We start from the raw sequence: 144,179 nt of genomic DNA, 5'->3' as shown, positions 1-144,179 counted from the left end.
GGTTTGCCCTGCAGGAGAGGCACCTGTCCAGGCTCTGTGGTCCCTCTCCCAGTTCAACCTGAGAAATTCTGGAACACGTCGGCTGCCGCCTCCACCCAGTTCTGGAAGCAGGCCAGCCCCCGCTCCCGGATCTGCTTCCTCCCCTTGCTGGTGATCACCTCCCCGTTTTGTTTCAGGATCAGGAGCCTGGGGATGGCGGTGATGTGGTACCGCCTCTTCAGTTCACTGCGGGAGAAAACAGGTTAGCAGAGGTTAGCACTTCTGCAGGGACATCTGAAAGGAAGGGGCCCTGGGGTCCTGGCTGGCAGTACAGCCCACTGCCAACCAGACCACCTGTTGGGCTGGCGAGTAACTTTTCTACTTGTTGCGACATTTCTAAGCCAGTCCAGACCTGCAGAATCATCCATCTGCAGAGCTGTTCTTGATCCCTGCTGCCAATACCCTGGCCACCAGCCACTTGGGCAGATTGTGTGTTCAAAAGGTGGCGAGTCTGCCCAAAAAACAGAACTTCTTGTTTGGATTAACTGCTAAGTTAGAATGTGTGTGTGTATGGTTTTTTTCCTCGGACTGAGGATTGACCCCTGAGCCCGGTTATGTACGAGGTAAGCACATGACCACTGAGCTACACCCCGCAGCCCTGCTAATTTAAACCGAAGTAGCTACGTGCAGCTGGTGGCCACAACATCAGACAGTTCAAAATGTACAAGTAAACCCAGTGACTTTTTCTAGTCTTCTCTCAAGAAGAAAAAGATCAGGCATAGGTAATGGTAAAAGTCAAAATTCCATGAGTTCCAAATATATCCAAGGCCTAGTAGACTTTACATGGCCATCAGTGATGCACCCGCTGATTTGGTTGCAGATGGAACATTTCTTACTGCCCTTCACCATCCTCTCTAACCCCAGGAATGGCCTTTTTACAACGTTCTTTGTATTCATTTAGGGAAAGAGGCACCAGCCTCCTTAATTCTGCAGGGTTCCCCCATTCCTTCCAGGGATTACCTCCCTCAGGGCAGGACAGTGGCAAGCGGCAAATAGGGGATCCCATTCCTGTTCCTGACAGGCAGGTCTCAAGGGCCTCATGCCAACAGTAATCTGATTTCCTTCATCTGCAGCCCTCAGGATTAGGAGGCTGAGAGGAAGGACAGCCACAGCCACACTGGAGACGCTCCTATCACCAAGCCCCACCCCTGACATCTCTAACAAGGCCACCTGGCAGCTTTCCAGGAACAGGTCAAAGGTCAACCTTCATTCAAGCATGAAAAAAAATAAATAAATAAATAAATAAAGGAAAAAAAAAAAAAATACACATCCCTCAGGCTGAACAAAGACAGTGTACACTTTGTTTTCAAACACCCGTGAACCTGTGACAAAATCAACTGTGTTCTCAGCCACAACACTAGTCTCAACAAATTTCAAGAGATCATTTAATCAGACCATCATGTAATGGAATTGAAAACCAGTAAGAAATCATGATTAAGAATGAGTTTGAAACTGACTATATGTTGTATGTGAAATAGCCGTTTTGATTACAAAACATTTAGAACAATATGAATGTACGGTCAGCCCTCCATATCCCAGGGTTCCTCACCAATGGATTGAACCAGTCTTGGATTAAAAATATTCAGAAAAAATTACATCTGAATTGATCATGTACAAACCTTTTCTCTTGTTGCTTTTTGTTTTGTTTTGTTTCTGCAGTGCTGGGGATCGAACCCAGGGCCTTATACTTGCAAGGCAAGCACTCTACCGACTGAGCTATCTCCCCAGTCCTTTTCTTGTTCTTATGATTCCCTAAACAATACAGTATAACAACTACTTTCACAGCATTGACTTTGTATTAGGTTTTATAAGTTATCTAGAGATGATTTAAGATCTACTAGAGGATGTGTGTAGGTTATGTGCAAATTGTGTGAGACAGGGTAAGAAAGTTTAGAGTTGAAATGATTGGGTTGTGAGAGGTTTAACCTAATCAGTGCATTCATCTACTTAAATGGATTAACTGGGTAATAACTATAGGCAGGGGGGTGTGGCTAGAGGAGGTAGTGAGACTCGGGTTGATATTTCATCCCTGTGAGCAGAGCTCTCTCTGCTTCTTAATCACCAAGTCCTAAGCTGATTTCCTTTCTCATGCCTTTCTGCCTTGATATTCTTCTGCCTCACCACGGGCTCAGAGCTAGGAAGCTGGCTGTTTGTGGACTGAGACCTTGAAACCATGAGCCCCCCAAAAACTGTTCCTTCTCTACATTATTCTTGTCAGGTCCTTTGATCACAGTAACAAAGAAGCTGACTAAACACAAACACCACACTACTACACCATTTTTTATAACAAATTGAGCATCTTTGAATTTTGTACCTTTGGGAGAGTCTGGAACCAATTCACCCTGGATACCAAGGTACTACAATACTGCAAATGCAAACTTAGGAAGTTATAAACTTAGATATTCTTATCCAACAGTCATACAGCCTATAGTTCCAGCTACTTGAGAGACTGAGGCAGGACAATCACTTGAGCCCATGAGTGTAAGACCAGCCTGGGCAACCCAGCAAGACCCCCCAAAACAAAACACAAACAAAAAATGCTAAGTTCACATATGGACGAGTTACAAATTTAACTCAAGAAGCTGAAGAAATAATGATTGAAAACAGAAATAACTGAAAAAGGAAATGAATCAACAAGTCATTATGGAATGAGCATAAACCCCATTTGACTCTGGAAATTCTAAAATGTGAAACAAATCTTTACTGAGACTGAGCAAGAGAAAAGGAGAGGACATAAGAATACCAGGCGTCAGGCAGGTCCGGCTAGCACACGGGCCCAGCATGGACTTAACAGGTCCTGACCTGCCCCGGAGTTGGGTCCCAGGAAAGGCCTGTTTCCAAAGAAACAGTGCACACAGCCTGCACCCCCTCTCTTGGGAAGCCCTTCCATGTGATGTCCAACAACAGACCCAAGACGAGGCAACAGCAAAGGTGGTACAAGGAACATGTCAACTATGACGTAAAACCACCATAGGGGTTTGAAAAAAAAAATAGAGGGCACTGTGCATGTGCAAAACCACAAGCAGAGCCGATGCAAGTTCAGGTTGAGGGGACACTGGGTCTGTCAGAAAGAGTCAGTCAAACTGAAGCCCAGAAACCTCAGCAGAGCGGGGCCTCCACAGGTCCAGGAACCAAGCTGTGGGCCTGAAGGGGGAGGGGGAGGGGGAGGGAAATTCTGTATAATGCCTGAAACTTGATTGTCTAAGAAACTGGCTTTTCTCAAAGGGATGAAATCAAAAAATGAAGAGCAACAACCCAAAAAGTTTTTTGAGTGAAAACTACAGCAAAATGGCAGTTTTGGCAAGTGGATTTATTTTAGCACCTGTGCTTTGGGTAGTGGGACAGGGCAGGTGGGACCCATCCCTCAAGCCAGGGGGCCTGGCAAGCTTTTGGGGTGGGGAGAATCAGTCAGGAAGGCAGAAGCATCATCTTCCCCATAGATCCCTGAGCCCACCGAAGGCTGACCCAGCACCTGCATTCCTGACTGGTTCCTGGTGACCAACAACAGCATTATCTGCTTTTCTCAGTGGGGTTCCCAGACAGCAGCCTCAGGAAGACCCAGGAGCCCTGACCCTGAGGAGGCTACGATCTGGGTTTGAATACCCCTGGTGGCTTATGTGTGCTCAGGAGTCTCCCAGAACTCTCTGCACCCCTCCACCACAGTGGCGGAGGAGGAGGTGGGGAGGTGCTGAGGACAGTGCCCGTGACAGCCTAAGTAGCAGGGGCCTGCAGTTCGCTACCTGGCATCCATGACTTTGTTTTCTAGCATGGATTATCTGTGTGACTTAGGTAAGCTAATTAGTCTCCTTGTGCCTCAGATTCTTCATCTGCACCATGGGAATAACTGAACCTGCCTCCTGCCATGCAGATTAAATGATAAATACGTGAACAGCCTAACACTGAATGGGGCTCACCACGTAACTACTCAATAAACACTTCCACACAGGGTGGGAAGGACCCACCTCCAATTCCAGCCGGGCTGACTGCTCGGTCAACATAACCCCTGGCCCCAATAACTGGGTAACTAGCAGATAAAGAACAAGCAAAGCTCTGCGGAACATTTGCCTGTGTGCTCAAAGGGTGAAGACGTACAGTCTGAGACACTGCAGTCATTCTGCCACCATGAGGAGAAAGTCAGTTTGCCAGGCAGCCACTGCCTGTAGCCTGAGCTCGAAGAAGACGTGGCGGAAGGTAACCACAAAGCTGTGACCCCAGAGGCCTCCAGCCTGACCAAAGACTAGTTCCTGGCTTCAGGGTCTCATTTAAGTCATTTTACTTAAGCACTGTTATTTTAATCACCTGCAATACTAAATCAAGTTCTGACTCAATCAGAGGGAAGCCAGGCGAGCTCTGAGGGACAGGGGCCTGAGGGGGCACCGACGTACTCTCGCTTCCCTTCAGACACACCCAGTGCAGGCCCTCAAATCCTCACCCTGCAGCCTCTTCCTGGAAACATAACCTCAGAACCACGAAGAAGAAGTAAACAGTCACTGTCCCCTGAAGTCATCTCAGTCCCCTACGGCGCTGAGCTGTGTCCACAGAGAACAGAAGTGCTTTGCAGGAAAATGCGTCGTTGTAACTCAGGAGTATTTTTAACCACTTTGGGAAAATCCCAGAGCCCCACTCATCCTTGTCCTCAGTGCTGCCGCAGTGTTTGTTCCTCCTCTCACCGCACCCAGCCACAACCTTGTCCCTGACCTAAGTGCTTCCCAGTTGCCATGGCAACACCTGACTTTCTTTCCATCTTGGCCAGCAGCAGACTGTTGCCAAGCAGATCTCTCTAAAGCACTTGCTTTTGCTCACTTGCTTCAAACACCCATCAATCATGCACCCTGTGGGTACCAAGTACTGAACCAGGTCTGGCCTGGTCCTGGGGGCAGCAGGACTCAGGAAATCCCCAGGGGCTGGAGCAAAGTACTGCTGGGCCAGAACTGTCTTTGAACCAACAGCCAATAAGATGGAGGAGAGCAATCAGCAGAACACTGTGAACAGTCCAGGGTCTGACTGGACTGAAGGACAGCGATGAGCAGAAAGACAAGGATCCAGGATGGAAGAACTTAATGGATGCCTCCAGTCTGGGGGGCCCAGGGGGCACTGAACACAGGGCTGGAGAGAGGCAAGGGGCAAGGGGTGGTGAGAGAATCAAAAACAGTCTACACAGGCACTAACTCCTCCAGACTCGGTCCACAACTCTACCCCAGCCATTCTCTAACTAAGGCATGAAGTCCATCAAATAAACAGCCAGCCTGGGAGGCACGGCAGGTGCCAGAGGCTGAGCAGACAGGGTGGGGTACCCCTCCAGACCCCCTTGGGGTCCACTCACATTCTGGTTCAAGAGGCCGAGCAGGATGAACACTGTTATGAGATGATTGTTATAAAATTCTGTAGATCAAGTGTCTTGTGAGTGGTAACCTGCAACAGGAATTCCTGCTGGTGAATTTAGAACTTACTCCTTTCTTCTTGAGTTTGACCCATAAACAGTCACAAAGGAAGGAAGACAGTGGGGTGGGATGGAACGTCATCCTGAGAAAAAGGCTCCAGGGAGCAACAGCATCTGTCCCTGGTGCCATCCCCACATTCAGGTGCCACCTACAGTTGGCACTGGGAGGGAAATGGACACCTGGGCAGGGCAATGGACCCATAACTCTAGTTTCAGGGTCACTAGTAATAATCAGCTACTTCTCTGGGCTGAGGGCAGGGCCCCTGCATTGTCAAGTAGGGGACACAGGCTGCACTGGAAAGCACACGTATAACTTTAGAAGGTTGGGGTTTTGGCGTCTTCTCCCCCTCCTATAGGTGCATCTGCAGCTGTCACCTGCCTCCAGTCATGTCAACGGGTAACCCCAAGGGTGTCCTATGGTGATTTCCTTGGAAACCTCAAACGTTCTTCTCTTCCATCATCTTAGGTGGTTCTCCAGGAAGTCAGTGGACACTGTGATGAGCTCAGGCCTCTGGGAAAGGCAGCCCAAAGGTTACCTCCCACTCATCTACCAAGTGAAGATCCTGGGATGTCAGGGTCCTGGGCCCCCTCTCAGTGGTACCAACTGCCAAGTACTGTGTGTCGTGCACATGAACAATTTTTCCCAATAATTCTTGGATGCTTCATGCATTTTTTAGTTCTTCTTGGTGGTGGCGCCTTCTGTTTGGCTCATGATCTGATTTCGTAAATCCAGGCTGGGATAAGGAGAATTTAGGGCATAGCTCCAACAATGCCCACGGAATATTCATTCCACTTCATAGTTTATGAATGACTATGTCAGGGTTAACGAAATTCAGTCTGAGGTAGGAACAAAATGCTAAGTTCACAGAAAAAAAAACTCCCCTGAAGAGGAGGGACAGGGAGACCAGGCAGAGATGGCCAGAGCCCAGTGCCACCCCATACTCAAAGTGGCTCATCTGCCTGCAGCTAGTACAAACAGGCTCTGACCAGATGAACTGGTGGACAGATTATTTTGCATGGCCCCCAAAGTGATGCCCTTCCTGAGTAAATCCCTGGGGGATACAGCTTATCACCCCCTACGAGAGGAACGGAGTCAGGGCAGAAGGATGGCCTCCAAAGCCAGAAGAACTGAACTCTGTGCCCCAGTGACATGTCTGTAAAATGGGGTAACAGACCAGAGTGCTGGCCCATAACCAGTCCACACTGCCAGTAGCCTTTTAATGGATCAGAGCACATCATTAGATGTATCATTCCGCTCAGCAGTAAAACTCCCCAACCTTCCCCCATGGGTAATACCAGAGCTGTGCTCTCCCAGGGCCTGAGCTCTCTGCCTAATTGCTAATACTAGCACCCTCTCACCTTCAAAACAAGTGTGTCCTTTCAAAAGTGTACAGCTTCAATACCAGGGAAGTCCAATCAAGCACACCACTTGAAGAAATTCTCAAATGAATCTTCACGTAAAATTAGCCAGCCATCCCTTAGACATCATCATCAGGTGAGTCTTCACACACCTCCAAGGCTGGCTTCCTTCGGGATCCTCCACCTCATTGGGGATCACCAAAAAGCATGTACTTCGGAGAATAATCAGACTTCTTCCAGTTAAGTACACCTCTACTGGGACTCCCCAGAGTTAACTTCCATTTTCTCAGAAAGAGTATCATCTCGGTATAATTAAGTTAGGGGGTAACTTCACAAGTGAATGATAAACCCAAGGGGCCAGCGTCTAGCAATACCCGGATATTCACATCTGATCTGCATTAGAAAGAGGGTGGGGCTGGGGCAATGCGCTTTATGACGTGTGATGCAAACCTCAGTCTGGACTCTTACATCACAGAAGACCCCACATGCAGGAACAATCAGTTCCCTGCCATACTGCACCTCCCTAATCCCCATGACTCCCTTACTCCTCTCCAGTCCCCCTGCTGATCTAGTCGGAGCCTGTGTGCTCCAACTGCAGGCAGATGAGACACTCTGAGCACGGGGTGGCCTCTGATCATCTCCGCCTGTGAAGCTTCCAGTTCCTTCACAAACTCAAACATCCAGTACAGAGATAAGGATCTAAACAAGGGCTGGGGCCAAGGTCCCTTCGGAGAGCAGGCTGTGGCTTCCAACATCTGCCTCCTCCTAGTTCTTCCTGCATTCATAGCAATGACACTTAGAGTAGTGAATTCGACAGTTTTCGAAATTCCTTCACTACTGCTAAAACCGAAATCGCGAAGTTGGTCAGCACCTGGGTTCCTCCAGCCCTGGCTCCCCTGCTGCCCACAACCACAACTGCTTCACAGTTCTGATCCTCCACTCACCAGCTCCCAGACCCAAGGTTGTGGTTACCAAGGTTACCGAGCCTCCCGCCCACTGACCAGGAGGAGAAAGTAAGAAAGTAACTCCCGCCAGCATCAGCATCACCAGCCATAGTTCCTCCACAGAAATTCAGATCCCCCGAACCCCAGAATCTGCAACTCTAAGACTCCAGTGGGCCTGTGAGCGTGTCCAACAAGCCCCGGGGATGCTAATGCGTCGCGTTTTCGAAAACTGGGGAAGCTGGAACAGACTTAAGTGCAATTTACCTGAACCGGGACCTGAACAGGAAGCGGGGAGGGAAGGAGAAAAGGGGCGTCTGGAAGAGCAACAGGGTGCGGGAGAGGTGTCCTGGGCGGACAGGGCGACACGCGCGGCGGCCCCGCCCCCAGGGCCCGCACTCACTGCCGGTAGGGGTCGTGGAAGGGCAGCGCCAGCCAGGCGCCGTGCTGCTGGCGCATGAAGTTGCGCATCTCCTGCGCGCTGCGGTCCGCAGACACGAAGACCACCTCGAAAGGCGCGGGCCGCCGCGCCTGGCCCACCAAAGCTGTGTAGAAGTCGCAGAGCAGCGGAGTGAAGTCGCGGCTGATGCCGCACCGGCCTGCCGCAAAGTACAGAGCCACCACCTTGTTCTGCAGCGCCGCCTCGGCCTCCACCACCGCGCCCTCGCGGGTCACCAGGCGCCGGCCGCCGAGCACATCCACCATGGCGCGGACGGGCGGTCTCCTGCGGACCGAGAACTCTTGCAAGGGAGCGGGGGTCACTTGCCGACGGAGAACACCTGCCGGCGAACGGTCACTGGCAGGCAGGTGGCTGGGAGCGGCTGCTGTGCTCCGCCTCTCCGCACTGCCCGCGACGGAGCGGCACAAGACCCGCCCCAAGGACTCCGCCTGAACCCCACCTCTGGCCTCGCTTCGGGCCGAAGTAGTGGAGTCGGCGCTGCAGGAGGGAGATACACAGACACCGGCGACCCCAAATGCAGCTGTAGCGCAGCACCGCCTCCAGAGCGAAGCCTGCCGGGCTTGCTACACATCCCGCGGGAAACCGTCGTCTGCGCCCGGAGCCCCGCTCACTGCATTCTTACCCTCTCCCCACCCCCAAAGCGCCACGCCCACATCCCGCGCCCCGCCCCCGCGCTCGCCGGCCTGCGCGGCGTCGCTCACCTCCAGCCCTAGGCCGGCCCTCCACGCCGCCTCCCACCCCAAGCCATTCAAGCCGGTCCTGTCCACCTCTCCCGGCGCTTCCCCGCTACCCACACCAGGTTCCACCCAGCCAAGGCCACCGTCGCCCCACCGTGTACTCCCGAGAGTGTTCTGCCCCTGCGCTTTCCACCCTAGAGCACCTGAACCCTCCCATGGAACTCTTGCCCCAGCCCAGCGCCTTGGAAGGAGGAAGAAGTAATGAGGTTGAAGGCGGCAGAAAGGGGCAGGGCAGGCGGCGAGGAAGCCTGAGCTCTGTTCTTTTTGGCTGTTTACCCCAACATACTACCGGCAGGGAGGGTTCCTGAGGCCAGGAAGAAATTGGGGGGTGGATCTCAAAGAATGTTTGACTTGGAGGAGACACTGGTCTGGGAGAAACGTGTAAGAGGGCGCCAAAAACTCAGTAGTTCAGATAAAGGTTAAATGCAGTATTTTGACAATTCAAAATTAATATTAAGAAGCCCATGATGAACAAAATATTAAAAATTACAGACAGCGAAAGCAGCCAAAATAAGTCACCCCAAAATATGCTGCTTTGGTATATTGGTTATTTTGAGCCAAAGGCACTTGAAAAACAACAAATGCTGGAAGAAGCTTTCGCCTCAAGACAGATTCTCCAAAAGGAATTGTCACAAGTCTCAGAAGTCTCACCAACCAGGAGAGATGGTCAGCACAGGCCAGGCAAGCCGAGATCACCCAAACACACTGGGTCACACCCTCTCCCAGCTGTTCCTCCAGGGATCCATTCATCAATATTACGTGCCCTTTTCCCCTATTAAGACGGAATACACGCTCTTAAAATCTCATTGCTTTTATGGGCATTCGGGGGTCTTTGTTTTTTGTCCTGCCAGCCCTCGTGCAAGTTATATTGAAAGTTAATAAATGTGTGTGCCCTTTTTCCAGTTGTCAGGTCATTTGACAGACCCAACCTTGGAACCTAGGCGGCTTCTGGGAAGGCTCTGCTCCCCTACAACAGGTTCCACCCCACGCCGACTTTGGAAGCCCACCGCCCCGGCCCCCTGAGTTCCGCCCTAGTTTACTTGCCAGTGCCCGAACAAAAAGCAAAGCAAATAAAGAAGCTATTTTGTAGGCGCTATAGAAAGCAGAGAGAAGAGCCGGAGGGAGGGGTGTAATTTAAAATCCCGTGAGCAGGGAAGTCCGGGAAGGTGAGATTGCGCGTCCCTGGCGCTGGCTCCCTCCTGTCTCGCCGCTAATTGAAACGGAAAGAGGCGAAGGTTGATCACTGCTGGCTCAACCGGTCGGTGGGTTGTGTCAATGCACTCAGCCGGTGGAGATGGACAGCGCTGATTGATGGTGCTCTGCGAAGCAGGCTCCTCAATTCGTTGTCCTCTTGGAAGACCAGGGTAAACGGATGGACGAAGCGGAGAACAAAACGCAAAGGAGCTGTGAGCAGTCTCAATCTTGATGTGGAGTCCCTGAGTTTTGTTAAAACTCAGAAATATGTAGGAGGAAGGGAAAGAGGATGGACAGGGGTACAGGGTATAGGTGAAAAGGAGGGAGAGCTTCAGTCTTCTCAGTAGGATAACCATGGTTGACATCAATTACCTGAATTATTTCAAAATAACTAGTATATAGGATTTTGAAAGTTCCCAGCACAAAGAACCTGTTTCTGAAGTTAGATCTGCCAGTTACACATTGTATGCATGAATTGAAATGACACATTGGGCCCCATAAATAAATACTATTATTATGTGTCAAATAAAAGGAAAGATATTTTAAATGGGAAATAAGAGTAATGAAATGCAGCTAAATTCTAAATCTCATTTAAGCTGTACTTTGTTTGGCTTTTAGTCTTCAAACGTGACCAGTGAACCAAAGCAGAGCAGTGCATTCCTCTGAGTCAATGGTACCGCTCACCCCAGGAAGTTCCCCACCATGTGTGTAGATACTGCTTGCCCTCAGGTGCTGTGGGACAGTAGGTGCCTGTGTAGACAGGGATCGTGGTGACATGAGGGTGCCCTCCAGGGAGGTGTGGTTCTAGGGGCACAGTCAGTCAGCCACCCAGGGGACCCCATGTGTGTGTGCAAACCAGGAAGTGCCCCCTTCACACGTCTGCACAGAGACTCTGGGAACAACTCAAAAGACTCATCTGGTTCCACTTCTAAAGGTCATTCTCAAGGTCAGCACTGACCCTCCTGGGGCACCCAGTTTCCAAAGGGAGTTTTGGAAGGCCTTACCATTGCTCACTGCTTGACTTCCCGATAGGAATGGGAATTGGGGCAAGCCCCAGACACTTCTGTTCCACCCCAGGGCTACAAAGGACCAGGCATACTGCTTTGCAATCCCAAAGAAAGAACCTGCAGGACTCAATGGAGAGGTTTTGGACGTTTTATTACTCACATCCTCCTGGTGAGGGAGGGCTGGGATCCACGGAGGGCTGCCCCACCCCTGCAGCAGGGAGAACACACAGGATGGGATGCATACCACGACAGGCGCGGTTCTCTAGATGTTCCGTGTGCGTTCTCCTTTACGACCATGGTCACTCTGCTTTGATTCTCACCTTGACTGGAGACGGGCGGGGTTGTGGCTCAGTGGTGCAGCGCTTGTCTAGCATGTGTGAGGCACTGGGTTTGATTCTTGGCACCACACGTAAATACATACAAAAAGGTCCATTGACAACTAAAACAATTTTTTAATTAAAGAAAAAAAGATTGGAGATAGGAAGTGGCCAGATCCCCCCTCTCCCTTTCTTTCATTATCACTTTCTTTAAAGTCCTTATCTTACTGCAAGCTTTCCTAGGCACTCATTAATGTTTATCCCAAGTTCATACCAAACTTCCTTCCAGAACAGTTAAAAGTGGCCAAGAGTGGCCATCGGAAACCAGCTTTACATGCCCTGGACAATCCCAGGGAACTGCAGCCGAGAAGGGAGCTAATCCGGGGCTATGACAGGATGCATTTAGGGCATGAAAGATTTCAGGCCTAGATAGCCGATTCCAGGAAGGCTACTAGATTAGGACTGGCCTTTGGCAAACCAACCAATCAGGAGCTAACAAGCCAGTGCCTATATACGTCAAAATGTTAAGACCTGGGTACCCTAAGCCGATGGAAACATGCCAAACCACACATGCTGAAAGATCAGCCAATCATGTACTCTGCTTTGTTCAAATTTCCCACTCTACTGTGGAGCTCATAAAAATCCCACCAAATCGAGACTCGGGACTCTCAGACAGTACCTGCTGCGTCAGTGAACGCTGTGAGTCTGAGCTCGAGCTTGCAATAAAGACCCTTTTGCTTTTGCATCGGAGATGACTCCTGGTGGTCTTTGGGGATTCACGATCTGGGCACCACACAGCAAGTCCTGTTTTGATGCTGGCCAGATCACCCCCAGGGAGGCTCTTCACAAGGAGGGTGGAAATGAAGTCTCCACCCTCTTAATACCTCACCTTGGGGATTAAATTTCAGCACATGAAACTGAGGGACACACTCAAGCCACATCCAAACTTTGGCGCCCACACTAATTGAAGGGCAATCTTTTTTTTGCACTTCCTCCTGTCCGACCTTGCCCAAACTTTAGACAGGATCCTCCAATCCTCTTTTCAACTAGGCCACCGAAGTCGCTGCCTGGGGCTTGCCTAAACCAGTCTCAGCAAAGAATCCGGCTAAGTCCACCCCTCCCACCTTGGTGTCTGACCTCCTTGGCCTGCCTTTAGCAAGACTCCTCCTAAGTGGGTTAGCAAGAAACCCCTTACCCAGCCTTTCCTCCCAGTTATTTTCCATCTTCGCCCACCTTGCCACAGGTGACCCCACCCTGCTCCTTGCCTATAAATCCCCACTTGTCTTTGTATTCAGAATTGAGCTCAGTTCCTTCCTCCTTGCAATAGAACTAAAGAAAATCCGTCTTTATTGCCTTGACTGGGTTCTAGCTCTAGTTTTTAGCCATTATCAAAGGCTGTAAAGCCAGGCACAGTGGCGCATGCCTGTAATCCCAGTGGCGGGGGAGGCTGAGGCAGGAGGATGGAGAGTCCAAGCCAGCCTCAGCAACTTAGCGAGGCCCTACACAACTCAGTGAGACCCTGTCTCTAAATAAAATACAAAATAGGGATGGGGATGTGGTTCAGTGGTTAAGCATCACTGAGTTCAATCCCCAATACCAAAAAAAAAAAAAAAAAAAAAAAGGCTGTGACACTTTAGCCTGCAGCAGTGACACAGACCTCAGGGCAGGATGCTCCCAGAGCTGAGGATGACTGACTGGTGGGCTGGGCTTCCAGACCCTCCAGGGAGAAAGGCCATCAGCTGATCCTGACTCTGCCTTGCCCTATTGGGCATGCAAGCCCTACCTCCTTCTAAAGCAGAGAAAGTCCCCTGAGGGTAGGTGTTTGACAGGTTCTTGGACCAGACCCCTCTTCTCAGTTCCCCTCTTTGTTGACACACAGCAAAGTGTTCTCTATCACAAAGGAGGAGCATGTGAACAAAATGTAACCCGTGGCTTCTTGACATGAAATCGACGTTTTCTTTTCACCACTAAGACGCGCATATGATGATTACGATGAACCATTTATTTCTAGCACCACTTATGAATATACAAATATAATTATGGAAATTTTTTTTGCTCTTATCAGCATAGCAAACAAATTAGACATCCCAGTGTGCAAATATAACATTCTGAATTTCCTGGTTTTAAATATTCATGCTTGAATTATTTATTCTCCTGTGTTGATACAGTGTTTGTTCTTAGGGATTGACATAGTAAGGTCTTCATGAATTATTTTCAGAATAGTAGTCAGTCCATCACAGGGAAAGCGCACAGAAGTGAGAATCAGAAGCTGAGATTTGGCGGGGTGAACTGAGGGTCCTCAGACAAGACACCCTAAGCTGCCTATTCTAAGGGATGCTTAACGATAATTCTAGAAGCATCTGGATTGCTTCCCCCAGATGAATTTGAACAGAAAGTACAGGCATGGACAGAAGATGACAGTTTGTATTAGTCAGTTCAGGCTGCTATAACAAAATGTCATAGACAGGGTTGTTTAAATGGCAGACATTTATTTCCATTCCCGAGACTGGAAGTCCAAGACCAGGGTATCAGCATTGTCAGGTTCTGGTGAGAGCTCTTTCTGGTTTGTAGAGCACCTTCCTCCTGTAGCCTTACTTGGTAGAAAGCTCCAGTGTCCTCTTTTATAAGGACACGGTTCTGTCAGATCAGGGCTCCATCTTTATGAACCTCATTTAACCTTAATCTTCTCCCGTGGAAGATGGAGGGTCCCATCTCCAGACACAGTCACATGGGGTGACTCTAGGGCTTCAACACATGAATTTGGGGAAGATACTGCTCAGTCGACAACACAGTGCTTTAGCAAAAGTGTATTCCATACCTGGATGGAGTTAGTATTGGTTCCTCAGAGATGCTATAACAAAGACAAGCCAGGAGGCTTAAAGCAACAGCAATGGATTGTCTCCCACTTCTGGACGTCAGCAGTCAGAAGTTGGGGTGTCTTCAGGGTGCCATCTGCACAGCAGTCCTGTCTTGCCCTTCCTGGTTTCTTGTGGTTGCCAGTCCCTGGCATTCCTTGGCATGTGGCTGCATCTCTCCGTCCCCTCATCTTCACATGCACTCTCTCTGTGTCTCTGCCTTTGCCTGGTGTTCTTTGTATAAGAATGTCAATTATATTGGATCAGTGGTTTGGGTTTGGAGACTCAGTAATGTCAACCCAGTGTGATCTCTTCTGAACTACATCTGTAATGACCCTGTTTCCAAATAAAGTCAGACTCCAAGATTCTAGAGTTTAGGACTTCCACATTTCTTTTTGAGGAGAATTTACCTCAAGGGGCAGGATTGGAAAAAAGACTCCATAAGAGCCCCTATTTGGTGCTCCCTCTCTTCCTGACTTCGAATATGGAGTGAGATAGTGTTGCTGGAGCTACTGCAGCCATCTTAGGACCATGGGAGAAAAGCAAAAGAATTTCAGAGACATCTGCCTAAACCTCTGATATTATTGAGCCTCCAAACCCAAACAGGAAATGACCAGAAAGAAAAGAAAAATAAATCCTCATTGCAAACAGTTCTCAGAGTGAACCTAGTCTTTATGTCAGGGAGAGAAAATATCATTCCAGAGCCCTGGGTGATAAACCAAGACCCTTAAAGAGGTGGTTTGTAAAGTTAAAACTGCTTTTTAAATGACAATAAGATGAAATTTGTCTTCTTTGCTGTCTGGAAAATTTCCCTGATGATGCAAAAGCAATGGACAATACCATTGCAAAGATGGCCAGATCAAGCCAAGAACACCGAACTCTACTCATTAATTACTAAGTGCTTCACTGACAAACATTCACAATAAAAATAAGAATGTTCCACTTGAGAATGTGTCCAAGGGCCAGTATGGTGGTGTGCCTGTAATCCCAGTGACTTGGGAGGCTGAGGTAGGAGGATCACAAGTTGGAGGCCAGCCTCAGAAACTTAGTGAGACTCTGTCTCAAAAAATACAAAGGGGACATAGTTCAGGGGTAAAAGCACACCTGGGTTCAAACCCCAGCACCAAAAAAACCCCAAGATGTTCATGAGGAAACTTGTCAGGGACCAAGAAGAAGTTCTCATTCTGAGGACGTTCTGACCTTTATGATAAGCAGCAGCCCAGGGAGCATTTTGCGGTTGCCTCCCCTGCACAAACACCCTGCAGCTGACTCAGGCACCCTGCAGCTGAAGGCTGACGGATTCCCGGAACGCGCCCCCTCCCCACTCCCGGCTGATAGTTTTGCCTATGGCCCGCCCCCGCTTCTCTTCTGGGATTTCACCTTCCCGCCTGCGTGAACTTGCACCTTATCAGGAGCCCAAAAGAAAAACACAGCCAACCAGCCTGTGTCTCATCATACCCCTCATTCCCTCAGCATAAATACCCTTGAGAACAATAAAAATTTGCAGCTTGATCAGAATTCCTGTCTTGCTGTCACTCCCTGTGTCTCTTGTCCCTTCATTCCTTCTCTCTTAGGTTTGCCGTCCTGCGTTGATGTCCCGCGGGTCGGGACAGAAACTGTAAAAAATACGAATTCTATTCAGTGTCAACCTTGAGCACAAGTCTTTTTAAGTCTGTGGGACAAAATGGGAGTTTGCACGGGCATTTCTGCTGCATGTCGAAGCACAGTCACGCCTCCCTTGATGCCAGGGCGTGTCCTTAAGTCATTTCGTCATAATGCGAACATCCTGGCATGTCCTCGCCCAGACTTCAAAGGCACAGGTTCATCAAGAGACAGTGGACAGCTGACGTACGCGCCTGCTGCCTGTGAACCAGACCACTGTTTTGAAGTCAGCTTTTTAAAAATAAGCAGTGAGAGTCACTCTGAGGTGACAGTAAAAGCGTATGGTAAATACGTAGCCATGTGACAGTTACTTACATAATGTATCATGTCACGACATTACTGTGGCTGTAAAACTACCAGGAAAAAGGAATTTTCCAGCTCGTTATGACCCTGTGGGACCACTGTCACATGGGGGGTCTGTTGTTGACCACATTGCTACGCACTGTGTGAGGGTGCAGTGGTTTTCCTGAGGAAACACACTTAGGCAGTTGAGTTGCAGCTGAACTAACTACATCTTTATGGGACATCGTTTCTTCTTGAAAGAACAACTGGTCAATGAACTCTGAGGATTTAAACTGGGGCCAGTTACAGCGCTCCACACTTGTAATCCCAGCAACTCGGGAGGCAGAGGCAGGAGGATTGCAAGTTTGAGACCGGCCTCAACAACTTAGTAAGTCCCTAGGAAACTTAGTGAGACTCTGTCTCAAAATAAGAAAATAAAGGGGGCTGGAGATGTGACTCAGTGGTTAAGCACCCTTGGGTTTAATCCCTGCCTTACCAAAAAAAAAAAAAAAAAAAAAAAAAAAAAATTTAGACTTGGGCTTTTGGCAGACATTATCTCAGAAATAAGCTGAAACCATAGATTCAAGAAAAGTAGTTGGTATTTTTTGTTGCCTATGATACCTTTCAAGCAAAAACTAAAATGTTCAGCATCTACCCAAGACCACAACCTCCGGCTCCTGGAAGACGTCTCCTGAGCGATGCAGCGCCGCCTGCTGGCCACCCGGTGCATCTCCGCCCTGGGCACGCAGAGCCTTCCTGTCCACTCTGGGCTGGGCTTCCCTTGTTTTCCTCATCTCCTCCCACAGCTCCATGTCCACCAGTGGGCTTTGTGATTCCTGTCTTTTTATTTAATGAAAGCTGTCACTAAACAGGGCTGGGAGGATGGCTCAGTGCTGAGAAAAGACAAGGGAAGCGGTGACTGTCCCAAGCAGTGAGTGGCAGGGCTGCCCCACTCTCCTGCTCCTCTGAGGATTTACTCTTGAGGCCTCCAGTCACTCGCAGTGGCACAGACGCGTCATGGGGGCTTCCCGTCCTGCCCCCGAGAGCAGAACCCTCTGCACCCACCAGCCACCCTGTCCAACTCGTTCCAGTGATTCTGCCCAGCTCCCTGACTGCAGAAACCGTCTGGCTCCTAATCATTTGCAAATCTGCCTTGGAAACTTCTTCTGGAATCTTCAAAATAATCGACTACTATTTGGAAGCCCTTGGGTTATCATTTTAAGAACTATGGCCTCAGGGAGCCAATAAAAGACCACATTCATTCACACTTGACCGTATCCATCCCATACATCCTGACGGAGTAGAGCCTCCTAGGATACCACCTGGCCAGGTGGAAAGGGGCAACTCAGAGTGTTAGGGCACTATTCCCAAATTCCTAAGTAAATCTCTGGGTCTTTTGGAAGTGAAAACAAAGGCTTTATTGCCAATCAGTGGTCAAGAGCACAGAGACCGATTAGTTCTGCAACCCTCGACCCTGATTTAGGGTAGGGACAGGATTATAAAGGGAAAAAAAAAAACACAAAAGAAAAGGGGGGCAGGAGAAGCCATCATAATCACAAGACACGTTTCACAATAAGCGGAAAATTACCAGGCTACAAAAAGAGTCACATTCTCAGAAATTACATTTTCAGAAAAACAATCTTGCTAGTTCCATAGTTCAAAGGTATTGTGGTCAGGGGCAAGTGGGGGAGTGGAGGTGTTAGCCTTCTATGCAAGTGGACTCACGTGGAAGGGGGCCAGTTTCACACAGGGTAGTGTCCGAAAAAATGGGGTAGGTCTGGGCTGACTTTCAGGCAGCTCCAAGTCGGGAAGTGACGACGTATAAAAGGTGCCAGTGTGCTGTGGGAGGCACCGTGAGAAGGTGGCGGTGCCGGCTGTGGGTGTACACCCACCACGTCTCACCTGGAGCCTGATGAGACATGTCCACCTGCCACGTCTCACCTGGAGCCTGATGAGAGGTCCACCCGCCACATATCACCTGGAGCCTGATGAGACATGTCCACCCGCCATGTCTCACCTGGAGCCTAATGAGACAGAGCTGGTCGGACCCCACAGGGGAGGGACTGCAGGAGAGAGGCAGAGAGGCACTGCAGGGCACGAGAACAGGCCAAGAGGCTGACCAGGACACGGACAACAGGAGCAGAAGGTCCAGTGGGAAAGCACACTGGCCGGGCCACAGCTGTTCACTCTGCAAAGTCAGCTTGTCACCAACTCCTCTCTCAGTAAAACACAAACTTAAAATTCTCAGAAACACCTCAAGGGTCACCAGAAAGATGCTTCTCACTGTAACACAGAGCACGTTTCGACAGACTATCTTCCAGTACTTAACCGGTGCTCAGGGTCTTTGCTGTTGCTGTTTTTTTCTTTCTTTCCTCAGCATCCAAAGACTGGTAACACCCACACTTTGTCATACTCCCCCAGAAACATGCCAATCCTGGGATTGAGGACCGCAGCAGGTCACTCCGGCCTTCAGTTTCAGAACAAAGCCCACGGCCATTAAATCAACTGCTGAGCCTGACCAGAGAGCTGCCAGGGCAGAAAAACACCACCCTGGGTAATCCTAAACCAGGATTTAGTTAAAATCCAGTTCCAAGATTAGTAGACGTGTGTGTGTGTGTGTGTGCGCGCGCGCGCGCGTGTATGTGTGTGTGTGTGTGTGTGTGTGTGTGTTATGTGTGGACTGTGTTATGTACACACACGTGTCCCAGCATGCAGCCACCCTATGTGGTCCATCTGGGGCTGGAGGTCGGGCCTCAACCACCCATGGAGGCCTCAGTTTCCCCGGCCCCAGGCCACACAGTGGTGGTTCTGCGAGAAGGGCTTCTCTCTCCCAATAACAAGAAAGCTCACTTGCAGGGGCTGCGGAGGTGTCCTTCAGAGCTCCCTGAGGGGCAAGGCCCACCCTGGGTCACCGCCCATCTCTGGAGCCAGCTCGCCAACCCTTCTAAGATATGTGCGTGCACAAGTATGTGTCCCCCCACACACACCTGGGTGACCTGGAGGAAGACCTCTGTTGCTTGTAGCCAAGGCCTCTGGCTGTGGACCCTGGGGTCCCCCAATCCCATCACACTGCCCTGAAATGTCCTGTCATTCCAGTTTTAACCATCGCTAAATACTTAATCTCACCAGGAAGGAAATCCGCAGAAAGAAGGAGCTGTATGAGAAGGGGATTGTCATGAGTCAGTCCGGTGGTGGCTGCGGGAGGGGAAATTCCAATCACTGGGACTCTGAAGGGCTTTCCTCTGAATTTTATTTCTGAATCTAATACCCACCAGCATTTGTATTTTGCGAGCTGTCTTTGCTCCGTCTTTTCATCAGAATTTTTACCCAGGTTCCTCTCCCTCCCCTACTCTGGTCACTTGTTGCTTTTTTATTTTTATTTTTTGCAGCGCTGGGGATCAAACCCACGGCCTCACACATGGTAGGTAAGCACCGCTGAGCTCCATCCCCCTCCCCAGCCCCTGCTACCTTTTAGGAGAGATAATAACGGCTCTTCCACCCTGAGGTGCAGGGCGGCCTGGCAAATGCCCCCACCCCCAGGGGGCCACTGGGAAGGAAGGACTCCCTCAGCTCAGAAAGCGTTACCCCCGTCCAGGGCCAAGTTCATGGCATGCAAAAGCCCAGGGCCAGGCAGCTTCCAGTGGGAACAAGTGGCTTCACCCCAGAGCAAACCCAGAGCCCCTGATGACTCACCTTCAGGAAAAGAGAAAAACAAAATACCAGGTCCACCGGCCCCTGTCAACACACGCACAAAGCGATTGACCCCAGAAGCCTGATGGCGTCAGCATTCAAGAAAATCATTTCAGCTCTGAATGAACAGGGCCCGTGACCAAGGTGAGTGCTTCTGCCTGAGACAGCCGCCCGCCCTTCCCGGACAGGCCTCTCCGGGAAGGTACTAACATTCCAGCAGCCCACCAGAGAGATGTGTCTCTTCTGGAACTTTCTCCGGCTCCTCTTCTGGTACTTTCTTTGCGCTTTTACTGTAAAATAAAGATGGGATTCGGAAAACCACACAAAGCAAAGACACAGCTGAAGGAGTCACCTTCAAAGGTGAGAACCGGATGTGCTGCCCAGGCAGAGGTCCTCCTGGGAGCTGCCTCCCAAAGCCTTCTTCTCTCTGGCCATATCCTGGGAGCCACCTGCCTGCATCTGAGACGCTCCTTCACGTGCCCCTTCCCTCCCTTCTTCTCTTCACTTTGAGGGCTCCTTGCTCTCTGGCCTGTCCCTTTCTCTGGTTCTCAAGATGGCCCCAAATATATGTCTGCACCCAAGTGCCTGTCTTGGGGACTGCATTCGGGGCAGGGGTTGCTTCTAAATTAGGTCCACTCCAAGTCGGCTCCTGACTCCAGGACAGGAAATGCCACCAGCCCAGGTCACCTAGGCCCCTCAGATGTGAGGGCATCCTGAACTGGGCCCCAGAGGACAGCAGAGCTCACTCTGAGAGGGAGGATGTGTTTCCCTCTGGAATAGACAGGACTTCAGGATTTCAGGGCCCAGTGGGGCCACAGGGTGAGCCTATGTGTCCACAGAGGGTGGATGGCAGGGTCCGGAGAGGTGGAAGGGTGACAGACGGGCCCTGGAGGGTGGGATGGCTTTGGGCCCCGCTCAGAAAAGTGGAAGTCTGTAAAGCAGTGGCTGGAAAGCCCAAAGAAGATGTTTGCCTCGCTCTGCCTCCAACTCCATGTGGGTCAAAACGTCAGACCTGAGGAGAGACCTGTCTGACCTACAGAAGAAACAAGCCAGCTGGGCCTCTCACAGCTGCTGCCTGGTTCTGGGCTCCGTAACTCCGCCCTGCTCCTTCCAGGCACTGGAGTCGGGAGATCCTGAGTCCCTCCTTCTTCCTGGCTTGAGGTAGTGCTTCTGGAAGACACTCAATCTTATTTGCAAGGCACCGCCCATATACTGTAGATGCTGGTGACGGACGTCCAGCTGGGAGTGGTGGAACAGGAGGTTAAGGGAATAACTATAAACTGACTCTCACGGGCATCTTGCCTGCCTCCTTCCTTCCTTTTTTCTTTCTTTTTTTTTTTTTTTTCTGGTTGCAGGGTACCGGGGATTGAACCCAGGGGCACTGGGCCACTGAGCCACATCCTCAGCTCTATTTGTATTTTATTTAGAGACAGGGTCTCACTGAGTTGCTGAGGGCCTTGCTTTTTGCTGAGGCTGGCTTTAAACTTGCGGTCCTCCTGCCTCAGCCTCCCCAGCCACTGGGATTACAGGCGTGCACCATCATGCCCAGCTCCTTCCTTCCTTTTTAAAGCAATTTACCTGCAGCCCTGCCTGACTTAAGTCAATAGGATATGTTATATTCTTCCACAAATAATGTTATCTGCAAGAGAAATGGAGACCCGAAATATTGGTAAGAAGAAAACACAAGTTGCCCCAAAGAAGGGACTTTTGTGACCCATACACAGATCAGATCCCAAAACTTGGGGAGACAAGAATAATTCCCCCTAACCATAAAATCTGTAGGGACGGGTTCCAATTAGAACTGGTCAACATGGGCCAAAGAGACCTAGAGTTGTCTCTACCTGGACCTTTACCATGCACAGTGGGAACATCAAAGTCTTTAAAGTCACCCTGCTGTCCGTCAAGAGTCAAGAGGAATACCTGGGCAGGGTCTCTGGAGATTTTCCTTGGACTCCCAAAAAACCTGGGGGAGGGAGGGGCATGCCACCCTTTTCTGAGAGGACCCACTCTCTCCCTTGAGAGTGTCCCCTTTCCCTTTTCCTATCCCTTCAGTAAACTCACGCCTGGTTCCCTGAGCCACATGTCTGAAATCTTGGTGTGATCATAAGAATGGGGTGCAGGAGGGACCCCTGCGGCTGCCTCACCTTTGGGCAGGCCAGCGCCCCGTAGGCCAGCAGAATATTTGACATGGCTTTGTCCCCAAATTATGGCTGTTATAAACGTATGTGTTTTTTAAAAAAGAAACCAGCACTGATACCAGAAGGATGCTCTAAATGCTGCAGTTGCTCCAAGTCTAAGGGAGTCCCTGGGGTGTCAGGGGTGGACACATCCAAACCCAGTGGGTCTCCAGAACCCTCAGTTCTGCTCAGAGCTTAGCCTCTCTGGGGCCTCTCTCCAGCAGAACCACGTTTACAACGTACAGATTTCACAGCAGCCTCCAAGCACAGTCAACAGGGCCTCTGGGGAGCAGCTCAGAGATGAAACCACCCTAATTAGCAGCTGGAGAGAGGATCAGATGGAAAACACTGGAATGCCTTTCCCTGAACTACGCTATCATCTTCCTTCTCCTCACATCTGAACTCACTGCAGGAAGCCTCCTCCTCTTTCCACAGGCCCCTCTTCCAACCTGTGCCCTCCCCTGACACATGCACGCACTCCATCCAGGAGGTGTCCCTGTTTTGGAAAACACGCAGGGTGTCAGCAGGAGCTTCTCCAGGGGAAAACAGTGTTCCCTGGAGGGGCAAAAAGCATGAAAACACAGGAACGGCTGTCTGCAGCTCCCTGCTGACTGGAGTCTTGGTCATTCCAGCAGCTAACAATTTTTTTGCGGTACTGGGGTTCAACACAGGAACTCGTGCATGCTGCCCAAGCGCTCCACTGAGCTGCACCCCGAGTCCTGATGCTGTTTGGGGTCCTGGTCCTGGGGAGGCAGCTGGGACATAAGCCAGGACCCTGTGGTGGAGGTCAGAGGGAGACCAGTCCCCATCAGCCCTCGGCCCCTGCACAGGTGGGGCGAGCGTCCCAGTCAGGCTCACTGCAGAATTCAGGGTAGGAAGGTCACATACACAGTGGCAGGGCAGACGGTGGAAATCAGTAAAAAGGCTCCTCAAAAAACTAAAAGTAGAACTCGCCTGTGCCCCAGATGTACCCCTCCTGAGTATTTATCCAAAAGAATTAAAAGTCAGCATACATTGGGGACGCATGCTCAACCGTGTTTAGCACAGCATGTTCACAATCACCAGCTCGGAACCAGTGACGGCACCAGCCCAACTGTCCATCAACAGATGGACATATATGCAGTGGGGTTTTATTCAGTCATAAAGAAGAACAAAATTATGTCATTTGCTAGAGAATGGATGGAACAAGAGACCATCACATTAAGCAAAAGGGAACCAGAAGTATTGTACGTTTCCTCTCATATATGGGAGCTAGTGTGTGTGTGTGTGTGTGTGTGTGTGTGTGTGTGGTGGGAGGGGCCCTGTTCCATCCCCAGCAGTACGTCTGTCTCCATCCACTACTTTGTCTTACGGAGACATTATGGCCTCCTAACTCCATCCAGCCTGTGGCTGTGTGTGCTCGCAGGGATCCAGCTTGACCCGAAGGCAGCTGTCTTGAGTCATAACCACCATGTCTGCTTCTGAGTCACCCAGGTCTGACTTCTTCGTGGAGTTTCCCAGCATCCTATAAACAAACAAAACCACTGACCTGCTGATGTGGCGATTACAAGACGACCCTGGGCTCCCAGTGCCAAGAATGTGCCTGGTGTCTTTGACATTCACTTGATATAAACCAGGTACGTTCTGGCTTGAAGTCGTTTTTGTCCTGACCACTGCCTCCGACCCAAGATACAGGGATCCACGAGGCTTTTGACCACTGAGTCCTCAAAAAATTGCACTCTGCAATCCTGGACGTGCCTGACTCTTTGACACTGAATTTTCCTGGGACAACTCGCTGGAATTTTTCCATAAAGATGAAGCCTTCTCTCATCTGCTATGGTTTCCCTGATGTGTGGTTCATGCAGAAAAAGCTGGATAAATGCTTGATTCTTTATTGTCAAAATGAGTGGACATGCAGCAATCTTGAAAGAGAACTAATGTGTTTTATTTTTTTTTTAATTACTACACGTGAATTTTTATAAATTTGGTGTGTTTCAGTCGACCATTGGAGCAGCTTTTCTTTCTAATGCTCAAATTGTCATTCTCCCTTTCAAGTTAACTCCTAAGTTCTTTTTTAAACAATGCTTTTTTTTTTTTTTTTTTTTTTTTTTTTTTGCATAAAAAGTGTCTTGGGTTTGTTTTGGGTATTTCTGGGCCAGGCAGAAACCATTTCTCCAGAGAGTCCTAGTTCTTGTTCTCTGTCTCTCAGAGAGATGTGGTATATAGCAACCAAATCATGAGAAAATTTGAAGTACTCATTGCTACAGGGTTCTCACTGCTTCTAGGTATTTTCATGGTCAAGGCTAGGAAGTACATATGTTGTAAAAAAAGAAAATAAACCCTGAGTTCTTTCTGGTATTTCTAATTTCAATATCCAAAATTATTTAAAACTATTTCAGATCTAAAATTGCAAGCTTCATTAAACTTTTAAACTGTCATTCTTGTGCGTTGGGATGTGGCTCAGTGGTAGAACATTTGCCTCACACGAATGAGCCATGGGCTAGATCACAACACAGCAAAAAAAAATTAAATGTTATTCTTTTGCACTATAAAGTTTTATTTCAATTTAAGAAAAATTACTGAGATACTTTATTCTACAGTATAAATATAATTCCCAAGTAACAATAAAAATAACAATATTACTTACAAATATCTGAATACAGTTCACGTATGTTCCCCAGTAAGTGTATATATATATATATATATATATATATATATATATATATATATATATATTTATAAATGGATGTCATAAGTGTGGCTCTCTGCTGTGCTCATGACCACCTCCCTTCCTTAAGGTTGGAGGTTACACGGACATCTCTCCAAAGCTTGAGTCAAAAATCAAATAGCAGCTGGGCATGGTGGTGCATGCTGGTAATCCCAGCAGCTTGGGAGGCTGAGGCAGGAGGATCTCAAGTTCAAATCCAGTCTCAAGTTCAACTCAGTGAGACCCTGTCTCTAAATAAAATACAAAAAAGGGCTGGGGAGTGGCTCAGTGATTAAGTGCCCCTGGATTCAATCCTCAGTACAAAAAAAAAAAAAAAAAAAAAAATCAAATAGCAGTGCTCCCCTTAAAGCAGCTCTGAGGAACTGCTCCCTTACAGCCCTCCGCTCCCTTACAGCTTGCAAAACATGACACTCTTGGATGTTGTTGAAATGGTTGAAAATATCTATCCTGGGGCTAAGAGGTATTTCTATCTCAGTGGTAGAGAGCATGCTCAGCCTGTGTAAAGCCCTGGGTTCCATCCCCAGCATAAAATACACACATATATACGTTTATATAATTTATATACATATATAACATATAATGTGTAACTTACCTACACACATACTATATATAATTACATACGTACATAATTTCCACATTCCAGTCATCCCTCAGGATCCATGGAGGGTTGCTGCCAGGATGCCTCGGAACCCCCAATCCTCGGATGCCCAAGTCTCTTGCATAAAATGACCTAGTATTTACATACAAACTGTGCATATTCTCTGACATACTTTAAATCATCTCTAGATGACTTATAATGCCTAATATAATGCAAATGTTACATAAATCATTGTTATACTGTATGGGTTAGAGAAAAAGAGGAGAAAAAAAACAAGTATCTGGGACATGTGTAGATCGGTGTGAGAGTCTAGGGCCCTGGGTTTGATCCCTGCACTGCAAGAAAAGAAGAATTTGTACATGTTCAATACAGATACAGTGTGTTTTGAATATTTCAGTCTTATTTGGCTGAATCCACAGATGTGAAACCTACAGATAAAGAGGGGTGACTCTAGTTTTTACTTAAAATATATCTCAGTTTTAAGTGTCTTTATTTAACACCCTTATGAAAAATTCATTTTCCATTATCAACGTTCTTGTAGATTTATGTATCTGCATAGTTAGATTCTTTGCCTATTTTCTTCTAGTCTTTTTCTATCTTGAGGTCTTATTTCCCAATTCTTTTCTCTTCTGGGAGAGAGTACTTCTTTAAGAATGTTCTTTGGTTGGACACACACTGAGTTTTTGCAAGTCTAAAAATACCTGTCATTTGTTCTGACACCCAAAGACTCAGGCGGAGCAGAGAATTTGTGGACTAATGGACCAGGTAATGGATCCGGGAAGAAACAAGCCCCTGATTTACTGTCCATTGGAGGAAACAGAAGAAAGCCAGCAACCAGATGAGTCAGATGAGGACTCTGCCAGGACATCAGGGAACACAGGGCTCCGCCTGGCCACATGACCCTTCCTCCAGCAGGCCGCATTTAGGGTCTGGCTGCATCTGGCATCACGCTGCTATCCCCCGTCCTCTTCACCCTGGTGCCAATCTACAGAGCCCTCCAGGGGACACGTGGCCAGGGACTGACTTAGGAGCTAGGATGTCCCCTCAACCTTCACTGGGGAGGTGTCTTCTTCATCTCTGTGACTGTCCCAAGAGTGTGCAGAGTGCTTTTCAGATATTCCACAGAAAAGGGGTTGCTGAGGTTATTTTGAAAATCTCCAAACATGCCCCAAAGCAGAGAGCGCAGGGACCCAGGTTACCACTTCAAAGTCTCAGGCATCTGTCCCTGTGCCATCCTGGCTCCTTCTCATGTGTTGCTGTGTCATTTTGCAGGAACATTCTTTAAAATGAATCCCAGACACAGTTTCTTTGCACACATAGGTACTTCTTACAACTAACTTGCCGGTGACGCATGTCTATAATCGCAGAAGCTGGGGAGGCTGAGGCAGGAGGATCACGAGTTCAAAGCCAGCCTGAGCAACTTAGCAAGGCCCTAAGCAACTTAAGAGAGACCGGTGTCCCAAAGTAAAAAATAAAAAGGAGTGGGGATATGATTCAGAGGTTAAGTGTCCCTGGGTCCAATCCCTGGTGCCGGAAAAAACAAAACAAACTGCAACCACATCTAATAAAATTAAGCCATAATCTGACTGTATTATTCTAATGTCCATATTCAAATGGTCCCAACTGTCAATAAAATGTTTTTAAGAATTGATTTTTTCAAATTAGGATTTAAACAAGGTCTACTTGTTATGTTTGACTTCTGTCTCCAAAGTCTTTTCTTTCTTCCTTTTTTCTTTGGTAGTTTTGTTTTTTAGATCTCTTTTCATTTGGAATCATCTCCTTCACAGTGACCCCCAATTATTATAGTGGAGGCCATGAGGACTTTCTCGCTCTGTATCTGTCTTATGGCCACTGCTGGGTGTCCTTTAGCTTGTTCCTCTGTCCCCATCCTTGGCAGTTTACTGGCTCACAATCCACCTGGCCCTATGAATGAGAAGCCACACCCGCAGGGGCTTCAGTAACCCGGATGCAAGGCCAGCCGAATGGCACCCTGGTGGGGCAGGCCCACAGTGTTTTCAAGCAAAAGGGTAGACTGGATTTTTTTTCAATTGTTTGGTCAACAAACAAAGGACATTTAAAAAGAACACAAATGCCTGTTTGATCATCAGGGTAATGTATGCAGATTTTATTCCATTTTAATTCCTGTTGAAAAACAGCATATCGCATGTGGACTTAAAATGATGTTTTCTTCTAAGAACACCGAATTACTATGTACTACATGTGCATTAGTGTAATTTCACATTCTTCTGTTTGTAAAATGACTCAGTGACCATTAACGATGAAAATTGCCCTGACTCCTCTACGTTTAGAATCACTAGCATTATGTGGCCTTAACATACCTTGGGAATTTGATTAATTTCTCTACTGATCCCACGATTTTTTTTTTTTTTTTAAGAAAACCATATAACAGCACACAGAGAAAAAAACACAGACACATTTCTCTGGATGCTAAATGGAAGTTAACAAAAAAGCCCTGAGTGGGCTTATTCTTCATGTCGTGAAAGCAGATGCTACTGCAGGCTTTCATTCAATTAGTGGGGCTCCAAAAACAGCCCAGTGCTGTTGGGCTGGGTCCACTGCACAATCCCACGGTTTTGTGGTCAACCCAGGGTCTTTCAGACACTTACAGGGCTTCCAAATGGAAAAGGGGCACACTGAACAAAGCATTTTTTGGGACACAGAGATACTTCCCTGCTGGCATCCTGAGTGCATAGAAAACCCTAATGTTAGTAGTTAGGAGCACAAACATCTGATCAATATCAAATGATTAGTCATGCATACTTTACACTCAAGTCTTTCTTCTGGAGTGCCTCTCAGTTCAGATCAGCCCTGTTCCCAGGTCCGGGGCCACACACAATTGCAGGTCCCTGCATACACAGCTCAGGTCCACAGGCAGCAAGGAAGCTGGGATAATTTTATCATCCCAATAAATCATTTCTTTTTTTTTTTTTTTTTGGGTGCTGGGGATCGAACCCAGGGCCTTGTGCTTGCAAGGCAAGCACTCTACCAACTGAGCTATCTCCCCAGCCCCCCAATAAATCATTTCTATCCTGGAAGCCAGACACCGGAACGCCTGCTGGACAGTGGCCTCCCGCCGCACTGCAGACATGCCTTGGTGCGTGATTCCCCGAACGAGCGAGGGCCAAAAATTGGTACGTAGAGTCAATGATTTGTGGCTGACCCGTGCAAAGTGATCACTCTAAGAGAGTACTTTTCACACCTTTTTGGAACAGGACCCACAATGAGAAATATATTTTCGATGGATCCCAAATGCAAAGGCGCATGGTAAACTTGGTGATAATGACCTGCCCTGCCACCTAAATCACTCGTATCTCCCTTGATCCTCTGGGGCGGGTGTGTGTGCTGCTCTCATGCTGCTTGAGATCTACTGAGTCGCTGCGCTGACCCATGAGTGTGTCCGCTCCTCCGTGTGAAGGCCCAGCTGTCAGAGGCCCAGGCGCCTTCGTCCTGCTAACGGCGCAGGGAGGAGTGCATGCAGAGGCGCGGCCGCTCCCCTGGCAGGGCCTCGCTCCTCCCCAGCAGCAAGCAGACTGGCCTCCTTGGGGCGACACCGCCTGTGGCTATGTCGGCCATGACAGCAGTACCAGCCAGTCATCAGGTTGTGGACACCGTCAGTTCCTGAGAAAGGCCCAGTCGACCCTGATGCGCTGCCCCGTCACCAGCCTTTGTGGACTTCCGGTGGTGGGGGACGACCCACGTCGGTTCCTTGCTGCGGCAAACATCCCGCGTGATTCGCTCCTGGTAGTGCCCCTGGAGTTCCACCAAGGCCCTGTTCCCATGGGACACGCTATCCCGGAGGCTGGCGCGGGGCGGCGACTGCCCTCCATGGGTAAAGCTCTGCTGTGCTGGAGTTGGGCCACCTCCCCAGGGAAGGCAGCAGCCCCCTTGCCATGAGCGCCTCGTTGACCAGGAGCCGGCCAGCTACTCCCTTTATCAGGCTGCACACAGGGTACCACACGTCACTCACTCTTCTAGGCCTGACCTGTCCTCCGGGTGCTGAGCCCAGAGCGCGGGCCACGACGCGCCTCAGTCCAGGAGCTCTGGCCGGGCTCCTCCTCCGCCCTGGCGGGGTGGCAGGGGAGCCCAGCCTCAGGGTCCTCTCTGACGTCGGCCAGTTCTGCTCAGGCTCCGCTACTCCAAAGGCTCTGGGGTTCCGTGCAGTTCATAAGTTCTGTTTGTGGGTGTCCACCCACGGGTACAGCCCCCTGGTGTGTGGGATGAACTGGGCCTCACAGGGGCTGGCCTTCAACCACACCCATGTGTCCACGGGTCCACCTTAGGAGCGGACGGTCAGTGGTGCTCGGGTCAAGCACCCAGCTGGCCTGACGTGCTCACTACACACCTTCAAGGGGAACCCCAGGCCTGACCCCTGCCCTGCGACGGGGCACACGGGCTGCTGACCATCAGGACAGGACTGACGGATCAAACCATTTCCTACTAAATCAACCACTGTTCCGTGAGAAATCAGGAGCTCCCCCTGCATCCCCACGGGTTCCTGGTAGCGCTACCCGCTCCCTCCATACTGGCTCTGAGGCCACCGGCTCACAGGGAGCCTGGTCAAGAGGGTGCCGGGACAGCGCAGCTCAGGACCCAAGAGCAGAGGGCAGACAGCGGCACTCCCTGAACGCCCTCTCCTTTCCTTACACACCCCAGGTACCCACCACACACCCTCACAGACGGCACACACCACCCACACCACACACCACACATGCCACGCCACACGCACGACACAGACCCAGAGCAGAGGCAAGGGTCCTCCGTCCCCCCCACTCTTCATGTTTGGTTTTGCCAGTGTGTGACAAGTATCCTTCAGCGGTTCTTTTGCTCCCAGAGGTTGGTCACCGAAGACCAGCTCTCCTCCCTTGGCAGTGACGTGGCTGCTGGGCTGCTACTCTAAGAACCAGAGAGTGGCTTCCAGCACCCCAGGACTCATCACAAATGGGACCCTTGCACTACCCTTGGAGGAAGCCACAGACGCACAGAAGGCTCTCCTGGGTGGACCATGGCTCCACCTCGCAAGGCACCTGGGAACCGTAGGAGCACGCTGGCACCAAAAGGTGTGTGTGCTGGAGTCAAAAGAGAGCTGCCAAACTCGGGTGCACACGCGTGTGCCTGAGTTGGAGGAGGAGGAGGAGACGGGCACACCAGCAGGTGTGGCTCTCATGGCATCGCACCATCCCTGCCTGAGGACACCACAGGTGACATTAAATACCATGCCTAAGGTGACCGGTGAGGTCACACTTCACCGGCCCCACCCTCCCCTCATTCATTCTGCAGATTCTCTCACCTAAGAGACCAGCGCTGTGCTGCGTTGCCCCGGGCCTTTGCACCTGCTGTTTCTTCTGCCCCTCGAGCTAACGCACACCCTCATCCTTGCTTGCATGCCCTCTGCCAGAGGCTGACCTTTCTGACCTTCAGTTTCTGCATGTCACGGGGTAGCTGATGAGCGTTAATTGTAACACAATACATTAATGCATCTTTTATTTTCCGTAGGAGTGTATGAACGTTAGGGCAGGTTTACTGCGGCTGGCACTTTGCATCCCTACTCCCCGTGGGCTGGGCTGCCTGAGGAGGGGGCTGTGGCTGGCGGGGCCCTCTCGCCATTCAACGGGTGGAGGACAGAGCCAGACAAGACCAGCCGCAGGCACCGAGCAGCGGCGTCTCTCCGGAGGACAGCTGTCGACTGTTAGGACGACACTACTCTTGGAGTGGCTGCTGTTTTGACTCACGGAGACACCGATTTTCTGAAATCATCCAATGTCAGGCTCTTGCGGTCTGAAATGACGGCACTGAAGATGGAGCAGCCTGTGGCTGCCTGAGGCCCCTGCCACGCAGACACAGATGAGATACAGACGCAGGCTTCAGAGAAGCGGCGGTCTCCACACCGCAGTTTCCAGGGAAGCCAGACCCGCAGGGCCTGGCGCCCACGGGCCCCCTCTGCTTCAGTCGGCCAGCAGCACGCTGCACATGGACGTCCCCTGAGGTCACACGTCTCTGTGCATCTTGTAAAATTCTCTTCCTGTTGCCTTAAGGTGCCCGTTTCCCTCAGCGAGCAGACTCCCTGTCTCTCGGTAATTGGTCAGGAAATTAGGGGACAGTCCTATGCAGCTCAGAGTCCAACTGAGTGGCCCTGCAGCCACAGGAATGCCCATCGGAGTCTCACCCCGGATGTCACCTCCCTGGGGAGGTTTCAGAACACACTCCCGCCCTGCAGCCTGGGTCTGGCTGGCCCAGCACCTCCGTCACAGCTTGCTGTGCCTGCCTGGCACGTTTGACTCTCCTCAGCAGACGTGAGCCGAGCTGGGGCTGGACGTCCTGCTCAGCATGTGCCCAGATGGAGCAGAGGGTAGGGAAAGGGCCCGGAAGCCCTGGCACAGCCAGGCAAACCAACGATGGGAGCCTGGGAAAAGGAACGCAGGCAGGAGGGCGGCGCGGCCCACCTCAGACACAGAGTGACACATGCCACCTCAGACATGGAGTGACACATGGCCACCTCAGACGTGGAGTGACACATGGCCCAACTCATGTGTGGAGTGACAGCATGGCCACCTCAGACATGGAGTGACACATGGCCACCTCACACGTGGAGAGAACACGGCCACCTCAGCCACGGAGTCACAGTGTGGCCTCCCTCAGGCGTGACAGACAACGTGGCCCGGGCCTTGCATGCAGGTCCCATCACCGCGTCCACAGCACAGCAGCAGCCCGGGGTTGGCTGCACTCTGCCAGGTGAGCCGGCGAGGCGCGGAGCCACGATGGCAGAGCGCACCTCTCACCTTCTGCAATGTGATGCCGTGGGCTCCAGCAGGTGATAGGTTGCTACCGACACCGCATTTCCAGAACGTTCCCTTAGCCTTTCAGAGCAGGTCCAGACCCGTGCACGGGTCACTCTGCATCCCCACCTGCCTTTCCCCAGTACAGGGTACCCCCGACCACTGTCCCCTCCAGATGTGCCAGCTCTGGACGATGCACCTGAGTGAGGCCGTGCCCTCTGACCTCACGTGCGTGGCGCCTGGGGCAGCGAATCTGCAGGCCTTTCTCTGGAAGGCCGAGGCCTGGACACGCCACCCTGTCCACCCATCCACCAGCCAACCAACACCTGGCTCCTTTCTACTTTGGGGTGAGTGGGAATCAGGCTGCTACGACCTCGCGTGTGCAAGTTTTCGTGTGCACGTGTCTTCACCTCACCTCGGGGGGACGTGCTGGTTCATACGGCCACCACACCTGACCTTGTGCGGAGCCCTTTCCACAGCGGCTGCACCGTTTTGCATTCCTGCCAGTCACGTACCTGGGTTTCGGTTCTGCCAGGTCCTCCCAGCACTTTATCGGAGCCACGCTGGAGGGTGGGAAGCAAGTGCCAATCTGTGCAGTTAGCGTGAAACTCCTTCCCACCGACCCGAAGCTCGCCGTGGAGTGGGAGGGACAAGGCCTCGCTCTGAGGAGAAGGCTGCTGGAGAGGCTTTATCTTCTACCATGAAACATACACAGACTGATCAAGTCCCTGGCACACACCTGGCGTCCCAGGGTTCATAAACTCAAGCTCTCGCTGCGACAGTTCGTTACCTGGTAGCTTCTGCTGCAGACGAGTTTGGGAACTAAATGTGTGTGAGGTGGACTCAGGTCACCAGGCTGTGTCTGAGAAGTCCCCTCTTGTCAGTCTTGAAGGGTATCACCAGAATGTCCCTCCACCAAAACTCAGCCCACTGCCGTGAGGAACGGGTCCCCTTCAGGAGCCTTGCAGAGTCCACTTTGAAGTGAAGTGCAAATCCCTTTTCTTTTTTTTTGGGCACCAGGTTTTGAACCCGGGGGCACTCAAGCACTGAGCCACAATCCCAGTCCCTTTTTACATTTTATTTAGAGACAGGGTCTCACTAAGTTGCTGAGGCTGGTTTTGAACTTGCCATCCTCCTGCCTCAGCCTCCCGAGTCACTGGGATTACAGGCTGTGCCACCAAGGCCAGCGTGAAGTGCAAATTCTTGTTGTGCGTCTCTGTGCGGATCTTCCCCAGATAATGTCTGTGTTGCTTTGAAATATCCTGTTGGCTGGAGATGTCAGGTGACAGAGTGGAGAACAGAAATAGCATATATTGGTGGGTCCATGGGTTTTGTAAAACTGTTTATTTATTTATTTATTTATTTTTAAGAAAAATTAGTAATGGGAGTGACCTTTCAAGTCAGTCGGCCAGGGCCAGTTCACACAGGAAGATGTCTACTCAAGTCCTGCAGGAGACCTGGGGTGCTGTACAGGCATAATGCCACCCAAGCCATCTGCCCTTAGCTCAGCAATTGTGCTTTTTAAATTCTTTGGGTTTTCATTTGTTTTGCGATACTGGGAACTGAACCCAGGCTGGCTCTATCCCTACGTCCCAGCCCTTAGTTTTGGAGACAGGGTTTCAGTTCCCAGGCTGGCTTCACACGTGGTCCTGGTGGCTGGGATCACAGGGGTACGCCGCCTCGCCTGGCCCGAGCGCTCCTTTCGTCTTTGCCAGCTGCTGGCGGTTTCAGCTGTTCTGCGATCTCACCAGCCTCATCCCCATCAAGACAGCCGGCAGGCAGGCTCAGCGCTCCTGAGCTCCTCGGGTGGAACCTCTCTGGCATCAGAAGGGAACACCAGGCGGGAGGTGCTTCCCAGCACAGACCTGCTCACCCAGCCACAGCCCAGAGGCCAGCACCCCGCTGCCTCCTGGAGGGCACCCGTGGCTGTGCCCGGTCACCCTGCTCCGTGGGTACAAGCAGCACTGCTCCGGATCCTGACTGCCAAGCACCCCACCCACCCGTCACATCCCCTGTGTGTTCCCTACAGCTACTTTCCTAGAAAGAGACACCTCTGGTTTCATGACTGAAGCCCTGACACTGGTCACCACCTTTGCAGGAATCACGGCTGGCTCTGGGATTCCCTCAAAGGCACACCAGTATCCTACCAGACAAGGCCCTGGGCCCAGCTCCACCAAACAGGAGGCCAAACACCACCTGGGAGCTTGTTAGAAATGCAAATTCTAAGGCACCACCCCAGAGCACCAGAACACACGCCCCTCCTTCCCTTTCCTTCCTAGAATTCACACCTCAGGAGTTCAGAGCAGCTTTATTGTGGTGGGATTTACATAGGTGACATAAAATTTGAGTGTATTTGTGAAGTTGTACAACCATCAATTTTGAGGGGAGAGGTACTGGGGATTGAACCCAGGGCACTTAAACACTAAGCCACATCCTCAGCCCTTTTTGATAATTTATTTAGAGACAGTCTCACTAAATTGCTTAGGGCCTCACTAAGATGCTGAGGCCACCTTTGAACTCGCAATCCTCCTGCCTCAGCCTCCTGAGCTTCTGGGATTATAGGTGTTTTAGTCAGTTTTTCTGTTGCTGTGACTAAAAGGGTCTGACCAGCACAATTATAGAGAAGGAAAAGTTTACTTGGGGGCTCACAGTTTCAGAGGTCTTAGTTCATAGAAGGCCAGCTCCATTCCTCGGGGTTCAAGGTGAGGCTGAACATCGTGGCGGAAGAGTGTGGCAGAGGGAAGCAGTTCACGTCATCAGGAAGTGGAGACAGAGGAGAAGAGAGACTCCAGTAGCCAGATAAAAATATATACCAAAGCCACACCCAATTCCCACCTCCTCCAGCCACACCCTATGGGGGATTAAATCACTGGGTTAAGACTCTCACAACCCAATAATTTCTCCTCTGAACCTTCTTGCCTTGTCTCACACGTGAGCTTTTGGGGGACACCTCATATCTAAACCATAACCATAGGCATGACCACCAGGCCTGGTCACAACCTGACTACATATTTCCCTCATCCCCAAAAGGAGGCCAGTACCGTTACCCTTCATGTCCCTGTCCTAGCCTACCACTGATCTTTTAATCTCAATAGTTCCTCCTGTTCAGGACATTTCGCAAGAATGTGTGGCCTTTTCCATCTAGCCTTTTTTTTTTTTTTTAAGGCTCGTCCACACTAGTATCAGCACTTCAGTCCTTTTCGTCTGACAGAATCCCATTGCATGGCTACGCCTTCCTGTGTTTATCAGTCACAGCTCATCTGATGGAAACTTGGTTTTTTTCCACTTTGGGGCTATGAATCTGGATGCAAAGACCTACACGGATTGTGTGACACAGCTACAGATGATAGTTTACAGATTTTGGTTTACAAGTTTTCTGTAGAGAATTTCAATTCTTATGGTTACATTCCTAGGAATCTAGGGTAATACGGCAAATGCATATGTAACCTTAAAAGAAAACTGCCAAACCATTGTCCAAAGAAATCCAACTCTCTTGTCTACACCCTCACCACTTGTTATTGCTTACCCCTGGATGAGTCATTCTGGTGGTGAGGAGAGGCATCTCATCTTAATTTGCATTTATCTATAAAGTTGTTGAGCATCTTTTCATGTTTACCGGCCATCTGTATCTTCTTTAGAAAAATGACTTTTCGGATACTTTGCCAACTTCTGCTTGGGTTGTTTCTTGAAGAGTTCTTCACATAGTCTGTATACAAATCCTTTGTCAATGTGATTTGCAAATATTTTCTCCCAGTCTTTTTCCTAACTACTGCTTATGATACACATTTTTAAATGTTATGCAGTCCAGTTTGCCAATGACCTTTCATAGATCATGCTTTTGATATCACACATGAGAAAATACTTGGCCTAACCTACAGTCATGAAGATTCTCACCTAAGCTTTCTCCTAAGTTTTTGTGGAAGGTGTACAGGTTTAAATCCATTTGCACATGAATCATCAATTCCTCTGCCCTCATTTGTTGACAGGGTGATTTTTTCCCACTGAAACGCCCTGGCACCTATGAAGAAAAAAAGCTAACCATGAATGCATAAGTCAACATCAGAACCCTCAATTGTTCCACATAATGCGTGTTTTTATACATCCATATCTGTGTGTTTCTCCTTACACCAGTACCACACTGCCTTGACATCTATAGCTTTTACAGTACATTTTGAAATCAGGAAGCTCTCCAAATGTACTCTTATTTGTCAAGATTCTTTTGGCCTGGGCTGGGAGATAGCTCAGTCGGTAGGGTGCTTGCCTTGCAAGCCCAAGTTCCTAGGTTCAATCCCCAGCACCGCAAAAAAAAAAAAAAAAAAAAAAAACTTCTTTTGGCCAATGTTCTTTACATTCCCTTAAAAATGTTAGGATCAGTCTAATTGCTGGGGGCGGTGGGGAAGCCTGCTGGACTTTTGATAGGCATTTCTACCTGAATCATGAGGCTTCCAACCCCTGAACATGGAAAGTCTGTAGATTTTCATTGTACAAATCTTGTGCTTTTGTTCAATTCTAATGGTACTGTAGAAGGTACAGGTTAGCTTCATTTTCAGTTTACTATGTAGTCAATTGATGTTTGTAGGGCTGGGGAGATAGCTCAGTTGGTAGAGTGCTTGCCTCACAAGCACAAGGTCCTGGGTTTGATCCCCAGCACCGCAAAAAAGGAAAAAAAAAAAATTTGATGTTTGTATACAGAGCTTGTACTTTGCAATTTTGTTGAACTAGCATATTGTGTGAGACCTTAAGAAGTTCTATGTATAAAACTGTGTCATCTGCAACTAAAGATGATTTCATTTCTTCCTTTCTGATGCCTTCTTCTCACTAGAATGCCCTGGTTAAATACAATGCAATGCAATGTCAAATGTGGTGTGGGTGGCCAGTCTTGACTCGTTCCTAACCTTTACAGATAGGTACTTCATCTGACCTTTATACATAGTTATTTCATCACTATTATGAAACTTAGCAGATTTTTTTATGGATGTCTTTCATCAGGTGGTGCAAATTTCTCAGTATCAGAGTTTTTCAGTTATCGTGAACGGGGTGTTGGGTTTTGTACGACTCTTTCCCCATCTTTTGAAATGATGCATGCCTCTGTCCTCTATTAAGTGTGTATTAACACACTGATTGGTTTTCTGGCATCAAATCTCAACTGGTCCTTCCTACATGTTAGTGGATTTGTTCATGGTCTTCTTCTGTTAATATTCTGGGGGATATCAGCCTGTAGTTTTCTGGTGCTATTTTGTCTGGCATTGGTGCCATGGTAATCCTGGCTTCACAAAACAAAGTGTATTACTCAGCTTCCATTACTACGACAAAATATCTGAGGTACTATAAATACTCGAGGTATCAGAAAAGATCAGTCCAAGAGCAAATGGCCCCATTTCTTTGGGCCTCTGATAAGGGAGCAAATGGTGGAGCAAAAACTGCTCACTTCATGAGCCAGGAAGTGAAATTAGAGGAGGAAGAGACCAATCCTTTGGGGGCACAACCCCTATGACCTAAGTTATGCCCACTAGTCCCTGCCTCTCTAAAGATTCTACCATTTTGAATAAAATTCCTATACTGGTTTAAAAAAAAAAAAAAAAAAAGATTTGTGGGAAGGGTAATTTGGGATTGATCAAATCATGCAAATGGACAAATATGGCACAATGAATTCCCCATCATGAACAAATTATATAATGCACCAATAAAAAAAAGAGAAAGATTTCTTAATTGATAAAAAACTTAACCTGGAGGTTTTGCATGGGAAGATTCAAGTCAAGGTTTAGTGCCACCATGGGGACCAAACTTTTCACACAGACCTTTGGGGACACTCACCCAAACAACAGCAGAAAGAACTCCCTTTCCTATCTTCTCCCTTAAATGTTTGATGGCATTTACCAGCAAAGCTGCCTCTGGATACAGTTCACATTCTCACTCCAGTCCTTAGTAGTCATTATTTACTGGTAAATCAGTATTTACCAGTACCCTGCCAGGAGGGTAACAAGGAACCTAATATAAAACAAAGGGGCTGTTAACTACTCAAATCAAGCTCTGCATCTCGTACTTGGAAAAATGATCCGAGCATATTGCACTTTCTATGCTGAAACTGTGAAGTAGAGGCCGGTAATCAGACTGCAAGAAGTCTCAGTAGACACCACGGCACGTGCGCCCATGTCACCATCCTGATGGTTCCTAGATCAGATTCCCACCTCTTCGCCACAAGCGTGAACTCTGTGACACCTACAGCTAAGGCTGCTGTGTGGAGAAACCCCAAGTGCACACCACAAATGAATCACGGCTGATGCTGTTTTGTTCCTGTGATGTGGGGCGTCTAGAGAACTCACGAGCACACAAGAAATGAAGTGCAATGAGCTACTTCTAAAAGGAAGCGGCTGTTTCTTGTCATAAGCAGGATCTCTTCCAGTCAAGCTCTCTGTCCTTTGGAATTTTCTTTTCTTTTTTTTTTTACCCCCAAGACTGCTTTGTATCCTTCTAGGAACTAAACAGAGCTAATGAGGGTGACCGAGCTTTGTTTCTGATGAAGCAACTAACATCACCTGGACACTGAAGCCCGAGAGGTTGACCCCATGGGAAACAGTCGCAGTGGACAAAGGCCCACAGCAACACCTGGCAGGGGGTCAGAGGCAGAACTGGCCTAGCCTGATTCACCCAGGTGAGTGTAGGCAACACCCCATCTGCCAATTCAGAGAAGACTCACACACAGAACTCTAAATTCACAGCTTCAACCATTTTCACAGTTATAACAACGTTTAATATACGATTTCTTATATTGATATAAAAATCGGAGGTTGAAAACAGGAAGATTCAGGTCTTAAGAAACATTTTCTCCTCATCCGAGATAATCTTGCATATTAAAAAAACACAACTCTATGAATTAACTATCCCTAAGCCAAGATGATGGGTCACAAACTTGATGATGGATCTCCAACTTGAGAGATGATAGGTCTCCACCCATAAAATTACCTAGGACTGGGGCAAGTGCTTTTTCTTAAAATTTTTTTATTTGTTCTAATTAGTTATACATGACAGAACACATTCATGCTTCTTAAACTGTAGTTAAATGGGCCTTGATTTCACACCACATATAGCCCAATGTTATTAATTCATTCTGCATTACTGTAACAAAATATCTGAGACTGGATAATTTTATAATGTAATTAGATTTATTTTGGCTCACAGTTCTGGTCCCAAGGTCAAGGGGCTGAAATCTGGTGATGGCCTTCTTGCTGGCAGAGTCCCAAGGTGATATGTGACAGGGAGCTCATGTGCATCTCCTGTGGTCTCTCTCCCTCTTCTTACAAAGCCACAGCATTCAATCATGGCGTCTCCACTCATGACGACCTTATCAAATCCAAATCACTTCCCAAAGAGCCAATCTGTAAACGCCATGGTGGGACTTAGGCTTTTACCCTGTTAATATCTCATAACGGGGATTACATTTCAATACATGAACGCCTGAGGGATACACAAACCACCGCATCCAGGAACCTGCACTGCCAGCAACGCCCACCCAGACATGGAGGCAGGTTCTCACACCACACTCACAGTGGTCCAAGACATGCTAGCACTAGCAGTTTTGCACTCTTACTGATCATTCTTAAAACTATCCATCTTGGTAATAAACAAAATTAATGTGTAATGCATTTCTGTCTCTGGGATCCTCACTCCATATCTACCCCAGAGGAACAAATAACTAACTGGGAATCACAAGTACAATGTCGGATAATGATAGAAAAAAAGAATCATACGAAATTTCATCTTTCTTAAGAATCTAAGTCAAGTCAGTTTTCTGGAAGGGCTTGAGTTCATGTCCTTTTAAAAAGTATTGACTGTAGACAAAACGCCCCCAACTGTCAAGACAGAAGCTTTGATCAAAGACGGACACGCTTCCTTTGGGGATCACACTGGGCCAATTTTTTTTAAAAATGTGATTCTTACAGGGTTTTTTTTTGTTTGTTTTAAATAATGTTTTAGTTGTAGACAGACACAATACCTTTATTTTATTTATTTATTTGTATGTGGTGCTAAGGATCGAACCCAGTGCCTCACACAAGCTAGGCAAACACGACCAACTGAGCTACAGCCCCAGCCTACACTGGGCCAATTTGCAAGGCGGTAAATTCCCCGGAGTGATGTGGCGATGCAGGATTCAGATGTGGCTCCTCTGCCTGCACACCTGTGAGGCCCTTTTTTTCACGGTCCTCCTGACCATCCACAGCAGGAATCTGACTGTCACCAGCTCAGGGCTTCCTGGTTCCTCCTCGGGCCATCAAGGGGCGGGTGGCAGCAGGGGTTTCGGGTAGACAATAGCTTTGAGCAGGACGCATTCTGTCAAGATCCGCATTCTGTCAAGATCCGTGTTTCTGCACCAGAGACTAGAGTCTTCCTTGGTCACAAGGTTTGTGTATCCCCCGAGTCATGGAGCCCTCCACAGGTGAGGATGACAACATCCAGGTGGCCTGCTAATGCCAATCATGACATTATGGGAATGCAGGGCTTAACAAACAACTCTGCCTTAGGCGAGAACATCACTTGGAGGCGGCACAGGGGCAATCAGACCAGCACTGCAACCTCAGTGCCACCAATTGCCTGACCTGGAGAACTACTTGAAGTTGGACCTTCCGCTGAACTTGACGTGAATTTGCCCAGAGGAGGATCTGTTTAATTTTAATGCTTACAGGTACCCAGGCACAGTATTAATTAACTTATTCCTCTTCTTAGCAATGTAGTGTGGTCACACATTTCCCTTTTCAGGGATTTTCTTCTCCCAACTCACTTAAACCCAGAATGTTTTCACATGTCACTCTCTAGATAGCACTTCTCAAACAGCGAACTAGGATGCCGAGTCTGAAAATATCCTTCATGAAACAGGAAAAAACCTTGCCTTTAAAGATCACAAAAAGAAAAGCACAAAGTTATGTATTTCATGACTCTTAAAATGGATCCTTAAAGGTATGACAGTTTCACTTTAATTCATAGACATGATGATTTTCATAAGTGACATCATGGTTAGTTATAAAAGAGCCTTCTTTTCCTTGGAAAAAATAACAATTTAGCCTCAGAATAAATCTGTTGGGTAATGAGTGCCTCTAATACCAACTCTGAAAACAAAACCAGCATAAAAATTATCAACACTAGCATTCTTTCCACAGTGTAAAGAGAACAATAAAATACTCTGGTTCACTGATCCCGTCTTAGTAATTTCTCTCCTCAAAATATGTAATTTTTTTAAAAAATCTGTTAAATACCACAGAATCCCATCAGAAAGATCAAACTGGCCTTTTCTTCGGGACAGTAGAGACAAGAGCAAGGGCTTTGTCTAAGTGGGCAATTCGTCAGATCTCCTTGAACATGGCATCCAGCTAAACCACACCACAGCACCACTTCCTGTTTCAGCTCACAAGGTACCTAGAGCTGCTTTAAAAGTAAGAAAATAGGTGTAGAACAGTTTTAAGAAACTTTAATGGAAAGACTTAGAAGCTAGTCAAATTCTTGTGTTTTCCCGACCGTAATGAGACATGAACTAAACTGCAACATCACCTTTCTGTTCGTGATAAACCGAAGGGCTGTGCACACGGGACCTGAGAAGCATCAGATGAACTGCTTGACCAGTCAAGGGATCCTGCTCCAAGGCAGAAAGCGCACTTGTGTCATTTGTTGGCTTTTTAGAAAGCTTTGGTAGATTTCAAAGTATTAACCTTCTATCCAATAACAGCCAGCTGGGAGAACTGTATAAACTGAGAATGTGCTGTGACTGGTATTTTACTTTTATTTTCTGTTCCTAAAAGCCACACCACTCTTTAGATTCACAAAGAATGAAAAGGCCTAAAAGGCAACCTTAAACCAGAGCTCCACCACCAAGCCCTGGGGGGAAGCACACTGCCAAGGGAAACTTGCCTGCGTTGTCCAAACGTCCCAGTCCAAAATCTGATGTCACCGTTGGTTTTCAGGAATAAAGTACCTGGGCCAACAGGTGGCAGCGGCATGTTCGTGACCATCATACTAGGTATGAACAACAGTGACCTACAGACAGGAGCCTGTGAGCCCCTCTGCTCCTCTGTTTCTTTTGGAGCACTGGGAACTGAACCCAGCGGGGCACCAGGGCTGAGCTACACTCCCAGTCACTTTTCACTCTGAGACGAGTCTTACCAAGTTGCCCAGGTTGGCTTCAAACTTGAGATCACTCTGTCTCAGTCCCATAGTAGCTGGGAGTACAGGGTTGTGCCACCCACCATGCCCAGCCATCTTAGTGGTTTTATAGGCAATGAGGGTTTTTCATTGATTCTTACAAATTATGCAAAAAAGTTCATTTTCCAAAAAGTTTCTGAACAATTAGGATGTATTATTATTTTAGATAAAGAAATTAGACATCAAGATTTTTTTTAAAAATGCTACAAGGAAAGAACTAAGACACACAGATATAAAATAACAGATCCTAGATTCCAAAATCTCTGCCCAAGACTCGTCCTTCAGATCTTAACTCTCAACTCAGACCTTGTTAACTTATCTGCAAGGTCAAGTGCTGCCCCAGCACAGCACCTTCCAAATTCTCCCAAATCCCACATTCCAGAGAACCTCACTGACAGGCAAGTTTAAAATATATGACTTTAGAAAATATATGATTTTAGAAACCATTTCTGCTCACTGCATCTCTGAGGAATGGTGAGGCAATACCACATCAGTTCACATCTATCTGGTTAATAAAAGCAATCTTGAACCTGACAGACTAAGAATTCTTAATTAAATGATGGATAACGTTCAAAGGAAAAATAACATCCTATATCATTTGTTTCATAGATTTTTAGGTAGCTTACAAAATTATTTGCCCACGTAAACCTTTGGAAAATATACTAAATAAATAAATATTTTTGCTACTACCTGAAGAGCATTAAAGCCAAACTAGGTGCTGCTGGGCACAGTAGCACACACCTGTAATCTCAGCAGCTCGGGAGGCTGAGGCAGGAGGATCTCAAGTTCAAAGTCAGCCTCGGCAACTTATCGAGGTCCTAAGCAAATCAGCAAGACCCTATATCTCAAGATAAAATACAAAAAAAGGCTGGGGATGTGGTTCAGTGGTTAAGCGCCCCTAAGTTCAATCCCTAGTAGCCCCCCACCTTCCCCCCACACACACAAAAAAGAGACAAGCTAGGTCACCTTGGACTTAAAAAGACCTGGAAGATGCTGACATTTGAAATTCCACTCTAAAGCAGCTAATTAAACCCTGACCCACAGTTACAATCTCCAGACTACAGGTCTGGAAAGTTACCTAAATTGTTAGCCCTAGAGAAAAATAACTACTAACTTCACTTTTTCAGAAGGGTCAAATTTTGGAGTCCTCCACCTGGCTGCTTTGCAGTCACCCATCCTCTACAATTTTACAAAGCTCCACATGGAGGAACAGGGCAATTTTACAAGTACACCCCAGCCTTAGAAACAAACCACTCTCAATCTTAACAGTTATGTGAGTGGTACAATTCAAGCAGCTAGCTTTACTCAGAATGTGAGGACCAAAGTTACAAATCCATTTCAGAAATTAACAAACGACAGAATGACAAAAACCAAGATGGCCAGGAGTTCTGGCTCAGCAGCTGAGGCCCTCAGCAACTCAGCGAGACCCTGTCTCTAAATAAAACACAAAAAAGGGCTGGAGATGTGGCTCAGTGGCTAAGAGCCCCTGGACTCAATCCCTGGTACCTAAATAAAATAAAATGAAATAAAAATGAAAAATTTTAAAAGGGCCGGAGATGCAGCTCAGTGGTAGAATGCCCCACGCTCAATCCCCAGTACTAGAAAACAACGAAGAACAAAATAAAACTAAGGTGAATTTCAATTAGGCCAATTTTTTTCCCTTAGAAAGTCAAACCTAATTTAAAACTTCTCCAATCAATTTCAGATCCTATTCTAGAAAGGAAAGGTTGTAATTAAACACCCAGTGCAAGGAAGGCCCAAAGGCATAAGGGAGGAGGATGTGACGTGACTCTCCTGGCTGCTGCACACTTTGCTGGGCACAGGGTCCTCACTGCAGGAACACGTTCTGAAAAGGGACATGTGACTTGAGTCACTGCTCACGTGGCCGTGAGCAGACACTGCAAACTCCAGCACCACGTTTTACAAAAGCATTCCGGAATCAACTGGGTGTTTCTGAATGCCACGACAATGTGAAAACACACAATGCAGATGTGCACCTTCTTCCAAGGGAGCTGGATGTGTAGTCTACGTCTCAGTCACAACAGACAAGGTGAAACAGCCCACTAACCTTTCCATCTCAACAATGCTCATTAAAATTCTATGTATGCTGCAAGAGGCTAGTGTTCTTAAAAAAACTATAAAAGCAGTTATCTTCTGACTGACATCATAACACAACCAAACCGTGGAACTGAAAGCATGACCTCAAGCAGCAAATCAAAGCAGACTGTGGAAACCGCCTTGAACGACAGAACTGGCACCTTTCACGTCCTGGATGACAGAATGCTCGGTGGAGACACATCGTGTCAGGCTGGGTTGAGCCAAGGCCACTTGCTAGACTTCACTGGGAACCTGAGGAAGGCCAGAGGCACCCCATTCTGCAGACAAAGAAAACAGGTCAGAGAAGCTCGACAATCTGCCCAAGATGGCACCATGAAAGTGCTCTGAAGCAGCTACTGATTTCAGAGCTCTTTTTAGTACCCTAGTTTCCCTAGTCACTTTTATACCAAAATGGACTACTAGTAGTACTATTAAAAATTTTAAGTCTGCCAAGAATCATGCTCTGACAGCAAATTTCTTAGAAGAGATTTGGGCACAGATGTGCAAAGAGGGATGATCATGTGAGGACACAAGGAGAAGATGGCCATCTGCAAGTCCCTGAAAGGCCTCAGAAGAAACCAACCGGATCTCAGCCTCCCAGACTCAAGCCAAGAGAATAAACATCTGATGTCCAAGTCAGTGTGATCGTCTGCTACAGCAGCGTGAGATAATGAATATGGTATGCAGACTACTCACACTGAAACAGTTCTTTAGATGTGTCACAAGTGTTTAATCTGAACATGACCCTCGTTAAGGATATAATCACCAACCCCTGCCACACATACAAGCCAGTGATGACTGGGCCATTTCTGCATTTTTTAGAATTGCCATTTTTTATAATGAACTTATGGCTACCGAGGCAATAGGATGTGATTTTTACCCACAGACAGATACTCATTTCATATGTGCTGATACCACCCCCAATAATCTCTATCCACCGCAGGGTACTTAGCGATGATTCCAGTCCTGGTATGATACACATTATTTAGTCTGTCATCTCAGACCTTTTTTGAACTGAACACACTGTTCAGAAGCATTTGCAGAAGCAGGAATAATCTGCAAATGACCACAACTTTGTCCTTCCTAGTGTAAGCTATCAGATTTAGGTTAAATTAAGAAACAAACACGTCGTCAAAACTATTTTACCACAGAATTACAGGAAAACTTTAAGCAGCGTTTTGTTAAAATCAGGTCCCCCAAAACAAAGCACAAAGCAAGCACAGCACAGGATAAGAACTTTAGGAAGAGCTACTGCAATTTCCTTCCTCTGAACAGTCGTCAGGAACTTTTCTAATTTTTCTAGTGAAAGCCAGAGACCTTCACACCTGGGCATGTGTGAAAAGAAGAAAGTAGAAAGCAGCTATCAGATTTCTTACAAAGCTGGAAAGACAAGTTCAAGGCAAAGAGTTTTAAAGCTAACTTCACAGTGTATATGTAGACGGTTCAAAATGCTGAAGTTTAATCCTGAGTTGCTGAAAAGTTAACACCAAGGTTTTAAAAAGGTGTTCTGCTATAAGCCATGATGTGACTGTGTTACTATAGTATGCTAATTTTAAGTCCTCTGGGTATAAACGGAGGAGTGGGATAACTGGGTCAAAAGGTGGGTCCACTCCAAGTTTTCTGGGGAATCTCCACACTGCTTTCTAGGGGAGGCGGGGTATGAAAAACAGCGGACTGAGACGGACATCATTACCCTATGTACATGTATGATTACACGTATGTTATGAATCTACATCGCACACAACCACAGGAACGAAATGATGTACCCCATTTGTGAATAAAAGTGTAATCTGTAAAAATAAACAAAATAATTAAAAAAAGAAATTATAAGAAAGACCTGAAAGTGAAAATTGAACATCAGTAAAAGAGAAATTTATAGATTTAAGAAATAGACATGGAAAAACTAGGCTAATACTAAGTAAATTCATGACTAGTTGAAGAGGAATGCCTGCTAGTCAAGAACTTCACGAATTGTTTTAGAGTATATTATTAAGAATAGTTTTCCTTTATTACACAGCTCTAGTTTTGCCACTCAGGTGTAAAGTTTGGTTTAACTTCCAAAAAAAAAAAGGATGTTCTGTTCTTTCACAACTTTCATAATCAGCTTCAACATTTTTACCACGAAAACAGTACTCTAAAGTTGTATACAACCAGCCTATCTTATAAAGGATTTTAGGGGATTCACATGATACATAAGCTCTTGATTTTCCCCCATTTTGCATAAATTCAAAGTAAGGGCAAGGAAATGATGACAATAGTGCACTGTGACAGACAATGCTGGAGAGGATCCCCCATGGCCAACTGCATGGCTTAAAAATTAAGCAAATGCCAATGACTAACTACTAACTACTAAGTTAGGCAAACTTAGATGGCAAAAGAATATCCAAGCAAAAGAATATCCAAGACCACCTGTTACTTGATTTACCCAAACCAATCACAACCAAACTAAAAGGACAGATGGAGACTAGGTATGACCAGAGAAATAAAGACTCACTCACTTCTCTGAAGCTCTGTAGCCCATAAACTTACAATTATATGACAGAGAGCAAATCAATTACTATAAAAATAACACTGTGTATTAAGAAACTCAGTATTTATAAAGATACTAATTTCATAATATATTCAAAGTAGTATCTTTATAACTTTGGAACCAGTTCTAATTCTTAGTATACAATAAACAGATGCCTATATTCTAGGACTGACATAAAACCCTTGATGAGGCTCAATTTGGAAATAAAACCCTTTCTTGCAATCAACTCATGAAATGGGGTTACAAAACATTACTCGTGGTGATTACATGGTAAATTACTCAAATCACCCCACTGAACTCATCTAACTATGAGGCATCCAGAGAGCAGTTCACAGTATAAAGCCGAGGGTTGAGGTTCCCACTGCTCCTGTACATAAGGCTGAGGGCTGGAGTTCTCATTGCCCCTGTAATCCTGGACAGTAGCCTCTAGCCCCTGCCCAATCCTCACCTGTAAATCAGGGGAGAGTGTACCTTCTTTGCTGAACTGCTAGAATCTAAACAATGAAATATGTAGCACATGCTCAGTAAGGTACTCGTTAAGTATCTACTAATTCTTTATCAACGCCAAATGCTTTTATCATCACTGAACTTCACTGCACCAGAAACTTCCAACGGAGGCTCCATCATACCAACTGTCCCACAGAGAGTGATAAACACAGACTTCATTTATTGACTTACAAATACTAGTCATCAAATTTCACCCTTCAGACTAAGAATGGTAACATTATTAGGAAACACTAAGCTGTGCCTTCAACAGACAACAATGAGATTAGTCAATCTGCCCCCAGCAAGGAAGGTTAGGGAATCTAGACTGAGGAGAGCATCTGTGCCTCCCAATGACTTTGACCCTCACTGCAGCCTTCGCCCCTCAGGCCAGGTAGACTCTGTCCTCCACCTGATTCAGAGGCTCCTGTGGTTTGGGTGAGAGCTGCCACACCAATACCAGTCAAGTAGGTGTTCTGCAGCCTACGTTCACATTTATCCTTCACCAAGCATCAATCATTATTTTAAAAGCAGGGAAAAAGTGACCTTCCCTAACTTGGCCTAAACTGGCATGTAGTCCTTTGGATAGAGTCAACTGGGAAACACTGGGGCGGAGAGAAGAAACTAAATAAAGTGCACATCATAAACTCTGCATTCGACCTGCTGTATAAAACTACCAAGATAAAATACAGAACACACAGAGGTGTTAATATCACCTTCATTTCTTCATCCTTAGCACTGTGGACTGAGACTATTCACTGTCAGAGTCTCACTGATGGATATTTAAATTTAAAGGTATATTCAAAGGAAAAAATAGATGTGATGGTATAAAATACACATTATTTAATTCTACTTAAAATTGTTTAAAATTGTGATAAACCAAAAATTTATTATTGTTAAATCCTAAAATTTAACAGTTAAGATAACTGCAATATTGATTACTGCCCCCACCCTTTCAAGTATTATTGAATGTTAGCAAACAAAACTTCTATTTCTTTGTTTCTATTCGTATCTGACATTTACACATGCTGAAAAAGATTATTTGGCTTAAAAACATTTTTCAGAAGCAGGTTTAACACATCACATTTTGCTCAGGAGCACAAAATTTACAGTCAGAAGTTGCACATAAAGGGTTTATTTTAAATGTTTTAAGGATAGGATAGAGTTACATCATAATTATAAAAATTACTTACAGAATTAACAGATTTATATTGTGTATACTTCTAAATGCAGAGAACAGGGAACTGTCTACACATTGTATAAAATAAAATTAAAATTAAAAATGAATTCAAGCTCGAATGATGAGGTCATTTACCTAGTTTTAAAATGTGAACACGAAGACCTCTGAACTATACACATTCATTCAAACTGCACTAATGATGGAAAATACAAAGAGCGCAGCATTTCCAAGGAACCACAGTCATTTCCACCGTAATTAGTCATAATAATTGTTCCTGTTTTGTCTTTGGAGAACTTTCATTTTTTAAGACAATCAGTTTAAGAGTGTTTTCAGGCACTACAATTTGTGACAATCAGAACAGTCTTCAAATGGGTCTACAGTGTTCAGAGATTCAAGCCCAATGCACTTCGGGGTTTGGCACATAAAACAATAGAAATGAAATCTGGTTTAGAAGTAACTGTGATTTTTAAAGAATGCACAGTCCCTTCAAATGCTGCATGACATATACAACTGGAAAATCACCTTCTGTTGGCACTACATTTGCTTCACCAGTGCATTTTTATCCTACAACCACTAGAACAGCACAGTAAGCAAATATACAGGAAACTGAAATAAAATAAAAATAAAGAAAGAAAACAAAACCTAAATATCTTTAACATGCAATTTTAGTTATTACATTGAACATTCTACTTAGAATAGAGCATGCAAAAAAGGATGGTCTGCTTTTACGGTTCTCTGAAGTTTTACGTGGCAGCCTGACATCACACACGCACGCACACACAACACAATACTAGAGCAGGTAAATGAGAAAGGCCAATAAATTTTATACATAGTCATGTCTTGTGTTTTCACAAGTCCCATGAAAATTTTGGAAATTAATGTTGAATTCCTAGAACAAGGAACCAACATTCAGATACCAGAAAAATGCAAGCAATGCATGCAGATCTGAAACATGAGCCTAAAACGAAGCCCAAGATAAGTGGGCTTGGGAGCAGAATTAGTCACAGAGTCGTTAAATGTGGTGTAAGCCACAAAAATAAAAAAATTTAAAAATGGGGAAAAAAATGGAAAAACAACCAAAAAACAAACAAACAAACAAACAAAAAGACCCTTTCCCTTCCCTCAGCCCTAAAGGCAACAAATGGAACAATGATTAAAAACATTATCTTCATCATTATCATCGTGTTGCATTCCTCTAGAGACTGGGAGATTGTGGGTATATTAAAGTCGCTAAAGCAGCTTGCAGAAAATACCACAATGCAAGTCATTAGGTAATGCTATAAGTGTTTCAATTGACCCAACCCTCAGAATAATACTTCAAAAGGAACTTTATTTTCCGGCCTGAAGTCACTGCACCATATTCTGCACACTGTCTGTGAGTGCTGGACACACTCGCGGACTTGTGCCACAAATGTCAGTATGGGCTCCGGGAGCCAGGCTCAGCTTTGAGATTTACATGCAGGGGAAAAAAAGAGCACGTCTGCAGGACAACACCTGCTCACACACGCACAGAAAGCATCTATGACTAGGGAATCACAATGCTTTGAGAAGCTTGTCCCTGGCTGCCCATGGTGAAGCCCTGAGCACAGGGCAACTCAGCCAGGGAGAGAAGAAAACTGAGGTACTGTGTTCACATGGTGAGCGGTCATTACCATCCAGAAGCACAAGGCACAAGCCCTCGTGAAGGCCAAAACGGGCATCAAGCAAACCATGCGTTGTGAGGCTACGGAATGATTTCTAACATCAAGAACAGCCCCAACAGAGATCATTCGGGACCCTCAAAAACCTCTGGTGTTTGGCTGACAGCATGCACGTGTATGTTCTGCCCCAACCACAGGTTAAGGTTCCACAAGAGACTGGTTTCGCATACTGCCTTCTCCTAGCTGTCAAACCACCAGGTTCTTTCAACACAAAGGGAGAGTAGCCATCTGGCTGATCAACCAACCACATTTGTGATTCTATTTCAGTGTCAAACAACCTTGCAAGAATAAACCATGAAAGGACTCTGTGGCGAAGGGCTGCTATTACACCCACAAGCCAACACAGATGACTGGGCCTTCTACGGTAACACATCACTGACATGCAAACCCCAAGGGGTCAATGAAGGGAATGAACCCACATTAACAGCACACCTGGAAGTAAGAACAAACACCACCACAAAAGATGTCAAGAGATTAAGCTGTTATTTGTCCAGACATTTTTTGAGGGGGAAAAGCAGGAGGGAAGGGACAGGGAAGAGGCCTTCTGACCATCATCAATTATAGTAATAAAAATTAGAAAGTCCCAGAGAACTTGATAGGAGGCAACAAGGCCATCCTTAAAACTTATACTTCTAATATAAAAACACTGTTCTTCCAGGAACTTACCACATACTCACAAACCATTGATGTACTGTTGCCTTTTAAATCCATGTACTAAATTTAAGATTACTGGTGTATACAAATAACAAACCAAATAAAATATGCCTTCCAAAACACACCTATATTATACCATGTGAACCAAGGACCTGGGCTTTGCTAAAATATTCATGATTAAAATGTAAACAAAAATTTTTTTTTACAAAGTTTAGAAATAAAGGCAGCCTTTTACCCAGATTTCTCACCAGTTTACCAAATTCTAATGTAGGTCATTAACTGTTCACAAATGATTCATTTTTGGACTTATGGTTTAAAGCCTCCAGATTGAAAAGGTGCTCTGAACTTCTGACTTTCAAAACAACTTGAACATCCCTATGTGCTTCCTGTGCCTCAATTTAATTTTAAATAAAGAGCAGGAATATCATAAATATGACTGACTTAAGTCAACAACTCCTGTTAAACTGGAGAAAACAGTATCACCCCTCATCCCAATCCACAAGGAAAGGACTGCCAGTGGCGCGTGTGTGCATGTGCACCTCTGTGTGTGTGTACATATTATACACGTGGGCACACAGATACAGAGAGAGACAAGTAGATATAGGTACATATATCTCAAAAAAGGCAGTAACAAAAATACCAAACTATGCTTGCATTGTGGCAGCGGAATAAGACAGTGTTAGAGTGAAGGGGGAAATGGTTAGGATCTATTACAGATTTAAATGACTATGATACTAGCTTAATTTTTACCAAACTTGCCTGTAACTCCCCTCCCAACAGACAGACAGACTTACAAGAGAAGGAGTCCTCCTTACACAAAATGCTTTGTGTTCACATCAATCTGTACTATTCAGAACAAAACCAGTTCTGCTGGCAGAGATTGTGGGTTCGCAGGGACATTTAAGCTTTCATTAAACTGGAAAGCAATCAAGTCTTTATGTCTACAAATTATACATTTAATAGTTCCACAAATTTGGCAAAGTTCATGATGACATCTAGGATGTTTTCACCAAATCGTAGACATAAATATGGAAATCATCATCAAACTTGATGAAATAGACGGATGGTTTGGCTTCTACTTGATGAATGACCATGCCAGTCCTTTTCGAGCCATCTTCTTTGGCATATTCCACTTGTTTGCCTACCAGGCTGTCCACAACTTCTCCTGGTTCCCTTTCTGCTGGAGGTGAGTCATCTGTATTCAAAGAAAGAAAAGGAAAAGAAGAAGAAGAAAAGGGGGAAAAAAAAAAAAAAAAACTTAAATCAGTTTTAGATACCAACTCATGTTTATTTTAACAATTTAAAAAAATTTTTAAGTATCCTGAATTCATCATCATTATCTGGACCAGCAGTCAGCTAACTTTTTATTGATGGGTCTTATGGTTTCTGTCCCAACCATTTTAACTCTGCAACTACAACAGGAAAGCAGTCAAGGTCGATATAATAATGAATAAATATGCAATATTCCAATAAAACACTACAAAATGGTTTGTCAATGACCTGACTAGAATGATATATAATTTTTTTTAAATCATAACCCAAAATTATTCTGGCTCATGTTAAATTATTGCTATAATTACTTAAAAATTTGAGAAACTTCAAAACATTATGTCAAAGCAGATAATTCCTATAGGGATTACTTGAGAACATGCTACTTTTACATTTAAAATGTCTATGTAATTATTGGTTTTATTTTGAATCTCAACTTCAATTTACATTTTACATTATCTTCCTAACCAACTTTAAAATTTAAAAATGGCCCATACTTTTAAAATAGGTGCTATCTGAACTCTATCCCCAAGCCAAGTATAATAGAATCTCTAAGGATGGTCTAGATGTTTGTACTGTCTACAAGGGTGCAAGGGAAATGAAATGCCCTACAAGCTCTAGGAAAACACAAAAATCAGCAGCAAACCATCACCACCAAAAACAAAAAATACAGTGAAAAAGAAAAGAGGTGTGTGTGATACAAGGCAGTTACAATTCTAATAAAATCCTTAGAGGTTCTGAATAACTCAAGGTTCCTTTCCTGACAGTAACAGATGGTCTTCAGGTATGGTGACAAGACATCCAAGTTGCACAAGGCAGTCTGTGTTGCCCTGGTATGCTTAGTAATAGCGCACCATTTTGTTTTCACAAGGGTTCTAGTTTGGATCATTTAATGTATTTAATTAGCAGTAGTTTGAATTTCAATAAATTCTCTCACTAAATGACACTCCAAAAACTGCTCTTCTGATCTCTGGTATCAATAAGCTATACACAATACAAATTCAACACCTGCAAATATTCAGTTCTCTAAAAAAGGAAAACGGAAAGGTATCTAAGCTGAAATTTGTACTTCAAAAAACTCTCTTCCCTCAAGCAGCAGCCATACTTTCACAGAACTCGAGTCTTAAAAAGAATTCCAAATACATAATTGCACACAAACTTAACAGTGACTGAGAGAATCAAGGGACACCTGCCGAAGCATACTTTATCAGTAACAGGGCTGGGACTCGAGGCGGTGATAGGACCACTTCAGAATTCTTTATATCAGAGCATCACCATGGTTTCTAATGGTAAATAGACTTCCACACTGCTCACAAAAACTTCAGAAATTTGGAGAAAGGAATGAAAAGGGCAAGAAGCAATAGGAAAGGTAACTGCCCTGTTTTTAGGTTAAGAGCACTTGCTTTGACTGTAAAAATATTAAAAATGAACTTCATACAAGTGGAGAATTACTTTTAGGGAATATTGTAATAAAAATTTAATTTCAAAGTATCTATTATTATTCCTTTATAACAAGTGTACATTTTTTTAAAAAATCTAAGAAGCAGAAATTCAAGGTCAGATGAGCAGCTGTGTAATGTCACTGATTTCTTCATAGGAAGAACTTAAGGAAAAAACAAAAGAAATACAGACGACTATCACACACTAACATAAGGAGTGTCCATAAGTCACTTCTGTCCTCGGCCAGGGATCCATGTTTTAGAGGAAAGGATATGAAAAAATTTAAAATAGGTTTATTAAAAATAATAATAATAAGAGACTGAACAGAGTGGCACATGCCTATAATGCCAGAGACTCAGGAGGCTGAGGCAAGAGCATCATAAAGGTCAGCCTCAGCAACTTAGTGAGACTCTGACTCCCGGGGGAAAAGAAAGCTGGGATGTGGGGGTGTGACTCAATGGTAAAATGCCTCTGATTCAGTTCCTAGTACCCCTCCCCCCAAAACAGAAAAAAAAAATTCCACTCACAACAGAAACAAAAAGAATATAATATTTGGGAGCAAGTTTAACAAAAGCCATGCAAAACTTATACTCAGAATATTACAAAACATTAATTTAAGAAAGAAGTGAAATATCTCAACAGATGGAAAAATATTCATGCTCACAGACTGGAAGGCTTATTAAGATTTGTTAACACCACTAACATGGCAATACTCCACAAACTTATCTACAGATTTGACACAGCCCCTCTTGGGATACCAGCAGACTTCTCTGTAGAAACTGACGAGCAGATTTTAAAACTTGTACAAAAGTGCAAGGGACCCAGGATAGACAAAAGAAATCCTGGAAATGCATAAATAAGAGGACTTTCACTTCCTGATTTGTTTTACCTCAGGTCATACACAAAAATTAATTCACAATGTAAAAAGGTATAAGACTCTCAGAAGAAAACTCAGGCGTAGATCTTTATGACCTTGGATTTAGCAAGAGATTCTTCAGTATGACCCCAAGCACCACAAGAAAAGGGAAAATAAATATAAATTGGACACAAAAGTTCAAAACTTTAATGCCTCAAAGAAAATGAAAAAAGACAACCAAAAAGTATGGGAGAAAGCATTTACAAAACAGGTATCTGATTTAGGACTTATACCTAGAATGCTGACTTACAACCTAGTAATAAGACAACTCGAAAATCAGAAGGCCAGTCACAGTGAAATGACAAGAAGCTCAGATAGGAGGACTGCAAGTTCAAAGGCAGCCTCAAAAACTCAGGGAGACCCCATTTCAAAATAAAAAAGAGAGGGTGGGGGGCACCCACAGGAAATCTTAATAGACATTTCACCAAAGAAGATACCCAATGTCCAATAAGGACATGAAAAGATCCCTTTGATATCTTTAGTCTCTGATTAGTAAAAAAAAAACTGATCAAAACCACAGATACCACTTCATACTCTCTAGTAGGATTACTTTGCCAGGTAAAGCCAAGCATTGGTGAGTATGTGGAAAAAGTAGAACCCTCATAAACTGCTAGTAAGAGTGTAAAATACAGTTCTTTGAAAATTAGCCTGGCAGTTTATCATTAAACTGAGTTACCATTATGAACCAGCAATTCTACTTCTCAGTACATTCCCAAGTGAACTGAAAACAAGTGTCCACACCTAAACTTGTATACAAATATTTGCATAAACATTCATAATAACCAAAAGGTTGAAACAACCCAAATGTTCATCAATGGGTAAACAAATAAAATGTGGTATTATTCATACAGAAGAATCATATTTGGTCACTGAAAGGAATGAAGTAATAATACATGTTGTAACGTAATGAATCCTGGAAACATGCTAAGTAAAAAGAAGCTAGTCACAAAGGACCCCATGCTACATAATCCATGAACAAGAAAGTTCACGACAGGAAAATCTATATAGAAAGCTAATTATTGGTTGTTTAATGCTGTGAGGAACTGCTGTGAGAAAGGGGTGGGGGGAGATAAGGGAATAGGAGCTAAAAGATACAAAGTTCCTTTTAATGTAAAGGAAATGTTCTAAAATTGCTGGGAGACTGCAGGTATTTGTGAATACACTGATATTCATAAAAGCCACTGTATGTTACAGTAAATGGGTTAACTATAAAGTATAGAAATTATATCACAATAAACTTTTTAAAACCAGGCTTGATAAAAGCAGGTTACAATGTTTTCTATTTTCCCCACATGATATTTAATTTCCTGTGACCACTTGTGGAAATAGCTAATGGTCAATCTAAATACTGACCCAGTGATCTAGTTGTTACTGAAAGGTTTCCCATTTTAACAGTTTTCTGAAGTCAGTATTCTTTAAAGTCAAATATGTATAGATAAAATAATCAAATTAGTTTCAAAATAATTTAGTTGGGGGAGCAGATAAAATAAGACTGGAAATGAGTTGTTCAAGCTGAGTGGTATGAATTTATTTTACTCTTCCCTATATCTTCACGCATTTTTAAATAAAAGAAATAATACAAAGTAATGTTAATAACTTAAATTCAAAATAACCTTCATTTTATTTCAAAGGCCAAACAAAAGTGACTATTCAACATTTCTGATCTACAATTCATGGCGAGAGGGTGAGAAATTGTACTACCTATGTTTATAAGTGACTAAAAGAACAACATGGTCAAAATTTTTTTTAAAAGCTGCAAAACAAGTTAATTACCTGATGTTAACTCCAAATTCTTTTTGAATCATCAAAAATAAAGGTTATCAACATATACTCACTGGAGTCAGGCATGATGCGAAGGTCGCCTTCTTTGTAATCGTCTAGCAGCTGGTACATGTACAAGACAGGGTCCTTCTCATAGGTGATGTAGAACCACGTGTTCATGACAGGTGCCCGTGCCAAGACCATTCCCCTCCACTCATCTTTAGAGCCATCCTCTGTCTCAAACATATGTTCCACCGCTTTGCCAATCATTGTGTCTGCCAAGTGTGCATCGCTGATCCGAGATGTTGCTAGGGATTTGAAGAAAAAAAAGAGGGAGGATTTGGCCAAGTGTTTTGCTGTTTATTTACTATAAAGACTGAATTTATTAAATGAGGTTACCTGAAATTTTGTCCATACAATACATTAGCAAACATAATACCACCAAGAGTGGGGCTTTCAGAAGTACAACCATCAAACAAAGCCACAGTACAGAGACAAATGTGATGGGAAGTATTTTGGACCAAATCAGGTAACTGAATCTTTTATTTTTTCTGGACTCCTCTGTTCTCAGCACTGTGCCTAAATCAGAATTTTTTATTGTTCAAAGTATAAAGTATTTTTTGTTACTGCTTAACGGTCATTTTAAAGAGATGATTTCAGACTTAGAGCACAGTTGCAAAAATACTTTGTATACAGTTCACCTTGCTTGCCCCTTGTATTAACTCCCTTCATATATCCCAAGAACATTTACTAAAACAGATGAACATATTCAAGGTGTGAGATTTTTTTGTTTTAAATGAAACTGATGATTTTTCTCATCCACCTCATTTCCATCTTCTGTTAAAGCACAGTTTTTACTCTTGCCCCTACAATGTATTCTCCATAACAACCAGTGATCACTGTGACATTTACATCAGACTGAGTCATTTAAAATGTCTCCATGTCTTCCCTGCATAATTTAACAACTAACCAATCCTCCCCAAGGCCCCTGGCCTGGGTGATCTAGCCTCTATCCTCCAATTTACCATCTTCCTCCTCACTTTCCATTCCTCATACTATTCCTAGATGACCCTGCTAACCCCTCCCAGTTGTACAAGTTCACCTCTTCCCAGGACACTCCTGCATCATGCTCCCTCTGGGGAAGTTCTCCATGACCCCACCAATCCTAGTCATACCCAGCTGTATTTCTTAACAATATTCCCCATTATCTAAAGTTACCTTATTTTTTATTTGTTTACTGCCTGAATATCCTCATGAAACATCCCCTACATTTCTAATACCTAGTTTGGAGCTTAATATTTGTTGTAGTGAAGTAGGACAGAAGAGGCTGGACACCAAAGACATTTTCAGGAAGCAGGTTTATTGACTGCAGTTGGTCCAGAGAGGGCTATCACCTAAAGTTCTCTGAACAAAGATTTTGGAAATTCTTTGAACTTTATATCCAGTGGGAGGAGGGACTTGGAGGTTTTACATAAAAGTAATTTTTCTTCTGTGTGTTCTCAAAAGGTGCTCTTCGTCCTATTTCTTAACACAGTCAGGGATTTTACAGGGTATACATCAAGTCTACAGTTAAATTTAGTTTTTGCAAGACAGAGCAGAGGAACAGGAAATAGGGTGTCTAATCACACTAAGCCCTTCTGCAGAGATGGTGACTGATATTTTGTTAACAAGAGCAACCATGGTGAGGGTCTCTGGAGAAGTTTAATTAAGATGCATTGGTGGAGGGGGTGCCACTACAGCAGGCCTTCATCAGACACTCAGGCGACTGGGAGCACAGGCCTCCCCAATAGCACAGACACAGCCCTACTCTATGATGCTTTTATAAGCAGGGAGAGTGGTCCACATCCCAGTCACTGGGGAGGCTGAGGCAGAAGGATTCCCAGTTCAAGGCCAGCCTCAGCAACTTAGGGGGGTCCTAAGCAACTTCGTGAGCCCTTGTCTGAAATAATTAAATTAATAAAAGGAGCTGGGGATACAGCTCAGCAGTACAGCAAGCACCCCTGAGTTCAAACCCTAGTACCCAAACAAACAAGTAGGTGAAAAACTAGGGGCTGTGTTTTTTAATACTGGGTAAATTATGAAGATCCTCTCAACTTTAAAGTTTCTCCAGTCCTCAAATTTTAGACCACAATCTAAAAACAGATCAGCACTCCCATTTTACTCATTCATCAGGTTTCTACCTCTCTCAAAAGGAACAAAAATTCAAGTTTCTTAATAAACGTTCTGCTATTCAATTTAATCAGGATACTCAAACACACATGGTAGTGTGTCGTTTATATACGCAGTAACAGAAATTACACAGAATTCCCCTCTGCACCACACCACAAACAGAACAAAACTTGTCAGGTTCTTCATGCCAGCAGATCTGAGATTATGACTCTCAGAACTCCTATATATTCTCAAAAATTACTGAGAACATTAAACAGCATGTTTGTATGGATTTGTATATTTACTGCTTTAGAAAATAAAACTTACAAATTTCAAAATATTTTAAAATATCTACATAGCAGTGTATTTTAAATAACTACTTCTAACAAAAGAGTCAAAGGGCACAATTTTACATGTTGTGCAAATCTAAATCTCTTAACGTCCAGCTTTTAAAAAGTACAACTTGTTTCTCATATCTACTTCACCATTCAACCTATTAAGATCTGTTAAAATGATGTATAAAATCCAGCTTCACAAAGATATGCTATTGAGAAAAAGTATCCTAATTGTATTTCAGATGGTTTGAGATTCTATGAAACTATATCAAAATTCAACAAGTTGAAGTTCCTAAACGTTAACTACACAGAATCTGAAACATTTACCAATAAACTGTTTGTACTCCCCACATTAAAACCCTTTGTCTTCAAAATATATAAAGAACTACAATTCAACAACAAAAACCAAATAACCAGATTATAAAAGGATCAAATGACTTGAAACATTTCTCCAACCATGATATGCAAATGGCTAACAGACCCTAAGAGAAGGTCAACAGGGCTACTCAACTTCATTAATTGCAAATCACAATGAAGTAATATCTCCCACCCAGTGAGTAAGGAAATGCTGGGGGCGAGGAAATGCTGGCAGAGATGGAGAACTAGAACCCTTCTGCACTGTTAATGGGCTTGTACAATGGTGCAACTGTGGAGAAAAACAATATGGCAGTTCTGTTTAGAAAATCTAAAATAGAAAAACCACATGACTGGGCAATACCGCTTTTTGCACATATGACCACAAGAATCAAAAGGAGGATTTAAAGAGATATTTGTACACCAAGTTCACAGCAGTGCTATTCACAATTTTACATGCTACTAGACATGGGTGCAACCCAAAAGTCCATTAGTGGGTGAATGGATAAACAAAAGGTGTTACGTCAATATTATTTTCAGTGCTGAAACAGAAGGGAATCCTGTCATGTACTACTACAGGAATGAACCCTGAGTACATTATGCTGAGTGAAATCAGTCAGTCAGAGAAAAGACAAATCCTATATGATACCACTTACATGCAATATCTAGAGTAGCCAAAAAGGAGAATGATGGGTAGCTGGGGCTGGGGAAGGAAGGAGAAAAGTAGAGTCATTTAACAGCTATAAAGTTTCACATTTTCAAAATGACCAAGTTCTGAAGATGTTTCACAACAATGTGAACATACTGTTACTTAAAAATGGTTAAGATAGCAAATTTTATGTGATTTAAAAAAAAAAAAAAAAAAAAATTTCAGTTTTAGATGGACACAATGCCTGTATTTAATGTATTTATTAAATTTATGTGGTGCTGAGGATCGAACCCAGGGTTTCACATATGCTAGGCAAGCACTCTACCACTGAGCTACAACCCCAGCCCCTGTATTATGTGCTTTATATCACAATATTTAAAAACTGTCAACTTTTAAAACTGTCAGTCTTGCCCTCTGAACAGATCTTTTACCAATGGTGGTTGGTTAACAGTGAGCATTGCCTGTCTGCTAAGTTATATAAACCTTGCAAAGAGACAGTGGGAGACTCCACTACACCAGTGTGAAAGAATGACTTAGAGGGAAAACTGCATCTTAACATTATGAAAGTATTTTTGACTGCAAATCTCATGAAGGGGTTTTCAGGAAACCCCAAGGGTCCCTTGACCTTGCCTTGGAAACCACTGCCGTTATTACATCCTTTTCAGCTGAGAAGCTTTCTTTTTCTCCACCTTTAGCTTAAGAAAAAAGGTATTGTAGCTACAGTCCATGAACTGCCTGAACCAAATTAGGGAAAACTAGGTTCTTCCTACACAGAGTATAAATAAAAGGCAAATATTTTTTTTAACTCAAGTATTGCAGTGACTAGTCAACAGCAGGTGGTATGAACTAAACTAGGTACCCTGTATTTTGCTGAGTTGCAGAGTCAGCTTTGTATTCCTCTTTTCTAACTGCTTTACCACTTACAGAAGCAGTCCACGTTTCCTTTAAGAATGGATAACCCAAAACTACAAAGAACAATATTACATAACCCTTGATCCTACCAGGAGATCCTTGCTTTTGTTTTTGTGCCCCCCCACACACACACACACATGATGAGAAAAGGACTGGGTCATGCAGCAACATGCAGGAAGTGAGTGGTTCAAGTGACCTAGGAGTCTTGCATAGAAAGGGTGGAGATTAAAATTCTGGGTCAGAAAGAAAATACTTAATAATTATTTAGCACAATTGATGTAAGTGTTGGAAAACTTTTCTCAGAAGAGTTATTAACTTGTTGGAAACCCTTGTCCCAAGAATACATGACACAGTCTGAAGAAAAAACAAAGGGAGGGGACTAGATTAGTTTCTTCCCTTGACAATTTGACCCCAAAATTCCCAGTCACCAAGTGTAGACTGGCTGAAGCTTTTTTTTAATGGCACAACTTTCAAAAGAATTCTAAAGCAGAAACCAGTATTTTAAGCAATCACAGCATCACTGTGATTAAAAAAAAAGTTCAAAATAAACTCAAGAAAGTAGCATTATCTTGGGTGTGTTCAACCTACTAAATTCAGTAATTATTATTTAACTTAGATCTTATGGCTTGAGGAACATTTGCAAGGCAAACTAATACCATATAACATGAAAAAAAGAAAGTGTCATTGCTTCCACAAACCTTGTTCAAGCAAGCCCTAAAGAACAGAAGGCAAAGCTCACATCTGGGCTGCTTACATTTGGATTAAAGTACAAACAATTATCATAATTAACATAATACACAATGAAAGATACATATTTATATCCTTCACAATTCTTGAACTGTGGTTCCAGAACTTTGGATCAACTTCTGTGGTTTTAGATGACTGATTTAAATGCTCACCAAAGATGCCTGAGTTTCAATAAAAGTTAAAATACAAACAATGTATAGAAAATTTAAAACATGTATTTCACTTACCACTTTTTTTAAGTTTTGTTTTTTTTTTTTTTTTTTTTAAGTTATAGATGGGCACAATGCCATTATTTTATTTATTTTCATGTGGTGCTGGGGATCGAACCCAGTGCCGCTAGGCAAACACACACCCACTGAACCACAACCCAAGCCCCTCAATTATCACTTTTAAAGTAATAATGCACAAACAGTAAGCAACTTACCAACTCTATCAGGTAGGACTTCAAGCGCAGAAACTCTTTCGTCTTTATTAAGTTCTAGTCCGTAAACACAGTCAAATCCATCATACTTTATAAGATACAAAGAAGGATTCACGGGCACCTGGTCCAGGACGGTCCCCTTCCACTGGGTTACGGGGCCGTTGCCCTCTCTCCACCCATGCTGGATCCTGCAGCCTACGATGTTCCGCCGGGGCTGAGACACAGGCTTGCTTGGCCCCACACTGCTCCGATGTTTTCTGTATTCACACACACACAAGGTATTATCTCACAAGTATGCATGCCTAGATCCAACACAACCACTGACTAGCAAATTCTATTACAGAAGTCCCCAATATGTGTGCAAACTCCTGTCTGCCACAGCCCCACTTCAGGCAACCCAAGGCGCAAGGTCTCCTCCAGCAACAAGTATGTAACAATTCATTAGTGACAGGAACTTGCTGGGCACCTGAACCACGTGCTGGCAGAAAAAAAACTACCTGTCTGTAGGAATGTGGGCTCCCCCTCATAAGCACCAGTTTTACAGGTTTCTGCATTTCCTTTAATTCAATCAACCCCCACTATCCAACTTAAGGAAGAGCTAACACATGAAATAGATTACACCAACCACCACAAACTCATATTCTTATGTAATATGAATTCATTTCAAATATAAGAAATTCGTAACTATTCAATTTTGTCCATTTTAATGCCCTAATAATTCTGCTCCTACTGGCTTCAAACAGTAAGAATAAACTACACATTTAACTTTTACTTAAATCCAAGTCCAGGATGGCTTGTATCAATGTGTTTTATCACCCACTATTACATCTCTAAGAAAACACAAATCTTACACACTTGAGTTATAATAAATACTCAATGCAATATTAAAAATTATTGAGGCAAACATCAAACTACATAGTTTCTAGATTATTAGCAACTGAAAGCCAATGACAAGGGATAGGAATTGGCTTGGATACAAGCTTAGGCCAAAATCAACTTAACAGATGGTAATACCCACCAAAGAGTGAGAAAGTTAAGGGAGCGGAAAAAGAATTTTTTCTCATAGGTCTATAGGCATGAAACTCATTTGGTATACCATGAATAAGAGAAACTAGTACATGACACAGATTAAGTTTTTAAAAAAATTATTGTAGGTTATAATATTAAGCTCTATCTATATATCTATCTACATCTATCTATGAACAGTCTAAGTAGGAATAATTTATTCTGGACTGGTTACATAAATTTAGTCGAGTCAGTCTTCCTGGAGGGATGGCCAATGGGGCCTCTTAACAAACAGGAGGGGAAACACCAGAGCCAAGGAGATGTACTTGCCTCAAGAGGAGAGAACTCAGCATGGAGCCTAAGCTGGGAGCCTGGAAAAAGGGTCACAAGGTTAAGTGCAGGACTGCTAGGTTTGGAAAACCACCCCATCTTGCCTCTGCCCACAGGGTCCTGAAAATACCCAGCACACCTTTCTTTCAAGGAGGCAGAGCCTTGTCTTGAGGACAGCCCACTAAAAATCCAATCCCAACCGAGCAAGAGGAGAGCAGAGGAAAAGAGAGCAAAGGGCAGAGGAATGGCCTACTTCCTGAAGGAAGTAGACAGAGATGATTACAGGGAGGGAACTTATTTTAAATATGTCACAGGAAAATAGCAGAGGCAGCCTCAGAGCTCTGAAGCAAGTGAAGTCATCCTAAAATCTTCTCACCGACATAAGGATCAGGGATGCACAACACACCAAGACAGTTTAAGGAGGAAGGAAACAAATACCCTTGATTGGTGTTCTGATGGGCAATGGGGACAAGCAGGAAAATATGTCCATGCAATAGATGAAAAATGCCATCTAGCCTTAAGCAAACAACAGAAGCCACTGCAGGGAAAACTGTGGTGGTCAATGTCCTAGGTCAACCTGACAGTGCCCCAAGGTGCCTAGTAAGCAGGGCTTCTGTGTGTGTCTGTGAGGTGGTTTGAAAAGGGATTAGTATTTGAATCCAAGGGTTTGAATAAAGATCTGCCCTCACCAGTGTAAGTGGGCCTCACCCAGTCTGCTGAAACCCTGAACAGAAGGAAAGGAAAGGAAGGAAGGAGGAATTCACGCCTTTCCTCCCAGTCTGCTTGCTAGAGCAGGACTCAGGTGCACCAGGCCTGCCCCATCCCACCCCACCCCTGCTTCTCAGGCTTTTGTACTTGGACCTAAAGACACCCTCAGCTTTTTCCTGGGTCTCCAGCCCGCAAGAAGCTGTCCTCCATGGGACAACTTGCCTCCACATCACATAATAAATCTCCTTTAACTTTATCTATTTCTCACTGGTTCTATTTTTCTGGGGAATCCTAATATAGGAATAGATATCAAAAATGGAAAAGTTCAAGAAATGAGACAGCTAGACAAGACACGATGTGAGAAAAGTCAGACAAGGTAAAGAAATAACTAGCAACTTGAAAAATTCTTTTAGACATAAAGATTAAACTAGACAAATATGAAAAGAAATATAACACCATGGGAGCTTGTAAGGAAAATGCATGATGAAAAGGAGATGGGGCAAAAGTGAAAAGTTAAGAGATGGTGACACACAACGTCTATTTTAATAGATGTGTCTAAACACCTTTAAAAAAATAAGGGGGGGACCCCTAAAAATACTGAAACAATAGTCCAAGATAATTTTCCTAAAATAAAACACTTCAACAACAAACACAAGCCCTGGGAAATCGGCCCATAATAATGATGCTCATATATCCCAGTAAATGGGATCTTAAAGAAAATAACACCCTTTTTGGGTATCATGTGTCAGTAAAGAAAAGCTGGATTTCGGCAGCAACACTTTGTGCCAGAAGACACAGAGTAACAAGGGGGAGGCCCTGCTGCTAGTCCAGATTTAACAATTATCTAAGAATGTGTGGTAACCTTCAAGTATAATAAAGCCACAGAGATAAAACTGTACAGACATGTGAGAATGTGGAAACAACCGTCCCCATAAATGTTCCTGAAGAAGTTATAGGTTCCTGTGATTCAAATCATCAAGGGCTCATGGAGAAGCTTCAGCACAGGACTGATAAAAGCAAAGGATGGATGTATTTATCTACAGAACAAAGGGTGGGGACAAGAAAAAGAACAAGAACAGGATTAGCCCTTGAAAAATGCAGGGATGAAATAAGGGCACCAACCCCTAGTGCAGTTAAAAGTCTCCACTTAAGAGCCTACTGCTGTTGTCCAGAGTCTCACTGATAATATAAACAACTATATTTTGCACACGTACTATGTACAATGAAGAAACGTTGCAGGAACCGTAAGAGGTCACTTTACTGTGACACCTAGGAGAGAGGGAACTGCTTACTCATGTGGAGATAAATGTTAAATGGTAGTTTAAGTGGATGCTCACCGTACTTGTACACATGGCAACAGCAACAAGAGATGATTATGAAATTATAACAGCGGTACAGTGGGTACAACAGTACTTTTATGCAGTTATGATTTAAGTCTACATCTTTAACATTGGTTCACATTCTCTCACCTGCAAATCATGCATGTTCTTTCAGTGCTTGTGATCATAAATTTGATAAATTTTACCTTCTAATAGACATTTGACTGGTAAATGATAAAACAGTCAATCTACATGTATCTTACATTTTCATGACATACCTTTTTTCCCCAATTTTTTCAGTATTTCTAGGCTCCAAGGTTCATCTAGAAGTTTATCCCCCCCCCTCCCCAAATATCCACAAAAAACCCTTGCATAAGTGGATCCACAGGTCAAACTCATTTTCTTCAAAGATCAACTGTAGGGTGTAATTTTCAGCTGTTCTGACATTACAGATTTAACATAATTCTCATAAAATAGGAGGAAAGAAATTGTAATTATAGAATAAGGGGTCTGACTCCTACTCACTTTAGATAAAAGTATATTAGATGGAGAGAGAAAGAGAGGGCAAAGAGCTAAATTCAATATTCACAGTAAAGGACTAATCAATCTATATCACTTTAAAAATAATTAAAGATTTGCATTCAATCCCAGCACCAAAAAAAGACTGCAATCCAAACTTAATGGAGAAGGGGGAAAAAAGCATATTAAAGCACTGTCAAGTCTGTAACTTGTAACACTAACACTTGGGTCCCAAGGAAAATAGATTTTCATGATTTCTAGGAACAGGCAATGATATCCAATTGGCTTCTTCAGAAAACAGCTGGTAAAGATTATATTCTTTTTTTGGAATACAGGAATCCTGTTCAGCAATATCTGTTTTTTTTCCCTTCAAATAAACAACCAATTACGTATCTTTTGATTTTTAGGAAAACATCCCAGTGGTTTCCCCTCTACAAGACCAGGCTTTCTTCACACTTAAAGCAAAGGCTAAGGTAGGTTCCCAGATTTCACACAAGGAAAGGCTTTAAAAGTATATGTACCATTTGGTAGTATTCAGACATTTCATCATTGCCACCAAAATTAGAAGCAGATACAGTCACTTCACCAGTTGCTGGTTAATATTATGTGTCAACCTGGCTATGTATGGTACTCGAAATATTTGGTCAAGCACCAGTGAAGGTTTTTTTGTTTGTTTGTTTTAAAGCTGGAATTAACATTTAAATCCACATACTCTGAGCAAAGCAAATCACTCTCATAACGTAGGTAGGCCTCATGTGGGGCGGGGGGAAGTGGGGTGCTGTCTTCACGAGATACATGGAGTCTTGTGACCATCAGCTCTTTCTGCTGGTCTGCCCTGCAGATTCCAGATTTGCCCAGGCTACCACAAAGCTGATTCTTTAACGCCCACGCATATGTGGTGCACATACTTATCCCCAGAGAAAGGTTACCTTTTCATTTCTCTCCCCAGAGAAATATGAAAAGAAAATCTTTCTAGTAAAGTTCTTTACTAGCTTTAGAGAAATGAATCTACCATTTTGACTTCCACAAAACTAGAAGAAACAGCCAGTAGCAACAGCATTTCTAGTTCAGTCATGCTTCCTTCCTACACTTACTTCTGCACAAGGAGAATCTGCAGTTCCTTCCATATAATTCTTGACAGATGTCTCTAATCACATTCAGAATAAGTCAATTTCATGCCAAGGATCTCCTGGGCTGGGAATAAAGTCTCCTCCTTCCTTCAAGCACTACAAGAAGCTGAGTTCATCCTCAGAGCCCCTCCCATGTCCTTTAATTTAAAGACGTACAATTCTTCATTTGGGTAGACTTTATTTCCTTACATTCTCTTAATAAGAGAACTTAAATCATTACTTTCACAGGGATAAACAATTACTAATGGTGTATTCTTCACATTTTGTTTGGTTCTTCAATTTGCCTTTGTTTTCATTTCCTCTTTTCCCTTTCTTCTTTTATCTATGGAGATACAATAAATGAGGTTCATTCAAAGCAAATGAAGCTTCCTGTGGAAGCAATTTATCATTTTTCTAATTTTCTGGCAGTTATTCAAATATACCAAAACTTACGATTTATCTACTAAAATATACAATTAATCCAAATCTATACTGCTCCTTCCCCAATAAAGTAATTCTAAAACCAACCAAAAATCCTTAGTGAAAGAAGGAAAAATTAAAGCCATACATGGACTACTTCTACAGCACTGTTTAAAAAGTTCAGGCTTTTATTCCAAATTATTATTTGGAAATTGTTGTTATTTCTAATTCTGCTACACTGCTGCATTTAGAAATAATTTAGCAAGTAAGTTTTTGTTGTTTTGTTTGTCGTTTCTTTGCTTATGTGGTCATATTTCTTTTCGTTTTTCTGGATTCATTCTCTGGTAGTCTTTCAGATAGAGTTCAAAACTTCTGAGATTCTTGCAAGCCTCAAAATTTTATTTTGCCCTCATTTCTAAACTGCCTGCATATATAAGTAAGGTTCAAAATCTTTTCCCTCTCAGTACTTTGAGAAATTTTCATTTCTTCTACAATCTTAGTTACAGATATTAGATGCCAATGTGATCCTTGTTCATTTAAGGAGAATCTGTTTTTCTCATCAAATTGTAGAATTTTCTTTGTTCCCAGACTGTGAAATGACACCAGCATTTTTGACATATTTTAAATTATCCCTCATCAGAAGCTGGTCAGTCTAGAGACATGAGCAAATTTTCTTCCACATTTATTCTTAATTTTCTGCTCCTTCACCCTTTAGGATCTGATTAGACAAGTGCTGGCACTTCTAGATTAATCTTCCATGATTCAACTGCATCTGCACACTTTTCATCTTGAAGAAATCCTCAGATTAGTTGTTCTTGAATTAAGGACTCTATTTTCAGACCATCTGTTGCATATCTTATATGATATTTTTCATTTCTAAGAACAAGCTGTTTATCATCTAATCTTGAATGATTTTAATAAACATGCTTTCCAATATGTAAGGAGAATCTTCCTTTTTTACTGATTCTTCTATGAAGATGCTCTTCAGGTTGGTCTCCTATGTGTTGGATTTTTTTTTTTTTTTGCAAATTTGGTGATTGTTGGGTTTGTACATCTGTCAATGACTTTATCATCTTAATGCTCCTTAGATATCCGATGATTCCTGGTCTTCATATTTATAAATTTAAGTCAAGACTGAGTGCCATTTGTAGCTGCAATAAATGTCAAGAGTCGCTGGCCTTTGTGCAACACATGAAGTTTCAGGTAAGAGAAGCTATGAACCAGGCAAATGCATAGTAGTCAGGAAGTGAGAGGTGACTCCACAGTTAAGGTGGTGATGCTAGCACCTTCCATTCCAATGTCAATTCATTTCTATCTAATTGATTTTCTCACCCATGAATGACTGTAACTGTGCCCAGGTCATTCTGCTGTGCAGCCTTTGCTATCTGATCCTGACAGTTGTCTAGCATCAACATTGTATGTTAACTTTTTGGAGGTTTTTTTTTGGGGGGGCAAGCAATTGAATTCCTCAGTTCAGCATATTTCCCACCTCCCCTCAGTTCAGGGATCTAACCCAGGGCTTCAACGAATGCTGGGAAAACTCTCTCCACTGAACTACATCCCCAACCCTTGAGTACAATTTTGATATAGCTTCTTTCCATGTACTTCAAACATTCTAGAATATTTTCAGTGTCTTGGTCTGCTAACAGGATGACTTTTCTCTATGAATAAAAAAACCTGATATTGGCGATACCATTTTCTACTGGCTTATATGAGAGACAGAGTCTTTTTAAGTGAACACTGTCTACAGCTGAAGATATAGCTCAATGGTAGAGTGCCTGCTTAGCATCCATGAGGCCCTGGGTTCAATCCCCAAATACCATTTTTTCTGGGGGGGGGGGGGGGGACGCACCCACAAACCACAAGGTCTTACCATCTGCAGTATTCATGTCCCAGTGAGTCCACATCTAGTTTATTGAAAGAAAATAATGGATGTGAGCACAGATATAGCTAACAGAGGAAACGGAAAATAAAAAAGTTCACTGCTCCCTCTGCTTCCTTGTTGCTACGTCCTGGGTTCTTTCCTCCAACATGCTTTTCCACCGTGATATTCAGCCTCACCTTGGGCCAAGAACTATGGAGCTGGCTGACCATGGACTGAACCTCTGAAATCATGAGCCAAAATAAACTTTTCCTCCATTAAAATTGTTCTTGGCAGGTATTTTGGTCACAACAATGAAAAAGCTGACTGAAACAGTCATGTTTATCATTTTTTCACTAAGAAGAATTTATTTAAATGAATAATTTTAACACTTAGCATTAAAGTAAAATCATTTACTTTAAAAATGTTCAAACAGCCCCACTGATTAAACTGTTAGCATATCACTGTAACACTATGTCTATATCACTATAATGAAATAACTACATAGCTATTTCATGCATAGAGAATAATTTACAAGACAGTTTTAAAACATACAAATGTAGAAAGCACAAAATTTTTACACACAATTATCCATAAAGATATGTTGAAAAAAAGACTTCCGATGGTATTAGAAATTTTTTATTTCCATCGCCTTTTTTTGGGTGAAGAGGTCTACTTTTAGAATGTCATTCCATTAGTCCCAAAAGAACTAAAGTGTATCTAATTTAGATACATTTCTTCCCATTTCATTTAAAGAACAACTTAGATATGAAAAGATAGTCTTTCCACTAACAAAAGCTGAAGGTAAACATGGGTAGTAATTAATACTGATACAATATTTATTAAAATCAGGGAGTCAAGCTTTCTGATGGCGCCTTGAATGCACAAGTTGGTCAGCAGCCAAAGCTAACGAGCATGGGTGTTTTTTAAAAAGTAGGCCATGCTCAGTATTAATAAGGTATGCATATATCAGTTAATAAATAATTTCTTCCAACCAGCATCTACTTAAAAACAGGCTTACAACTTCTTCAATAACAAATGATATATGAAGAATATCTATTTGATGAAATGACAATATTTTATTTTTTGTGGTGCTGGTGATTGAACCCAGGGCCTTGCACATGGTAGGCAAGTGTTCTACATTCAACTACACCCCCAGTCTAAAATGTCAACAATTATTCAAGTTGCGTAAGGAATGAAAGGTTTACTATATGTTACTTTGTTTTTACATATATTTGAAATCTTTCATAATAAAGTTAATGATATATTGAACAAGTTCTTATTAAGTATATGAATTGCTAGTTGCTAAACAGAATTTAAAACAGGAAAAAAAAATAAAGTTTATATAGATGAGTTAAACTAGTAAATAGCAAACTATCAGAAATATGTCAACTGACTGAAAGAGGAATAAAATTTTAAAAAAGCCTTCAGTTCTCTGGATCAGTCAATCTAAGATCACCACAAGTAGAGAACTGTAAGAAGAATTTAAAATAACTTGCATTTAAATCTAACTGTTTCTTAAAGAGTAAAATATTAACTCTCGATTAAGCAGTTAATAACAACCCTCATGAAGGACAACAGTATAAAACAAATGCCAAGATATGTCCATTTAACCTAGGACAACCTGATTCCAGTTATTAATGAAAGGCTATGCTCTGTTATGATTGAAACAATTCAAGCAAAAAAACAGAGAATTCACAAATTAAATACTGTTTTTTTCCTGAATCTCTAGAAACTCTTTCTGGAAACAAATGATTCAAGAAAAAAGTAAAGTGATAAAAAAAAACTTTGCACCATTAGGAATGAACTGATAATGCATTAGCTAAGATGCTATTTTCTTGTAGTGTGTATGTGGTGACCAATTACACAGCAATGCAACCACTTTAGATTGACATAATTTTGGTACTAATTTCCAATCACAATTCAAATTTAGTTCTCCGACACTTCTGAGATACCACTTTCAGTAACAATTTGGCCAGTTGCATCTGAGTCACTTGGAGAGCCTGTTCAAGATTCCCAGCATACAGGTGCCCAGAAAGGCTCTGCATCTGGCAGCCTATACAGGGTCCAGGAATTCCTAACAAGCCTCTAAAGTGACAAGCTCTGCTGCTTCCCCACACCACACTTTGGGCACTATGGAATAAACACTAACTTCTGTGTTCATTTTCTAAAAGGATAAACTGAGACTGTAAGACATTTATGTATTCTGCGCAATACTAAAGTTTTAAATTCTAATTATTTTGTCATCAAGAATAGAAATCCTATGTTGAAAAGCATTTCAGTTTCTATCCATTTAAGAACATCATACTTGTAAAACTAACTTTTCAATGATCACAATGTTTATGAACCAATAAAAACCTGTCACATACTATGTACTTTGGTGTATGGATTAATTACTGACACGCTTTCCACTCTAGTCATATTGTTATATAAAAGTAACTCCCTTATTTAGAGTTCCATCAGGTTTTACAAGAAAAAAAAAAAAAAATGCCTAAACTGAAATAATTGTCTCTTTGCAAGATATAAGCCAGCAAATACAGAGAGAAAAAACTGCTTTGCTGGTAACTGTTATTTTATAAAAGTTCTCCAATGCTGCTGTCATTCCCCAGTTTAAGGTGACAACATAAACACAAGATGGAGAAAAAGAAGTCAGTCTTCCATTCAAGTCACTGTGGGTTCCTCTACACATTGTGCACTCTGATAACATCAGGCAGAGTTGTTTACTGAAAACTTTCAAATGTCTGAAGGACTTCATGGCATGAATGATAAGAGTTACTGCAAGGTGATAAAAGCATTAAATGTTCTCACAAACTTACGACTGTCAACGTCACCTTTATAGTTTGAATCTGGAATAGTTCCCAAAGGTCGTATGATGAAGGCTTGGTCCCCAATGGAGCAATGTGCATAGGGGATACCTTTGGGAAGGGACTGGAACATGAAGAATCTGACCTCATCAGTGGATTAATTCATTAGATGGATTAATAATCTGAATGGTTTCTCTCACTCTTTCTCTCCCCCTCCTTCTCTCTCTCTCCCCTGTACCCCCTGATCCCAATCTTTACCCCTGCTTCCTGGCTGCCAGGAGCTAATCAGAGTTTCTTCTCCACACCCTTCTGCCATTATGTTCTGCTCACTTCAGGAGCAAAGCAATGGACCAATCAACCATGAACTGAAACCTCTGAAACTATGAGCCAAATAAATCTTTCCCTCCTTTAAATTGTTTAGGTTAGGTATTTGTGTCACAGCAACAAAAAGCTACCTAACACAACCATGGTGCATTGAGACACCTGCACCAAGCATTATCTAGTCTTCATATTCACAACCAAATTAACCCATTTTCCAAATGAGACCAAAAGAACACAGCTCTGTGAATATAGTGTGGTAGTTAATAACACAGGCTTTAGAATCAGACTGTCCCATTTCTAAGTCCTAGCCCAATCACTGACTGGTTGTGTAACTTGGATAATTTCCTTAAAGCCCCTGGGTATCAGTTTCCTCATCTGTAATAAAAGACTCAGATCCTATTCAACAGGGTTACCATGAAAACTACATGAGACCACACCAGAAATTAGGAAGGAGTTGAATCACATTCTCTATCAGTAGATAGTATTTCTGTCAATGAAAAAATAAATTGTTATGAAAATATAATACAAAAAAAAAAAGGAAGGAACATAATTCCTACAAGAATTAGTAAATCCTAGTTTACTTTCTAAATGTAAAAACAGACCCCTTTCCAATACATTCAAATGGAAAATAGTCACCTATTCAAATTGGGGGAGTGGGGTGTTTATATTTGAAAATGAAAATGAAGAACCACTGTAACTTATTCTTAGATACTCATAACTATATTTTTCCCTTCAAGATGTACTTTCAATGCAGCAGCTTTTATAACTTAATGGAAAGCCCAAAAAGGCGTATCTACCAACTTGTCTCCAAGACACAGCAAGGTGCCCAGCCCAAAGGAAGCACACAAGTTGATTTCTATTTATTTAGAAAACAAAATATCAAGGGCTGGAAATGTCTAAAATGTACAAGGCCCTGGGCTCGATCCACAGCATTGCAAAAAGAATAAATTAAACAAAAATGAAAACAAACAGAACATCCTCCACACCCCAGCTACATCACATTTCCTTGTGGTCTCAGTACTCCAGACACAATTCCTGAATGTTCCTAGCACCTGACAGGGTCAGATGTGACTGCTCTGAGTATAGCTCTGTGACTCTTCCTTAGTCCTTCCACACTGGTAAGAAACAGGAGGGGTGACCAACGGGAACCCAATGTCACCAGACACAAACGGTGGAAGAGGTTTTACTCCTAGCAACCCCTCAAATCACAGCTAAAAGAAATGGGGGACAGGAATAAATGGGAGACAGGAATAAATGGGAGCTCCAGTTCTGCTTTTTGATATTTGCTTTCCACAAATTTTTCATTTGTAAAAAGAAATTTATGCTGAAAACCTCACCATTCTGGTCTAACACACATGGGTAAAGTAAGCCCTAGACACATTAAGGAACCTGTGAAAATCTCAGTTGGCTCCAAGACCAAGCCCAGTAAGTTCACTGACATTAGGCAGCCTCTCCAAAGCTCCATGCACACATCCCTACTCACTCCACGCAGAAGACATCAATAACCATCATTTGTGAACTGTACAGGTTAACTTTTGTTTAATTTTTTTTTTTAACCCTCTACCCATCTTTCCAAATTACAGAGAACAGAAAAAAGAAGATTGATAACTTCTCCCTTGGGCTACACAATGATGTGTTTTAGTCTTTGAAACAAGTGTGCCTGTTGAAGCACCAAATCAAGTTCCCTGAAATGTGGAACATGAGATTCTTTCAGTTACTATGTACATGAACTTTGAAAAGTTTTAAGGTACATGTTTATTTCTTATGCTTTTGAGGAAAGAGGAACTTATCCTATGAGATAATGAGTACATCGTATTCCTTACAAACAGGTACCAGATATGGAATCTCCCCTGTACAAATGCAATAACAACACACCAAGGGCTCAAATCATGAATGCCTAAAATCCTAAGTAAGAGTATCAATCATAAATAATTATTTGAAAACATGCAATAACAGCTAAAACAAATACACATTAACATTTTCATAGTCTTTTAAATGGCAGAAATCTATTTTGAATGAACTCTTTTGGCCTTGTCAAGTTGACATTTCACTTGCTTTTTTTCCCCATCACTTAATATTTATGGCTTATCTATCTCACTGTTATCTTCTAGTTGAGACAAGAGAAGGCTTAACCATTTAAGGTAATGACATCATAATAAGGACAGACGCATCACATAAATTATCACATCATTTGACATGGTAAAACCATGAAGGAAATGAGTGAAAGAATGGTATCTGATTAACACTGTTTATTAAACCTCAAGAAAACAGGTAAATTCATCTAACTTACAAATTTTTACTTTCCAGGTCATTTCTTAAGCTGAGTATTATGAATATTTGTATTATGCATCATGCTTTCATTATGAGTGGGAAATTGGTTCGAGCATTAACCATTAGTGAAAGGCACTCCCTAATTCATCCAGACCTTTCATGACCAAAAGGCCTCTCACCCTCTTCAGTGTGGTGACTAAGGGGCATAAATAACTTAGAAATGACTGCTATAATGAATGCCTCAGGTGGTAACAGAGTGAAGGGGGCTTTCACTCTGAAAGTTTCATGACAACTTTCAGTCATGACAGGGTGTTAGAGTGGTAACAGAGCACTCTAACAGTAGCAGAGTCACCAGTGCATGGCACAGGGGAAAGAGCAGCTTCAGTCACCTAGCACTGACAGACTACAGGGCTGAGAATACATCTGTCATTTTAAATACATGGCTATTGAAGTATCTTTGAACACTGAAGTATCTAGATTATAAGTTTTTAATTCATTTAACAATGTCATAAAACAATAAGCTAGGCAGCCCTCCAGCATAAGACAGTTGCTGTGAAAAGGAACTTCTGGTGTAATAGCACACTGAAACCAGAGAAGAACCTTGCACCAGGACCCCATATCCCTGACCAAGGAGAGACATGGGAGATCACTGTGTGCCTGTTACTCTCAGCATTACTGTTCTTGGCTGGGGGAAAGATCATGACATGAAGGATTTTAACTGCTCAGGGACAGACTGGAACACTTCAGTCAGGCCAAAAAGAAGAAAGGGATGGGGGAAACTGTTACTTATTAGGCATCAGATGAGGTGAGCTATGAACCCTCTCCTACAAGAGAGGCTCCCACATGCTATGTAACCAGAGGTCACAACATGCTATCTAAAAACAACATGTTATTTCAAGGTGTCTTACTTGTGAGATGTCCTCTTCTTCATCATGTTTGCAGACACTCCAGCATGGCCTGAAAGAGGTGAGGTACAATCAGTGAAAAGTAGACTAAAAAAATACTTTAGAACTCGGAAAAAACTTAACTTCTGAATAACTGCCACAGAGAGTAGTAAAAAAATCATTAACAGTCAATGTATAAGAAAGTTGTTTGTTTACTTATTCTGAGCAGACAACATGTTAAAAGCAACAGTTCTCCACTCCCAAGTCAGTCAAAAAAAAAGAAATAAAAAACACACACACACACACAAAATCAGAGTTCCATGGCCAAAATTACAATGACAATGAGTGGTAGAGAACTTGTCTTCCCGTCATAAAGAGCTAGAAAACACGACCCTGAGGTGATGGGCAGCAAAGATCTACAGGACCTGGGAGCAAAAAAACAAAAGCAATAGTCTTGCACTGACCCTGAATTCATTCCTGAGAGCAATTTCTGGATGACAGTATATGAAGGGGAGCCAGGAGAACAACATGGTTTTGCCAAGGGGAGAGTCAAACTGCAGTTAGGGAGAAATGGTGGCTCAAAATGAGGAACAGATTGTGGCAAGAAGGAAACTATCCAGAAGAAAAGTCCAAACTCGACATTGATGGGAGGAAACTTAAGTCTTTGGTTAAACACAAATCTGCACATGAACAATTGTGAGAAATCACAAAAGAATAAAGTCGTTCAAATTTCATCTAGCGCTCTCTTGAATACTTGCAGCAATTTATAAAAATTAGTTAATTAATTAAATTTAAAAAAAAAAAACAGAGAAAAGGTGACCCCTTCCTGAGAAGTCTGCAGTAAGGCCTACAACACAGGTTACTCACACTCAACATCTACTTGCCAAAACAAACTTCGACACTCTTTAAAATTGGACATCAACAAAATTCCGATGTTCAACAACACAGTGTCTCAAATGTCTAACACCCCAACAAATGCCAGTGGTATAGCTCAGCAGTAGAGTACTTGCCTAGTACATGCAAGGCCCTGGGTATGATTCTCTACCACCACAAAATAAATAAAACCTATCAGACTTATAGAAAGTAGTAGACTGTAGCCATATAACCAACCGGGTAGGTAAAATTCAAAATGAACAAAGACATTAAAAGAGAAACATGTTCAAATACTTAAGGGAAAGCACACTTAATACAGAAAAATGTATAAAGAAAACAAACTACTGAAAAACACATGATTTGAAGTGAAAAATTCGCTGTATGTGATTAATACCAAAATAGACATGCACTTAAAAAAAAAAAAAAAAAAAAACACCAAACTTCATAACAATACATGCTACCCAAAATGGCATGCAAAGAAAATGAGGCAAGAGGGGATGAACACAGGTTCAAAGAGCAGTGCCACAGGACCAACATAGGTAACTAGACTCCAAGAAAGAAGAGAAAGGAGGAAGGGGGAAAAAAATAATGAAAGAAAGCTTTCCAATTGTGACAAAGCACATGGTCAACAAGTGCAATGAAAGTGGAACAAGATTTTGGATAAAGTAGGGAAAACAGGTAATAGTGGTTCTAGATTTGCTTGTCAAAAACAGTGTAAGGCAGAAAGCAGTGGAATAAACTTTTAAGGTGGCTGGAAAATGAGCAAACCAACTTACCTATATACAACACACAGCAAAAGTATCATTCAGCCTCAAACACTATAACAATTATATTAAATGAAAAAGTCTTCACTGTATATTAAATGAAAAAGTCTTCACTGTACCAGTTAAGAGGCTAGGAAAAGAAGAGTCAATTATCAGTAGGCAAATTAACTTCAGGACAAACACTATTCCAAGAGCTCAAAAAAGGACATTTCAAAATGATTAAAAAAAAAAAAAAAAAGTCAGTTAATCAAGAAGTCAGAATAATAATCTTACATATGTATAATAAACCTAATTAGAGTACTAAAATTCATCAATCAAACACTGACAGAATTGAAGCCAATGACACTGTCAAGAAGTGAGAAGTCTCAGACTGAAAGAAAATATTTGTAAATAACATGTGATTTTAAAAAGTAGTAACCTGTACTACACCTGTAACCTTATCTCAGCAGCTCAGGAGACAGGCAGGAAGATCGAAAGTTCAAAGCTGCCTCAGTCAACTCAGCAAGAGCCTGTCTCAAAATAAAAAATAAAAAAAAGGGCTGGGGATGTTGCTCAGTATTTAAGTGCCTCTGGGTTTGATCCCCAGAATCAACAAATAAACAAACAAACCAGCAGTTGTCAGAGGTTAATGAAGCAAGAGAGAGACAAACAACGGGGGATCTAAGGGTTTTTAGGTCAGTGAAACTGCTCTGTACAATACTACAATGATGGTTAAACATTTGTCCAAACTCACAGAATATACACAAAGAAGAGTAAAGCCTAGCTGGGTGTGATGGTGAACACCTATAATCCCAGCAGCTCAAGAGACTGAGGCAAGAGGATCTTGAGTTCAAAGTCAACCTCAACAACTTAGCAAGGCCCTAAGCACTTCAGTGAAACTCTGTCTCTACAGAAAATACAAAAGGGCTGGGGGGTGTGGCTCAGGGGTTAAACGCCCCTGGGTTCAATCCTGGGTACAAAAAAAATGAAGTCTAATGTAATCCTGTGAACTCTGGATGGATAGTATCAGTGCAAGTTCATCAATTATAAATGTGCCCCTGTGTACAGAATGTTGATGGGGAGCCTATCACTTGTTGAGAGGGCAAGAGAGACAGAGGAACCCTGCTTTCCACTCCATTTTGCTGTGAACTGAAAACTGCTATTAAAAAAACCCATTTTTAAAAATTCTTGAAGAATGAGGTATCTTTGTAATTCCTCTATACACTCAAAACAAGTTTCAAAAAACATTAGACTTACTCTTCTGTCATCAACATTAGATCAGGATAATAGGGTAAATGGTACTTTCAAAGTTGAGGCAAAGTGGGTTGGGGCTGTCTACTTGCCTAGTATGTAAGAGGCACTGGGTTCAATTCTCAGCACCACATAAAAAATAAAGATATTATGTCCATCTATAACTAAAAATACTTATAAAAAAAAAAAAAGTTGAAGCAAAGTGATTTTGAACCCTGAATCAACAGAGAACAGAGATATTTCCACACACACAGGCTAAAATTTCCAGGTAACATACATCTTCTTTGTTATTTACTGGAAGATGCCCCTCAGTTTAAGAGACAAAAAAAGAACATAAACATATAGAATCCCAGGGGGGGTGGGGGTGGGGGGACAGATCCAATCTAGAAGTACAGAGGTTTCAGCATGACCTGTTTGATACAGGCATCCATATAGATGGGAGTAAGAGACTAGGGACTCAGGGAAGAAATCTCTTTAGGTACCTGACTCCATACAAAAGATGATAAATAACCCATAGCACAGACAACAGGGTAATAACAATGACATAAAAAGATAACAGGAAAAGGAAAGCCAAACAGGTTCTTACAAGATATTCAGCACATGAAACAACATTAAGACACCAGTTCTTACCCATAAGACAAAACAAAGTTCAATATATGACAACATCTGCCACAGGCAAGACAGTGTGGAATGAAACTTTTCCATGTTGCTGTTAGAAATGCAAAATGCCAAGACTCCACAGAGGTGATTCTGTTGATTCTCACAAAATTGTATATGCACTTTTTTACTTAATTATACTTCCAGAAATTTATCCAGTGACACACTGGCAAGATATATGGACAACACTATTCACAGCAGCTACTGTTTGTAAGAGCAGAGAGCAGACACCACCAAATGTCCAGTATTAGAGGTTACTGAATAAGATGGTACAACCATACAACAGGGTGTTGTTCAGTTGTAAAAAGTAATGAGGAAGATCTTCATGCACTGCTTAGGAGTGATCACCAATACAAACCATTGAAATAGGAAAACTGAGTAACAGAAGAGTAGAAAGCTCATATATACTAACTGGGCACTGGTATCAGTCTGTCACTGGAAAGTAGAGTTCTATCATCTAAGATTAATCACTGGCTTTCAGAAAAGAAAATCCTTTATTAGGTAGTGTCCTTGTATCTATTTACTGAATGAAGAACAAGAACCATGATTTATAAGATGAGCTGCTATTCTATGAGTCAAAAAGTTAATCTGGAGCTGGGGACATAAAGTTAAACTGGGGCTGGGGACATAGCTCATTTGTAAAGCACTTGCATAGCATGAGTGAGGCACTAGGTTCGATCCTCAGTACAGCAAAAAAGGGCTGAACTATACTAAACCATAATGCACAACAGAAAAAACCACCCAAAACTGTTTTAAAAGTGATTCATTCACATACATGTTCCAAAATAAGACCAACTGTTTAACTGAACTTTGTATAAACTCAGATGTTCCAAAGATAGAGACCAATGCCCAATCCAGCAACTCATTTAGACTAGAAATTCTAATCAATCCCCATTCACACCAACTCTGATAACTACAAACCTATGACTCAATCCTTCCCACAACTATTATTCCTTTTTTGAAAGTCAAGGTGATACACTCCCTCCTGTTTTCAGTCAATTTAGTAATAAGCTCAGCTTTGTGTGACAGGCAGTGGTCACAGGGGTAGTTTAAAAAAAAAAAAAAGTGTTGAGGGAATATGACGATATAACTTTAAGGGAGAAATCAGGAAATCTGAAATGGAGGAAACCTGAAAATCCATCTCAACACAAAACACCCATAAATAAAGAGACCATGAAGTCCCCAATAATTTAAGTAAAGCCTACCAGGCCACAAGGATCACTTCTCTCACACAGCTTCCCATCCAACAACCTAGTGCCTTGCTAGAGGATAAGAATAAGACCATAAGAGATTTAAGGAAACTTTCCAGGCCAAACACAGAAGCTAATAGCAAGACAAACTAAGAAACTCCTAAGTAGCCACAGGAGTTCAGAAAGACTTCAAAAGTGTAATTTATAGCCACAGAAATGTAAGCGATATGCATCTATGAAATAAACAAGTATGAAAATTTAAAGAGATCCTACATATTTAAAACGATGATTGAGAGTAAAAGAAAAAGACCGGAAAATAAAAGTCAATAACTGCCCCTAGAAAGATGATGAACTGAGTGGAAAAGGAAAAAAGAACCAACCTAAAGATCCAACAAACACATAGCATGTATTCCAAAGGGGGGGAGGGTCCCCCAATGGAGATCAAAGAAACAAAATTCCACAATTGCAGTATGAATCTATAGACTGAAAACTTGAAAAATTAAAAACACTTCACTTAAATACATTACCATAAAGTTCCAGAAGACATAAAAGGGAAATTTTCAAAAAATTCCCAGAACAGGAAGATATTAATTACACACATACAAATGATGAGAAATAAAAATGACACCCAACTTTCCTAACTAGCATCAAGAGAACCCCAAAGACAACAAATATAGCAATGTTTTGAAGATAACTGAAAAGTACTTTCAACCTAGACTTTTCCCCAAATGATTAAGTATAAGAACTGAAAAAAAATGTCAACATGAAGTCTCAAAAAATGATCTTCTATGAGCATTTTTAAAAAATGTTACTATAGACAATTACAATAGAGAATATGAATCATCACAAATGTCATTTGTAACTTCAACAGTCTACTCATTCACTGTCTACACTTGACACTTCTTAAATATATACATGCTTGGCTTGCACAAGAACACACATCAAAAAAGGTAAGACACAGCATGCAGGAAACAGGAGAATTCAACATTAAAAAGAAGAAAGGGCTGGGGAGATAGCTCAGCTAGTAAAGTGCTTGCCTGCAAGCACAAGGCCCCGAGTTCAATCTCAGGTAACGCCAAAAAAAAAAAAAAAAAAGAAAGAAAAAAGAAAATTCCTAACTTGACAATGTCACATGAGGTGCACAGAACAAACAGCTGAAAAGAACAAAAAGGTTCTAGAAAAAAAAAAACAAATGAGTTATCACATCTGACTATGCAGAAAATCATACTGAGAGTTTAGAAATTTTAAAAGAAAAAAGCAATCAAACTCCCAAGAAAAACAAAATGTACCCCAAAAAAGGAAATTACACTGCATTACTTGGCTCAACAGTCCACATTTATATGTTATTAGGAGGTTAGTACAAGAAGTTGATGTTATGTTACAGAGCCAATTCCTCAAGAGAAGCCAATACAAAACATTCAATACTGGTGATCAAGAGAACTTTGTGCACACTCATATTTGCAAACTTTTAAGGTAAAAACCTAAATGAGTTAAAAATGTTACCTACAGAATACCTTCTGCATTTTGTTATAAGCCTTTTAGTTTAGCCACCATACCAATTATGGAATGCCTATCAGGTTTCTCGTTATTTGGGATAAAATAGACCCTTTTGCACATGGTCACATCAGTAATTAACAGAGGGATTTAAAAGCAGCACAGCATTTCTGTTAAAAGGAAGAATGAATAAAACAATTTTATCAACAATACTGATCTGTAAGTCATTACTGTTTGTGAAACAGTATAGTACTGTGCTATTTTGAAATACATATCTGTTTCCACCCCCTACCTCCAGATACATAACTCCTAGAACAGGGATAGCTTAATGTGACATGTGTGTCTTTTGTATGTTGAGATGGTTGGTAGTTAGGCTTCAGGATAGAGGCTAGCCACTGAAAAGACCACAGCAGAAACAGGATTAAACTTTCAGTCCCACCTTCTACTCTCCCAGGAGGGGAAAAGACTGAAGGCTACTTGGATCACCAGCAGTCAGTGATGTAATAAATCATGTCTACGTAATAAAACCTTCATAAAAACCCAACAGATGTGCGTGTGGAAAGCCTCCCAACTGACTAACACCTGGCGGTGTCAGCAGGGTGGTGCATCCTAAAGAGGGCATGCATCCCCTTCATCTTATCCTCTGTTCCTATCTCTCACAGTAAACAAGTAAACATAACATAAGTGTTTCCCTGAGTTCTATGAGCGGCTGTAGCAAATGGGATCATGGAAAATCAAAATTTATAGCCAGTTCTCACATTATATCCAGGTACAATCAAAACTGAATAAGTGGAGGATGTCCAGCTGGAGTCTACTGCAAAACTGCTTGGTTGCTGGTGGAGAGAAACCCTCCATTCCACATTGAGGTGACCAGAGATGCTCTATTATATTAACTATATATGAGAATGGGAGGGGGGAGTACTTTGTTCCCCTCCCACACTATCTCTTTAAGTACACAGTGAAAAAAGAATAATCCCATGCTCTCTCGTGCTAAAATATCTTAAAGGGTCAAATAGAATTTACAGAGTTTTTGGCCCTATGCTATAGGAAATACTGAAGAAAAGAGAAATCAAAGTACTTGTTAGAATTAACTCCCTGCTTTACATATATAAAAACAACTTCAGTTCCTTCTACCATTGTACACATCACTATGATCAGCAAGCTTTCCTCCTTAGAGGAAACTATTTTTAAAAAGTTTGATTTTGGAATGTTTATGTAAAAAAAACTTGGGAAATAAGTCATTATTTCAAGAGAACTAACTGGGAGGCTGTACTCACTGACCAATAAAAGCCTGACAGCACTTTTTTTCCATTTAATAAAATAAAAATATTTTATTATAAACATAATGATCAATACTACTAAATGTTCCAGGCACCAAGTGAAACACCTGACACACAGTATCTCATTTAGTCCTTAAAACAGTCTCATATTTTAGATGAGAAAAACTAAGTCTCAAGAAAACTTAAACACATCACATCAGTGTTTACACAGGTAGTAAAAGAGAACAGGGATTCTAGAAATTCTCAAATGGCCAGGCACAACGACAAATGCCTGTAATCCCAGTAGCTGGGGGAATCGAGATGATGATTCCAAGTCCAAGGACAGTCTTAGGAATTTAGGGATAACCTGTCTGAAAATAAATAGGGGTAAGGGATATAGCTCAGTGGTAGAACAACCCTGGATTCAATCTCCAGCACCACCAAAAAAAGTCTCAGATGACTTACAGATCAGTCACCAGTATTCCAAATAAATCTTACTGATAAATACTGAACATTAAAAATCAGTATTAGCTTTTAAAAGAAGTTAAAATTAAAAAAGGTAAGGGGTGTTTATTTAAAATAAATAACATACCTGGAGACAGGAGGTTGAGAAGTCGGTTCAGTTGTCTAAGATTATGTGATCAGCAGAGATACCAAAAGGCAGAGCCAATGAAGTACCAAAGACAGTATCATTTACCTATTTTATAGTGTAGTTCTATAAGATTTTATTTTTGTTGGGGGGTGAGGGAGTAAAAACCAAGCAGGGTCCAAACTTCTGTTGTACTAGCTGTGTTCCGCAAAAATAAAAATTGATGTAATTACTCTTAAATATTCATTTTATTTTCATACCAGTATACTTCCTTCAAATAAGCACACTAAAAAACTCAAGTTTTTCACCTTCCTTAAAGTTGCTCAATATCCTAATTTCATTAACTCTAATACTCACCTAAGGCTTCACCTTCTTTCAACAAGAATCTCCTAGGTTTTAATAACAACATGTATTTCCAACTTATAATTTGCTAGGTCATGCAGAAAAAAATTTAGTGAAATCACTTCCTGAAAAGAAACTAAAGCTGTTTTTTCACCTATGTACATAAAATTCAGGAAATCACAATGCTTCAAGAGCAGCAAACCACTAGGTATTATGTAAAAGTACTCCTCAATTTTGCACCTGTCTTTGAAAGTTTATTACATTAGAATACATGCAGAGCTGCAATGCTTACCTGCATCAGCTCTGGACCGCTGGCCAGGTGTCTTTCCGAATGGGGTCTTCATTCATCTGTATTTATGTGAGCAGCAGAGCTGCTAGACTAGGGTGAAAATTCAATATTCTCCAATTGAAAACTTTCCACAAAATGTCAGTTTTCTTGTTAATCCACCATCCAAGTGCCTCTTTTACAAGCTCAGCAAAAATGTGAGGAATCACAAGTACTCTGTAAAACAGTGAAATAGTTAATTACTAGACCAATCGTCAGAGCAGCAAAATGCCTAGTGAGCCATTTAAAGACAACCTAAAATTTAAATATGTTATAGCTAAAATGCACTTCTCCCAAAAGCAATTCATTTGTTTCCTAAGACCTGAGTTCCTAGCACAGGACAAAGTAGGAGAACAAAAACAAGGCAACTGATCCTTTAAAAGAAAGTCTAGGATAATCTGAAGACACAAAAGTAGTTAGTCAGATCAGGTGACACACTTCCTCACCATACTAACGCATTTTGCTGGTAAAAAGTACTTAAGGGTGAATGCTGGGATTTCAGAGAGTTTAGACTGGCAGGCCCTTCTTCCAGGTTGGACACAATGCCCAGACAACGGGGAGGGCAACAGGGATGTGTGGTCACTGAAGAAGGCACAGTCAGGTGGAAGATGAGTAGGCCAGTGGCCTTGGACAGGAGAAAGAATTCTCACAAACAAAAACTTCACTTTTTCCCTTTTGCTCCCAGTTTCCAGAAACCAGAGGAAGGGTCCAGAAACTTTCTCACCCATGCCAATGTTAAGTCATTTTAAGCACACAGCTTTATCATTTAAACAAATCTGGTTCCAGGAATTTATAATCCACCCAGTGTAACACTCTTCCATATAAATTCTCAGAAAGCATTAAAAAATCCACTACAAATTTCACTAAAGATGTTTGGTTCTCATGTTTTAGTCTTTACATTTACAATTTATGTTCACTGTTCACAATTTCTGTCCAATTTAAGAACTGAAGGGAAAGCTTAATCATCTAAAAGACTAAAATATAACAAAATCATTAAAATAGTTAAGATGTCTGATGAAGGAGAGTGAAGGCAATTAAATTTTTAAGGTAAAAATTCTCAACTATGCAGGCATGGTAGAGCAGCCTGTAATCCTACATATGTAAGATGCTATCACTTGAGCCCAGGAGTTCAAGGCCAGTCTGGTCAACATGGCAAAACCATCTCAAAAATAATAAGTAAAATCTCAAAATTACATAAGTTGTTTTTATTATTTAAGGAACAGAGATTTAAAAATCAATGATTTTATAATTAATTCGTTTCAAAATTGTTCAGAGTCCCTACTGTTAGAAGCTTAGGGTAAAGGAGGAGACAACTAACAAATAAGCGGAAAAAAAGAAGAGTGTGTGTGTAACAGCAATATAAAATACTGAGAAAAGCACCTATTCTGTAGGTAACGCCTTTCAGTTGTAGTTTAAGCAAGTTTTCCAGTGCTTCAGATGGTCTCACTGGGAAGCTATACCCAGTCTGCCTCCTATCCTACTCATAAAGAAACCAGGCCTATGATGAAAGATACCAGGACAACTGGCAGGTTACCCACCTTCCCCCACTAGCCTACCCACCTGCCCACACCAAATCTCACATAGTTCATTTACCTTATACAGCCTAAGCGTTCTTCATTTAACTCTTTCCCATAGTGACATATCCAATTAGATTTTCTCTCTCTTCTCCCTGCCTGCCCACATCTCTCCAGAAGGCAAAGACCATCTTCAGCAAAGTGCTGCCTCCTGCCACCAAAAACCTTCCCCATTCACAGCTCCCTCCACTGGTATCTGCCTGTATTTCTCACTACATATTGTTACACAAGTTCTCCTACCCAAAACCTCCATTTGGAAACACATCACATCCCATACACTAGTATTGACAGCTATCCCTTTTTATTAATCTTCTAACTATTAATCTCCTGGTCATCTGCACACCTTTATGGAAGACTATGGTATTGGTTTACTTCCTTTCCACCAAAATTCATCAATATTCTTGGCAACTCCATCATCCAAACACATGATCTTTTCAATACCTACCCCCTAGGTTCTTAGACATTATCATTTCAAACTACCTACCACACATAAGCCAACTATTACCAGTCAGTCACAACTTAGACCTTTTATCACCAGTAACTGTTAATACCTCCAAAATTTTATTTCAAGCATCCCACACTCAAAACCACCTGATCACTCCAGATTTCTTACACTAATACTACCACTCCAACAATTCTCTGATGCAACTGACAGAAGAATTTTGAGATGTTCTAAATTAAGTTATAGACCAGAGGATGGAGGGAAGGAAGAGTTAAGAGTTTATTTTACACTGACAGCTTTGGGCTAAACCAACATAGCATGGGGGGAGTGGCGTCTTTTCCACATTCCCTTCCTTTGTGTTGAAGATCAGTCATCAAGGAAAAGTAGCATTCTACTTGTAGAACCAGCCAAGAAGCAACAAGTGCTTCTCCTTATGGAAGGTCCTCCTATTCTAGGACTTCACTCACTTCTTGTCATCATGACCCAGTCCTTAGTATTTATAGCCTATGTAACCACAATGAAGCAACTTACACTTCTTTTCCACAAATCTTCTTTCTTTTGATACTGGTGACTGAACCCAGACACATGTAACCACTGAGCCACAACGCCAGAACTTTTTCTTTGGGGGGGCCCACAGTACTTGGGATCAAGTCCAGGGCCTCACGCAAGCGAAGACAAGGTTCTCCATCACTAAGCTACATCCTCAGTCCCTTTTATTTATTATGAGACAGGGCCTAAGTTGTTGAGGTTGGCCTCAAACCTGCAATTCTCCTGCCTCAGTCTCCAGACTAGTGAGCATCATCATGTCCAGCTTCCACAGATTTTCGTTATAAAAATACCTTGGCCTCTTGGATCTAGAGGACTTTTTTCAAATGCTATATGGCAATGATGCTTGTACCTTAAGAGAATGTGTCACAGACCCAATCTTTTATTTTTGGCTAACATCTATAACAGTTTTATAACCCTTTTATTTCAGCGATTTCTTGATTGCTAAATTTTAACACAACCAGGTCATAGTTTTATCATTTCTTCATTGTCCTATTATGTCCTTCAGGAACTAACTGACCCATCACTGGCTAAGATTTCAGGGATGGTCCAACCACAATGGCTGCTCCCTCCTTGTCCCCACCCTTCCTCTCCTTTACTGTTATGTGCAAAAGTCTCAACCCAACTCCCTTTCTGTTGTGCTAAGAACTAGAACACTAAATACAGATGAGAAACATACAAAATTTATCAGGTTGTAATCTCAAGGCACATTCAGCAATACTACTCATGACTTCAGAAGACAGGCTTGCTATCTTCTAGGAAAACAGCAAGCGAAAGAGAACTTCACACCATCCCACCACCGAAGTGCCCTTTGCTCCTGTAGTACAGATAACTGTCCTGAGCAATGTAAAACTAGCCCCGTCAGTTTTTACCCAATCCCATCCTTGCCCTCTGCGTATCTCTCTCTTAACCACTAGAACATTCTCAGCAGCTTACAATAAATGTTGTCACAGACATCCCATGGCTCCACCCTCTTTCTCTACTCCTCTTTCCAAAACTACTTAAAAGATTAAGGAAAATTTTAATCTACACAAATATGGATTTATACTAACTTAAATGGCATGGAATTTTTCACTTAACTAATGCTCTAAAGTGTGCACCCTTTTCACTGGCAGATTTAAGCTTATCTTGGCAATATTTTCTCTATCTTTCCACTTCATTAAAATTTACAAGTTGAACTTGGTTAACAAACTTTTAAGAGAAGTTGAAGGAAGAACTGCAGTGGGGGAAAGAAACAAGGGGACTTTTTAAACAATGTAAGAATGCAAAATAACTTACCCATTCTTGAGCTAACAACTAATAAACACTTAAATTGTCTCATCTTATCCCAACTCCTGTTAAAACTAAAAAGAAATGCAAAGACAAATCAAAAGGAAAACTGCATAGTGCTAACTAATGAAACCCTGGTTTTGTTTCAATAGTTGCCATATAATAATGCTCTAAAAAATATGACAAATTAGCTTTGCTAAAACAAATCCCATCCTCCTTTGACTGAAAACAGTTTAACTAAATTTGTTCCAGTTTTCTGAAATGATACACACTCCACCTTCACTTTGTTATTCTATTAAGTGGCTTAGTAAATAAGAAAAAGTGAAGGAAATTTTTTAAAAAGAAATTTAAAACACTGATAGAAAAATCTCGATGCTAGGAGAAAAGTGTTATGGAAAATGGGGTCAAGGTTATAAAAAGGATAGACCCAGTTCTGGGGTATAGTTCAGTAATGGAGGAGTACTTAGCAATGTGAAGGTCTGGGTTCACCTAGACAGCGAGCGAGAGATAGAGAAAGATCTGTATTCTGAGAGATCACTAATAGATAAAAAAAATCATTTGCTAAAAAGGTTGAAACAGGTTACCTGTTAACTGTAAAGAGGAAAGTACTGCTTTACAATTTGTTGAAGACTGGTCTGTCATCATGGGGAAATCCAACAATTTAGCACCACTAAAATAGCAAGTCAACCTCACTTTATCCACTTCTAGATGTGATGCAAAACACCGTATCACTTATAAAGTGCTCTTGTCAAAAATGTCTTCCCAAGTCAGACACGGTGGTGCATACCTGTAATTCCAGAAACTCAGGAGACTAGACAGAAGGACCTAGATCCAAGCTTGAGGTCGACCTCAGCAACTTAGTGCCACCCTGTTTCTATTAAAATAAACAATAAAAAGGACTGGAGATGTAGCTCAGTGGTAGAGCACCCCTGTGTTCAATCCTTAGTAATGCACAAAAACGGGGGTTTACCTAAATCTAGTCAAGCTTAACTTCCAGTTTATAGGAAACAGGCAACATAGGAGCAAGTCAAACACCGTGACCAAACAGAAAAATTCAGAAAGGAGACTGTACATGATCAATGAGCCATACTCTTCAAAAACTCAATGTCAAAGAAAAGGTAGACATACACTCTAGATTAAGAGAAAGAGGCAAAACAATTCCACGCAATACATAAATCCTAAACAGATGGTTCTGGGTTGCAAGGGGAGAGGGGGGCTAGAAAATATGTTTAAGACAATTGGGGAAATTTCAGTACAGACTAAATATTGGATGTTATGGAACTATTAAACTTTAAAAACAATGAATACCATGGCTATTCATGAGAATAATTATTCTCAGGTAACGTATAAGAAACTTCTAGAGAAGCAGACTCATGATTGTTTATAAGTTAATATCAAATGATCCAGAGAATGAAAATGATTCACGCACAAGGGATAAAATGAATACAGCAAAATATGGTTATTTTTCAATCTAGGTAAAGAGTATATTAATGTTCACTAGTGTCCTTTGAACTTGTACTTCAGTTCCAAATTTTTCATAATAAAAAGATAAGGGGAAAAAGATTCTGGATATTCCTTCATTAAATACATCTTTATAAGTGTAACTAAATATCCAGGCTTGTAACTGCTTGTAATCTTACAAATGTGTCATGAACTTAAATTCTGAAACTTGAAATTCTCCTTCTACAATTCTCTCAAAGGAGATCACAAAATGTTCACACTACTTACCATAAAAATGTTTACTGAATATTCACTACCTGTTAAACACTTAAGTTGCTTTACTTCTAATTCATTATCTTCCTCACAAACACCATACTACAAAGGCATACACTATTACTATACTATTTTGGAAATTTTAAAACAGCAGTACAGAATTTATAATAATTTGGTAAAGGTCACAAAGATTGCAAGTAGCACTGCTTTAACAAATTTCCTATTTAAAGATTGTTTCCATAAATGATAGGGTACCACAAAATAAATAACAATGTACTGTGTCTCCAAAAAGATTAAGGAATGAATATTTCAAAATTTCAAACATAAAAGCAGTAATCACCAAGAAGCAGAAGCTATACACCAAAATACCGGCTGCTACCTGCTATCACCTGCTATCACCAAACAATGCTATTTATATAAAGAAAAAATATTTTCTATAACTCAAGCAAAAATACTAAATTCTAAAATTTAACACTAAGATCACTAATGGAAAAGTACACAAAAGTACTAATAGCCAAACAGTCAAGTAGAAACTGAAATGTATGCTTCCAACAAGTTGTCAAAACTGATGTTACAAACAGTACAGTGGTACATGCCTTTAATCCCAGTGACTCAGGAGGCTGAGGCAGGAAGATTCCAAGTTTCAAGTCAGCCTCAGCAATTTAGAGACAGACCCTGTTTCAAAACAAAAAGGGCCGGGGATGTAACTCAGTGATAAAGCATCCAAGTTCAATCTCTAGTACTTCACCCCCAAAAAAGGAAGAAGAAAAAATACTTAATGTCATAGTGGTAAAAACGTCTGTGATATAAGAAAAACACATTTTGGTCTTCCTCTCATTTCCTGGCACACAGCTCCTATGACCCTAGAATACAGAAGTGATTGTCTTTTTGCTAAAGGGATGACTGGCTAAGGATACCTGGATGGCCTCAGGATGAGAGATACGTTTCCAGGGGAACCAACCATCAGAATTAGAAGTTTGGAACTTTCAAGCCCCAACTGCAACCTCCAGGGAGCGGTAAGAGGTAAAGACTGAGCCACATCAATGGTCAATGATGTGGTCAAGTATTCCAAAGAAGACCTCCATAAAAACTCCTAAATAATGAGTTCCAAGAGCTTTCCAGTGTGTGAGCACATGGAGGTGCCTGGAGAAGAGGCAGGAGCTCCAGGCTACTCCTCCAGACCTATGAAACTCTACTGTCCACCCTGAGATGTGTCGTTTGTAATAGACCTGCAATCTAGTCAAGTAACCTGAGTTGTGAGCCATTTCAGCAAATTATTAAACTTAAGGGAGGAACCACTGAAACTTCCAATTTACAGCCAGTGGATAAGAAACACAAGACCTGCGAGTGGCACAGCAATGAGGCAGTATTGTGAGAGACAAAGCTTCAGTGTCAGACAGTGTCAATTTCAGTTTAACTGTAGGAAAACTAGTTGGTGTCTGCAGAGAAACAGAGAACTAGCTGGTTTTGAAAAATCTCCCATGTACTGGGTCATAGTCTATTCTGGGTTGAATAAAAGAAAAAAAGAACTTGCCTGGCATGTGTGAGGCCCTGGGTTCAATCCCCAGCTCTATAAAAAGAAAGTAATTTCACAGAGAAACACAATTTTTTTCTTTTCAACAGTGAGAAATGTATATTATCACAAATATTTACATGGAAGGAGGCATATAGCTAAAATCTGAATACAGGCCTAGATATCAGATTAAAAAAAAAAAAAGACTATGCCATGAAGTTACAAGAATATCCTTATTTGAATAAGTGTAGTATGACCCGGCAAGGTGGAATGCCTGTAATGCCAGCAGCTCGAGAGGCTGAGGCAGGAGGATCATGAGTTCAAAGGCAGCCTCAGCATCTTGGTGAGGCACTAAGCAACTCAGTGAGACTCTATCTCTAAATAAAATACAAAATAGGACTAGGGATGTGGCTCAATGGTTTGAGTGCCCTTGAGTTCAATCCCCAGTACCTCCCTCCCAAAAGTGTAGCGTGATATGATGGTACATGCCTGTAATTCCAGCGACTCAGGAGGCTGAGGCAGAGGATGGCAGGTTTGAGGCCAGCATCAGCAACTCAGCAAGGCCCTGTCTCAAAATAAAAATTAAAAAAAAAAAAAAAAAAAAAAAAGAACTGGAATATTGCTCAGTGATTAAGCACCCCAACCCCCAAAAAGTGTCATTATGTCTATAACTTAAGGCAATTTTCAAGTGGATCAACAAACAAAACTGTTAGTACAGCCAAATGTCAGTAAGTGAATCCTGATGGGTCACTCAGCTACAGATTCAACTTTTCTATGGGTAGAAAATTTCATTCTAAAATTATGTGGGAAAAATCTGAGGAAGGAAGTACCATGTTTAATGTGCTTACAAATATTTAATTTATTCCTTAAGACATTAAAAACGGGTTTAAGATGGTAAAGTATTTGCAATTCCATGTTGGCCCGGGACTCCTGGCCAACATGGGCAACACAGCAAGATTCCACCTCTTAAAAAGAGAAAGGAGCCAGGTCCACTGGTGCACACATGTAATCCCAGGAGCCTGGGAGACTGAAGCAGGAGGATCGCAAAGTTCAACAAGGCGCCAGCCTCAGGAACTTAGTGAGGTCCTAGGCAACTTAGTGAGAACCTATCTCAAATTAAAAAACAAAGCTCAGTGGTAAAGCATCCCTGGGTTAAATCTATAGTACCGGGGGGGGGGGGGGGGGGGGGGGCACCCAGTGGTTTTAAATTTTGTAACTACGAACAGAAGAAACCACCGGGAGCTGTGTGCTGGTGCCTGCCTATAATCCCAGAGACTGAGGCAGGAGGATTCGAAGTCCTATTAGCAAAACCCTGTCTCAAAAAAGACTGGGGGTGAAGCTCAGTGGTAAAGTACCCCTAGGTTCAACTTGAAGAAGAAAGAGGAACAGCAGGAGGATGGGGAGGACTCAGTTCTAAACAGCATAATTACAGAGTTCAGCTATTTAAGGACCTTGAAAGGTGCTATCATACTAAAGGTCTGCAAAGCTGAAACTCTCCTATCAATAAAAACAAAAATCATTAAACAGTCTAAACCACTAAATATCTAATCACTAACTTTTAATAAAGGTGCCCTCAGGCATGGACAAAATCCACAAGGACCATGGATTTGGATGGGAGATAATCTCTACATTTTCCCTACCCTCCTTCTAAAACAAGGCACTTCCTCATTTCCACCATGAAGGTAAGCAACAACATACAATACCTTTGGCAGTATCTCTAACTTTCTCAACAACAGAACAACCCACTGCCATCTGCTGCAGATCTCAAAATATCCCAAATTCACCAAATACTTCTAAGTTGACAGTTATTTAGACCTGTCACTATGACAGAGAGACAGTTTCTCATTAGGCACTTAGGCATAGCACAGGACAGCTATGTAGCTACTCCAGGCCTGGTCCTTAGCCACCACTATGAAAGTAGAATAAATATAACAAAGAGACTGAATGGCCTCTGTCCCAGTTCCTGGGAAGGACCCTCTAAATCATTAAAATGTCCTGAGGACAACATGAGAGTGTCTCTAATTCAAGATGAGCCCCCAGATAGTTTCTGCTAACAAGATGACTCAAAAGAAAGGCTGGCCACACTAAAAAGACCAACCATGGGATCAGCAGATAGGCTTAGAGCCTCATGCAAGCAATCCAAGGTCCAGTGACAAGAGTTGGAGACTGAGTTCAAGTTCGGCAGATGATTCAATCAATTATGCTGAAAAATGAGATCAATAAAAACTATGGACACAGAGACTCCGGTGGGCTCTTCTGACTGACAATACTCGGTATGAGGTAGTCATGTGGATGGTCCAGGAGGGTCAAAACTGACTCAACAGCAGGGAATAGCACTGCACATTTGGACCCTCACAGGTCTTGCCCTACACATTTCTTCTTTAGACATAATTTGTAACCTTTTATAATTTAAAAACTATAATCATAAATATTGTACTCTTTGGAATTCTGTAATTTTTTCTAACTGCATGATCAAACTTCAGAATGGTCACAGAAACCTCAAAATTGGTAGTGAGCTTGTCTAAAATACAGGTAACTTGGGAGCCTCCCAGTTTGTAGCTGCCGTCTGAAGTGAGGTCAATCTTACAGAAACCTGTTAAGTTCAACCTCATTCACGGTGGTTAATTAAGTACTGCACTACATAGCTCGGTGTGGTGGCACATCCCTGTAATCCCAGGGGCAGAGGAGGCTGAGGCAGGAGGATCCAGGAGTTCAAAGCCAGCCAGACTCAGCAATTTACCAAGGCCCTAAGCAACTGAGTAAGACTCTGTCTCTAAATACAATACAAAAAGGGCTGGGGATGTGGCTCAGTGACTAAGCAACCCTGGATTCAATCCCTGGTACCAAAAAAGAAAAAAGAAAAAACAAAACAAAACAAAACCATGAACTGCACTACAATGGCACACACGTCTATCAATGCTCCCCTGTTGGCAATATTTGGTAATCAGGATGTAAAAGAAAACAAGCTACAGACCACTCCATAATACATTTTTTTTTCCAAATACACATCAAAACCTTCATTTTAATCCCACAAAAAACAAAACTTGAACTACCTATGTGTTAACTATATGCTGTGGCCCATATATTGTTGTCACATGTTACCAAAATAGTTACAGTACATTACACAGTACAGTAATATTTTTATGATTTTTTAAATACAGTTGGTTTCTTTGTCTGTGTAGTTTATTCATCATGTTCAGAAACATTCTAAACAGTATCTGCAGGTTTCACTGGATTGGCCAGAAGGTCCATGGCACAACCTCTGTCTAAAGCCATGGACAACAATCCCTCCAGGTCCTTAATGGGTTTGTGAAGGCCACCTACAAGCATCATCAAAAAGAACAGCCAACTCCTGGTAATAATGGACTAGTAATCTTAATAGATACAAAATCAAAATAAAATTTAAACAGACACCTCTAGCAAAACCTATTAGGAACCAGAGTTTCTAGGAGAAATGACTAATTCCTGGTCACAGGAGCTTGGAACATCTTGTCATATCCGAAGCATGGAAGCTATCAAAGACTACTGGAGTTGTATCAAAGAAACACAGAGGGTTCTTTTGCACTATTTACTCTTATATATGAATGAAAACTTGCATGATAAAAAGTTGAACAAGTTTGAAGACATCGAAGAACTTGAAAGACAGTTCTTACAGCACCAGAGGCAGGATCTAGGAAGGGAAATCCTACAGCTGAAACCACTTTCATCCTTGTGAATAAATGCCAAGTGTTAAAGGGCAGGTGAGAGACTCATAGTTTTAGCAAGGTTAGCAGTCAAGGGCTGGAATACAGGGGCTACCAAGGGGAGGGCGGTAGAGGAGCACTGGGAAACCCAAGTCTCCTTGAGCCGGAATCCTGCACTACTGCCCTTAAGGAGCTAGAGGAAGAGGGAAGCTGCCAGGCTCTAAGCATGACATAAACTCATCTTCATCCCCACAACTGAACTGAAGGGACCCCAGCATTCCCAATACCTCAGATGCCTGCCAGAAGCAAGCATGAATCTTCCCTGGGAATATAATCCTACACCCCAAATTATTCAAGTAATATTTAAAGTATAATCTACTAGATGTGCACACATATAAACTGGTCCCAGAAGGAGATAAAATGAACAAAACCCAGCAAAAGCAACAAATCAGAAACAAAAAAAAAGCCACAGGACTGCCAGGATTAGAGTTGCAAAATCATACTAAGAGAATGTCACATATTTTTTGTTGTTTGCTTGCTTGTTTTTACAGTGCTGGGGGATCAATCCCAGGGCCTCACACATGCTAAGCCAGCATTTTACCACTAAGCTACAACCCAGCCCCAATAAACATAATTATTAAATGAAAAGAGTAGCTATAATTACTATGTTCAAAGAGATGTAAGACTGAAAACTCGGGGAGAAAAAAATCAAAACATCAGATATTCCATAAGTTAAAAAAAAATTGAATGGGCAAGACTAACAACAGGTTAATCTTGTTAAAAATTAGTGACTAAACTGAGAGCAGAAAAAAATACTCAGATAGAAGTAAGAAGTTGGTGAGAGACTGAGAAATGTTTAACAGGATTTAAATGAAGTCTCAGAATAGAGGTGGGGGAGGGAGACAGCAGAAACTCCTGAAAAGAACAGCTTCAAACTTTATGAAAGAACAATTCTCTATGGACTCATCGAGACCCAAGAATTCCCAGCACAAACACCCCTAGAAAACTGATAGTAAAACCACTGAAAAAAATCAAAAACAGAAAAACCAGCCAGGCGCAGTGATGTACACCTGTAATCCCAACAGCTTGGGAAGTTGAGGTAGGAGGATCACAAGTTCAAAGTCAGCCTTGTCAACATAGTGAGACCCTGTCTCTAAATAAAATATAAAGAAGGGCTGGGGATGTGGTTCAGTGGCTAAGCAACCCAGGATTCAATCCCATTACCAAAAAAAAAAAAAAAAAAAAAGAAAGAAAGAAAAATCCATAGAAGCCTGTAGTAATGAAGGGATTCCATTCATGGGAGCAAATATTAAACTAACAGTATACTTCTCAGAAAACAACAGAAGCTGAAGATAAAATTCAATAACTTCTTCCAACACCCTGGAAGCAAACTGTCAACTTAGAATTCTATATACATCAAAAATACCACTCAAGCAGGACATGAAGCCAGACATGGTGGCACACACCAGTAACCCCAGAAACTAGAAAGGAGGAAGGCTAAGGCAGGAGGACCCAAGTTCCAGGTCAACCTCAGCCACTTAGTGAGAACCTGTCTCAAAATAAAGGGGTGGGGCCTGGATTTGTGGCTCAGTGTGAAGCGCTTCTTGGTTCAATCCTACATACATACACACGCACCTATCTTTCAAAAAGAAAGATAACTTCTAATATTTTTAGAATGTCTTTAGACTAATACACACCCAGAGAATTCACTATTAGCAGTCACACAACAGGTGAGAAACAGTAAGGATGTTTCTTCTTAGGGCAGAAGAAAAATGTGCCAAGATGGAGGATCAAGTTACAACCAGGAATGAAGATCAATGAAAAGGGTAAATTTTGTGGGTAAATCTAAATAAGCATTGACTGTACCAATTAATGTTTTAAAATTCTCAGATTTAAAATTGCAAATTATGACATTTAAGTAAAAATGAAGTAAATGGAGTTTTAAGTGTCCGGGAAGAGAAAGGGTCAAATAACATCAGATCTTTGATTAAGTCAAGTAGACATTTTAAATAACTTCCAAGTTAACACACAAAAACTACACTAAATAAAAAACATCCAAAAGGTGGCAAAATAAACAGGAAAAGTATATAAGACAGGAATAAGTAAAATGCACTCATTGGCATATTTAAACTCAACTGTTCAGACAGATCAAATGTTCCAATCATAATAACTGACAAGGTTTTTAATATCCTACTGTATGGTGCTAACAATAGAATCATTCACAACTAAGTATATAGACTGAAAATAAAGGATAAAAAAGATACACCCTGAAAATAATAAGCAAATGATATTGCAACATTAATATCAAGTTGATATTTTTTTACCTGTAATACTTTTGCCTTAAAGAACATTTATTAAGATTTTAAAAGACTCAAATGAGGAAGATACACAACTCTAAATATGTGTGCAAACAATAACATATCCTAAAAAGACATAAAGTAAAAATTATCAGAACTAAGGAAAAAACAAATACAAAACCAGAATACAGTGTACACTTCTCTAATCAGAAAATGCAAAATAAAAACCACTCAAAAATCTGACACATTTTGAGTGCTAACATGATGCCACAGTGGAAAATTCCACACCATCAAACTATTTAAAGCACAAAATGATGGCAAATATTGTACAAAATCACCTTCAGGCTATGTGGTTAAGGTAAGTAAAACAAATGAATTTCATGTTTGGACTTAGGTCCTATCATCCATTATATATGTGCAAATACTCCAAAGTTCGGGGTGGGTCCAAGCATTTTAGGTAAGAGATACTCAAACTGCATTAACACATCTATCTCAGTAACCAATAGAACCAACAGGCCAAACCATGAGAAAAGGGGGAGGGGAGGCTATAACAATTTAACATGATTAATCAACTTGAACTAGCAAAGCACTGTACCCAACAATTGTAGAAAAACATTCTTTCCAACCACACAGAACACTTTAAAAGCTGCACACTGGTTGTTTTCGTCAGATTTTTGTCTTTCTGACAAATACCTGGGAAAAACAACTTAAAGAAGGCCAAATTTATTTTGGTTCACAGTTTCAAAGTTTCAGTCCATGATTGGTTGGTTCCATTTTTATGGGACTATAGTAAGGCAGAACATCATGGCAGAAATGGTACTGAAAACAGAGCTGCCCATTTCAGGACGGCCAGAAAGCGCAAGATCAAAAGGGGTCCGGGGACAAGTTATGTCCTTTCCAGAGCAAGAAGTCCTCAGTGACCCACCTCCTCCAAGTAGGTCCTACCTCCTGCATTTTCTACCACCTCCCAACAGTCTATTCAAATTACAAATCCCTCAATGAGATCAGAGCCCTTATAGTTCAATCACTTCCCAAAATCCCTACTTCTGTACATTGCTGCATTGGGGACCAAGCCTTCAACACATGAGCCTTTGAAGACATTCCAGAATCAAACCTTAACAATTGTACAGAGTGCTTGCCTAGCATGCGGAAGACTCTGGGTCCAATCCCTAGCATCACAAAACAAAAACTGCACATACCCTGGGCCATGAAGTAAGCTTCCAAAAGTTTTGTAGGTTTACATGTTTTTTGTTTTGTTTTGTTTTGTTTGTTTTTACTATGATAGAATTGACAGAACTCAGAAAAATGGTAGAACACAAAGGATACAACTACAATAATAGCAGGTTCATGTCATTTTGTATTTGTCAGAAGCCAAAGAATGTAAACTATGTAAACAGAAGCAAAGAATGAACTCTAATAAACTATGGACCGCAGGTAATAAGGAAGTATCAGTATAAGTTTATCAACCATAACAAATGTACCACTCTGGTGGAAATGTTGATACCAAAGGCTATGTAGGTGTTGGGTTAGAAGATATATGGGAACTCCTGAACTTCATGCTCTATTTTGCTATGAACTTAAAACTTCTCTAATAAAGTCTACTTAAGAAAAGGGGGCTGGGAGCATAGCTTAGTGGTACAAGTGCTTGCCCAGTCCTGCCAAGTCAATACCCAGCACAAGAGAGAAGGAAAAAAATATTTATCAAGATAACTTAATAAGTTCACTGACTATGAAGAACTTCAGAAATCTTAGTTGCTTAAGATGGACAGACACAGACATACACAAACACACACACATATCCTGCTCTGCCCCACTTCCTTCCCTTTCCCTCCCCTCTCTCCTCCTTTTCTCCACCCCTGTTCCCTGACAGTAGGGTCATTTGCAAACAGAATCACTCTGGCAGGAGGAAGGGGACGTGGCAAGTATCACCACTGCTCTTAAAGTTTGGGTGACAAGTCTCTCCTGCTCACATTCACTGACCAAAGGAAATCACACAGCCACACCTAACTTAGAAGGTAGGAACCACAATAAGATAAGTAAGAGCTGGAATGACTAAAATTGGAAAGATTAACAATATCACGTTATCAATAAGGATATAGAGCCACAAGAATATCCACTGCAATGGGAAGAAAAATTAGTATAACCACTCTCAAAAAGTTTGTTTCATCGACTAGTACTTGTCGCTGGCATAATATATGATCCAGCAATTTCATTCCTCAATTTATCCAACAGAAAACCTGGCAAGAATTAAGAATATAAATGTTTATGTCAATACCACTCACATTAGCCCATGACAACATAAAAATGAGTCTCACAGATCACCTACCATGAGGAGCTTAACTAAAAGACTTAAGAGGCTCTGCTCTGAATCCATCACTGGTTCCCCTCTGGTCCCACCCATTCCACAGGAGCTTTTCTATCAGTGACTAAAGTAGGCCCATTCCTGCAGAACAAGGAACTCCTCTCAATGGCAAAAGGCTAAAGGACTCCTTGCCTCAAAACTGCCCTGGAAATGCACTATAGTCCTAAGACTTTCCCTGAGATTCCCTCTTCCCTTCCCTCTTCCTCTTTCACAACCATCAGACCTGTGTGGGTCTCATGGCCCCAATAAATGCCAATCTAACCTCAACTTGCTATCCTCTTGTTCCTGGGAAAACCTGAATCCAATATTTATCAACAGGAAAACAAAATAACTACCCTACAGTCATACATAATCAAACTAAAATAAAATCACATGGAACCAATGGATGACACTCAAGATGAAATGGGTGGTAGTTGCACAGCTGATGTCTGTCAAAACCAGAATTCTACAACTACTTCTATACTTAACAATAAAAATGTCAAAAGGGGACAAGGAGGGAAAACTCTGAGAAGTCAACAGTGCTCAAACCAAAGGGACAAACGCTATTAACTCAAAGTGTAAGATGTTATTTCGAGCTGATCACACAATGCATCTTTATCATTCTACACAATACCTCCCTTCCCCCTTGCTTCCTCCATAACTGTTAAGACTGTGATGAATCTAACACCAAGAGCACACAGTTCTACAACCTGCTTCTCTTATCAAAAGATAAAGTTTCTCATGCAGCAAATTCCCTATCACCCTTTCTTTTTCCTTGTAGACCACTTCTGGCTATGCTGCCCCAGTCTGGTCTTGAATTTGTGGTCTACTTCCTCAGCCACCAGAGTAGCTGAGATTACAGGCACATGCCACCATGCCTAACTTCAAAAGTGGCAGAACATTCTGTCATATGGATATGATCATTTATTTTCCCTTAACTCCATTAATGAACAATTGTTTCTAATTTTTCATTATCACAAACACTAGTATGATGAAAAACCTTACACTTATTTGTATACCTATGCAGATTTATATATAGTAAACTTCAAGCAGTGGAACGAGTCAGCAGTGTATATGTATTTTAAATTCTGTTTAAGTTCAGTGGAACCATCCTCCAAAAAGGTTACTAAATTATAGTCCCACGAACAATATGTCATCTATTTAAACACTATGTAATTTAGGTGAAACTTACTTTATGGACTAATATTTTGAAGGTGGTGATGAGTAATCATGAATGAAAAGTACATAGAATTACTTTTATCTTTTGCTGAATCAATTTAAAAGAAAAACCTCAAAAAGGTTAAACACCAGGATAAGACAATTAAAAATAACCCATGACCAACAGCATTAAGTTAGAGATGAATTCGAAATAAAAAGGTTATTCAACAGACCTTACTTAACAAAGACAGTAATCAAATAAGTGCTTTAAAGGTGTTTAAACATTGTTTCTTTCTAAAAATTTTCAGAAGGTTCAAGAGAGACCACTGCAAATACTGCATTAGATCTCTACACAGAATGCTTTTAATTAAACATTAGCTGCACTTACTGGTGGATCACTGTTAGAACAAAAACAATCTCACAAACATTAATCTTCAAAAACAGTCATTTACCAAAATGGAACAAAGTATTTAAAAACTCAATCTAAAGAATGAGAAAATGGGGGCTGGGGAGATAGCTCAGTTGGTGAAGTGCTTGCTTTGCAAGCACAAGGCCATGGGTTCAATTCCCAGCACCATAAAAGTAAGAAGAAAATGACACTTAACAATGCTACCAGCATTAGTACCTGTCTATCCAAAGATGAGGGGAGGGGTGTTAGCATGCTGCACACCAAAGACAATGGAGTCTATATTCTGTTTTTTGAAAGAGTTTATCAAATACTTTGTATAGCAATTATTAATTAACATCATCCCCAGCTATACTTCAGAAGTTTTCAGGAGGAAAAAAACAGGTAGATCCAAAATGAAGGCAATACTGGGTCAATAAACATTTACAGAGAAGGAAAAAATGAGAGCACACCACCAGCGCAGAGACTTAGCACCTTGTAAGGAGAGCAGGCTCAGTTAAGGCCCCAGGAAGCACAAACAAAAGCCTCCCAAACCGCTCGCTGCCACCCACTGTGCCTATCCAGACTACTCACAGTATTTCTTACCACCAAAAACAGCAATCTGGTTAGGCACAGCAAGGTCATTTCTCTGGTAAATAAAAATGACATGTAGATTTGAGAGGGAGCACTGTTTAAGTCCCAAAGCAGAATGTTGTTTTATTTAGTCTCTCCTTTTCCACTCTTTCCCTCACCTTAAAACTTTTCAAATTTCCTTTATCCTTAAACAAAAACAATCCTTCCCTTGAGCTAACCAACTGAAATATGACACTGTCAATAAACAATGACTTTCGTATTGTCATGGCCTCTGCAACATCCCTGGATTTGACTCCTGCATTATTTGTTGTACTCTGATTGTGTCTCTTCTTCTTGTCCTAATTCCCAACTCAAAGCTTTTCTGACTTGGCTTTAGTGTAACCTGAAGCCACAGACTACCAAGTTGACAACTCAGAAAATGAAATTTATAAAACCATCATCAATGTATTAGTCACTGCATTTGAGAGATGCAAAACTTGGTCTTGGAATTATGTGAAGCACCTGATATTGTTCCTGGGAAAAAATTAAATAACCTTTTATTTACTTTTCTAGTTGACTTAAAAGTCACTAATTCTGGAGGTCACAAAGCTAGTCTTCCAGCTAGCTTTTTTTATATGTAACAGTGCTGATGTGTGGGCCACTGTGACAACAGCTACCCAGGTTATTTTCCAGGAACCAGAAAGCAATCCATGCTGAAAACAAACTCCTCACCGAGGCCTGGCACATGTTCTATGGGAGACTGGACAAGATGAGGATGCTTGGCATCCATCTTCATATTATGCCTCTTGAGAAGCGTTTATTCCAAAACTATACATAGGGTTAACCTGACTGTGAGAAAAAGAAAGTTTGGAGGTCCATTTTCAGAATATAATATTTAGCCTTACTTGGGATGTAAGATCCAATTGTAGCTATTTTAATTATAGCTCTTCCCTTTGCCTGCTCCAATTTCAAATCAGCCAGTCGAGTAGATTGTACCCCAAGCTCCTCCAATCAGGGCAAAGCGGAGTGCTGCATTAGGGAAAAAAGAGGCGCCTGCCCACCCAAGTGCTTGCTAGCCAGGTTCTGTAGCATACCTTTCTGGCAGAAGTAAAGTTTGCCTTGTCCACCCACTTCCAAGCATGTGTTTGATTTCTTACAGCACCTTGGTAGTTCTAACACTGACCTAGACTTGCTTAGTCCTCTCTCTCTCTTTCAAGGCTAAAGGCACCCTGCAAGTCACCATGAAAGGAAACATCAATACTATCAAAGGAGTAAAAGGAGTAAAAGAGGAGGCACCAGAGTTCCTCCAAAGACATCCAGGCATGAATAGTCCTCTCGTTCATTATTCCTATTCTATATAACTCTTTTAAACTTGTTGGAACAGCTGAGAAGTTGATTAGAAAGCAAAAGCTCCCACTTCTCCATTTGGTGGGGTGGAGGGTTCCTGGGGATTGACCCCAGGGAGCTTTACCACTGAGCCACATCCCCAGCCTTTTTTGAGACAGGGTCTCACTAAGTTGCTTAGGGCCTTACTAAGTTGGTGAGGCTGGCCCTGGAAACTTGCAATCCTCCTGCCTCATCAGCCTCATGAGTCTCTGGGATTACCAGAGTACCCCAACAATTCTCCATTGGTTGGCTGCTGTAATAATGCCTTTCTCCCCAACACTTATCTTTCCTACATTGGTTTTCTGTGGAATGAGTTTCTAACCTTGGGTTCAGTAGCAATACACAAAACTACACACATTATTAGTTTTCATAAAGAAATATAGTCAGAAAGCAATGTTATCTTGAACCATCAGAAAAAAATCTGATGCATTTATACTGTACTGTTATCAATAGCAGTATTATTGAAAAATCTTTGACCCCTACGGATAAGAAACAGGCAAAAATGGGAACAGTGAGGACACAAATGATGAAATAACCCTAGTAACAGACTGCATTTTCCCCACCCCACCTTCAAACACTCTAGAAAGGAGGGGGAAAAAACATTTTTTCTGTGAGGAGTCTGGCCTTCCCTGCTTCACTGTCAGTTGGTGAATTCAGTCTGCAAATTTAGGGTCAAAGTCTCTTGTTTTGACCATTTAGAGTGAAAATTCGGCTAACTAGATCTAGAGTTTTTCTATTTACATCAACTAAGGTTTCAGTGTACTATCCCTTTATTTCAGTTATAGGAATACTATGATCAACCTGCCAATACCACAGGCCAGATTGTTTGATTACTGCTTTGGCTCCTTCATCCTCATCTTTGTTAATCAGCTGGGCCCTGGGCCCCTGTAACCACATGTACAATTGCCCCCAGTGCATTTAAGGACACCAGTTCAATGGCAGCAATTCCCACAGTTATTTCGGACTTTTGAAGAGTGACCACAAAGCCCAAAGGCACTGGTGCTCTCCTCACACATCTCAATGTCACAGTCTAAGGCATGAGCTCCAAATCACCCCAGGTTGGGTGAGTAGGTGTGTTCAGTGATAAATTCACCCTTAATATGCCAATTTCTCTAATTTTTGGATCCCTTTTACTTCTATAGTATACCAAGGTAATTATGGCATCTCAACTTCATTTAGTACAGGTCACATTTTGGTTTATGTTTTCAGTCAACCAACAAAGTTGCTTAGGTTCTTTCTGATCCTTCAACTTAACACACTGAATACAAAATCTCTACTTACTGTACACTTACCAATATACTGCTCCAACTTTATGTTACACAATTATTCCACACCCTTACGGTCTATTTCCACAAATACCACCCCAGGTTCCTGTCTATATAGTGGTAAAACTATACAATCATTTGGAGTGTTACCTCACTAAAGGTCTAGTAATTATGGGCAAAAACAGTCTGTGCTTTCATGGAATTGAAAGTTTTTGGAAAAACTAAAATTAATTTATTTCATAAACCAATGCAATATTAATTTTGAAAAGCACTAGGAGGACTTGACTTCAAGGAAGTCAAGGAAAAAAAAACTGATGGTTACTATAGCAGGTGATAGACTAAATGGAGACTAATCTCTCCACTTCTATTTACACAAAAAGAAATTTCATGAAACAGTGATGCTTAAGCCAAACTCTTTTAAGAAAGACTTCCTAGGAATAATTTTTCAAAACAAAGAAAAGCATTCCAGGCAGAGGAAAAGAACAAGTGCCAAGATCACTAGCAAAGAAAGACTGGTGGGCACAGAAGACTAAGGCCTCGTACAGCTGTAACAAAGAAAGCTAAGAAAATGCTGGACAGGATGGGGATGCAACCAAAGGGAATGATACACAGTGGTCCCCCTTTACCTATGGTACCACTTTCCACAGATTTGGTTACCCACAGGAAACCATGGTTTGAAAATATTAAGTGGAAAATCACAGAAATAAACAATTTGTAAGTTTAAATTGCATACTGTTCTGAATGTGATGAAATCTCGTGCCATCCTGCTCTGTCCTGCCCATGGCACAATTATACCTTTGTCTAATACATCCTCGCTGTATATTACTGGCCCGTTGTCTGGTTCCTGTGTTCAAATAACTCTTACTTTACTTATTGGCTACAAAATGCAAAAAGTGATAGTGGCAATTCAGATATACAAAAGAGAAGCCATAAATGTTTCCTTTACTGAGAGTAGATCTAGACTTAAGAAAAAACTGTATGCTAAAGTGGTCAAGATCTAGAGTAAAAATGAATTTATCCGTGAAATTGTAAAGAAGGAAAAAAAATTGATTCTAGTTCTCCAGTACCTCAACCTACAAGTTACAGCCACGGTGCAATTAGATGAAAAAGGCATCAAACTTGTGAGTGGAAGACAAACAGAAAATGTACTCTGACTGATGGCAACCCGTGCCAGAAAACACTGAGCCTATATGGAGACTTCAGGCAACAGATTCCCTGAAATGAGTGACACCAAGACATTTACTGCAAATAAGGAATGATTATGCGCACTCTAATTTATTAAATTTTATCATAGGTTTGCACAATAGGAAAAAATATATGTATTATACACCATATTACATATATAATATAGACTATCTGCAATTTCAGGAATCCACTGGGGGTCTTGGAACATACCCTCCAGAATTATGGGGGCCACCCCTTATACCACTAAGGCCACATTATAAACTTCTCAAAACAATGGGAAGCGATTATTGACATGATCTAACTGACTGTCTTAAAATGTAATCTGACAGCAATAAAGTACACATGCATTTACCTTTTATTCAACAACCTTACTATCTTAAAGCTATTTATACCTGCATGAATGCAAAACAACATATGCAGGCTAGGAATATAGTTCTGACATACGGCGCTTGTCTCACATGCACAAAGACCCTGGGTTCAATCCCCAGCACTACCAAAAAATAAACAATATATGCACAAAGTTAATTCATTTCAGCAAGTATTTATAACAGCAACAGAACATAAACATCCCAAATGCTCATCATTAGTAAATGAGTTGTAAGCACAAAAGGTGGCAACTGAACTGAAAAATGATCACCAGAATACTCATCCCTCCATACACGCAGGGAATCGGTTCCAACACTCATCCTCAGATACCAAAATCCTCAGAAGTTCAGTTCCCTCATATAAAAATGGGTCGTACTTGCATATAACCTAAGCAAATTTCCTGTACAATTTAAATCACCTCTACTTATAATACCTAATACAATGTAAATGATATGTACACGGTTGTTATAGTGCACTATTTAGGGAATGTCAAGAAAAAAATCTACACTTGCACAGTACAGATGCAATATTTTTGAGTATTTTCAGATGGTGGTTGGCTGAATCACTAGATGCACAACTCAAGGATATACAGGGCCAACGGTATTAAGAATAACCACGTGTGTTACCTATGGTATAAGAAAGGGAAATAAAAATATATATTGCTATTATTTGGAAAGCAAAATCATGATATAACTGGAGCAGGAGGGGTCTGATGAAGGGATAGAATGGGAAAGAGACTGAACTTAGAACAGTTCTGATTTTCAAATTACACAAAAGTCCATGTAAACATTTTACATAGTGGAAAAATACAGTTAATAATCAAAGCAGTCCTTGGAAGTTAAGGATTTCATGCAAATAAACTAAACTGATTATCAAACTGATAAAATGACCTAAAAGAAAAATATTTTCAAACAGCATTATATTTGGAATACAATTATACATCCTTATGTGGTGCATGTTTTAGAACAATAAAAATTATAACCGGTCAGATACATCGCCTATAATCCAGCTACTCAGGAGGCTGAGGCCGAGGATCTCTAGAGACAGAAGACAGAACTCAGGGAGACACCGTGTTCCAAAACTAGAAAGAGCTGGGGTACAGGTCAGTGGTAGAGTGCTTACCTAGCATGCTCTAGGCCCTAGGTTCAATCTCCAACACTGCAAAAATTAAAAATTTTAAAAACCTGCAGCCAAATTAAACCTACAGTTGCTTCAGTGTCATTAGTGTTATTTTCAAACTACAAGATCCACACCATAGGATAAAGTAATTGTATCAATATTACAAGAATGCAAATTTTCAGTGTTGGAGGAAAAAAAACTCAAAGTACAAAATCAAAATGAATATTTCCCAAGTCTGTCCAATAAAAGCAGGGACATCCTAGCAGAAGTGAGGATGCAGAAAGCCCACACTCTGGTATCTAAATTACACTCCCCAATGAGAAGAGCTTGAAACAGATCATAGATATCTGATAGGAAAAGCACAACGTTTACCTTGGACATTTCAAATCAAAGAAACTTTGAAGAAAAACTTCAAAAATTCATGTATCACGTCAGAGGAAAGGGAAGTAGCTTGAAAGGACCTAGATATACTGTAGTTGTTACAAGCTGAGGAAAAAGAATGACTATTTGATTAAAATATATTGGTTACCTATAAACCCATGTGTCTACAATGATCATCGAAAGAAAGAAAGCAACTCAATGCCAGGCATGGTGGCACACGCCTGTAATTCCAGTTCCATCAGAGGGTGAGGCAGGAGGATCACAAGTTTGAATTCAGTCTCAGCAACTTAGTAAGATGCTGTCTCAAAAAATAAAAAGGGCTGGGGATGTAGCTCAGTGGCAAATAAAGCACACCTGGGTTCAAACCCCAGCATCTCAAAAAAGGAAAACGATTCAAACCCTTTGGCTAAAAATAATCTTGTTAGCAGGAAAACGAATATTCTTTCTTCTCATCACCTGCATCAGGACCCAAATGCAGTTATTAATAGTAATTCAGATATGAATGATTAGTAACATTAGTTTGCACACAGGTTCAAATATTAAACGTATTAAACCTAAATTATAAGGGTATACTACGAGCATCCTGAACAATTTAACCACAAACAAATATAATCTAGATTTTGTAAAGTTCCTGCCTTTGTAATAAGACTATTACAATCTAAAAACACAATTTTTTAAATGCCTTACTAGATTCTTCATTTACTCTCTCAACATTCAAATAACATCCAGCTTTACCGGATCACATGTTGAACCTAACACTGAATCAACTCCCCACTTTGCCTCAAATGACTTCTCTTCAGATTAAAGGTCCTCACTGGCAGTTCATCCAACCCCCCTTCCACAGTGCTCTAACAGAGGTCCAGTCCTGGCCCAAGGAGCCTTCAATGGCCTCCTTCAGACCAAAAAAATCAACTCCCACTCACTGCATTCATGTGAAATGTGAAATTTAAAATGTGGCCCCAAATTCATCCCTAAACAAACCAGCCATATGAAACTCCTAGTGGTGTTAACAGTTGTAACATCATCATCACCATCATCAGGGTCCACTGTACATTTACATGTCAGGAGCCCTACTAAATCACAGCATTTAAGGTTACACCTGATGAGACAAGTCCATTCCACAAGAGTGATAAACACACAGAAGGAGTAAAAAATAATTGACAGGGACCGGGTGACAACTATCTTTTAGTTGAGACACAAATCCTGGACAGTTTCTTCAATTCCCTTCTCATGCCTCTGCTCCACCACCCCTTCCTGCTAGCCGTCTTTGCTCTTCTACTCTAATATCCTTGACCTAGTAGAACACCCACTTTTCCTCCACTTGAGCAAAAACTTTCCTCATTGCACGCATGCATATCTTCCTTATCCAAATGTAAAGGCACGTCCACTTATGTACTTAAGTCAAAATAGGACATGTAGAAAGAAAACAAGATAATTTAAAAAGCAAACTTTTATTTTTTTTTAAAATACATAGTCTAGTTGTTGATGGACCTTTATTTTATTTATTTATATGTGGTGCTGAGAATTGAGCCCAGTGCCTCACACAGGCTAGGCAAGTGTTCTACCACTGAGCCAAAACCCAGGCCCCAAAAGTAAACTTTTTAAAACTTAAAAAAAAAAAAACTTATGAGTACCTCAAAATTGGGTCTGCTTTATTTATTCCTTTTTTTTTTTTTTTTTTTTTTTTTTGGAGGGGCCTGGGATTGAACTCAGGGCCTTGTGCATATTAGGCAAGCACTCTGCCACTGGGCCAGGCACACCACCCTCGAAGTTGAAAAGGGGAAGGAAGTCAACATTTACTAGAACCAGTTATTGTATTTCAGAAACTATACTGAGAATTCTATGACTACCTTTCATTTAATTTTCATTATAATCTTACAGGACAGGTTTCATCTCAGTTTGCAGCTAAGAAATTGAATTTTAAAAAGGTTACGTGATAATTAGTTGTGTGGCTTTGGACCAGAAAAGAGTGAACCTCGATTTCAACCCAGAGGGTCCTGACTTAATGATGGATCCAAGCCAACTCAGAGCCTACATTCTTTTCATAATACCATGTCTTTCAAACTCAACCAAATAACTGGGCAAAATTCTCTTCCTCCAATTTCTCATTTAGGAAAAGAGAACACACATTTAATTAAATATCTAATAAATTTATATTTATATACTCCTCAGCAAATTGAGATTGCTAACAGGTATACCAAAAATGCCTGAAGGCATTATTTTCAACTTTTAAATAATCCACATCTACTTCTCCAGAAAGACAGTATTCTTTTCACGTATGTCTAAAAAGATACTAAACAATTAACAGCCTAAAGAGACAGTCTACAGAATAAGAGAAAGTCTTTGCCAGCTACGCTTCAGAGGGTTAATATCCAGAATACATAAAGAACTCAAAAAACTCAACACCAAAAAACAATCTATTCAATAAATGGACAAATGAACTGAACACACTCTTCTCAACAATAATACAAAAGCCCAACAATTACTTGAAAAAATGTTCAAAACCTTTAGGAAAATCAGGGAAATGCAAATCAAAGCTACACTGAGCCAGCAGGTGGGGCAAGCCTGTAATCCCAGTGACTGGAAGGATGATATAGGAGGACCACAAACACAAGGCCAGTCTCAGCAACTTAGGAAGGCCCCCGTTTCAAAATTTAAAAAGGGCTGAGGATGTAGCAGAGGCAGAGTACTCCCAGGTTCAAGTGGGAGGGGGGTGGGGGGAAGGGCGGGGAATATGTAACACCAGACCTACACTGAGATTTCACGTAACTCCAGCCAGAATGGCAATCATCAGGACTACCAACAACTATAAATGAGTGGGGGAAGATTTCTTAATGTAAATTAGTACAGCCAATGGAAATCAATACGGTAGTTCCTCAAAAAAATAAAAGGAGCTTCCTTATGACCCAACTGTACCATTCCTCAGTATTTACCCATTTAATCAGCATACTTTAGTGATAAGTGTGTACCCATGTTCATCACAACACAATACAGAATTGCCTAGGTGTCCTTCACCAAATGACTGGACAAAGAAAATGTGGTATATATACACAATGGGATTTTATTCAACCATAAAAAAGGGGGAAAAAATCCTGTCATTTACAACAACATGGATGAACCTAAAGAACAACATGTTAAGTGAAATAAGCCAGACTCAAAGACAAGTATCAAATATTTTCTCTGATATGTGGAAGTTACAGGGGAAAAAAGACATCATCATGAAAGCAGAAGGCAGACGATTCAGGTAGAGGAAGAGGATCAGCGGGAAGGAGGACACCAGGGTAAAGAGAGGTAGTGAGGCGTGAAACTGTTCATACACTATGTTACATGCATGTACAAATGTGCCACCATGAAACCTACTATTCAGTACTACCATGGACCAGTAAGACACTTTTTTTCAAAAAAGAAAAAAGATTCTAACAAATTAAGAAGTTGTAACAGTGTGTGCAATCCGATTAGCTATTGAAAAGTAAAAACACTATAATTAAACTTCCTCCAATTAAAAACCAGTAACTCTGCAGGTACATGGCGCACCTCTGCAATCCCAGAAGCTCAGGAGGCTGAGGCAGGAGGATAACCAATTCAAAGTCAGTCTTAGCAATTTAGCAAGTTCTAAGCAACTTAGTGACACTCTGCCTTATAAATAAAAAGGGCTGGGGATGTAGCTCTGTGGGAAAGTACCTCTAGGTTCAATTCCTAGAACAAGAAAAACCCTGTAACTTTCCCATCAATGTAAGAGCCAAATTTTAGATACTACCCACAAAATGAAGAGGGTAATCACAAACCTCATCATTATTTGATGACCAGCCAGGGCAACATAAGTAAGAAACAGACCATAAAATAAAACCAGCTCCTTCTACTCATCTTATTGGAACACGTTCTATTCCACAGAATGAAGTGTTGCCAGATTCTAGAATCACAAAGTCAATTAAGATTTTTAAACTATTGTAAATTTGTTCTTTGATAATAACCATGACCCCCATTTCACAAAGGCTGTTCCAGGGAATATTCGTTTTCTGGATTTCATGGGTATTCACAGATGTCCCACTGGTAACAAAGGGTTCTGGGGCCTACTAAGGAAAACAGTACAAGGCAGAGCTCCTCAGAGCCTCCAATATGGTAACATGAATTGTGACACTAAGAAGTAAAGAATATACCAGTGTTTCCCAAATTCAACTGATCAAGGAATCTTCTTTTTCCTATAGCATCTGGGAGAACTAGCTTCACAAAGAATGCCACCTTAAGCAACACTGGTTCCAAAATTAAGTTATTGATATCCTATTCTGTTATTTTGTTCTGAATTGGCAATTAAAGGCACCATCTAAAATAGAACAGTCCAGTTTTCCGGTTATCTGCACATCCAGAGATTCAAGGAATCTAATAGAAAATACCTGGGGGAAAAAAGTGTGTACTAAACCTGTACATGCTTTTTCTTCTTGTCCTTATTGCCTAAATAAAATTATTTACATAGCATTTTCCCTGTATTAGTTTTTACGAGTAATCTAGAAGTGATTTAAAATATATGTGAGAATTGCAATATGAACTGTATGTAAACACTAGACTTATATAAGAAAACTGAGCATCAGATTATGGTATCTGAGGGAGTCCTGGAACCAATCTTCCTTGGACATTGAAGGTGGATTTACTAGGGAAATTCTGTAAATCGATGAAAACAGGTTTTTCTTTAATTAAGCATAAAGAGATAAATTGAAAGCACACACTAACCCTTTTGCATGATCCATTTCAAAATCATTTTAACATTAACTACTATTTAAAAGATTAAAAATAAATTCCACTTTCTCATAAGAAACTAATACCCACTACCCACAATTTTGACATAAACATATTGTGCAACCTGATATGTAATTATCAAATCTGATAATGAGCGTTCTGTAAATTACTAGTTACAATTTTTGGTGTTTGCTCATTAAAGCTGAAGAGGGGGAGAGAGGTTGACAGAAGCCGCCTCATTTCACATCTTTCCAAAATTTCACAACCACTAAGAGTGTTCACGAGTGCTCACGATGTCCAGGTATAACCCCCAAGTTTAAGTTCCATATTTAACGCCTCACAAAAGCTATGCTGAAAGCAATTACTGTACTCTCCATCAATCCTTTCAGACTGCATAGAGTTCCTTCCAGAAAATTCGAACGTAAGAAAGTTACTGAGGCATTCGCATTTCGGAATGGGTCTCGGTCTTTGGCACAAGTCACGTTACACAGTGAAATCCTTCAAGACACTTAAACGTACCTGGTATTGCGTTCCGATGCACAGGCTAAATAACCAAACGAACCGTTTTACCAGGGTAGAAACACTCAACATGGATGGAAAATCCTCCCCAACACCCGGACTGCAATTCACAAATTATAAGCAGCAAATCAATAGAAAAACAATTGCGTAAACAAACTTCGAGATGCGCATGAAACGACGCGGACTGAAGCCATGGCTCCGACGAAGCCCCCGATGCTGAGGACGCACCAGCGGTGCAGGAAGCCGCGGCGGACTGCGACCCCGCGCGCTGCGCAGTCCCGGCCCCGCACAACCATCCGGGCGCATTCCTGCGCGCACACCCAAGGTCACGCAGGATGGGGTACCGCGCCCCCCGCCACCACGCACCGGGCGGGGGTGTCTCCGGAGCGGGCAGCCCCCGGAAGGCGCCGCAGCGGCCGGCCGCGACCCCCGCCTCGAGGCGCGGCCGGGACGAGCCCGCATCCCCAGAGCCAGCCGCCCGCGGGGGTCGCGCCACGCCCCTCCCCCAGCCGGCCGGGGTTATCAACGCTCCCCCGCCCGCGCTGCCGCAGGCGGCCGCCCCCGCCCCCCGCCCAGCTCCGAACAAAGCGCGCGCGAAGGGGCCGGGGGACCGGGCCGGGCCGGGCCGGGGGCAGCCGCCATGTTGGCGGGGGCGACAGGGACGGGTTGGGGGCAACGAACAAAGGAGGCGCGCGCCCGCCCCAGGCCCAGCCCGCCGCGCCCGGCCAGCAGGGGGCGCTGAGGGGCACCGCCCGCGGACAATGCGCCCCGGGCCCGCGGGCCGCGCTCACCTGAGTCCCGGCCACTGCTGCGTCGGCTGCCCGCTCCCCTCACAGCCCACGCCCGCCCCGCACTCCTCACCTGCCGGCCGCCGAGGCCGCCGTCCGCGGGCCCCGCGGGTCCGCCGTGGCTTGCTCGCGCTCCCGCCGGCCCAGCCCGAGCCAGACGGCGCCTCCCCGCCCCCGCTCCTCGCCGCGGCCGCCGCCCGCCCCCCGGCCGCCACGGCGCACGCGCACTGCGGCCGCCGAACTGCGACGGCCGCGCCGCCCCGGCGCCCGTGCCGTCGGCCGCACTACGCAGGCGCGAGGTGGGGCCGGGCCGGAGCGAGGGGCGGAGCCTGATGGAGCTCACCTGGAAGGCGGGGCGCCGGCCGGCAGACCAGGTGCACGCGGGAATAGGCGGCGGTCGGAAAGAGACCCTTGGAGCGCGCGGTGGGCGCGGCTTCTTCCGGAAAGCAGGAAGTCTGAGGAGCCTTTCGTTTTCGCGCAGTAGGAGGCTGAAAAGTAGAGGGCTTGAAAAGAAATGACCGGCCCGCTTTGTCCTGGGACGTCAGCAGCCGGTCCTTCTGAGGCTTGCACTCCGGAAAGATGGATGCAGCTTGAAAGGTCGTGTGTCGCCGCCGCGCACTTCAGGTGAGCCTGAACAAAGCTGTACACCGCAGCTTAGCTCCGACGTCTCGCTTCAGGGCCGCAGAATGCGAACCCTTTAAAAGAAGGGAATCTGCTTCCCGCGACTCCCTTGAAGACAACCATTCTCCACCACCGCACTGCGGAGAGGCCGTGCCGGCGGCGTTACAACTCACCCCACTGCCTTATATCTACTAAGCTTGGATCAGGTTGGGTGGGGACGGAATGTGGCTTCTACAAGGCCAGAAAGCTGTTTCCAGCCCTGTTGCAGAATTCACCCCAAATCTCCTCACGAGGATAGGAGCCGAAAATTCCCACGATTGCACGTGAACCCATTTGACTGCAGTTTCAATTAAGATGCCTTTCGAGCAATTTCTTGGTTGTGTGCAGGAGGAAGGAGAGAGGAAGCGTCACAGGGTTTTTATTCTGGCGAGGCGGAGCGCAGGAATTAAGAGTCTGAATCCGGATCTGAATCCAGTCTAGCGCTCTTCTCTCCCTTCTTCCCTCAGCCTGGTGCCTTGGAGCCCAGTGACCGACTTGGTTCGGACTTGGTTCCTCGAGTGCGACAGCTCAGCCGCATCATAATAAACCGCCTCCCAAATTGTTGTCAGCTCATATTACAGGACACGTTATTGGAAAGCACTTTGTACACTGCAGCACAATTGTAAGTTAGCAGTGCTCTTTGGGATTTTACTGGCACTTTTTTTTCCCCAAAAAAGATTGATAGGTGCCTACTCAAATAAATTAAAGTGCGGGTCTCAGATGACATACTTGGCAGGCACAGGATGTTCACAGGCCAACTAGAGGGCTAATTTCAATACAGAGATATAACCAGTTGGTGAGTATTGAGAAATGATTAGCTTTCATTTGTGTATTTGATGTTTCATAGCAGAGCGTGACAAAAAGGGATGGAAAGAAGGCTGAGCCTGCGGAGTCTGCTGGTTGGAATACTTACTTGTCATTGGCAAAACCCCTGGGTTTCCACCACCACACACCGACATTTGGGGCTGGATAATTCCTTTTAGAGGATGATTGTCCTCTAAATTGTAGGACATTTGGCAAAATTCTTGGCCTCTATTCACTAGATGCCAGTAGCAGATGCTCCCCCACCACTAACAAAACTATCTCTAGAGTCAAATAGGTTGCCCAATTTTCTTCCCACACTCCCAAATCCTGTTTAAAATTTTACCTCTAGTTATGGTAATAGTGGGAGGCTTCGAGATTTTACAGGCCAGAAACATCACATAGATTGGCATCAGAAAGGGCCACACTCTTGAGCTCTGAATGTCCAAATTGGTTTTGGGGGGTTGTTTATAGTTTTGTTTTTTCTGGTAGTGGCAAGTGAACTCAAGGGTGCTTTACCACTGAGCTACATCCCCATCCAACCTCCCCCCCTTTTTTTTTAATACTGGGAATTGAACTGAGGAACACTTGACCTCTGAGCTAAATTCCCAATCCTTTTATTTTCTTACTTTCACACAGGGTCTCACTAAATTGCTGAGGCTGGCCTCCACCTTCCTATCCTCCTGCTTCAGCCTCCTGAATAACTGGAATTACAGCCACGTACCACGGCCACCAGCTTTAAATTGGGTTTTGATATTGAAGCCAGAACTGGGGACAGGCAGTTAGTGTAGAAATAGGGGATCAGGTCAGGTGGAGCAAATGGGGGCCATGAAAGCCATCTGCCTCTGGAAGTTGGAGACTGCCATGGGAGAATGGAATGTCAAGGACCTGCAGAGCCCATTGATAACCAAATTTACCTGCCCTTGTCGGGGACTACAAGCAAGGAGATGCTAATTAATGCCCCCTGAGTCCTTACCGGCCTGAATCACCTTGCCCCCCCCATCCCTTCTCACTTTATATAAAACCGGGCCTATTCACTTAGGCAGGAAGGAAAGAGATAAGGGGGAAAGAACGGGAGAATAAAACCTATAAAAAGGACAAGATTTGCTCAATCCAATGGATTCCGCCTTTGGGTCCCCTTCTTCCACCCGGGAGAAGTCTGCTTTTACTTTTCTTTAATAAAGCTTCTTACTTTCTACTCTACACTTGCCTCCGCGTGCTTCTCTGGCGTTATACTTCAACACCTGAGGAAGCAGGACTCCTCACCATTAAATGGCGGTATCAATATCACATATATACCTGCCAAAAGGTGTTTTAAATGAATCTGATAAAGTGGGTGATAAATATCAGACAAACCCAGACCGAGGAACACTGTAAAACAATTAGAGTGAGCTCTTCAAAAAGTTACTGAATGAAAATAATAGATAGTAAAATGACCAGGCAGTTAAGATAATAGGCCCCATTCAACCACACCTGGAGGCTACACATATTCATGAGCACCATCAAGGCCTATTTCAACTATAAAAGACCTTGGGGCTCACCTGTGGGAACACCAGCCAACTCCTTTGTCCCAGAGGTGAAAAACAAAGGTGGTGAGCCCAGATGGAAGGAGAATGGGTCCCAGAAAGGATGGAAGTGAACCAAGATGGTAGCCAGGATGCCTTTTACAATACCTATCATATAGCTTTGCTCCATGCTCTGCCCAGAACCATAAACAAACTAGTATATACACCAAAAGGGTTTTTCTGATATCAGGCCCCCTCCCGCCATGGCAGGAATTCTGTATCCTCTTGCTTAAATAAATCTTGTTCTATTTATTCTTCTATGACTTTCATGGATTTTACTCTTCAAAATTTGCAAGACAAGAACCCAGAGGAAACAGCATGTATCCCATTTGTTTACAATAAAAAAATAAAAATTAAAAATAAAAATTAAAAAAAAAAAAAAAGAACCCAGAGGAAATTGGTGAAGTGGGCAGTGGAATCCAGTTTCATCTCAAAACTCTGGTTTCATTATCAGAAAGAAAAATTATATATACAAAAAAGCTAGGGAATTGGTCCAGGAAAAGGAGACCAAAAGTAATCCATCAACTGACCTTTGAGCTAGCTCTGGGTTGAGGAAAAAAAAAAATCTATGAGGTTTGAGGGATAATTGGGGGACTTTGTATATATTGAGGAATATTATCAAATCATTTAAATTTTCAGGTTTTTGCTACGACTTATAAAAATGTCTTTAAGAGAATGCTTCTGATTCATTTAAAGAATCCTGATGGCTACAATTTGCTTTCAGATGTCTCAGAAACATATTTCATATGAAAGAAAGCAAATTAGCAAAAATATTAACAATTGATGAAGCTAGGTGTGGATATATGATTGTTCATTGTATAATCTTTTCCAGTTTTCTGGAGACCTGAAACTTCAAAATAAAAATTGGAAAAATGGAATCCAAGATATTTTATGAGTACTGATCCACATTGATTCTGCTCCCCTCCAACTTGCTAAACAAGTGTCTCCAGAAACTCAAATATATAGTTGATTTTTTTTAACAGATTTCAACCACACTCCACTTTGGAGATTGAACCATAGGGCCTACATATATTTTCTTCCCATGGTAAACTGATAAATCAAACTGACTAACAGTCTTGACCTTTATCTCTTTTAACTTGGGTTGCTGGAGTCCTACGGTACTGGCACCTCCTCCTCCACCAAAGAATCTTAATTAAACTTCTCCAGAGACGCTACTGTAATTATTCAGAATATTAGCAAAAATTTCTGCAAAAAAAAAAACTCAATGTCCTTAGGACTTCCTATTTTTTCTGAGGACTAATTTGCTCTGTCTTGCAAAAGCCGTTTGGCCACAGACTTGATGTTGCTTCTGCTTTTGTGGTCAAACATATAAAACCTCTGACTAGTCTTAAAATGGGACAAAAAGCCCTTTCTGTGAACTCAAAAATATATGTATACTTTTATGTAGACTCCTGCTAAAATGTAAACCTCCAAGTCCCACCCCACCCACCCCCATGACTGGGTATAAGTTCCAAGAATTTCCAGACTTCGGGTCCAGAGAAATTTTAGGCACAAGCCTTGAGCCTGGATCACTGCAGCCAATAAACCTGCTTCCTGCTAATTCCTGGGATGTCCAAACTCATCTGCTCTACATCACTACTAACAAGGGAAGGATCCCCTTCCTGCAAGAACACCCTTGTAATGTAGGAGGGGAAGGAGGAAGTCATCAAAGGCCTAGGGGGAGGGGGTAGACCTAAAGAGGACAGTAGTGTATTATTAACCAAGTATTTCCAAGGAATATTTTCACCAACTGGCCTTGGCATAACTGGAAACCTACATTCAAGGTCCTTATCAATTAGTTACATTTATTATGGAACTCTTCAGCACAATAGAAAGTATTCAGTATGGTTCCAGTGTATACCAAAGCACATGACTCATTTTTTGCATTGGCTCAACCTGTGGGCAAATACAATGGTTTGTGTCCTATAAAGATTTATGTGTACGAAGCTTGGTCCTCAGTGTGGCAATGTTAACTGACAGGAGGAGGAGCTTTAAGAGGTAAGGCCTCCACAGAAGTCATTAGATCATTAGAAGCATTAACCTGGAAGGGATTAAGGGGAAAGGGTTCTCATAGGACCCTGGATAGTTCTCAAGAGATGTGGTTATTTAAAAAACAGAGGTGGTTATAAATTTAAAAAAAAAAAAAAAAAGGTCATACTGCTGGGCACAGTGGCACATGCCTGTAATCCCAGCACCTTTGGAGGCTGACACAGGATGATTGTGAGTTCAAAGCCAGTCTGAGCAACTTGGCAAGACCCTAAGCAACTCAGGGAAACTCTGTCTCTTAACAACATATTAAAAAGGGGATGTGACTCCGTGGTTAATGCCTCTGGGTTCAATCCCTGGTACCAAAAAAAAAAAAAAGCCAGACTGGCCCTTTTGTCTCACTGTGTGACCTCTCTCCTGTGTACAGACCATGATGCAATCCTCCATGATGTGACTCCACCAGGGATTTGTACCATCCTATTTGGGCTCTCAACCTCTAAAACTGAACTAAAGAAGCTGCTGCTTTTTTTTTTTTAAATATGCAGCCTCAGGTTTGCTTTTTTTTTTTTTTTTAATTTGTTCTAATTAGTTATACATGACATTAGACTGCATTTCGACACATTGTACACAAATGGAGCACAACTCATTCATCCGGCTGTACATTGTGCTGAGTCACACCAATAGTGTAATCATACATGTATATAGGGTAATAATGTCCCTCTCATTCCACCATTTTTCCCACCCCAACACCCCCTCCCTTTAACTCACTTCGTTCTGCACAATCCAAAGTTCATTCATTCTTCCCTACCCCCACCCCAATGGATCAGCATCAGTTTATCAGAAAGAACATTCAGCCTTTGGATTTTTGGGATTGGCTTATTTCACTTAGCATGATATTCTCCAGCTCCATCCATTAACTTGCAAATGCCATAATTTCATTCTTTAAGACTGAGTAATATTCCATTGTGTATATGTACCACATTTTCTTTATCCATTCATCTGTTGAAGGGCATCTAGGTTGGTTCCATAGTCTAGCTATTGTGAATTGAGCAGCTATGACATTTATGTGGCCGTATCACTGTAGTATGCTGATTTTAAGTCCTTTGAGTAAAAGTTGAAGAGTAGATAGCTGGGTCAAATGGTGGTTCCATTCCAAGTTTTCTGAGGAATCTCCACACTGCTTTCCAGAGTGGCTGCACCAATCTGCAGTCCCAGCAGCAATGTATGAGTGTGCCTTTTTACCCACACACTTACCAACACTTATTATTGCTTGTATTCTTGATAATTGCCATTCTGAGTGAGATGAAATCTTAGTTTTGATTTGCATTTCTCTAATTGCTAGAGATCAACATTTTTTCATGTTTGTTGATGGTTTGTGTTTCTTCTGTGAAATGTCTGTTCAGTTCCTTACCCATTTATTGATTGGGTTATTTGTGGGATTTTGTGTGTGTGTGTGTGTGTGTGAGTGTTAAGTTTTTTGAGTTCTTTATGTATCCTGGAGATTAGTGCTCTATCTGAGGTACATGTGGTAAAGATTTTCTCCCATTCTGTAGGCTCTCTTCACGTTACTGATTGTTTCCTTTGCTGAGAAGAAGCTTTTCTGACTCCATTTATTGATTTATTGATTCTTAACTTTACTTCTTCTGCTTGAGGAGTCTTTAACAAGACTCCTCAAGCAGAAGAAGTCAGGTCCTAGGCCCACATGATGAAGATTCAGGCCTACTTTTTCTTCTATTAGGCACAGGGTCTATATTCTAGTGCCTAAATCTCTGATCCACTTAAAGTTGATTTTTGTGCAGGATGAGCGATAAAGGTTTAATTTCATTTTGCTACATATTCATTTCCAATTCTCCCAGCACCATTTGTTGAATAGGCTATCTTTTCTTCAATGTATGCTTTTGGTGCTTTCGTCTGCTTTGGTTATATGAGATAACCATATTTATGCAGGTTTGTCTGTTTTTTATTCTGTACCATTGGTCTACATGTCTATTTTGGTGCCAATACCATGCTGTTTTTGTTTTTGTTGTTGTTGTTGTTTTTGCGGTACTGGGGATCGAACCCAGGGCCTTGTGCTTGCAAGGCAAACACTCTACCAACTGAGCTATATCCCCACCCACCATGCTGTTTTTGTTACTATTGCTCTGTTGTATAGCTTAAGGTCTGCTGTTATGATGCCTCCTGCTTCACTCTTCTTGCTAAGGATTGCTTTAGCTATTCTGTCTCTTATTTTTCCATTTTTAATTAATGTATTTTTAATAGCAACAGAAAACAGATTAAACAGTGGGTGAGCTTGATGGTCCACCTTGTAAACAAGGATCCTCTCTCTGGTAGCTGCAGGGGTCATCCCTGAACTGTCAGGTAGCCTGCTCCCATGCAGTGGTGCAAGGGTCACTGAACCGGGACCACTCAAGGTTCTCACACTTCAGAGTAGTAATATATTGGCCTTCAATATGACTGAGGTTGGGGCTGGGGTTGTGGCTCAGTGGTAGAGCACTTGCCTCAAATGTGTGAGGCACTGGGTTCGATTCTCAGCACCACATATAAATAAATGAATAAAATAAAGGTCCATCAACAACTAAAAAATATTAAAAAAAAAAATGTATGACTGAGGTTCATGCTGGCTCTCCCACTCCCACCCACAGCTACAGATTTATAGAGAGGAGGCTCAGACAGCCCTAACCTGGGAATGCTGGTAAGACTGTGCTGAACTGGTCCAGAGACAGCTCTCCTCTGCTGGTGGTGAAGAGGTGCCGGCACTCTCAAGGCCACAATTCACACTTCTTTTATACCAAGTTGTATGGCCTAGATCTGTCTCTACACTGGGGTTACAGAGTGTTGCCCAAAGCAGTCTCCACACATCATAATGTATAAACGGCTTATCATCTAACCTGAGTGTATACTCATGTAACCAAGCAACCGAGTCTCCGCCTGTAATGTAAAGCTGCTCCCCCGCCCATCAGGTGCAGCCATTTCCCCGCCTCCCAACCACTTGTCAATCTGGGAACATCCTGGCTAGCTATTTGTTCATCAGTCAGCTTGCAAGTATCCTTCCCCATATTGGTCCCCCGTTAGCCCGGCGGAATTCAACTGTTTACCATAGCTTCCCTGCCATCTTTCCCCTTCCGTCTGTCTGTCCTCCTCACTTTTCTCTATCCTCCTGGCTTTCCACTCTCTCTAGCACGCGCCCTTTCTTTTCCTTTCTCTTTTCCTCTCATTTTCTCTCTTACCCTTCAGGGAGACACTCTGTTTGCTTAATAAACTCCCTTATGTGATTTCCCGTGTCCGGCGTGGTTCCCTTACACCGCCAATCATGGCCATGGAATTTCAGCCACTCACAGCTGCCACACCATGCCCATGCAAGGCAAATGCTCGCCCCAGCGAATCAGGTGGCTGGTGGATGTCACTTCCTTTTATCTCTGGCTATAAATATAACTCGCACATTAAGCAGGGTGGGGCATTCTAAGCCAATTTTGGTTCAGAATGCTGCTAGGTTCTAGAACCTCTTTCTTGCTGAAAGGCTTCCTTAAATTTAACTCCAGATTTTTCTTTAACCCTCGATAATGGAGGAGGCATAGGGTTTATGGTCATCACTCCGGCTCCTGTGACTACAGCCTGCCTGGCTGGTCAGTAGTGGGACCAAAAAGAGGGGAAGTGGGAAGGAGGGCCCAAGGGAAAGGGAGGGCCTGACCCTAAATGAGCACACCCAGCGCAACCTGGAGCCTCTCCAGGTGTCTGCCTGGCTCACCAGGGCTAGAGGAGATTAAAATTGGTGAGAAAGCCTCTTCCACCCTCCATCACACTGTCAACCTTTGTTTCTGCGCTCTGCTGTGTCTTCCCAGGTCCATGATAGCCTGGGGAGAGAACTGGTTTGTTAAAAACTACTGAAGTCCCTTTAGGGTCACAGATGGCTTCTCCAGGTAAAGTTAGTTTTCCAGGGGAAGCAATCTCAGGTATCCTCCAGCCCCCTGGCCTCTGACCCTTCCTCTCACCATGCCAACCAAACACTAGGGTGTGAGGACCCTCCCCTTCCAACTTGCTTCCCAGGAAACCTTGATCACTGAGCCCCACATTAAGCATTCTCCCCGATAAAAGAGAAACTTCAGACAAAATTCAGTTTATCTGAGGGAAGAATTCAGTAACCCCAAGAATGGAGAGGTTCAGAGGGCTCCACTCTGCAGTGTGGGCAATGAGTAGATCCAGGTGGAAAAGGATAAAGAAGAAACAGCTGCTTCAGAGACTTGACTTACAACAGTTCAAGCAAAGGGGACTTCCTCTTAATTCTGGCTTACCCTGTTCCTGTTTGGGGATCTGGCCATTACCTTTGTTAAATAAAAAGTATAAAAATCTCCAATGTCGGATTACCCGGGACCCCTGGCCCTAGGTGTGGCTAAGATGGCACCTGGCAGTGAGCCAGAGCAGTTAACTTTTGCACAAACAACTGACATTATTTTGAGGAAGTTCCAGGGATTGGTTAAGTTCCCTCGTGGACAGTGCATGATCACTGCATGTCTGCATTTACTGCCTGTATCTGTTCATGCTCTCCCCCTCGTGCTCAAATGCTGATTGGTTACAGTAATGTATATATTGGAGTGTAAGTTCCTCAAAGGAGGAGAACAAAGAAAGAACAAAGAGGAAGGGAGTGCGCGCGAATAAAGAGCCGAAAAGAAAAAAAAAAAAAAAAAAAAGGTGTCCGTTTTAAACTTAACTAACTTATTTTCTAGGATTCTTCGTTTGTTTTGTTTTTCTTTAATGCTGTATTTTTGAGGTCATAATTTTGATCCTGCATACCTAGGTTAATGATTTTTTTTTTCTTTTTGATCAGTTCTATTTTTTATTCAACTGAAGTTTTTGAACATCTGTTTCATTGCAATGAACATTTACCTATAAAGTTTCAAGGCCTTTGATTTATGTTATTTGTGTGTCGTGCTGTCTAATGTCATGTCTTGTCAAAACTGAGCGCTCTTAAAATTAAAATTTAAATATGGATCCAAATACTTTTATTCACGTGATTTAAAAAGGTTCAATTTAAATTGGGTAAACTAATGAAAGTAAAATATCTTTAAAAATAACTTGCAAGTCTCCAGGTGGTCAAACTAATGAAATGTTAATGTTAAACAATGTCTAATATCAATTGCTTCTAGGACTTTTCTTCAGCAGGAAAGAGGCAACGGATCCTGTTCAGGACACTTGTCTGATATCTTGGTTTTTATAAAATAAATAAATTGGAGTTAACATGTATGGGATTACTCAAATGTGTTTGTAGAGACGTCTGGTTAATTTACAAAGTTAAAATGCTAATTGTTAAATAACATCAAGTACTTTTAACTCCTTAAATTACATGGGGTAACATACTTAAACATTATTGGTGTTTTCATAGGTTGGTAAATAAAAAGGGTTTACGATTACTTTGTGTCCTCACTAAACTAAAAACAAGGTTACTAAAAGTTATGTCCTAACAAGTAAAATTCTATATATAAAGGGTCCCAAAAGTTTCAACTGTGTTTCAATTAGAGTACTATAAACAACAAAATATTTAATCTTATTAAATTAGAGCAATTTATCTAAATTCAGAAATTTCATAAGAGTTGTTTCAGAATGTGAACAAAAAGGGGTCAACAAATAGGAAAGAGAAAACAAAAGGTTCTGGGTATGGAAATATATTTAGTAAAAAGAAAAAAAATGTTTCTGGATAAAAAAGTCTGTGTGTAATAAAGGACAAGTTTCAACAAGTCTATGTGTAACTAAGTTGATTGTATGTATGTAAAACAGCTAAAGCTATTTAAGGTTTTTCCTAAGGTAAAATACTAATGTTCTGATATAAGCCAAAGTTTAATCTATATGGTAAAATGACATGGTAAAATGGCAAGGATTTCTTAAAAACACTAATTCATTCTTAACTTTGTGTCTCTTAAGTTTTATTCTTTAAAACAATTGTCTTAAAAATAGGGGTTTATACAATTATGGTTAAGCAACTGTTAAAGATTGTACTACGTTATAAAGTCTAAATTTTTCTTTAAAAACTAAAATTGGTAAGAACCAATTCCTCACTAAAATTAAAATAACTCTAACCACAGATGTACCTTATAACCCACAAAAACAAAGTATTGTTGAACATACACATCTCACCCTCAAAAATACTCTTTATAAACAAAAAGGGGGAATAAAGGAGACCTTCAGGTCCCCTAAAGATAACTTTCTCTTTGTCTCTTTGTTTGGGGTTTTTTAACTCTGGGTAATAAGGGTAACTCGGTGCTTTACTGGAGCTGCGGCTCAGTTTGTGTGTTTCCGCAGAATAAACTAACTTACAACCTCTTTTTAGACTCTTAGGAGAAACAGTTCAACTATGTAACAAAACAACTGCTTCTCTCAATTGTACTTCAGATTTGTGCTATCTCTCAATGTTAAAATGCTTCTAGGGTTCCTGCTGGCAGACTTAATGTGTGTTCCTACCTTCCTACCAGTCCCAGTCTCTGTTACAGATGCAGAATTGCCAGTGTTACTATCAAGAAACAGGAGAGAATTTGGCATCACAGCGACTATGGTCACTGCAATAGTGGTTTCTGCAACAGCAGCACTAGCAACTGCCATACCTACAGCAACAGCAGTCAATCACTTGGCCGAAAATACAGCTGCAGCCTTACAGACTAAAGAAACTCTAAACCAACATTTAAGAACAGGCATTCTCCTGGTGAATCAGAGAGTGGACCTATTACAAGAACAAGTGGACATATTACAAGAACTTTTGGGACTGGGATGTGTTTACTCTTTAAGAGCTGTTTGTGCTACCCCCATTGTATATGATAATTCCAGCACCGCAGCTGGGTTATCTAAAAAATTGTCAGCCTATCTTACTTCTACTTGGTCGTCTCAATTTGATAATCTTACCTCACGACTTAGGGCTAAAATTGTCAAAATTAATTCTACTAGGGTACAAATTGCTTCTATGTCTGAGCTGGCTAAATGGTTTTCTTCTGCTTTCAATTTTGTAAACAGTGGGCAAGCCTTGGCACTTTGGGGTTTTTACTCCTCTTTGGTATCTTTTTCCTCACTCATCTGTTTGTGCATCTACGAGCCAGCCAAAACAGGGACCAGATTATTTTTCATCAGGCCATGACTGCCCTAGAGGCCGGCAGTTCCCCACAAGTGTGGCTCTCGATGTTGGACCGGTAGTCAAAGACGGGTAATGAAGGAGGTGGCTATGTACCAACCTAAGACAGGAGCTGCAGCATGTTCTGCAGACTCTGATGACGGGTAAGGACATATGCTGACCACTCAACCTAAGACAGGCACGGTCCCAAGCCTTAATTTTATAATAAAAAAGGGGGAACTGTCGGGGTACCCGGGACCCCTGGCCCTAGGTGTGGCTAAGATGGCGCCTGGCAGTGAGCCAGAGCAGTTAACTTTTGCACAAACAACTGACATTATTTTGAGGAAGTTCCAGGGATTGGTTAAGTTCCCTCGTGGACAGTGCATGATCCCTGCATGTCTGCATTTACTGCCTGTATCTGTTCATGCTCTCCCCTCGTGCTCAAATGCTGATTGGTTACAGTAATGTATATATTGGAGTGTAAGTTCCTCAAAGGAGGAGAACAAAGAAAGAACAAAGAGGAAGGGAGTGCGCGCGAATAAAGAGCTGAAAAGAACCAGGTGTCGCGTCTCTCTGCGGGCGGGGAGCGCGATTAGGGGAGTGCGAAACTCCAATACAAATGGAGATTCTGTGTCAGGAATGATGGTGCACGCCTGTAATCCCAGCTACTCAGGAGGCTGAGGCAGTAGGATCACAAGTTCAAGACCAGCCTCTGCAACTTGGTGAGACCCTGCCTCAAAATATAAAGGGCTGGGGACATAGCTGGGTGGCAAAGTGCCCTTGGGTTCCATTCCCACTAGAGAGAGAGATGCACATCCATAAACAAAATCTCCATTCCTAAGGGGGTCTCTCTCTGTACTAGGAAGAGTAGGATGCATATAAATTACTGAAAAACTATCAGTGAAGAGCCTATTCCCTTTAATCTACACAACAAACCTTGCTTTTGTTTATCAGGCTTTTGGCCATTGATAATAGAGGGTGGACAGTCTTCCCCACACCCTTCATTCTTTGGGAAAGAATAGTATTTAAATCTGAAGTTAAAAACCACCTTTTTGAGACCAGCTCTTGAGATTTACTCATTTCTCTAGGTTATCTACCATGTGTTCATGAGGCGTTCTTAAAATTATGTTTTTCTTCTCTTATCCTATCTTTTGTTATAGAGGTCCAACCCAACTAAAAACTCAGAAAGGGTAGAGGGAGAATTATTTTTTCCTTTCTGCTCCAGCCAGTCACTGTCCTCTTGTGACAATGGTCCACTTTATGTAGCCCTTGCTGCTCTGCCACTGCAACTTATTTTTTAAAATGGACATGTTTCTCTTCCTCTGTCCCTGCTCCTCCCTAATCTCAGGGTGTAAGGAGCAAATTAAATGTGTGACATTTTGTGTGATGTGTATTCTGTATAACTTGTAAAAAAAAGAACTTGAGTGCTGTGTGCTTGATGATGTAATGATGTAATGTTACCCCAAGATAAGACTGACATTGCCCCGAGTAAGACAGACACATGACTGACTCCTCCTGACCAAGACCGGCTGGCAGAGTTTGATAAGAAGGATTTATGACTGATGACCGAGCCTTGCCCAGTCTCCAACTGACATCGATAACGCCACTACTGCACCAAGTCTGGAGGAGACTCACCGACTTGCTCATGTTGACCTGCTGGAACATCCGTGTCCCGACCGTGACCGATGCTCCTGTGGAGGTGACCTCAGAGCTGCCTCGCCCTCATCTTCCACGACAGTGTTGTTGCCCGGGTGTACCCAGCTGGTGTATCCAGCTTCGCCTGCACAGCCAAAGACATCTCTGCTCAGCATGCTGGCCTTGACCTCGCTGTCCTCCTTCGCCTTGCAACCATCCTCACTGATCAGGACTCCGGCCGAAGAGAGTTCCCCAGCAAGATCTCCTGGGCTCTCCTGGCTGGTCCCTGGGAGTCGCTGCCCTTCGATTTAAGACACGTCGCATTGGAGTGGACCTTAGGAACGGGTCTTAGTAAGGAGTGAGTCTTGCTTACTCGGGGCTGAGAGTAATCTAATTTAGTGATTAAGTAATGTGTGATATTGGTGTGATTAGAGTTAAGATAATTATAATACTTGTGTGATTAGCAGCAAACAAAAGCCAATTGATTTGGACCAAAAATTATTCTCATTGACTCCTCCTTGCTGTTGGTGACAGAGGGGAAACAGGATCACCTTTCCTCCCCATTTTAGGCAGGCTTATCTGTCCTTGAGCACACAACTACCACAGGAATGAAGTAATCCACCTGAAGATCTCAGAAATGACTATCTCCCAAATTCACTAGTGAATTACTACAACAGAGAACATGCGGAACGTAGCCCCTGTTCCCCATGATGGACACAACCACGGCCTCTGGGACAGGAGTCCCCTGGGTTTCTCCTTTGCTAGCAAAGCAATGAAACTTTTTCCCTTTTTCTCAAAACCATGTTCTTGTTATTGGCTTGGCACTGGGGACAAGGACCAGCTTTCGGCAACACTCTCTCCTTGGAAGTTCACTAGCAGCAGAACGACAAGGGCAGAGGGTCTCCTCTCCTCCCAGAATCCCCGTTTCTCAAGTGGACCCCTCTTGGGACTAGAGGTGTAGCTCAGTGGGGGAACACTTGCCTAGCACACGCCTAGCTAGGTTAATTCCCCAGCACCACAAAATAAAAGAAGCAGCCTCTCTCCGCAGTCATTTTGTTCCCAAAAGCTCTGCCCTTGTCCCTGACGCCTATCCAATAACGACAACAGGGTTTTGAGAAAAAGGAAAAAGTAGTTTTATTGCTTCGCTACCAAAGGAGAAACAGGTGACTCCTGCGTTTCTGAGGCTGTGATTCTGCCCGTCAAGGGGGACGGAACTTTGGAAGAGGTGAGTCAAAGGCTACATTCCACCTGTTCTCTGGCCAGAGCTGTAATTCTCCTGTTAATTTGGGAGATCGTCATTTCTGAGATCCGGTGCGGTCCCCAAGTCTGAATTACTTTATTCCTGTGTGGGTGAGTGTTCAAGGGCAGATAACTCTGCCTAGGATGAAGAAAGGTAACTCTGTTTCCCCCAAGATTAGGGACAGGGAGGAGAGAGAAGAAAAAGAAACATGTCTGTTTTTAAAATAAGTCATAGTGGCAGAGCAGCAAGGGCTATGAATACTCAAGGCATGAAACAGACCACTGTGTTTATACCACAGCTTAGTCCCTGGCATTCCCAAGTCACTGTGCCGTGCACCTCCAGACTTCTCTCAGAACTCGAAACCATCGCTGCGGCTGCACTGCTGAAGGAAGAGAAACCAGCAGCCCCTGCATTCCCTGTCTGAACAATCAAATGGACAAATGGACTCCCTGCAGGCATAAGGCACCTAGTGGAGACAGAAAGTCTACATATGCAAGATGGTGCTATTGTGTTTACTAAGGATGACCCCAGGAGCGCTGAGCCACATCCCCAGCCCTTTTTATTTTCTGTTTTGAGACAGAGTCTCACTAAGTTGCTTAGGGCCTTGCCAAGCTCCTCTGTTAGGGAGAACTTGACTTAAGCAATGCCATTTTGAAATAGATCCTCCACCTTAGAACACATGTTGCCCTGTGGTCACTCTGACCTACAACAATGGTCAACCTGACCTAAACCCCAGACAATACCCTGTAAGGAGAATCGTTGTCTGGGACTGGAATCTTAAGGAACACCTCATTCACACGAAACAGAGACAACCACAAAGAATGACAATGGCGACCATAAGGACCCTTCCTTGACCACCCCCTACCCCTTCACTCTCCTGTAACTTCCCTCGGCTGTGAGCAGAGAATAAGTTCCAGGCTGCACTGGGATCCCCCTTTGCAGATTTGTTTCAAATGAAGATGTTCCTGTTGAGCATCTGGTCACCGACCTGGCTACATTCCTGCCCCTGGGCTCACCTCCACCTCTGAACCATGCCAGTAATTTTCTGCAAAGTAGACAAACAACTGCTTTTAAATGTCACCTCCTAAAAGATACCTCCCCTGACCACACATGACTATATTGTTGGTATATTGGCTAAATTCTCTTTCACTTACATCCTGGTAACACTGATCACTTTTGTAATTTTATTAGTATGGGTTTGTTTTCTTGTGTCTTTGTGCCCCCCCCCCCACTTCATTATAAAGGCCAAAGGACAGAGACAAGATCTGTTTTTATTGTCAAAATGCTCCCTAGAAGATTGTAAAGGTTCAACCACTATTTATCATAAATGAATGCAGGACTTGTTATGGAAATTCTGGGTCATGTGGGTTTATTAAGATATAGGACCTATGAAGGTACTTGAATATCAGAACATTGGGAGATTTAAGCTCTCTTTACCCACTCTTAAGGAATTCTGTCCAGGATCAGAAAAAGTTCTAGCCAGGCTCTATGGCACATGCCTATAATCCCAACTACTTGGGAGGTTGAGGAAGGATACCAGATTCAAAGCCAGTCTCAGTGACTTAGTAAGACCCAGTTTCAAAATAAAAAATAAAAAGGGTTGGGGATGTACCTCAGTGGTAAATCACTCCTGGATTCAATCCCCAGTATCAAAATGATAATAATAATAACAACCAAAATAAGTTATATTAATAATCAAAATAAGTTCTATATAGAACTACATGTATAAAGAAGTTTCATCATAGAGCAGGAAACAATTGAAAATGTTCAGTAAAGTTTGTAGGATAAACTAGAATAAATCTGGTGCTATCTAGAGAATTTAGAGTTAATTTTGAAATATGGGAATTTCTGTAATTGATGTTGAACATTTTTTCATATGTTTGTTCATTGATTGTATTTCTTCTGTGAAGTGTCTGTTCAGTTCCTTAGCCCATTTATTGACTGGGTTTTTTTGTTTTTTGTTTTTTGGTGTTTTTTGAATTCCTTATATATCATAGTGATTAATGCTTTGTCTGAGGTGCATGTGGTGAAGATTTTCTCCCAATCTGTAGGCTCTTTCTTCACTGTCGGGGTCTTAAGCCCCCTTGCCCTTCTTTACCAGCGGCAAGAGAAGGGGACACTCCCCAACAAGGTCAGACTGGGATAGGTAGGGCCGACTGACCGCCCACTCCCCAGCCCTCCCGGTGGAGGACAATCAGACGCGTCAGGGAGACCCGTCATAGCAGGAACTCGTTTATTGAGGAAGTTACACAGCTTTTCTGTAGGGTGGGGGTTAGGCGGGAACCAATCAGCTTAAAGGTCAGCAAGGCATGGGGGGGTTCACGCAGGCGAGAGTCCCATTGGACTATATGGCAAGCACGAGCTGATCACGTTCGCGGAACTGTTGTTAACCAATCCCTGACAGTGGTCCGGTTTATCGTCATGAACCTTTGAAACCGCCTTTGAGCCTTGATCTTGCTCACTTGCCAGGGAGTAAGGAGTCAGCCTGAGTTAGTTAACGTGTCATTAGTCCCAACACTTCACATAATTAATTGTTTCTTTTGCTGAGAAGAAGCTTTTTAGTTTGAATAAAAATATAGAATGCTTTATGGAAAAAAAAAAAAAGAAATATGGGAGACCACATAAAAGCCTGTTGTAGTAAGTAAACATTTGAGGACAGAATTTGAACTGATGGAATGCTCATGAAAAGGATAAGATAGAGTTAGAGTTTAGATGTGGTGTTCCCCAAAAGCTCACCTATAAGACAATGCAAGAAGGTTTGGAGAAGTGATTGGGTCATAGCCTTAACCTAATCAGTAAATCCATCTCTGATGGGATTAATTGAGTGGTGATGGAGGCAGGTGGGTTGTGGCTGGAGGAAGTGATTCATTGGGAGCATAACCATGGGGTATATATTTATATCTGGCAAGTGCATTCTCTCTTTTCTGATCCTGTTGTGAGCTGCTTTCCTCTGCTACACTCTTTAGCCATGATGCTTAGCCTTGCCTTGAGCCCGGAGGAATGGAGCCAGTCTTCTATGGTCTAAGATCTCAGAAATCATGAGCCCCCAAATAAATTTTTCCTCCTCTACATTTGTACTGGTCAGGTCTTTTAGTCACAGCAGCAAAAAAGCTGACGAAAAAAGCCAGATCACACATCACCTCATCACCTCATCGCCACATGCCTATAATCCCAGCTACTGGGGAGGCTGAGGCAGGAGGGTTGCAAGTTTGAGGACTGTGTCAATTTAGCAACACCCTCAGTAACACCTTCAACTTATACTGTGTCTCAAAAAGTCCTAGGGATGTAGCTCAGTGGTAGAACACCTCTGAGTTCAATCCCCAGTACTGGGGAAGGAGGGAGCAGGCCATTTGATTCTAAGGAAGTCACTAAAAAACTATTATAATGAGTTCAGCACAGTTGGAGGATATAAGATCTTTATACAAAAATCAATTGCATTTCTGAGCTGGGGATATAACTCAGTGCCTGACATATGTTAGGTTCAATCCCCAGCACCACAAAAAAAAAAAAAAAAAAAAAAAAAAAAAAAAAGGAGGGAGGGAGGGTGAAAGGGAGGAAGAAGGAAGGAAAGAAGGAAAAAGAAAAATCAATTGCATTTCTAAATAAGTTAAAAAGCATCCCAGGAGCTGAGGATATACCTAAGTAGTAGAGCACTTGCAAGTATATGCAAGGCCTTGGTTTTGATTCCTAGCACCACAGAAAACAAAGAAGCATCCAGTGTTCATAGATTATAAGATATTTATAGAGAAAGTAGATTAGTTGTGCTGGGCACAGTGGCACAAGCCTGTAATCCCAGTGGCTTGGGAGGTTGAGACAGGAGAATTGTGAGTTCAAAGTCAGTCTCAGCAACTTAGAGAGATTCTAAGCAACTCAGCAAGACCCTGTCTCTAAATAAAATACAAAAAAAGGGCTGGGGATGTGACTCAGTGGTTAAGCACCCTGGATTCAATCCCAGGTACCAAAAAAAGTAGATTAGTTGCCTATGACTGAAGGATTAGGAGATGGAGAGGTGATGGCTAAGGGGTACAGGGCTTCTTTGGGGGATAGTAAAATTGTTCTAAAATTGTGACTATGGACACATGACTAAGCAAATATACTAAAAGCCATTGAATAGTTTAAATAGCCAATTGTATAGTACATGAATTTTATTTCCAAAAAAGCTATTAAGAAAGAACAGAACAAGCTGGACACGGTGGTCCACACCTGTAATCCCAGCGGCTTGGGAGATTGAGGCAGTAGGCTTGCAAGTTCAAAGCCAGCTTCAGCAATTTAGCAAGGCCCTAAGTAACTTATCAAGACCCTATCTTAAAATAAAATATAAAAAAGGGTTGGGGATGTGGCTCAGTGGTTTAGCACCCCTGTGTTCAATCCCTAGTACCCAAAAAGAAAAAGTAAAAAAAAAAAAAAAAAAAAAAAGACAGGGTTATCTGCTGGCTCTAAGTGTATGTGATAAGTTTTCAACCTCAGGAGGGTGACAGGCCTGACCACAGCTCCTCTGTGTACAAGGATGGATTGAAAATGTGCAAAACTGAGGACCAGGCAATGAGGACTCAGCATTCCAGCAGGTAATGCACATCCTAGATAATACGCAGGGGACCTGTGTGGCCAGGACAACACCCTTGCCACCTGAGACAGCCAAGACACGAACTGCCAGGCAATGCCAGCAAAGGGCCAGAGAGGCCTCCCACCAGAATACTGAGCCTCAGAGTCCTGACCCAAGGCCCTCTGCATCTCCCAGCGTGACGAGTCTTCTGCCTGGGAGGAGGAAGGTGTGGTCATCACAGAGGGGCAGAGCAGTGTTGGTCCCGACTATTCTTCCCGTATCCCAAAGCAAATATCTTCCTGGGGACTGAGCATTTGGGTCTCCAAATCTGCTTGTAGACTTCAAAACTTTGTTATCTCCAACTCAGATCTCTGCCTTGAGATCTGAGTTTACCAAGAATGTTATCTTCAATCGTCTAATCAACCCTCCTTTGAGGCAGAAGGGTTGAAATGTTCCACAAAGATGAATTCCAATGTGTTTAATCACAGTTGAAAGCCTGAACTTTTAATGTGTGTATATACATATTAACATTATATTAACATGTCATCTTGGGATGTAGCACAGTGGTAGAGTGTGTGCTTGGCATTATGAGAACCTGGGTTTGATCCTCAGCAGCACAAAAAGAAGGAACCCAGGCACTGTGGCACATGCCTACTATCCCAGTGACCTGGAGACCGAGGCAGGAGGACTGCAAGTTCAAAGCCAGCCTGAGCAACTTAGGAAGATCCTATCTGAAAAGAAAAAATAAAAATGGCTGGGGATGTAGCTCAGTGGTAGAGCCCCCTGGGTTTAATTCCCAGTACCAAAAAAAGAGAGAGAAAGAAAAAGCATACAGTAGCATGTCACGTTATATTAAAATACTAATACATTCTGTTCATTTGTACGTAACACTTTGGCAAAATTTAGCTGTTCTTCAATTTTTTTTTTTTTTTTTTTTTTTTTGGACTAGGGATTAAACCCAGGGGCACTTAACCACTGAGCCACATCCCCAGCCCCTTTTTAACATTTTATTTAGAGACAGAGTCTCGCTGATTTGCTTAGGACCTCAATAAATTGCTGAGGCTGGGTTTGAACATGTGATCCTCCTGCCTCAGCCTCCTGAGCTGCTAGGATTACAGGCGTGCACCACCATGCTCGGCTCCTGTGCCTTCAATATTAATTAAGCTGAATATGCCAACCTTCTCATCACCACTTCCCTCCAACCCATGCAATTTAGAAATCATTGCCCCTGATCCCCAGAGTGGGGCATGAACCACTTCAGAAACAGGCAAGCGTGGGGATTCAGGGTGGGAATACCAGAGAGACAGCCCTCCACGGCGGGAGCCAGACGTGGATCAGAGTATTTGTGCTGACGTTGTGCTAATGATGATAGGGTAATAGGAGTTGGAGCCTTGGAGGAAGAATCTGTCATTATGTCCTGGACAGATGGATTCTGGTCTGAAGGACAATGTCAACTGGCCCCTGGAAGCTTGTCTTGAAGCCGTAAAGGGTGAATCACTGCATAATTGCCCTTGTCAGCCTGTGCGCAAACCCATGGGCTACCTATCATGGGAGGAAGTGGTTTCAGATCCGTACCCTCAGGATTGCCATTCTGGGTTAGAGGCCATCCTTTGGGTGTGTTTTTGTAGTGCTGGGGATTGAACCCAGAGTCACTACCATTGAATTACCTCCCCTGCCTCATCTATCCATCATCCATCCATCAAGATGTGGCTCCCTAAGTCACCCAGTCTTATCTTGAACTTTCAGTCCTCATAAAATTAATCATCACAGCACCTTTGGATGTGTTTGTTTGCCAACTGTATAAATCTTGATGATTTTTACTCATTTTCTAATTGAATTGTTTGGGACTGGGACTTTTTATCATTGATTTGTGAGAGTTCTTTATTTTAGGTTCTAGTCTTTTGTTGATTATGTAGGTTGCAAAGATTTTCTCCTACTCCATAACTTGTCTTTTATCTTCTTAATAGGGTATTTCACAGATCAAAAGTTTTAGAGGTCTAACTGTGGATTGGATTGTGTTCCTCTGACCCCTCAAAGATATGTTGAAGTCTTAACCCCTGGTACCTATGAATATGACCTTATTTGGGAAGCAGTGTCTTTGTAGGCATAATCACGTTAAGAGAAAGTCAGAGGATTATGATGGGCCCTAATCCCTTGGATGTTGTCGGTCTATGAACACAGAGACTCAAGAGACACAAAGATACAGAAACACCCAGAAGGGGGGCTGGGGTTGTGGCTCAGTGGTAGAGCGCTTGCCTAGCATGTGTGAGGCCCTGTGTTCAATTCTCAGCACCGCATATAAAGAAATTAATTAAATAAAGGTCCATCGACAACAAGAAAAAAATATTAAAAAAAAAAAAGAAACACCCAGAAGGGAGACAAAGGCAGAGATTGGAGCCATGTCAGCAAGCCTGGGGAACCTAGAACTCTGAGCAACTGCCAGGGACTGCAAGAAGCAGAGGACTCTTCCTAGAGTATTCAGAGCGAGTGTGACCCTGCTGACACCTGATGTCAGATGTGAGACTCCAGAACAGCCAGAAAATAGATCGCTGTTGTTGAAGCCATCCAGCTTGTGGTGCTTGGTTATGGGGGCCCCAGGAGATGAACACACCAATTAATTTTTCCTTTCACAGACTGAGCTTTGGGTTCCAAGTCTTGCCTTGCTCTAGATTCTGAAGATTTTTCTCCTTAGATCTTTTTCTTAAAGTTTTATAGTTTTACATTTTACATTTAATTTCACCATCCATTTGAGTGAATTTTTCCCTAAGGCACGAGACTTAGGCAAAGATGTGTGTGCATATTTTTTTTTCTTTTTGCCTGTGGATGTACACGGATCTGGAACCATCATTTGAAGAGAGGTGATCTTTTCTGTTGAATTACTTTTACTCAATCAGTGGGGCATGCTTATGTGGGTTTATTTCAGGTTCTGTGTTATGTTCTGTTGATCTAAGCATCTGTTTCCCCACCGATACCAGACAGTCTTGATTCCTGTAGCTTTATTATAAGTCTTGAAATCAAGTAAACTGATTGCTCCTATTTTTTTTTTCAAAATTGCTTTAGCTATTCTAGTTTCTTTGCCTTTTTTACATACATTTTAGGATGATCTTGTCCATGTCTAATCTGGCTGGCATTTTGATAGGAACTGCATTATACCCATACATCCATTTGGGAAGAATTGGCATTTTTATTACATGAAATTTTTCCATCCATCAATGTAGTATGTCTTCATTTATTTAACTCATCTTTGATTTCTTTTCTCAGTATTTTGTAGTGTTGTTTTGTTTTGTTTTTGTATTGGGGATTGAATCCAGGGGTGCTTGAGCACCAAGCCACATCCCCAGCCCTCTATATTTTTATATTGAGGCAGGGTCTCACTAAGTTGCTTAGGGCCTCCTTTGGCTTTGAACTTTTGATCCTCCTGCCTCAGCCTCCCCAGTCACTGGGAATACACTATGCACCACTGTGCCCAGCTAATATTGTATAGTTTTTAGCATCCAAGTCCTGTACATGTTTTGTTAGATTTGTACCTAAGGGGTTTTTGTTTGTTTGTTTTAAAAGATGGTTGTGGCTATGTTGCCTAGGTTGGAACACAATGCCTATTCACAGGTGCAAGCCCACTACTGATAAGCACAGGAGATTTGACTTTTTCCATTTCCAACTGAGTCAGTTCACCCTTCTTAGGCTGCTTGGAGGTTCCTGTCTCCTGGGAGATCACAAAATTGACTAAACTTAGTGCAGATACCTGATCAGTATATCAAAACAAAGCCTTCAACTCCTCGGCTCAAGTAAGCCTCCTGCCTCGTCCTCTCCCCTCACTGGGTGTCACGAGCACGTCGCAACACTTGCGGCCTGTGCTGGATCGGGAACCGGGTAGGGATAAGGTAACACTCACGTAGCCGGTTGTTGGTCCTCAGATGAGGTTTTATTGATGCTCGGTTCACAGCAAACAGCAATCAGTCATCGGAGTAACAGCATGCAGCGACCAGGGGCCTCGAGCTGGGGAGCACTATCTTGTCACTTGTCAGCGGGACATAGTGACAGACTCTGTCGGTGGAGTAGTGCCCGCTCGCTCCTGATCAGTCTGCAGTTTATATTGTCACATCAAAACAAGTTCACACATTACCTAATTTGTTTTTCAAGTCCTGGATTCTGCAAATTCATCTAGTAAATATTTTTACCAGTTTTACCATTAAAACTAATGTAGATTTGGTGTAAACAAACTGCCAAATGTTTTTCCTCAGCGTCTGCATAGTCACTATGTGCATCACCGCTCGTCACTTTACTTATCTTAACACTGCACACACATTTTGTTTTGATCTATCACAGCAAGCAACATGTTTCTTATAAGTTTCACAAAATGGGGTCAGAAAGCAAAATGGAAGTTGTTTGGTTCACTTCAACAATGTTCCATACACTGGGACTATGGGTACATGCCACCAGGTCCACCTGTACTTAAGCATTTTAAGAGTGAAGGGTTTTTGGTTTTGTTTTTTTTTCTAGAACCAACTTTCTGCTTCAGTCAGATTTTTCGCTGTTGTGACCAAAGGATTTGACCGGAACAATTTGAAAGAAGGAAAACTTTATCCGAGGGCTCACCGTTTCCGAGGTCTTAGTCCACAGAAGACTGGCTCTGTTCCTCAGGGTTCCAGGTGACCCTGAATATCATGGCGGAAGAGTGTGGCGGAGGGATGCAGATCACATCAGGAAGCAGAGTGAGAGAGGGCACAGGCCAGATGCAAATATATACCCCAAACCACGTCCCAATTCCCACCTCCTCCAGCCACACCCACCACTTCAATTGCCACTCAGCTAATCCCCAGCAGCAGATTAAATGACTGATTGGGTTAAGACTCTTACAACCCAATCATTTCTCCTCTGAACCTTCTTGCCTTGTCTCACATGTGAGCTTTTGGGGGACACCTCACATCCAAACCATAACACTTTCTTTCTTTGGGTGGTGATAGGAATTAAACTCAGGGATCCTTTTATACTGAGCTACATCCCCAGTTCTTTTAATTTATTTTGAGACAGGGTCTTATACCCTATGCCAATTCGTGCCAATCCAATAATAAGAATGAGGTTTAGAGAAAAAGGAAAAAGAAGTTCTGTTGCTTTGCTAGCAAATGAGAATCACAGGAAACTCCTGTCCCAGAGACTGTGATTCTGCCCGTCCCAGAGAGAATGAGGGTTTTTTCAAAGAAGATATTCAAAGGCTACAGTCCTTGTGTTCCCTGTAGGGGATTGTGATTCACCTGGGAATTTGGGAGCTAGCCGGCCCTTTCCTGTGGTGGGTGTGTGTTCAAGGACAGATAATTAGGCCTGCAATGGGGAAGAAAAGGTAACCCTGTCTCCCTAATCCTGCTAGAGAGTGGAAGAGGGAGAATGGAGAGAGAAAGCATGTCTCTTTTAAATTGAGCCTCAGAGCAGAGCAGCCAGGGCAATTTTCAAAGCATGAGATGGACCACTCACCAAGTTGCGGAGGCTGGCTTCAAAACCGCCATCCTCCTGCCTCAGCCTCCTGAGTAGCTGGGATTACAGGTGTGTGGCACTGTGCTCGATTTGTATTTTACTTTTGATATTTACAGATTCATGGCTAGTACATAGAAATAAAGTTTCTACATATAAAATCAATCACACCCTCTTCAAACAGGGAGTTTCATTTCTTTTCCCCCAGGGCTGGGGATTCAACTGAGCAGTAGGCAAGCGCTGCACCACACGGTCAGCCCCTCATTTCTTCCTTTCCGACCTGTGTGATCTGTGTGCCTTTCACTTCCTTTCCTTGCCTTTTGCACGGCAGAGGATCTTCAGCACTAAGTTGAAAAGGACTCATGAGAGCTAACATCTTTTTCTTGTACCTTGATTTTAATGGGAAATCATTGTTTTTCACTATGAGGTAGAATGTTTTCTGTAGGGTTGTTTTGTAGATATTCTTTATCATGTTGAAGAGGTTCCCTGCTATTTTTGTTTTTTGTGAGTTTTTATCATTAATGGATGTTGAATTTTACTAAAAGTCTTATTCTCATCAATTGACATCATGATGTGATTCTTCATGTTATTACACTGACTGATTTTCATGTGTTAAACCGGTCTTACATTCCTGTGATCAACTCTACTTGGTCATAGCATATAATTAAAAATATATATATTGTTGAATTCTATTTGTTAATATTTTGTTAAGAATTTTTGCATCTCTACTTATGAGAGATATTGGTCTATAGCTTTTTGGTTGTTGTACTTCGGTTCTGGCATTAGGATGATACTAACTTTGTAAAATTAGTGTTTCTGTTGTGGGAGAAATTGTATGTGATTGGTGTTGATTCTTTAGATATTTGGTAGAGCCGGGCACAGGGGCGCACGCCTGTAATCCCAGTAACTCAGGAGGCTGAGGCAGGAGGATTGCAAATTCCAGATCAACCTCAGCAATTTAGTTAGGCCCTGAGGACTTAGTGAGACCCTGTTTCTAAATAAAACATAAATAAAAAAGGGCTGGGAATGTCATTTGGTGGTTTAGCCATTGGGTTCAATCTCCTGTACCAAAAAAGTAAATAAATAAACATTTAGTAGAAGTTTCCAATGAAATCATCTGGCCTAGAATTTTTCCTTTTTAAAAGGTTTTAAATTATGAATTGAGCAGGGCATGGTGGCACATACCTATAACACCAGCAGCTCGGGAGGCTGAGGCAGGAGAATCATGAGTTCAAAGCCAGTCTTAGCAACAGTAAGGTACTAAGCAACTCAATAAGACCTTGTCTCTAAATAAGATATTCAAAAGGACTGGAAATGTGACTCAGTGGTTAAGCACCTCTGGGTCCAAGCTCTAATACAAAAAAAAAAGAAAAAGTATAAATTGAGTATTGAGTGTCTTTAATAATTATACAGCTATTCAAATTATCTGTTTGATAATGGGTGAGTTGTAGTAATGAAGCCAGAATTGGGGACAGGTAGTTAGTATAGAAATAGGGGATCGGGGGCTGGGGAGATAGCTCAGTTGGTAGAGTGCTTGCCTTGCAAGCACGAGGCCCTGGTTTCAATCCCCAGCACCGCAAAAAAAAAAAAAGAAAAGAAATAGGGGATCGGGTCAAATGGAGGAAATGAAGGCCATGAAAGCCATCTACCTCTGGAAGTTGGAGACTGCCCCTGGGAGAATGGAATGTCAAGGATCTCCGGAGCCCATTGATGACCAAATTTACCTGCCTTTATCAAGGACTGCAAGCATGGAGCTGCTAATTAATGCCCCCTGGGCCCTTACCTGCCTGAATCACCTTGTCCCTCCCCCTGCCCCAGGCTTCTCACTTTATGCAAAACCAGGCCTAGTCACGTAGGCAGGAAGGAGAGATAAGGGGAAGAGAACTGGAGAACAAAAGAGACTTTAACCTATAAAAGAGGTAGGTTGTGCTCACTTTGGGGACTTTAGAACATCAGTTATGGCCCCCTTCTCCCTCCCGGGAGAAGTCTGTATTATTACTACTTTTAAATGAAACCTGCTTCATATGCTTGCCTTGGCGTGCTTCTCTAGTGTTCAAACTTCAACATTAGAGGGAGCAGAACTCGTCACCGGTCAACAGTGGTATCAGTAATTTCCTTATTTCTCCCATTACGTACAGCTAAAATGCCTGAATATTACCTATGGCACAAAAAGCACAGGACCCTGAAAAAGCACAGGACCCTGAGATGCCCAGTCTGGTGAGGGACCCAGCGACTCCAGTGTGCAGGGTGCAATATGGATTGGATGTTTGTACCCAATACGTAGCAGCCTATCAGCCATTGAAACTGATGCATGGAACAGAAAAAGTTTGATCATGATACTGACCACAGCAGGATGTGTAGCACACAACTGTGATCCCAGCTACTCAGAAGGCTGAGGCAGGAGTATCACAAACTTGAGACCAGCTTTAACAGTTTAGTGAGACCCTGTCTCAAAATAGGAAATAACAATAAATAAAGGGGAGCTTGGGATATAGTTCAGTGGTAGAGCGCTTGCCTAGCATGTGCGAGGCCCTGGATTCAATCCTAACATCACCAAAGAAAAAAACAGAAGATACTCAAGAAGGTGAGGCTCAAATCTGCCTCCCTGAGGTCAGGGCTTAGGCCTATTTATAGAATAAAGAAGCAGGGTGACCTGGGGCATAGGAGAAGATGATTGGAGGCAAAACCGACTGAGGTCATCCATGGACTAGACAGTCAGTCACGCTTTCTGACTCTTCATAGGATATATGTTCAGAAAAAGTCCCAACATCTCTCACCAGACAACTGCCAAGGCCCAGCTGAAGGGTCAGGGCTTTCAACCAGCTTGAGCTAGAACAAACCAACCTCCACATTCTTAAAACTGGTACCACAGTGACCATACATCAGAAGTGTAGCTGGACCAGGTTTGACCCAACCTCCTCCTTGGACTCCATTCACTTTCTAGAAAGATTCACAGAGCTCAGGGAAGTACTGATACTTAGAGTTGATTGTAAAGGACACAATTTAGGAGCAGCCAGATGGAAGAGATGTGCAGTGCTTCCAGGCTCTCTCTGACCTCCCAACCGTCTACACTTCAACAGCCTAGAAGCTCATCAAATTCCATTCGGGACTCTTCATAGAGCCTTATCTCCAGCCCCGTCCCTCCCAGAGATGGGTAGGTGGGAGTAATAACTCCCACTCTGTAATTATGAATTTCTACCCTGAGACTAACTAGGGACCCACCTAAGTCACCTCATTAGCATAAACTCAGATGTGTTCCCTAAGGGGTTCATTGTTTATAACAAGACACTCCAATCACTCAGGAAATTCCAAGGGTTTTAGGTACTCAATGACAGGAATCAGGCACAAAGACCAGACGTGCCTGGGGATAGGGCTGGGGAGCAGGTTGTGCACGAGGAAGTACTAGGCTCCTCCAGGATACAGGAGATGGAAGAGTACAATAAGACCTTTTTTGATGCTTTCCATAAGAAACTCAGGTGAGCCAGGCCTAGGATTGGCTAGTTTGAACAATTTTAGTATATCTGGGATACCTGAGTGATCCCCTGGTTGCCTGGGGTGTTTGGGTCAGGTAGATAGTGGCCCAAGAAGCATGTGTGGTAGCTTTCATTGCTGTGACAAAATACCTGGGAAACATCGACTTAAAAGAAGGAAAGATTTATTTGGGTTCATGGTTTCAGAGGTTTCCCTGGTTCAGTTGTATCATGTTTGGGTTTGGTAGCCAGGCGGAACATCATAGGAGTGAGACCAGGTCCAAAGGACAGTCAGTGTAGATAATGAATGATTGGGTCAGGAAGATGAGGGCTGATTCAAAAGGAAATAAAATGCTAATGCCTCCAGAGCACTCCCCCTCCTCCAACCTGTTGCCAAGGTCACCTGCCTCCAGGGAATTGTTCCTTCCAGCTAGGAGTTAATGAAGTACCTTCTGGGTGACTCCCTTCCTGCCTGTACCTCTGGAGGGCTCCTTTCCCACTCTTGGTCACTCCACCCTTTGGTCACCTAGGCAAGAGAAGAGGAGGAGGGGGCATGAGAAGAAAGGAAATCTAAAATCGATAAAAGGGGCAGGACACCCCACTCCCTCCTCTCTGGAGAAGTCTCTCTGTCTCTTTCTCTCTCTCCCTCCCCCCCTCCCTCTCTATTCTATCTTTTAAATAACACTTTTTGCTCTTGCCTCAGCATTTCTTGGGTGTTCAGTCTTCAACATTGGGGGAAAGGAACCCAATCCTGATTTATTTTCACCACTGGCATCAGGAGGGAGCACTGGAGGAGCAAAGCTGCTTACTTCATGGTGGCCGGGGTCAGGGGTCCCACAGTCCCCTTCGAGGGCATGCCCCCAGTGAGTTAACTTCTGTAAGGGAATTTCCATGGAACCATGCCAGACCCAGGAAATCACATAAGGGAGTTTATTAAGCAAACAGAGTGTCTCCCTGCAGCGTAAGAGAGAAAATGAGAGGAAAAGAGAAAGGAAAAGAAAGGGCATGCGCTAGAGAGAGTGGAAAGCCAGGAGGATAGAGAAAAGTGAGGAGGACAGACAGAAGAATGGGAAAAAAATGGCGGGAAGCTACAGTAAACAGTTGAATTCTGTCGGGCTAACAGGGGACCAATATTGGAGAAGGATACTTGTAAGCTGACTGATGAACCAATAGCTTGCCAGGATGTTCACAGATTGACAAGTGGTTGGGAGGCGGGGAAAATGGCTGTACCTGATGGGCGGGGGTGCAGCTTTATACATTACAACTTCCTTCCATTAGGCTCCCACCACCTTGCAGTAGCACCACAGGCTGTGAGCCAAGACCTTAACACATGACTTTTGGAGGAGCATTTGATTTTTTTTTTTTTTTTTTTTTTTTGGTACCAGTGGTTGAACCCAGGTGTGCTTAACCACTGAGCCACATCCCCAGCCCTTTTTACTTTTTATTTAGAGACAGAGTCTCACTAGGTTGCCTACAACCTTGCTAAGTTGCTGAGGCTGACTTTGAACTTGTGATCCTCCTGCCTCAGCCTCCCAAGCCGCTGGGATTATAAATGTATGCCACCATGCCTGGTAATGGATATAGAGAATGAGAAATTCTCCAGATAATGAGGTCTGAGAAAAAGAATGAAGGCCATGCATTGACAACTTTCATCTCCCAAGACAAATGTTTTCCAGGTGCCAGCCGCTGACAGGGAGGAGGTGTTTTATCACCCCTGAGATAACCGTCTCTAGGAGGCGTTCATTTCCTCCTCTTCAGACACTGCCCACAGACCTTGACCAAAAGCTCAAATTCCTGAGGATCCAAGGAAACTGATATGCACTCTAGACCACCCCTCAAAATAACCTAGGTATATTTAGTCCCTTTCTTTGTTCAGTGGGCTCATTTTCCACCAGGAAACTGAGCTCCAGGGGCACCATTTCATCCCTGCACCCCCTGCCCGGTCTTTTCGTGCTAACACCTGGCTTCTTGGGGAACATCTGAAATCTAACCCATAACGGCATGAAAGTTTGGTAAGGGAGGTGGTTAGGGGTGTGGGCACAGGAGGTGATGCTTCCCGAAGGTGGAGGCAGGTGTCAGGGAGGTGGGAAGTCAGGATGAGGTGACTCAGGCATAATACCAGCCTGTCCAGCATATGCATGTAGGACATAGGTTAGACACAAATGTTCAGGCGCT

General features: G+C 42.5%; 2 protein-coding genes and 1 non-coding gene across 6 annotated transcripts in view; all 3 read right to left on the bottom strand.

Annotated features, from left to right (window-relative positions):
• Nxnl2 (nucleoredoxin like 2) overlaps positions 1-8,844 on the bottom strand; it is a 9,322-nt gene extending 478 nt beyond the window's left edge. For 2 of the 3 annotated variants that reach the window (XM_047526964.1, XM_047526965.1), the window contains exons 1-2: positions 8,183-8,844; positions 24-225 (exon numbers count right to left, since the gene is read on the bottom strand). In XM_047526964.1, the coding sequence (XP_047382920.1) occupies positions 54-225; positions 8,183-8,484 (474 nt within the window). In that variant the 5' untranslated portion in view covers positions 8,485-8,844 and the 3' untranslated portion in view covers positions 24-53. Of the gene's footprint in view, positions 226-8,182 lie in introns of all 3 variants that reach the window. The other variant, XM_047526963.1, reaches the window with a different exon arrangement.
• A 39,828-nt stretch (positions 8,845-48,672) lies between these two features.
• Spin1 (spindlin 1) lies at positions 48,673-113,758 on the bottom strand. 2 transcript variants are annotated; one of them, XM_047526456.1, is made up of 6 exons: positions 113,625-113,758; positions 84,285-84,494; positions 75,619-75,667; positions 62,047-62,300; positions 56,552-56,785; positions 48,673-52,286 (listed from the first exon to the last, which is right to left on the bottom strand). In XM_047526456.1, the coding sequence occupies exons 2-6, from the start codon at positions 84,334-84,336 to the stop codon at positions 52,087-52,089; spliced, it is 789 nt and encodes a 262-aa protein (XP_047382412.1). In that variant the 5' UTR covers positions 84,337-84,494; positions 113,625-113,758; the 3' UTR covers positions 48,673-52,086. The 2 variants fall into 2 exon arrangements, with proteins under 2 accessions (XP_047382412.1, XP_047382413.1); XM_047526457.1 differs by lacking the exon at positions 113,625-113,758 and adding an exon at positions 112,764-113,321.
• Positions 113,759-120,601: 6,843 nt separating this feature from the next.
• Positions 120,602-120,675, bottom strand: Trnaa-ugc (transfer RNA alanine (anticodon UGC)). Its single transcript has one exon. It is a non-coding gene; the product is annotated as a tRNA-Ala (tRNA).
• Between the last annotated feature and the right edge of the window lie 23,504 nt (positions 120,676-144,179).

The sequence above is a fragment of the Sciurus carolinensis genome, chromosome 15 (genome assembly GCF_902686445.1).
Source record: "Sciurus carolinensis chromosome 15, mSciCar1.2, whole genome shotgun sequence".
In the NCBI taxonomy this organism is placed as follows: Eukaryota; Metazoa; Chordata; class Mammalia; order Rodentia; family Sciuridae; genus Sciurus; species Sciurus carolinensis.
The sequence above is the reverse complement of the archived record's forward strand: the minus strand, read 5'-3'. Positions and strand labels throughout refer to the sequence as shown.

Bases quoted from the DNA above. Each gene is read 5' to 3' on its own strand.
- Spin1 (XM_047526456.1), bottom strand. From the start codon at position 84,336: ATGAAGACCCCATTCGGAAAGACACCTGGCCAGCGGTCCAGAGCTGAT. The intron at 62,301-75,618 runs GTAAGACACCTT...GTGTGAATACAG, and splicing joins AAGAAGAGGACATCTCACAA to AAAACATCGGAGCAGTGTGG. The intron at 56,786-62,046 runs GTAAGTTGCTTA...TCAAATCCCTAG, and splicing joins AGTCCTACCTGATAGAGTTG to CAACATCTCGGATCAGCGAT.